Below are 142,730 nucleotides of genomic sequence, written 5' to 3'. Positions count from 1 at the left end.
AATCATATTTTTTTATATTCTTTGCCAATCACCCATTTATGATATTCTTTGACTAATGAACTAATGATGCCCAATTCCGATTTTTTTCTGTCCTAAAATAAAGTATCCGATTGTTTTTTCTTTCCTAAAATAAAGATTGAACAATTCAACGAAATTTATTCAAAAAAAATTCAGTTTAACGAAATAAAAATGTGACTTACATTTTATACTTTGTAATAAATTATAAATCTGATAATCTTTTTAATAGGTTAAAAATATACGCAATTTATTCTGCATATTTAAATACGTTATAACTGAAATATTATATTATATAAAACAATCTCGTTAAAATTTCATTCTTTAATATCAACTATATTTAAATACGTTATAACTGAAATATTATATTATATAAAACAATCTTGTTAAAATTTCATTCTTTAATATCAACTATAAAATATATGATAATAAAACATTACATTACACGATTATACAAACAATATAATAATACAATATAATTGGTCTTCAAAAAAAACAATATAATTGATACACATGGTTCAATATAATAATTAGAAAAAATGATTTTTTTTCTTTCCGAAAATAAAGATTGAACAATTCAACGAAATTTATTCAAAAAAAATTCAGTTTAATATCAACTATAAAATATATGATAATAAAACATTACATTACACGATTATACAAACAATATAATAATACAATAAAATTGGTCTTCCAAAAAAAAAACAATATAATTGATACACATGATTCAATCAATATAATAATACAATAAAATTGGTCTTCAAAAAAAAAAAACAATATAATTGATACACATGGTTCAATATAATATATGATAATAAAACATTACATTACATGATTATACAAACAATATAATAATACAATATAATTGGTCTTCAAAAAAAAACAATATAATTGATACACATGGTTCAATATAATAATTAGAAAAAATTAATTAGAAAAGTTAATACACAAAGTTACAATAATGCAAATGCTTGAGAATAAAACAATCTTAGAGTGCCACATGTCGTGACTTGAAAGAAATTCTAAAACATTAAAATATAGTGACACGTGTCAAGAAGAGAAGAGAAGAAAAATGGAATAGGTCCTAAATTTATATAATATAGATATAGATTACCATTAAAATATAAATTGATTTCATGTGATTTGAAGTAATAAAAATAAAAATAATTAACAGTTGATAACAAATAATAAATGCACAAGAAAGCACCAAGAATTTTTTTCACGAACGTAAGAAAGGAAATTTTTTTCCTGCACACAAGAAAGGAAATTTATAATTAACAAATAATAAATTCACAATTTTTTCAAGCACGCAAGAAAGGAATTTTTTTTTTTATCAATTTTTATTTTTATACTTCATAAAACAATTCAAATTCATATGTTGACATACGCATGTCTAATAAATGCACATTTCTATATCTTTGTAAATTATAGAAAGTCATTTAATTTTGTTGAAAGCCACAATAAATTTCGTTGGCTACTATTTTTTTCAATCACATTACAATTTCTTCTGTCACACCAAGCACGGGTTAACCTTGGACTCTTTTTTGCAAGAGTTGTTAGACTATGGACATCAAGCGATTCCACTAACTCTGAAAAATCAATGACAATCCATTTAATTTTGATGGATAACTACGTGAGATTTTTTAATATTATATTGTAATACTATTATGCTTTTGTCATTATGTTATATAATTGTTTTTTTTTATTTTTTCACATGTAGGGTCGCAAAATACATGCAATGGTTGGTAGTGAACTTTTCAACAAGTTCGAATTTTCTTTGAAAGAGGAGGCTGTCTTTATCATGTATAATTTTCGAGTCAGTCTCAATGAAATACAAGAGGTCATGACAACAGCACATAAATATTGTCTCAACTTTACAGATAAGACTAAGATCAGACCTGTTGATCATGGAATTGTGCCATATTATTCCTATTTTTTTACCCATCCTTCAGTTTTTCTTTCAAATAGTTACAAATCTGAAGTTATGGTCGGTGAGTTTTAATTAAGTTTATTAGATTTTACTAAACATAATAATGTGATATAAAATCTGTTTTAATGTCAATGTTTTTTTTGGACAACTTAAGCTCAATATTTATGTACATAAGTTTGTGTCAATTTTCAAGATATAATCGGAATGCTGGCTAAAGTTGAGGTTGAAGATGAGTATATTTTTGATGGTCTTATGACGAAGATTATTTCTATGGACCTAGAAAATAATGGGTTTCTTTACTTCATTAATATTTGTTGATATAAACTTATAAAATCTATATTTTCACGGAATATTAACACAAATGTTTATGGTGTATTTAGTTATCGATTCAAGTGTATTCTCCATGGCCATTTTGTGAATGACTTGACCGATTTTATACTATCTGGATCTTCTGACAATGCGTGTGTGGTGGTTTTTCTTGGAAAGATCAAATTATGTAAAGGTAATTAACAATTTTCACAATTTCGGTAAAAAATATTAAAACTTATGACTAATATCCTCTATACATACAAATGCAAATGTTAAAAATGTATAATCCACATGACATTCTAAAATGCTCCAACAAGTGCATTGCCACGTGTCCTATTTTTAAAAAACAAATCACACAAAAAAAAAAAAATTGGTGCTAGAAATCACACGAATATTTTTTGTTGTAACATCCATTCAACTTAATTTTTTATTTATAGTAAGGCATTCAAATGTTGACATGTGCCTAATAAAATCACAATAACATGTGATTCATTTTTTTATTTAAATGTAACCGTACATTTTGGACGTAGAGAGCCATACATATAGTTGACTATGCCTATTAAATTAACATTAAAATAGATTATTTTTTTTTTTTATCAATTTGAATGCATAAGTTTTAATCAATTTTCAAGATATAATCGGAATGCTGACTAAAGTTGAGGTTGAAGATGAACATATTTTTGATGGTGTTATGACAGATTATTTCTATGGATCTAGAAAATAATGGGTTTGTTAGCTTCATTAATCTTTGTCGATATAAACTTATAAAAATCTATATTTTTACGGAATAGTAACAAGAAAATGTTTATGGTATATTTAGTTATCGATTCAAGTGTATTCTCCACGACCATTTCGTGGATGACTTGACCGATTTTATACTATCTGGATCTTCTGACAATGCATGTGTGGTGGTTTTCCTTGAAAAGATCAAGTTATGGAAAGGTAATTAACAAATTTCACAAATTCAGTAAAAAATTAACACACAAAACTAATATATTTAGTTAAATCCAGACATACCTATTATTCATAATCACGGTATTTGTCACTAATATATACATAAAAATAAGATAAATATTTGTCACTAATAAATATATAAAAAACTGGACAAATATTTGTTATTGATACATATATAAACAAAGATAAATATTTATCTCTGATAAATATAAAAAAAAATACAAGACAAATGATCGTTACAACTCCTTTAAAAAATACATGACAAATATTCACCACCAATAATATTAAAAAAAACAAAACAAATATTTTTCACATATGTATAAAAAACCACATGTGTAATATTTGCCCTAATACACGGAAATATAAACCAATATAAATCATCAAAAAAATCACGAGACTATTATTTTCAATTAATACATACAAATTACGGAACAAATATTTCTCAATGATAAATATTAAAAAAAATACGGCACAACTATTAATCATTGAATCCTAAAAAAACACGGGAAAAATATTTCTTATTGGTAAATATTATTATTTTAATGAAACAAAAGTGATGCTAGATGTTCCCAAAAAAAAAAGTGATGCTAGATGCATCACCCAAATTTATTAAGAGAAAAAGAATAGAAATATGAAGAAAGAAAAGGGAAACTAGGTCAACATATTTTCAAAAAGACATAAATCTAAAGTTATACAAGCCTGACTTATTTTTTATGTAAAGGGATAGACAAATGTTAGCTAGCATCTATGCGCATGAGTTACTTTCTATATGAATTAATTGATAAATATTAAGAAAACACTAGACAAATATTAAAAACACAGGAAAATATTTATAACTCATACATAAAAAAATACGGGACAAGTATTTATCACAATTTTTTATGAAGTTTTTATAAATAAAAAAACATAAGACAAATATTTATTATTGATACATAAAAAATTATGAGTCAAATATTTTTCATTTTATAATCAAAGTTAAAATTAAATTAAAAAGAGAAGGAAGTGCAAAACCGAGGAGCAAGGACATGACCCAGTAAACCACAAAAGCAAAACCCAACAATTCAGTACAAAAGTGGTAATAAAAGATAATAACCCTAAACAACCACTACCACATACAATCCAAGAACCCACGTAGGGGTGCGAAACCGAATTGCAAATAAATGCAGTGTGGATTTTCTAAGCATTTAAACATGCATATGGATTTTCTGCCAACACAGAAACGACTCAAGTTCCAACAGCTCCCTTCAAAGTATCATCAAGCCATAAACATCCTTTCGAGCCAAAGCAACCAATTACGAACCGAATCCACAGATTCACAGTGGCCTTGAAACTTCAGCCGAAGTCCATATTGAGGGATAAACAAGCAGTATAAATCTATCACAGTCAACCAACGACGCAAGAAGCAACCATGGAGGATAAAATCCTTTGGGTACGATGAACGACTACTACCGTCAACACAGAGAATCTACGCACCTACCCCTTTTGAGCAACATCAAGATAAAACAAGTCATGTTGAATCAAGATATGCATCCAACAAAACAACGCCAAAACTAAGGAACCCAGATCTTCAATCCAAAAAACCAGATTCAATATTTTCAGACCAAATCACAGAGCGGTAACAAAGCCACCACCCATCTTCATCTCCAAGAAACAAAACGAAAACAAACGTCAAAAACATAAACGAAAAAAACATAGAAAAAACCAGATCGAAAAACTAACGATCTGATGTAATCCACCACAAAAAACTAACTCATAATCGCGTCGGCTCTAGAGCAGTACAAAGACAACGACGACGTTGAATGAAACCAGTGGCCACAACAGAATCAACTCACACCAAGATTGTGAGTGGACAGTCGGGTCGACACTTCACCGCCGATGATCTAAAACCTATAAATATATTTTTCTTTTATGCATAAAGACACGAGACATATATTTATCATTAATAAACATAAAAAATATGTGACACATATTTGTCATCATTGCGGAAAAAAAGATACAGAGATATTTAAAAATTCACGGGATAAATAGTTTTCATCGATAAATAAAACAAATAAAACAATTTAAGATCGGAAAATAATGCTTTATCACCCGTGCATTGCACGGGTTAACACACTAGTTTGGAACAAAACAACACCACAAAAGTTATTCGAACGAGTGGTTGCATGAAAAGTTATGCACAGTGTTCTCTTGGACTCGATGCATTAAGATGAACGAGTTTGATCTTAAAGAAGGATGTCCACTTTTTGGTGTAAAGTGAATATTATCCACTCATTCCGTTTCATAATGAGTGTCATTTTAGGAAAAAAAAATGTTTCAAAATGAATGTCACTTTACATTGTCAATGTAACTTTAATTTCTTTTTTGAGTTTTGCCTTCAATAAATACTTCAATATCTCTCTCTCTCTCTCTCTCTCTCTCTCTCTCTCTCTCTCTCTCACACACACACACACACACACACACAATTTCCAATGCAATTTTAAGTTTATATTTTTTTTTAATACAGTAAGGGTAGTTTAGTACAAGTGTCATGTCTATGTGTCAAAATCTTAAACGACACTCATTGTGAAACAAATGAAGTATATAACAAAGTAAATGATGTCTCATCTCGTAGTCAATGGTTGGTGGCATTATTTGTGGAGCCAAAATTCCATCAAAAGTCAATATTTTGTTTTGATAAATTTACATGAATTGCATATCCACTAGATTTGACGTGTTGAATGCACAATTTTAAAGGTAGAGTTTCCATTTTCAATCTATTAACAAATGTCATGTCGGCGTTTGTTAGCATTTCCGTTTTTGTATTGATATTCCATAGATGGTTTAAGGGATACAAAAATAAAACTATATGAAGCGAATTACAATTAAGCCCCCCAAAAGCAACAAACATAAATAGAGCATAAACGACGGAGACCAAATGTGTACATACATGGTCCATTTCCTCTCAATCTATCTACACTCTACTCAAATTTTGAACTCTCAAATTCAGCACTTTCACCAAAACTTAAATACAGCAAAACAATTGCAGTGGTAACTGGTACCTGTGATGGGTGTAAGCAACAACATAACCGCAGTTCTAAACATCATAGCAATATTAGCCTCAATACCAATCATAGCTTCCGGAATTTGGCTTGCTTCAAAACCAGACAACGAATGCATCGCCAATTTCCGATGGCCCATTGTCATAATCGGCATCCTCGTCTTCCTCGTTGCTTTGACTGGTTTTATAGGTGCTTATTATAACAAACAAGGTCTCTTGGCACTTTACCTTTTCACTATGGCACTTTTAATCGCTCTTCTACTCATCATCCTTGTCTTTGCCTTCGTTGTTACTAGACCTGATGGAAGCTATGTTGTTCCTGATAGAGGGTACAAAGAGTATAGGTTAGATGAGTTTTCTTCTTGGTTGAGGCACCGTGTTACTGGTTCTGGTAGTTGGCGGAAGATTATGCCGTGTTTGGCTGCTTCTGATGTTTGTATTAAACTCACCCAGAATTATATCACTGCTGATCAATTCTTTAACTCTCATATCTCTCCCTTACAGGTAACCTTAATTAAGAGCTTTTAGCATAATCCCTTACCGTATAAAATTTTGTATTCTTAATTCTTTTATCATGAAAATATTTATTAGGTGCCTATTATTAGCAATGATTTAGAGAATGAAGTAAAATTTGTGTGTTTTTTATTTTGTTGGTGTTTCTATTATTAGTAGTTCTTCTGTCTGGTGGTGGTTTTTGGCCGTGTACTTGCACTGCCAACTGAATTATCACCAGATCCATTCGTCAGTGTTCTTGCGTTTTAGAAGCAAACAAAATTAAATTATTGTTTCCATAGAAGAAAATCATTTTTGTCTGTAGCTCAAATCTCAGACCCACCATCACATGGTACCATGTTACTATGTGTTGAATAATGTTTTCAATTACCGACTTCAAGAATTACTTTTTTATATTCACACTGTATCCTAATCATTTATGACAGACTTTAGGGGCGTATCCCTGAAAATAAAGTCAATATTTGATACCTTGGATCAGTTTGGGAGGTAGGCACTGGCACTGGCACTGCATTACGTATTACGTTCCCAATGGGTAGAAGTTACTGGATTGCGTTGGTAGCTATTACTCCCTCCGTCCCGGAATAACTGACCCATTTTCTAAAAAAAAGTGTCCCAAAATAACTGACTCATTTCAATTTTCAGTACAACTTTCATCATTCCCAATACAATATAACACTAAATAATACTACTTTTATCATTCCCAATACAATATATTCCATTTTCCCCTTTATTTATACACTTTTCTTAATCTGTGTGAAAAACCAAAGTAGGTCAATTATACCGGGACAGAGATAGATTAGGTAAAGATAGTGCCCGTGACTTTTTAACTGGGACCAATAAATTGTGCACCGTCCCATTCATTCATACTAGTATAATATGCTTAAATAAAATCTGTTTGTTGGATCCAAAATTACTAGTACTTTTCATTGCCGGTGACAATGATAAACTACTTGTCCTATAATGTCAATTTCAACCTATAGCTTAGCATTATATTCTTAACTTGACCCACCATTTAGACCTTGGATTAATTATTTGTTTGAAACCTGAGGTTTACACTCAACATGTCTTGAATTAGCATGGCTTGAGAATTCATCATTACTACAGCTACAAGACATTAGACACATCCCATGTTACCAGCTTAGCTACTAATTAACCACACACTAATGTTGCGTGGGGCCTTTCTTATATTCTATGGGGACAATGATTGAGGCACCCGAAAGTTCCATACGAGATTGCTACTGACCTATACAGAGAAATTATGAAAAAAATTAGACATTAAATTAATCAGCCTAGTATTGTTAACTTCATTGTTTTGTCTCTATTGTACAAGATAAAAATGTTATGGTTGCCACCTCGTGACATGGTTTGGTAGTTGTCTACCCTTCTGTTATGTGTTTTTTTATCATTAAAAGTCTAACTCGGTATTTAGAATTTTAAACACTCGCACACTTTGTGCATCAACCACTCGAGTTAGACCTATGTAGTCCTATGTTTTGTGTTTGTTGTTTGTTCAAATCTTATTTGAAAAGTAAATAAGAAAATGAAAATTTTCTACTACTCACGCTAAGGAATTTGTTTGATTGGTTTTATTTCACAGTCAGGATGTTGCAAACCTCCAACTGTTTGTGGATACAATTATGTGAGTCCCATAATGTGGACAAACCCTGTGAATCCCATGGCTGATTCAGATTGTAACTTGTGGAACAATGATCAAAACCAGCTATGCTACAATTGTAATGCTTGTAAGGCCGGTCTACTTGGGAACCTAAGAAAAGAATGGAGGAAAGCAAATATTATTCTCATCGTGGCTGTAGTTGTTCTTATATGGGTTTATGTCATTGCTTGTAGTGCCTTTAAGAATGCTCAAACAGAAGACCTATTCACCCGTTACAAACAGGGTTGGGTTTGAATTTTATCATCTTTCCTCACAATCTATGTAGCATTGAGAATTTAGGTTAAAGACATGTCCGACACTCTTTGCTGCCTGATACAACACAAACGCTTGTTATGATCTATATCACCTTTTTTCTTCTTTTAAAATCACTACTGATGTTTATGTGCAGTGTTGTGCTGCTGCTATGTTTCATAGCTCACGAGTCACAAGTTTCAAATTTGTGTGTGTATATTAAGTTACATGTATTGTAAGTAGTCGTGCACACATGGACTTCTTCGCATGAAAAACGAGTTAATACTTTTTTTTTGTCATAATGCTATGGGAAAAAAGATAATTGCATTTTATAATCATAGTAGATATTTCCTCCGGAATTTCGGTGAGCATTTTCTGGGAGCACATATAGTCATATTCAATTTGAGAACAATAAAACCTTATCCCAAGCTAACATACCAAATACTCATCTTGATCCAAATATCATTTTTCTAGTAAATAATATGAACCAATCATTGAAAAATAAAAGAATTATATGCAGTACTCCTATCAGCTCTTGCACCTGTATCAATTCCAACTCAAATAAGCGTCTTCTCCATATTAAATTCCACTTCCAGTTTATTCCCTCCCAATATCCCATATTAGAAACTGATTCATTTTTCTGCATAGAGATCAAATGAAGACTAGGAAATTTCTGTTTCAGAGGAGCATCAGTCACCCACTGATCTGTCCAAAACATCACTTTACATCCATCACCTAATTTCAGCACCCACCCTTTATCTATTACAATCTCAGAGTTTCCACCCCATTCTTCTAATTTCATGGCTAACTACCAGCAAGTAATTATGCAGCAGTCTATTACACATAAAGCAGCAGGATCAGAGCAAATCTACCACTAATAGAGGATAACAGTAAGTTGAGTTCAACAAACTGAAAGTTAGTTTAAACTTCTAACAATCTAACTAAAAGATAACAGTTGACACTGACAGCTCATAGTCTAAAGGCTAGGAACACTACATAAGTATAACCCTCAAAGACTTTGTAACTAACAATCACATTGGATAGAAAAACAGAAAGTGAATCTTCAGTTGAGCTCACAAGAATTCTCTCAAACTATCTCTCTTAGATTTCAATATTGTAGAATTTTTAACAACTACCTAGCATCTCATTAATCATTATTAGCTTAGCTACATTGTTGAGAATTGCTTTAATCATAGTAAATATTTCCTCCAAAATTTCAATGAGCATGGTCTGGGAGCTCATATAGTCATTCAATTTGAGACCAATGAAACATTATCCTAGGGTAACATACCAAATACTCATTCTTGAACTAAATATCATTTATAAAAGAGAAAAGAATTATATGATAGTTTTGTCAAAACCTAGTGTATCACTATGAGTGGTGGAAATATGTTAGATATAGTGAGAGTTTTTATTCAATAGTTAAGGGCTGATCTTGATTCAAGTTTATTTATCAGTACATACAAACCAAACTACTTTTTTTACTTACCGAATTACTTAGATTAATCCCCTAAAAAAAGATTGCATATGAAATTAATATGTTGTCGGAACATATGAATAATGTTAGCAATACACCAAGTGAAATGATACTTCATGAGAGAAGTTTAAATTTGATCCCTCCCCTGTTCTGTACTGTAAATAAATTTTCAAGTTAATATATGTTGTTAGACCAAACCAGAGTTTTGAAAAGCAAAAGTCTTGTTAAAATCCTACATTCAGTAAAAAGAATTTAAAACATTGGGAACAATCTAACATACTTTTAACCCTGATCATCCATCAACAAAAACACTTAATACTCAGCAAATCTTTTTTATATGAAAACGTATTATTAAAATCAAGTATAGTCCTTAGCATTTTAAACATGGTGCTCATAAAGACTTAGTTTTTCTAACAAATTCATTGTAATGTTGATAATTTGTAGTTGTAATGAGAAAGACATACATAGACTTTGAAGCCTACATAGAGTCATAGACAGACAAATAACTCTTGCAAGTGTAGATGAAAATTGTTTTTGCAAGTAAAAGCATAACTAATAGCTTTCCTGTCTCTTAATTCCAACAAAGCATTTCAAACATAAATAGTACTGATAAATAACAATATTAGGGATAACAGGCATTCGCCAAAACAACTCACACTATATATTCTGTGCCACTGGAAACGATCTAGAGCAAAAGATAAAGTTGCTTTAATCAAAAGCCATGTAAATAAAATTTGGAAGATCCCACAGATATGATTTACCATTGCGGTGATACCAGACTCTCATGGTAAATATGCATCTCCCGCCCAAGTTTGCCCAAAATCTTAGGATAAGCAATTCTGCCATTATTTATGTTATACCGAACAAATTTGGAATATATAGAATTCATCAGAATCAGAACACCATTTTCTGAAATGAACAAGGGGTCAACAAGATGCCGCATTAACTTCTTACGAGAGATGATCATCAATTTAGTCCATGACTCAGTAACTCCATATTGTTTCATCATCCATACACCCCAATGATTTTTATTCGAGTGATCAAAACAAACACAGAGACAGTTACTCAAAACATACAGCCCGCAATTACGGACATCGTAACCATCATGTTGAGGAAGCAACACTTCGCCAAAAGTCTCCTTCCCAAGATCAAAGGAAAGAATCCCCCTTTGAATAGAATTACCACCACCTCTTTTATTAACTAACCAATTCAAGGTGCCACTCACAAATTTCCCTGACCACACATGAGACTTTCCTGGGAAATTTGGAACAGTTCTCCAAGAATTTTCACCAAAGGTATAAATTCTGGTCACAATTTCCCTATAATTAACAACAGCTGCATTTCGCATAACTACCAGCACCTTGTACTTATGATTAACATGATCATAGCCAAAACCATGATATGTCATGAACTTATAATCAGACAAAACATTGGTTGGAGATGTTTCGGATTTCAAATTGATAGAAGGATTCCACAATGTGAAATTATATTGGATGACATCATACAAACAAAGCAACCCATTGAATGAATCTATAATATGATACTTGTGTCTTGTGCCGAAGATACTAACGGATTCAACAGGGGTTGATAGATTTTCCGGTGGTGGCTTCACAGGGTAAGCTATGATTTCGCATTTTCCAGAATGAATAACGGAAGTGACCAATAGTGGATTGGCGGTTGAGGATTTTTGATGGGTCTTTGCGAATTGAGGATCGGAGAATAGGGTTTTCCATGATTTGCAGACAGACTTGAATTGAAGGAGAGATCGCACTGGAAGTCTAAGAAGGATTTCGTTGATGATGAGTTCTTCTGGCAATTCCGGCAATGGATTCTCGGCGTCGGTTTCAGTCGAAACGGTGTCGTTTTGAGAGTGATGGAGAGGCGTTTTTGAAGGGCTAGTGGGTTTGGGTTTCAAGATCTTAAAGTCGTTACCCATCTTGTCACAGCCGCCGATTCTACAGCAGAACTGAAACCCTCTTTTTTCTCCAGGTTAGAGAAAGAACTGAAACCCTCCTTCTCAAGGTTATACCTTTTTTTTTTTTTGAAAATTGATGTTCACACATTTGAGAAGGCTGGGACACACATGTAAAATACGATTTTGGCCCCTCGGCAGTTAACTGCCGAATTTTGAAGAAACCGGCTGCAGTTAACTACCGAGGAAAACCTCGGTAGTTAACTGCCGAGGAAAATGAAAACTCACCAAAACATCATCTTCTTCGTTGCCAGTGGTGGGGGTACTATTTTAAACACTAAATTTGATGTTAATTCATAAACTACCGGTATTCAACTGTTCCGAGGGGAAAAGTGGTACCAAATGATTCTTGAAAAATTTGACGTTAATTCATAAACTACTGGTATCCACTAATCGATTTAATTTTGTTGGCAAAGTGCAGTTGTGCAATTGTTTTTGGGTTTAAATTTGTTCTGAAGCGTAAACTTGTTCCTCAGCATAAATTTTTTTTTTTTTTTGAGAAATCCTCAGCATAAACTTGTTCTCATTCCACTTTCATAATTTATTTGCTTCAGCTCACATAAAAATTATAATAAAAAAAAAACATAAAAAAACCTAGAAATAATTGTTGCTGCATAATTGCCTCAGCACTTCTCAAAGAGTTGGTGTTGAAAGGTATCAGGAATAAAAAGTCTGCTAAAAAATGAATTAAAAGGGCAAGCTTTAATTTTGTTGGCAAAGTGACCAGTGGATACCAGTTTTCAACGAAGAAGATGATGTTTTGGTGAGTTTTCATTTTCCTCGGCAGTTAACTACCGAGGTTTTCCTCGGTAGTTAACTGCAGCCGGTTTCTTCAAAATTCGGCAGTTAACTGCCGAGGGGGCAAAACCGTATTTTACATGTGTGTCCCAGCCTTCTCAAATGTGTGAACAGCAATTTTTTTTTTTTTTTACTGTGTAGTGGTAACTTATACTCCTTCCGTTTTAAAATGAGTGTCGCTTTAGCCAAAAAAATTTGTTTCAAAATGAGTGTCGCTTTCAGTTTCCAATGCAATAATAACTTTTTCTTTTCAATTGTACCCTCCAATTAATACTCTGCACACTACTTCTAATGTATTACTTTTAAAACTAACCAATAGTTAATAAGGATAATTTGGTAAAATAATCATTCACTTTCTCTTAATCATTGCATTGGAACAATTTTTTAAATGATACTATCACTGTGTTATGATTATCTCTACTGTTTTGATCTTCCTGTCAAAACCTACAATTTATTTGATTATTTTTTGTTGTTCCCTAAGAGGATTTACAAAGGAGGTTTCTAATTTTTTTATACTTAAATGAGTCTCATGTATATAAATCACTTGTTTATAAGTTTTTAATAATAATATAATATCTAATAAACATTCAATCACTCAAATTCAACATCGTTACAAAATTATTAAACAAGTCCCGCGGATAACTCTATCTTTATAATCATATTTCAACATTCAAAGATTATTTTAATATGAAAAATTAGCGGACTCTATAGAGAGATAGAGTGTTTCATGTATCATCTCTTCTCATTACGCATCAATTATATTTTCTTCTCGAGAGAGGTACCAATGCATGTGAGGTCAACCATTCTTTATTGAAGGTTATCTAAGAACATCTAGAATGGAGAAACTCATTTTTAGTATTTAAATGAGTCTTACGTGTATACATCACTCGTTTAATAAACAATCATTCCCTCCAACTAAGCATCCTTCACATATTTTTTAAATAGAACTCATTAATTATCTATCAGTAACTCTATATGATTACGTTCATTTATTTAACTAGATTGATGACCCGTGCGCCGCACGGGTCATATGAGTTGAAGATCTTTGCATAAAGATAAAATGTAACATTATAAGATCTTCGCACTAATCTGTTATTGATGCTTGATAAGTATTTTTTTTTTTTATTACTTTCCTAAAATATTTTTTTTTATTACTACTCAGGAGCTACAGTTTGCCATCCAAACCATTGCTATAACTCATTAAATAATAAGAACAATACTGAATTTCATGTTATTTGAAATTACTCCATCCGTCCCTATATGTAACCACCATTTTATTAGAGGGGTGTTTACATATAGGACGGAGGGAGTAGCTATTTGCAAAATGATTACAGTGATATCAAACCAATCCATTTATTTGCAGATTAAAGATCAATACAATTAATTAAGGCTACATCTAAAGTCGAATATGCAATTGCTTTAGTGACTTTTCCATCAACAGATGCCAAAATACAGCTGCTAAACACGACCAAGCTGATCATACGGTTATTATGACAAAAGATTCATCTCCACAAAGCACAACCAACACCAAGCTATGAGGAGAGGCATCAAGGCATGGGGAAAAGACTTAATTTTATAAATTTAAATCCCTTAAGGAACATTACAGTGTATATTTAATATATATAACCAAATTGCATTCATTTCAAAATGTTGATATTGTTGTGAGTTTGTTAATAAAATGTCATTAACTATCTTGCCGCTGCAAATTGTTAGTTCAACTGTCCATCCAACTCAGCAACTATGTACCATGATCCAAAACATGTTAAAACAAACAAAAAAAATTGAAAAGTTAGCAGCAGCAAAAGAAGAAGAAATTGCTAATAGGGAAATAATGAAGAAATCAAAGTTAAGAAGGAAGAGGCTCATCGTGAGGATTCAGGAAAAAAAAAAAAGAAAAATAGAAAAGAGACTCTTGTAAATGGAACTTAAAACATCTATTCATATGGCCACTTTAATCTATATGCATCCAACGATAACATCCATTCTTAAGGCTACCATTTAATCTACATTTATCCAACAATAAAATAATAAAGCGAGCTAACAATTATAAAAATCGTACAATTGATCTATTTACATTGGAACTACATATACAATCACTCTCTAATCTATTCATCTTTTTTTACTATCATCTAAAGGATACTTTTACTATTGAATCAGGTATACTTAAATCTAACCTATTCATCTATCTCAACATGTATACTTTTACTATTGGAAATGAAAAGTTCTTGAAACACAGCAAAATAGCAGAAACTGAAAGCTTGGGAAGACCAACAATACATCTCCTTCTCCATTCATATTTCTGTAATTGAATCAGTGCCATGACAACATACAAAAGCGGCACCAAACTTGCAAAATTCCTTTAAGTACTAAAATAATATCCTGACCAACTCCTAGCTGCACAATTTCGCAGGTTTCAGCTGAGATATTCTGCCTTCAATCTAAAGTTATTCTCAAGAAGACCATGCTACATATTGTAACAAAGAACGAAGACATTTTGAAAATAAAAAAAGGATTGACATTGATAATTATAAAGAAAGAAAGGAGTATAACTAAAACAAAGAAGGGATTCCGATGTGTAATGAAATTTTGAGAAGAGAGAAGGTTGGATTTACATTGGAAGGGAGAATGAAGTGAATTGAGCAGGAGCCAGAAGGGGAGCAGTCGGCTGCTTTGGGAAATGAAAAATGGGAATAGGTGGCGTGGGAATTGGAATGGGGTATTGGTAATGGAAAACCATTTAACTCATCATCTGGCAGCGTGAAAGGAGTATAAATTAAAAAAAGAAAAATTAATAGTGCTAAACTAATGGAAGAACTAACTAATAATGCTAAAATCATGCCTTAATAAATGCATAGGAAGTGGAAGGAATGTAACAAAGGCAGGCAAATTTTGAATTTCAAATTAAACATTAAACATATCCTTTATATCTAATGGTTGCAAACATGCTTACCCTAATTGCTAACCCTAAACCTAAAAAAATGGCTCCAAAATTTGAAATTTGAAATGCATTGGAAACTATGGTAACTAGACTTTTGACTAACCACATTTCTCTCTCCCTTTTCTCTCACCACTGTTCAACGAGTCTCTCTCTTCCCTTGGAACCATCACTCTGAACTAACCACATTTCTCTCTCCCTTTTCTCTCCATTCTCTGAATACCAACCATCGATATCGATAGCAGTCCTCTGCCGTATCCGCCGTATGACCACCATCACTCTGAACTAAACCCTCTCTCTCTCCCTTTTCTCTATTTCTCACGAATCAGAAATTGGCCACAGCAATCTCTGATTCTCCGCCGTATGACCACCGTCACCCGTGGCAGCAACAGCTCCTCGCACTCAAGCCTTTCACCTCCACCGCAGCCGTCTCTAATTTCGACCCAACACTTTCTTCTTGCTCAAATCAGAATCGCTGCTCTTCTCTCTCATTTTCTCTTCATAGATGATTTTCTTTCTCATTATCTCTCAATTGCTTATCTTCTCCTCATTCAGTCACTGCTCTTCTTCATCCTCATCGCGAGAGCAGTGAGTTGAGAGTGAACATATCTAGAAAAGAATCTCACATCAAATCCAAATCTCAAAATCATCTCCAGGTACTCGATACATCTCAATCAATTGTATGCCAATTTGTTAATTCTAAAATAAATAAAAAATTGGGTTTGTTTCTATTTCATTTCAATTAACGTTAAATTTCTTAAATTTGTATTTTGTGGTTGTATTGGGTAAACAATGATGTTGTTGAGAATGAAAAGTGGTAAAAAATAATGGCGGGGTTCTGTTTAATCAAAATAAAATTGATAAGGCTTATGAATAAAGCTATGTTCTGTTGTTTGCGAGCGCTGCTGCCAGGATCTGTTTGGTGGTTGTGCAACTGATGTTATGGAGTTTGGTTTGGGGTCTCTGGTGCGTTTAGGGTGTTTTTATGTGTGTATCTCGGTTCTGTTTTTCTGCTTCCATACTTTTGGTGTTGTGGGTGTTTTTATGTGTGTATCTCGGTTCTGTTTTTCTGCTTCCATACTTTTGGTGTTGTATTTTTGTATCTAGAGATAGCTGATGTTGGGTGTTGTCTTTTTGGGAGCTTCGGTGAGGTATGGCTGCTGCACCTTTGTGTTTTCTGCCTGTTAATGTTGTTTATGTTGTCTTTGCACATCCATCATTTCTATGAGGATGGTTGCTTAATAATATTTGTTGTTCAGAAAAATAAAGTTTGACATAATTTTTTATTTTTCTTAATTTGATTTTTGGTTATTTGTAATCCGATGAGTTGATTCACAATTTGCTATGTTTTAGGATATTGGATCTTTAAAATTGATGGTAATTTGATTGACTCGGATGTCACTTGATCACTAGGCTTTTTAGTGTAATTTTGTCTACATATTTGTTCCTGTTATACTGTGTTAGTTGAAGTTATTGGTCATGACTTTTTATTTGCAAAAATGACTTAAGTAGATTATAACATTGCTCTTCTTTCCCTCTTAACTGTTCTCTGCGACTTTCACTTGATGGTGTGCGCATTTCGGAGGCCGAATGTGAGTCAGGGAGACTGAAATGAATTACTCAACAAAAATTCGGTAAAACCTTAAATGTTTCTGGTATACATCTTTTATATTTCTCCTATTCTTCTTCTCCTACTTATTGTTCTTTTATATTTCTGGCAAAACCTGATAAGGTACTTTTTGTTCTTTTTGTTCTTTGATGAAACTGAAAAATTTGTCTTTTATTTTTGTAGTTATCAGCAAATGATATTGGAGCCATATCAAGAGGAAATTAAAGGCGAGTTATTGTTTTAATCGGTGTATATCAGAAACTATACTGGGCATAGGTGAAGGTTATTGTTCCTTTATCTCTTCTCTCACTCAATAATACATTTGGTGGTATTTTTAATTTTAATTTCCTTTTGCTATTTCTTTGGAAAGGGTAGTGAGGGATTAGAATAGTCTTTTAAGGAGTTTGATTAGTTATGCATTTGTCCAATTTGTTCTTGCCAGTATTCTTCTCAAATAAAGCCATCTTGATTTGCATTGAAAACTAAAGAACCATGTATTATTTGCTTATGTTGATTTTCAATATTTGCTTGCAACAAGCTAACTCGCATTGTATGATCTATCTTTTGTGGGGTTTGTCTCGGATGTTTGGGAGTTCCTGTTGTTATGCAGTTCACCACCGCCTGCATTTCTGTTATGGTGTGATTTTGTACCAGATTTGCTGCTATGTGTGGCCTGCGCCTGTGGCTGTCTTGCAATATTTATTATTCTAATTCTGAAAATATACATTAATTTGATTTTCACTTTGTGAAAACTTCTAGCAGGTGGCAAAAGAGATCATGTTATATTTTAGAGAAATCATATAGACTTAATGGCAAGTTTTTTGTGTCTGTCTTTTAGTTAGTTAACAATGATTTTCTCCTTATTCTGTTCTCTCTTAGATGTTACATTTTTTATGCTTTCTTTATCTTAATATATACCTGCAATTTCTTATCAATTAATGGAAATGTGACTGCATAATATATTTAGTGTATGAAATGTTGATGAGAGAAGATAACTTGGAATATTGTTGAGGTATGTAGATGAGAAAATAAACTTTCTCATAAGTTATAGGATTTTGCCTTCCATGTTGGATTTTGTTATCTAAAATATTAATGTGCCGTTTTGGTTGTTTGAATTGAGGTATGTTTTGGATCATTTTTTGTTGACGGATTTGTTATCTAAAATATTAATGTTGGATTTGTTTATAATGATGGATTTAATGAATATGAACCTTTTATGTGTGAGAATTTTTGTGATTAATGAAATGTACTTGACAGTTGAAGTGCATTTTCTATTTTAGTCAAATAGAAAACTGAAATTTCTTTGCTATTAATGATACGAGCATTTGTAGTAGCTTCCTATCTAGCAAATAGTGCATTATGATGATTGTTGAATTAATCAGTCTGATTCAAATGTTAAGCAATCTTGACTAATGAATTTGTGTAGTTTGTATGCTCAATGTAGGATCATATGACAGCTATAACAAACATCTGATTTAATTATAGTCTGATTTGATTTGTGTAGTTTTTCAAACTGATGTTTGACCGAAGACCTGTTAGCTAATGATTGAAATGCATGCTCAAAGACAACTGGTGAGTATAAATTGTATTTTCTGAAGATGATCCTCTGCTTCTTATTGGTTTTATCATCAATTTGTGCATCACCATCAAAGTCTATTATAATAAATCAAAATTAAAACTATTTGATCTATTTTATGAATGATGAATCTGTGCTTTGGAATGATGTCTCAGTTTTTATGTTTCTTGATCATTAAGTAAAAATCTTAATCATTTATGTAAAAATCTTACTCATTTAAAATCTTAATCATTTATGTAAAAATCTTAATCATTTATGTAAAAATCTTAGCTCTTTCGAAAGCCAACCTTCATGGAGAACTTTCCATTTCGGCTTATGTGGACACCCATATCATCACCATTGAAATTCTAAACACGCTTTCCTTCGTCGGAATATCCGTCCATCATCTCACCGCCGTGTCCTAATAGTTACTTCAATGATTTTTACAAAAAGACTTACTAATATGTCACTACGGGCTCTAGATAATCCCAATGCCAATGTTTTGTTGATATTTAGGGACGGAGGTGATGCTGTCCCAATTGTCTCAAGGGCTCTTCATAAACTTTCTATAAGAAACTGAAACTACAACAGTTTCCTTGCAAAACCATCATAAGTTGATGCATCACTCACTGCCGCAGCCAATATCATTTGGCTCTGTACCGTACTCTTTTTTGGTGGGAGCCCTATGCTCATTGAACAGGTAACCTTCAAAATCAAAACTTTATGGAATTCACATATTCACAACCATAAATGAGATTTAATTATGATTATTCTAACAGTGGTCGTCGCTCTCTGATGGCGTGGGAACATCATGGCAAGAACAAGTGCAGAAGCAAGTGCTGGGCAGGGAAAGTCACATCTATTGCCGATTCAACTCACATATTTCTGGTCTCATAAGCAAATTTCGACGCCCGTTTTGTTATGAGGCAACTATGTTGTGTATAAGGAGGCCTGAATTTCTGAATACTACATCAAATGTTGTGTATAAGGAAGTATTCCGTAATCTGTAGTTAATCCTGCTGTCTGATTGCGATGCTACTTTGTCACTGGGATAGGTAATTGTCAAGAATCGATGCAACTGCCTCTTTTGACATTTTTATTCTTTTTTATCAATCCTGCAGATACTAACTTTGACATCTGATATGTTTCTGAAGGTCAATTTCAATATGTAGCAGAAGGTTATTGCCTATTTGTGCATCGGTCAGGATCGGTTATGTCAGGTACCTTATGCTAACTCCAATAGTAGATTGCATACAATTTGTTATGGCTATATGTTGGTACCTTATGAGAAGGATCAGTTATGGCTATTTGTTGGTTTCAAGCATAACAGAAAGATTGCATACGATAGGATGTTATTGTCAATGGTTAATTAAGTATGTTTATGCAGTCTGAATTGCCTCTAATTGGGTTTTCCTTTTGTTGTTGTTGTTGTTGTGTTGCAGATGAATTGGAAACTTATAAGGGATGACTTTAATTTCATTATCATTGTTAGAAGTGGAGGACCACGTATTATGAAATCGGAATCTGTGAAATGGCAGTGAACATCAAACGTGCATAGGCATTGGATTATGGAGAATGTAAGTTTCATCTATTATGACAGTCATGTCTGTTTGTGGATCTCATTATGTGGTCTTTTTGGTAAACATGTTAACTTACTTAGCAAATTTTGAAGAACTGCTTCGTGACATTATTGATGCATTGCGATATGTCTGCAATATTTGGTATAATTCATTAAGTTATGTACTATTAATGCACTACTTGACACTATTATTGGGACATAAGTCACCGTTGTTTTCATGTCATTGCTTAATATGCACTACATCCATATTTTAACCATTTTGTTATGATAAATTGTGTTTGGCATCTGTTCACCATTATTAATAGCCATATATTAGTTATTGAATTCTTCGCGTGGAATATTGGCAAGTTGTGTATCGAATTTCATGGTTTAATCTACGTACTGTTATTGTACCTACGTTAAATATACCGTGTTAGCTTCTCAATAAATATATACGGTTACGTTAAATATACCGTCTTAGCTTCACAATAAACATATATGGTTATTGTTTATTTATGATGATCTCTATACAACTTCAAATAAAGGATGATTATTTAGTTCTTCAAGTAATAGTGGTCTCAACTATATATGACCCGTGCGGCAGCACGGGTGTAAAGACTAGTTAAACATATAGAAGGAGGGAATTTTTTTAGAGTTTAGAGGATTAGCAATTAATGACAGGTTATTGGAGGGAAAAATTTGGTTTAGTGATTGCATGACCTAATAAGCATTTATAGTAAGGGATGTCAAAGACAAGTGAGACCCGCATACAAAGTGAGATCTTAGGTGAGACGTTTAACCCATTATGTACCCTAATATGTACAACATCTACATATCAGGTACCAATAGATACTACTATAGAAGATGGTCTAAGTTGTACTAAAAATGTTACAAAAAAAGTTGTGCTAAAAATTATTGTTTAAATAACATACCTCGTAAAAATATGATGCATAATTTGGTGTAATATTGTTTTTAGTTATATTAATGATTTAAACTATAGCATTTATCATTTTATTTTTTTATATAATATTATTTAAAATTTTAATTAAAAAAAATAATTTCATAACAATATAAACAACCACACTCGAATAAGAATATAATTTTTTTTGAAACATCACAACAAAATTAATATTTTATTCCTTAAAAAAATTAATATTTTATTAAAAAATTTCAAATATCTATACATTTTTTATGAAAAATATCTATGCAACATTTTTCTTCTAATTGTACTATTTACTTAAGGGAAATGCTAATCGGTGCCCCCAGACACTGGTTAAGGATATGAAAAAGGAAATTGTATAGTAGTTAATGCATTGAAATTGTGTAATTAATTTTATAATAAAGTAAAAAACAATTTCCTTTCATAGTAATAATTCTCTTTTATGGTATGCTTAACCAGTGCTCCGCGAGCACCGGTTAGCAGAACCCTTTACTTAATTATTGTTTTACTATTTATCCTCTCTTGCTAAGACCATGTACAATATTGGTTAAAACCATTCAACACCCTTCAATACCCACTTTTTCAATTTCCAACACTCCACATCATTTTTTCTCTCTTAATTCAACACTCATTCAACTTTTACCTTTCTAATGGTTTTTCATTCAACACCCTACCCCACCACTTTTTATTTATTTCTTATTCTTATTTAATTTTTGTTTTTATAATTACATAAAATTATAATTATCGATTATAATTAAATTTAAATAATACAATTAACAATTTATTTTTTAGTTTTTTTGGAAAAACAAAATTTTGTAAAATAATTTATTTTTATTTTCTTAACTTAAAATGCAATACAATAAACTAAGCACGCGACACACAAGAAAAACTAATAATAAGATTAAGAGAGTGATAAACTTGGTTTTTTTTTTCTGTGTCCAAATCAAATTATCCAAGTATCTATTTGTAGAAGAAAAAAAATCACGAATTTTGGTAAAAAAAAATTAAATTTTTTTTTATTTGCAATGAAATAATTGAGTCCAAATTATTAAGAAAATAAAAATCCAAACACCCAATCGTAGCAAGCCACGTGTCACAGCTTTATCCACAAAAGTTTCTCTCTCCGCGTCTCCCTTCCCCTCACGCGCCCTGTCGGCGCGTGCAAATCACGCGCTCCTTGTCACGAACCAGGACGCACCACGTGGCTTCTGCGGGTCAGCTTTCAACATGTTGAAGGCCTTCAACACCCTCTTTCATCCACATCATCTTCAACAAGCTTCCTCCAATGCTTCAATATGTTGAAAGCAGCTTTCAATATGCCATTGGAGATGGTCTAATAAAAGTAGAGAGATGGACACATTGATGGTCTAACAAATAGAAAAAAGGGATAGACAGTCATATTAGTGTCATTCATTCCGCTAGTACTGCCCTTAAAGAGAAACATTATTATATGATCAATTATATTTTTTGTCTTATAAATATTTCAACTTTTCATTTTAATAAAGAAAATTCAACTTTTAATTCTCAAAAGTTTTTTATCACCATTTTTAAATCATGTCATTTGTATCACTTAGAATTTTGAACTTTTTTAACAAAGTAACTTTAGGGTGTGTTTGGTAAGGCCACCAAAAGAGCTTATAGCTTATAAGTTCATTTGACAAAAAAAGCTCTGTTTGGTAACACCTTTTCACCATGAGCTTATAGCTTATTTCAGGAGCTTATAAGCTATTTTTCAGAAGCTATTCCAAGTAGCGTTTGAGCTTATAACTTATAGCTTATCATCTTTTATTCCATTTTTACCCTTATTAGTTTAACTAAATTCCATTTTTTACCCTTTAACACTCATTGTATTATAAATTAAAATACATATGGTTTAAACATGCATATATGAATGATTCTTTTTTTAATGAAAGATATTTTTTTACTGTTACGTTTACGCTACTTTTATTTATTTATTTTGTTTTTATAATTGTTACGTTTTATTTTCTTCAGTGGTAACACACTACTATAGCATGTGCACAAAGGCAAATATAGCACTTGATATGCCTCCGTCTCATAACGTTTTTTTTTTTTTTTTTAACTATTTCAATATTTACTATCGCTATAGTGTTAATATATTTTTAACACTTTATATGTAATTTTTCTAGACAAATGAAAATAAATATAAATTAATATTTAGGGATTAAAAATTAATTTAATAATAATATTAAATTAATAAATTTAAATTTTTAAATTTTAAGTACTTAAACATTAGTTGATATAAACTTTATTATGAATTGTAAACAAAAAAAAACTTTATTATGAATTAAAAATGTCCTTTTATGTCATTTTACATTTATCAGCTAGTTGAACCGCTAATTTTACCAAACACTTCAAGTAGCTTATCAGCTATAAGCTATCAGCTATAAGTCATCAGCTATCAGCTATAAGTCATCAGCTATCAGCTATCAGCTAGCTTATCAGTCATCCGCTATATTTACCAAACAGAGCCTTAGTACATTATAGATTTAGAATTGGTCATAAAGATTTTTTTAGGGGAGAATTGGTTATAAAGTTATCTTCAATAATTTACTTAAAAAAATTATTTAAAAAGTTAAAAATTAACAACGTAAATTGCCTCAGCAGTTTCATAAAACTGTTGTTATAGGCGACGGTGAGATCCAATTAGGAAGCAGCACAGCAATATCCACCTATTCTCCAATCAAACTCTATAAAACCAAAACTCAACAGTCTCTTCCATCCTCCCTCCTCCATCGATCCACAAAAATCCCAAAATGGATCGACCCGTTTTTGTTATCGAAGCCACCGAAGCCAAATCCATGGCCAAATCTTCATCCCTCACTCTCACCCAACTCCTCCCATCACTTGTCACCTCCGCCCAATCCCTCGCCCGACCACCCATCTCCAATTTCCACGTCGGAGCTGTCGGATTATCCCCATCGGGTCGGATCTTAATCGGAGTCAATGTCGAATTCCCAGGCCTCCCTCTTCATCACTCCATCCACGCCGAACAGTTTCTCCTCACAAATCTCTCCCTCCACGACGAACCCAATCTCCACTCATTTGCCGTCTCCGCCGCTCCCTGTGGCCACTGCCGGCAATTCTTCCAAGAAATCCGCGGAGCACCCGATATTCAAATCATCATTACCTCCGAATCTGACCCAAATTTCACTTCTCTGTCTCATTTTCTTCCTTACAGATTTGGACCACACGATCTTCTCCCTCAACACGCTCCTCTGTTTTTGGAACCACGCACCAACGGGTTAAAGCTTCTTCCGTTAACAGAGAAACTACCCAATGGCGTTTGCAACGGTGATTCGCTTCATGAGAAGCTAAAGATTGCGGCTATGGAGGCTGCGAATAAATCGCATGCTCCTTATAGTAATTCACCATCTGGGATGGCGATTGTGGATTGTAATGGAAAAATCTATAAAGGATCTTATGTTGAATCGGCGGCGTTTAATCCTAGTTTGGGTCCTCTTCAGGCTGCGGTGGTGGCGTTTATTGTTGCCGGCGGCGGTAAGTATGATGAGATCGTGGGTGCTGTGTTGGTGGAGAAAGATGGAGCTATGGTGAAACAAGAGGGCACTGTTAAATTGTTGCTTGAAACTATTTCTCCTAAATGTCAATTGCAGACTTTACTCTGTTCCTTTGATGAATGATCAATGGCCAATGGATAGTGTATAATTAAGCATCATGATGATACCTTGTTATGTCTTTCACGTTTACTAAAATCATTGAAATTGAAATTATGTTAATCTATATTTTTCCTGTGTTAATCCTCTGTTTTCTTGTTCTAGGAGAGGTCCTTGTAATACAAATTTCACTGACCACTTAATCCAATCACAAAGTTAAATTATGTCAAATTCTTATTGTTGCGTCCAGCGGCGAAGCTCGCGAAAAATTTATGCAGGGGCCAACTATAAAGAAGAATTTTTTTGAAAACAGACGTATTAAATTTAAGGATAAACTATATTTTTAGTCCCATAAATTATAATTTTTTAGGTTTAGTCCTTAAAAAAATTATTCAATTTTTTCTCAGTTTTTTAAAATTTTACAAAAAAAAGTGTTTTTAGTCTTGAATTTAATCTCTAACAAAAAATTAAGGACTAAAATTAACAAATCTTAGAAACTTAACATAAAAATCGCTATTTTAAAACGTTGGGCAAAATGCATTTGAAGAACCCAATTTCATCAACTGTCTGTTTAATAATAGATTAATAATGTCTTTTCAAATATAAATAAATAAGTTATTTGCAAGAAACTCATTGTCCATTTAATTTGTCTATGACTATTGTCTTGATAATTTTTATTGTTGAAAAAGGTTTCTCTATTGTTGTTATTGAGACCAAAAGTATCAAACCAATACAAATAAATCTATCAATTTTGTAGTAGTTTTTTTTACTTTATTATTTATGCTAACTTTTGCAATTAAACTTGTTTGGGGTAGCTCAATATTTATTATTTGAGGTAGCCGGATATAAATACATACCGACTAATTCAAGAATAATATTTTTTTTGGGGTAGCCAAGGCTACCCCTCCCATATGAAGGGCTACGCCCCTGGTTGCGTCCAAAAGCCAGGTGTTGAGCCGGGGACAAAGTAAGAGTTCTTACTTCAATTGATTAAACAGAATAAATTAAGTTTTTTTTTTTTTTTTTGACAAGAACAGAATAAATTAAGTTAACGATTGAGAATCTGTTTCTTACAATTATTTTCATGAAAATAATAATCTTTTTAAGGTAAAAAAATAATCACTTTAAAAAGTAAAATACTAATAAGTAGTTACGAGTTTAATAGGAAAATCAAAATTAATACTAGTTGACATGACATTGTAAAGATAAAATTACAAAATTATGCACGTGGTCTAATTATTATTATTTTTAATTTTTTTTAGGAGATTTTCTCATATTTATCATTTCAAATTTTATTTTATATATTGGTTTTAAAGTCATGCATTGTTGTAACCAAAAAAAAAAGAAGTCATGCATTGTTCCTTGGAAGCAAAGAAACTGTTGGATTAACTGTCTAAATATCACACCCCATGCAATTCATTGTTTCTCATATCTTCAGGGAGAGAAATCAATGTGTCCCTAACATCTCAATCAATCACAATGTAATTGTTAAATGCATGATGAAGCTACAAGAGTGCCTAATTTCTTCCAAGACCTGATTTTTTTTTCTCTCCCTTTTATATATGAAGCACTTTGAACAAGAAAGTTATTTGTTAATTTTAGTATTGATCTTGCGATTTCTTTGTTACTGGTGAATGATACGATACATCTTTGAGCCGTTTTGTTTCTTGTTTTCGTGACCTATAATAGTAGCAGCGGTGGTGGATTGGTTAATGACGGCGGCGGTGAGACGGTGATGAGAGGAATGGGGAAAAGTTATGGTGTTATGATTGAAGGAGAGGGCGGTGACAGGCATAGGTGGCGGTGGGCAGCGATGAGAGGAGAGTGAAGAAGAAGATTGAGATGTAGTGGACAGGGAGAGGCAAGGTGAATGAGAGAAGAAAAATTGCATTTTTTTTTTATTAAGTAAATAATTGTTTTCTTTTCCCAGTTTTAAATCTCAACCCATAATTATTATTTTGCCACATGTCTTTCATCTAATACCTTAAATGGACTAAATGGAGCATACCTGAACTCAAATAAAAGAAAGGTTATGCTAACCGGTCCCATGGATCGGTCAGGATACCAGTTAAAGAAACTAATGTTTTATTGATTTTTATGTTGCGAATTAGTTAATGTATATAAACATCCATAGATCCATATAGCCATTTTTATAATCAACCTTACTCTATACCCTCTATGCACATAATAAAGGTTGGAATCTCATTAGTTACAATGACTCTATACTTCTATTTCATCCGTTAACTCTGAAATCCTATGTGACGAATAATCTTTCGAGGAAGTTGTGATTTCCATCTCAGATCAAGAACTGAAAAGGTTTTCAACTTATAACAGAAATTTTTAATACCACATGAGTTTAAGTCTTATATTGTTCACTCATTTGCACATTCTACAATTATCAGAGTTACTGAGTTTCAAAATACAGGCAGTGGAAGTGATGTGTAACCACAAGACCAACCAACAAACATTTTAAACACTAGCCTTGAAATGGGGAAAGCTTCCCTTACCCTAAACATTTTGTTGTGGGTAACTAGTTATTTTGGACCATAAATGTGTAAGGTTCCGTCATATATGGTCCACGAATGTATCAAATTACAAACACATCCCAAGTGTCTCTTTTGTTGGTAATTTTATGGACAAAGTTGACCAACGGAAGACACATACGAGGACTAGGCAATACACATTCAAAGACCAAACTGACTAACCAAACACACATTTAAGTATGTAATTTTGATAAATTCGAGGCCTACTCTGACAACACCTCACACGTTTAAGAACCAAAACAAATGGTTGCTTAATTTGTTAAAAGAAAGTGAAAATAGTTCAGTTCCAACAGAATCCTAATCTAAATTTGATTATAGCTTATTATGAAGAAACATAAAAAATATAAATGGTATATATCAAGATCATCAAAATTATGTGATTGTATATTGTTTACAGATCCAAAAATAAAACATCTTTAAAGCTAAGCTTGCCCTCTACTTCATAACAAATAAAACAAGAACCAAATATATGGAAATGGAAGTACCTTTATTATGTACTTGAGGTTACAATGACTGATTCTGTTATAAACATTTCTTCCACATAGAGCAAACTATGATGCATCTCAGCAATAAAAAAATTTACCTACAAAAATTGACATAGTCCTTTCTATGCAGCAGGCAGAAGAACAGATTCTGCAAATGAGGTAGAGCCATTATTAGGTGCACCCTTTATCTTGAGAATAGATGTAATCAAATTATAAATCTCAACATTCTCAAATGAAGGTATCTTCCTCCCTCTTGCAAATTGAGGACCATGTCCAATAAAAATACTCCTCATGGAGAAAAATGAATTGTCATAACCATGCGAGCCGCCACATTCTTGATGCTTCGTTTTCTTCTTTTCAACCTTAAAACCTTCTCCAATCAAACCAATTATCGGTGGAATCCGATCACTTGATGCATAATGAAGTCTACTAGGTAAATCTTCTTTAAGATACATCCTCAAATTCTCTCCATTTACAACTTTCCCCGAACTTAATCCTTCATTCATCTTAGCAACAACATCAGACGGTACATTACCAGAAGACGGACGAATCGTAAGTACCGGAGTATGTGTAATGACCCAACTCTCCGGTATTTCAATCCAAGGAGCTAAATCATCAAGAAAAATCAATTTCTTATCACAAGTACCAACCATTCCATGATCACCTACCATAATAATACTAACATCCTCAAAAACCCCTCTTTGTTCTAAACCACTAATCAACCTACCTATCATGTTATCAATCCTAGAAACAGCTTTAGTAATCTCAGGATCATCAGATCCAACTTTATGACCTTGATGATCAGGGTCCTCAAAATAAAGTGTCATAAAATCAGGAATTTCATCACTAGGCAAATCAAAATACTTCAAAACAAAATCAACCCTTTTCTCAAAAGGAACAGACCCATTATAATGCAAACAATACTTCAAAGGACAATCCCAAATACCTTTATTTACTTCAGAACCAGGCCAAAAATATGTAGAAGCTTTCAACCCATTTTTCACCAGAGTTTCCCAAATGGGTTCACCTAACCACCATTTTGGATCATGGCTACCCATAAAAAATTGATCACCAGAAATTGGATCTAAAAAATGGTTATTGATTATACCATGATAAGCAGGGTAAAGACCAGTAGCAATAGAGTAATGATTTGGAAAAGTTAAGGATGGAAAAACAGGAATCAACCCTGTTTCAGCTTCTGTTCCATTTGAAATCAAACGAGTAAAAGAAGGAGTAAAGGTTTTGAATTGATAACCGAATCGAAAGCCATCTGAGGAAATTAACAGTACAACAGGGCGTTTGAGTTTGGTGAGAGGACGAGCAAAACTGTTCAAAGGAGAAGTGTTGTTGTTTTGAGTGGTTGTTTGTGATGAAGAGAGGAAGAGAAAAGCAAAGGCAAATGCTGCTGAGAGTGAAATGGAGGTGATGATAATGAGAGAGATGAAGAGGGTTTTGTTGAAAGATGAAGAAGGGGTTGAAGAAGAAGATGAAGAATTTTCAGTGTTGAAAGAGAGAAGAGCTAGGGATGATGATGATGATGGTGAGTCATGTTCTTGTTGATCTTGTGTTGGAATTTGTGTTGGTTTTGTTGAATTCAGTGACAAAGGATCTGAACCCATGTTAAGGAAAAACTAACTAGTTTCTTTTGTTGCTGTTTCTTGTGTTTTAAGAGGTTGTGGTTATAGTTTGGATCATGGGTTTTGTTTTGTTTGGGAAAGGGAAAGAGAGAGAAGGTTGAGTGAAATTGAAGGATTTGAGTCTATGAAGCCCGGATACTCCAAAATGGTGCCGTACCCGTGTCGGATACGTATCGGATACCGATACTCCGCGGATACTCCGGATACCGTATCCCAGAAGTATCGGAATTAATTATTTTAATTTAAAATATATATTTTATCGGATACTTATAAGATACTCGACGGATACACACAGATACTTATAAGATACTTCACAGAGATGTATCAAAAAAAAAAATGAAGTGTATAAAAATGAGATTGTGTTGTGAAAATTTAAGATACGAATCACTATAATTATTTTTCGATTAACAAATTAAATATTATGATTTTGGTGGATGAAAGTAACGAGAGAGAGGAGATTTAATCAATCAACATTAAACAAACTTTGTTTTGAGTTCTTTTATTGATACATTTGTTGATATCCTAACATATGAATGAAAATAGAATATGATTTACACAAAAACTTTACATTTTTTATTTTGATCATATGTATTTTATTTTTTTTGTAAATTGTGACTTTTATGATTATATAGTATGAGTAATCAATGTTTTTTTTTAAGTATTTTACATACATATAAATTTTAATATAAATATTTTGTTAACGTATCTTAGCCGTATCGTATCCTAAATTTTAAAAATTTCGCGTATCCGCGTACCCGTATCGTATCGTACCCGTATCGCACTTCGTATCCGGGCTTCATAGATTTGAGTTGAGTTGGGTAGTTTAGTTTGCTGTGCTGTCAGAGTGAATCTTCTTCGATGCTTAATAATGGTTGGTGGACACTTTTGGAAGATGACGGAAGAACACAGCAAGAACCATGTTTGACTTTGACAGTACTCTATAACAAAACAAATTTAACACACGGGGTCTTGTTAACAACTGTTTTGGGCGTTCTTGCATTCTTTAAGCATTGTAAATTAAAAAATTATTTATTAAAAACGTTAAATAATTCAATTTCCAATGCATTGAATACACAAATTTTTATAAAAAATTACTACTTGAGACCCATAAAGTTTCATGGACACTCGTTAACATTTCCATTAACAAATTCATCTTCATTTTTTTTTACCAAATTAGACACCACCTTATTTTATTTTTGAAAACTCGATATCTAATCTAACGATAACTAATACAAAGGTTTCAATTCCATCGTATACTTACGAGAGCATCATTTGATGGTCGAAATTCGTAACGGTGAAATTGAATATGAGACGTTGAGAGAAGGATACCGAAATGTCTCAAACCAATGTCATCAGACCAATATAATTGGGTTCACACCCCCTTATTTATTTTTTTGTTTAAAAAAAACTGTAATACGGGGTTATGGATAAATTAGATAGTGACACGGAAACCAAAGCAATAGAGAGAGAAAGTAAAAAGATAATGTGAGTATGAGAGATAAAGTTGTCACATAGGTTGTCACAAAATGGTTGTTAGAATATCATTTCTCAATTAATAAAGATTAAATGATTAAATTGTCTCATTATCTCATCACATTAAAAGAACATTCCATTATCTCATCACAACATATTGTATATTTGAGGAGGTGGGAATATTGAACAAACTTTGAAGCAAAACAATTGTATAAATAGAGCACCGGAAAATAGACACAAATAAAATCTGATCACTTGTAGAATTCCCTAACAAAAAACAAAGAAATTCTACATTTTAGACCCTTGTTAATTTCTTGAAAATACCAACCAATACTCTAAGGCTTGTTTAAGACTTCCAGCCAGCAGAGCACCTTCCATTACAACACTGAGAAGTTCAATAATATAATCCACTTCACATGTGTTTCCATCGAACGTAGGACCTCCACTCTTCTTAAATGTATTCAAACATTTTATGAATGTTTGACTGCACTCTTGGCTTAGGTAGTCATCTGCTTAACATCATCATCATCATCTATTTTGTAATTATTTTCATAATTTCATAACTTATTCTTACCGCGGAATGAATGATGTAGAGAAAAGTTGAGAACTCACAGTTTTTGGCTTCCACACAAAGGTCGTGATTCATGCAACAAATATCAAGGTCATCACAAGGTGTCTCCCCAGGGCAACCGCTGTAATTAATCCCACAGTACTTGCCATAACTCAATAATGGAGGCACTATATATGTCAATCCAAAATTATAATACATATACTTTAGTTGGTACATTTTTGTTCATCAACAACATAGATACATCATATAAAATAAAATAAAATTAAACTTAATCCAATCAACTATATATAAAAAATTGTACCTGAACAGAAATTTGACTCACATTTCCTGCTGCATGTTTCGTTCTGCAAATGAAATAGTTAAGCAAAAGGATTAAAAGAAGAATTAGGAATAGTGTTTGAAATGAAATTGTAGATAGATATAGCATAAAGCAAGAGAAGAGATGAACCATAGAGATGGCGACTCCGGTAGTTTGAACTCCAATGTTGAGGGCAGAGACGGGAATGGATAACGAGGTGATGAAAAAGGTGCAATAAAAGAAGAGGAAAACAAGGACTTGAAGCATTTTTGTGGAAATTAATTTGAGAAGATGGTGTGAATGACTGACTAATTTAATGCAGCTATATTTAACCACATGAAACACTCCACGTTATCTCTCCCTCATTATGAAAGGCCAAATGGTTGTATTGTTAGTGCTAAGTGGTGACTTGTGCTGTAAGAAAGTGATACATATAGTAATTTGAAAACTGAGAGGATAAAGTTGAAAATTTTATTCCAAGGATAAAGAAGTGAATATCCATTTACACATACAATGTTATTTATATCTACAACAAACTTAAGGCAGAAACTTGCTACACAAGTTAACAAACTAACAAAGTTACTTATCTAACTAACTAACTACTAACTAAACTCTAACTACTATGTTTGAATTGTACTTCAATATGTATTACTATATACCGGTTGATTGCTCTATAGTCTATAATATCTCATTAGAGCTTTTTATTACAAATCAAATGATATTTAATTTCACTTACCCCTAAATATAAAATACTCTCAGATTATAATATTTCACTTTATTTATGAATATATTTCATACTTCCATGATTAATAAGAAACCAAATTTTAGAAAATTATTGTGACCTTGGGTAATGGGCACTAATCCCATAATCCATAAAAAGTCAGCGATGGAACTTACTTGCTATTACTAAGATATAGAGTAGCCTGACGAGCTGATACAAAATGTGCCTTCAATGTGTTAGCCTAGGCTTTGCTTGGAAACTAATTCAACTTATTTCCTTTGTTAGCTACACTCACACGTGGGAAATCATTTATCAAACTAAAAGATGGGTCCTCAAAAAAAAAAAAACACTAAAAGATGGGATAATCATTTACATATTTTTAGTAACCTAATTTGCATACCAGATTATCTTATAATTTTTAGAGAAATATTAATTATTTCATTTCACTTTCACTTCCAATGTGGCTTTATATTCCCTCTATCCTAAATTATAAGACATTTTGACTAAAAAATGTAATTAATTTTGTATGAGAAAGAAAAATTATGATTTTTTTTTTGAGAGGGAGAAATTATCATGAGTTGTGTTAACAAAATTATCTTTACTTAATAGTATGGAATTTTTTTTAAAGAATTAAAAAAAAGTAATAAGTATTAAGGATACCGTAGAAAAACTCACATTAATACTCCATTTGCATTGCAAAACAAATTATAATTTGGTACAATTTTTTCCCCACAACAACTTATGATTGGTCCAACACATAAATTATGTGTCACTTTATAATGTTAATTAAACATTAATGATGTATTTTTTATCATACCATTTAGTAATTATTACTCTATTTTTCCATTTATAATTTATCTTTCTCATATCATGAACGAAGGATAATTTTGTCAAAATACTCATAATTTAATTTTTTTTATATATATGAAATTAACTACATTTCTTAATATGTGTTGAAGTGACAAATTAATTTATAACATACCAAGGAAGTTCCCTCAAAAAAAAAAACATACCAAGGGAGTAACAATTTTTTTTTTTTCATTCAACTGACAAAATATCAAAATTATTCGGTCGGACGTAACTTTAAACTCCGAGTCCTCCACTTATATGAGTTTTAATGGTCATTTGCCATTTCGTTTATTAAAAAAACATGTTTTATTTTCAAAGCATAAGTATTGGGCTCATACAACGAATTAAGTAGCCTTTGTGCTAATTAGCATCACAGAAATTTAACATCAAGTTTAAGAGCCATCGGCGACCTTCATTTATAAAACACATTTTTATCTTCATTTCAATTTATTAAGTTTAGTAATTTCCATTTTTAATTATTATATTTTTTTAAGAAAATACTGGATATTTAAACCTGAGGTATGATATTTTGACATCATAAAAAACAATTCAGATAGTTAATAGAGTTCAATTACGTGGTTAATGATGTTAAATAGATAGTTAATGAAGATAATGTGTCACAACTCATTAAACATCAACTGAACTTGATTTATTGCTTGCGATTATGACTTAATCGCTATTTCAAGTGTTTAAATATATATTAATCATCAAATTATGTTCAAATATACATGATTTTCTGGTGTTAAAAATACACTTAAATTGCAGTTAATGACATTCAAAATCATTTTTTTTTTTTAATATTTGGTACCCGGCCCAAAGATTGACTAATCCAGAGAACTAATCCCACCGTCCATTAGCGAGGACTCTAATTAAGTCAGAGCAAAACTTTGTAATGGATTGTCCCAACACAATAATTGTTGGCACCTGAGAGATTCGAACCTGAGACCTAGAGAGGAGCCAACCTCAGGAGGGATTAATGGGCTGCGACACCTTTGTTATATTCATTAACTATATATTGAACTGCATTAACTATCTAATATGTTGTCGAATTTGATGTCAAAATTGTGTCATAATATCATTTTTCTAGCTCAAAGCCACACACAAAATGAAAAAAAAATGCAGAAGATTTGATTGACTATAATGAAATTAACAGCTGCTATTGACAAGAAATGACAATAAAAATACTGCTCAAATTACACGTGCACAATCACCAGAATCACATACTAAAACTGCAGTATCTCTGCTTATCTGACTAGCTAACTCGGGCTGGGCCTTGAGATATTCTCTCCTGACAAATGATGCAGCTTCAGTAGCAAGGTGCTCCTCCACAAGGGCAATACAGCATCCTCTAAACCCAGCACCACTGAAACGTGCCCCCAATACACCAGGAGCTCTCAATAGGATCTCATACAGTTGAATCAGTGGTTCAGAACCTTGGTAGACACATAAATTCATGATCATCAGTATTCAATACTTACTAGTAGACATTCAAATTATCAAAGGTCAAAATGTTTGCTAGTTTATGTCTTGTAAACATGAGGAAACTTTACTTTTAAAGCTCAAATACATCAAAATAAAAAGAAACCAAATTAAACACTTGTCATCTGAAATTTGGTGTAGTTAAACATAATGAACTTCCATTGTAAAGCTTCCAATTCCACCAAGCAGATGCTCCAAATGAATTTCATAAATTCAAATGTCTGAATTATTTAAACTTAAACTAGACGAAATTGATACTGGGTGGAGATTTTTACATTTTCTCGGAGGGGGTTAATAAAGTCAATAAAAAAATTATATCTGCCAACTCAAACGGGGCTAGTTAAGGGCTAAACATCAAGTCTGAAAGCTATAAAATAGGAATGCTATTGTGCACAACCATCAGGAAAGCTCCCTATCTTAATGACTTGCAGTGGTTGAAGAGTTTCTAACAAGATGAATTAGACTTGTGAAGAAACTAAAATTTGTTTAACACGTCATCAGGTATACCAGTGACATCTGATCCCACCCTGGAAGTTTTGACCGCTTTATGTGTCACTGTTACTCAACCAACATTTCACATTAAAAATGTCCAGCTGTTCAAATTAAACCATGTGAAAAACGATTCATGATGTGTTTGCTTAAATAATAAAAATGTTCCTGACAAATCTAAGAAGCTTTACTTTGTCTTTTGTTTATCAATAAACTCCCGAAAACCCCTCAATCTATTATTACTGAGATCGGGTAAAATTGAATTAAGAGAACCAAAATAGAAAATAAAACAGATTGCTTTACTGAGAATCTGGACTTTAGTACAGAACAGAACATCATTTACCAGGGATTGGAAGAAAGATTTAGGAAGCAACAAAGAGAAAGAAAGATTAGAGCAAAATATATACGACAGTAGAAAAGGAAAAAAAACAGAAATAATGTGCTGCAAAATAGTAAAGAGAACAATACAAGTTTAAATCCAACACTTCTTTTGCGTATAATTTTAATGGCTTCTAGATGCATTTTAATTTTTGCATAACTTTTCAGGACTCAATACTTCTAGAAAGAAGTGCAACTAGATATTGGAAAGTTGAAATCTATATAAAAATATTTTTCCACCCATATAGGTTTCATGTATTCAACTCATTTTCATCTTAGAGGGACAGGAAGATGGAATTTCAGAATATATCAATTTAGAACTTTGGGGGTTAAGATCATACCACATTCATAATTTTGAATGGAACTCCGACCAGAAGCAGCGATGAGAATTCCAAAATCTTCTAAACTTCCCGTTTCCCAAGCCTCGACTCCTGGATTAAACATTTACATTAACTACATTAAATCACATAAGCAGATATAATACAAACTCACCTATGAAGCTGAGATTTACTGAAGCAATAAGAAAGATTCTACCTTTCATAACACGCATATTCTCTGAGAAATAATGCTCTGCTCTTTTGGCCAGATCGGGTTCTAATTTGCACTGCACAAACAAAATGCAGGACTACTTAATTATGCTAAATTCATAAATGGAATTCAGTTAGACATATAACACGTATGAAGAAAGCATTAAACAATAAGAAATGCCTAGAACAAGTAATACATAACACATTAAATTAACTAACATGAAAAGAAACTATGGCAGGGATAGCAGAATCTATTTACGCAATGTCAACGTAACAATTTTCGGCATTTGAACACTCAAATTGGCAATATTGGAAACCACAAGTGCCGTTAAACTTTGGCATATGGAATCCCCCATTTCTACCTTGAGAGTCTCAACATGAATGCATGAGAGCTTGCTGAAGCTGGATGCAAATATTCAAACATATATTACTTCCCATGTGAGTTTTTCAATATGCTGTTTGTGCTATAAGGGAACTCCAGTATAGTGTGAATTGCAAATAGCAAATCATCACATTTTTTACAGATCCGACGAGAATTACATAAAGCAGAAATAAATTCAATCATAATACACCCTTTGATTTCACTATCAGAAAGGAAACCATATATGCTCTTCATTAGCCTTCAAAACTTTTTCTCAATTTCAATTAGTCTCCATTGTGAGGAGCTTCAGGAACCGAGTAGTAATTATTATTTATACGGAAAATGGTTTACATGTCAATAGTTCGGAATACCAAAAGAGTTATTTTTTATGAAAATGATATGTGCCAAATACCAAACCAATTTGTTTAAACTGTTTATGCATCTCAGTTTCCAACGTCATTGAAGGTTTTCCAGAACTTCTGTATCTCTCTATAACATCACATGAGCCATGGTTGATGAATTTTGATATCGTAGTGCATAAAAAAGAGTACCAGTGAATTTTGTTCTCTACTTTTCCGAACTTACCCATTGAAATTGTTTTCTTATAAAAAAAGGTACTTACTTATTCAGCTATAACTATAAGTTCATGTCCATTCAATTAAGCTTGTACAAAATTAACATCAGTTAAGACATCAATTGCACATTATGTCATACATGTTAACAATGATTGGGTAAATTCTTATGCGACTGAATTCAGCATGTAAATGCTTTGTACCTTGTGAGCCTCATAAACTTCCGGTGCAACTGCTTGGAAGAAAATACAAAAAATAACTTAGACTAGTTAGCATTTGACAAAAGATAGTTCAAAAGTTATGATGGTCTCATCAACAAAAAAATAGATAGTTCAAAAGTGAGGAGTCAAATACTGACCATTTGACAGGATGTGCTCCGCTTCATAATCTCCAGATGATCTGCAGAATTAATTAAAAATAACATAAAACTCCTGGAACTATCACACACCAAGTTCTCTTGAAAAAAATTAAAGGTGCTAGGGTGCATGTGCTTCTGGTGTTTTTCGTTGATGAGCGTGGAAGTCTAAAATTGAAAGTGTTTTGACAGTTTTCACAATCTGAATTTTGGTTCTGAAAATAGATTTTAGGATTTTAATCTTAAAAGCGCTACTCTTTTGGAAGCAAATTGTGACCTTCGGGACTTACAGTGTAATGTTGACAGATTTTGATGGCAACTGCTCTTAAGAGCTTAAAATTCAGAAATTCAGAAATGTCCAACATTTTACATGGAACGTAATGTAAAGCAAACACATGTCATTGTGAACACATGAATGAAAACAGTAAATAAAGCGAGAGGAAAAAAAAAAGAAAAACTTACTCAAGAAGAATTCGTGCAGCCTCTTTACACTCTGCAACTCGCCTATTATATCCGGGGTTGGTAGTCAAAGCTTGCTTCAAACCAGAAAGAGCCAGCAACATTTTAGCTGCTTTCGGTTGTTCACTCTTTTTGTACTCTTGCACCGTTGGCCGGTGAATAAGCTTATATTCTTTCGTCTGCATATGCTAAATTAAGACACGATCAGAGGAGTGACAGCGTTTTGTAGTTATACATGAAAACGGTTTATACATCAGGTATTCCAATTCAAAGAAAGAGATCCGACCAAGGAACCCAAATATATAAGAACTAAGAAAACTAGAATAATCAAGCCCATAATGCAGACTATATTAGCTATGAAATATGAATATCAGACTTGTTTTAAGGAAGTCAACAGCTGGACTTATTTTAATGCAGACTATATTAGCTATGAAATATGAATATCAGACTTATTTTAAGGAAGTCAACAGCTAGACAATGTTATGAGTAGGACATTAAATAGTGGTTTTTTGTTGTTAATTGATTATTTTGCTAAAAGAATGCCATGTGAAGAGCTATAAATGAAACTAATAAAAATAATACTGACAATTTTTTAGTTTTTTTAATTGATTATTTTGCTAAAAGAATGCCATGTGAAGAGCTATAAATGAAACTAATAAAAATAATACTGACAATTTTTTAGTTTTTTAGTTATTTTTATACTGTTAGTTATTTTTATACTGTATTGGATATCTGTTGAAATTTGGGGCCTAACTCATCCTTACAAAACCGGCTTGTAAGTTGAGGAGTGTCTCCTCTTTATAAACTCTTCACAAGAGTCTTATATATCCGATGTGAGACTAAATCCACCCCCTCAAAGCCAACACAATGAAGGTGTTGGAACTTGGAGGCCACAATTTAGGCGACTAGGGGCGGACCGTAATAAAGGCGGAATTTCCAATAATATCTAACCCATCCTTGTCCCAAGTGCAAACAAAATACTTTTGAATTTTCATTGTATATTAATATATTAACTAACCACTTATTAAAAAGAATATAAAATAAAATAAAAACAGCTGTGAGCATAAGATTGTGAAACGAACTTTACATTTGTGATTTAAAAAAAATGCTACCAATACAAGTTAGGAGCAGAAATTTAAGTTTTATGGTTGATAAACAGTATAGCTATTCCTGGCATTTAGAAAATTAACTGCTCTCCCAGAAAATTAAAGACTTTGGCATTGAAAAACGTAGAGGAATGTATCAAAACATTTTCCCTGGGGATTCAGATGAGTAATATCAGGTGCAAATCTAGTTTAAAATGACCTTCCCATCCAAATTCTTCTCAAACACCTGTTTCCTCAGTACAGCCTCCTCTATAAAGGTGAAAAAGATACATGCATAATATAAAATGACAGAAACAATTGGTAGTTTGGGAAACAAAGGGTATCTGATTATGCAAATGATGGGTATCTGCTTAAAAAATTAAAGTATGATTAGAACTTGCAAGGAGAGCACGCGAATACAGATAGTACCTTGCAATTCATGCACATCAAACAACCATGTCTTGAAAGTAGTATAGCTGATTGGTCCATTATGCCATTTTTCAGACCCAAATATTCATTCTCAATCAACCTATAATGAGAAATGTAATACTTAGAGGGTTGATATTACAAGACAATTAAAAAAAAATCTGTATTTTATTTGTAACCACAGTGACTGAAATGATGGAGACAGCATTAATTTCGAGCTTTGATGGCATACAACTGTAAGAAGTAGAGGTCTGTAAATAATATTGCCCTTTTTTTAACAAACAAATATCAAGGTAGTTAAAGGCAAAAGGCATTTCAGGGTTTCCAATGCCTTGAGCTGAAAGCCACCAAAGCCTTGCTAAAGAAGAGACATAAACACTGACTTAAAGAAGGCATTCAGATTACTTGATTAATTCGATCAGTTTTACAAAGCCATAAGTTGCTTGCCACCAGAGTCCAACAAATAACATATCCTTTTATCATTCTGACTATTCAGAAAGTTAGATGACTGGTCATTTAGTATTTAACTCTTATCCAGAAAGGTGCTTCTAAATGCCAAAATGTGATGTCCCCTTCTAATGCCTCACTTTGGTCCCTTTGGCATGCCTTTTGATGCCTTTGACTATATTGATTCATACATGTGCTAATGTACCCATGGTTGAAGAAGAATAAATAGTGATGTCTCCAAAGATTGGATAAACTTACCTATCATATTCAATATTTTCAGTAGGAGATATTACTAAATCATTTGCATGTTCCAAAGCTAAGAGGTATGCTACTCCAACCTGTGATAAATTGAAATTGTAATCCCCATCATAAAATCAGAAAACATGAGAAAAGGAAGGGAGAATTTCTACTTACTGCGGCAGAAGAACTTAAGCCTGAACTGTCCAGACCATCAGAACCACGTATGTATCCAATGATACCCTGTAAACATTGTGACAAGTAGGGATGAGTATACATTTCAAAAGATAATTAGAGTTACACCTGCACCTGTCAAGTTGTACTCAAGAACAACCAGTGCTAAGTAGGATCAAGCTGACAGATAAGTTCCAAGTTTATTTTATAGTACCATATCAAATGCCATTGTTAGTAACCTTATTTGAAGAACAAAAACTTTAATATAATTAAAAAGATGTAAAAACAAGTGTTGAAAAGTGTTTCATAACAAGACCCTTAAAAATAGGATCTAATGAGTTGCAGAACATGACTACTTGTTCGACGCTTAAAATCTAAAGGCCCGTTGAAAAAACACCCCATCAAAATACCACAAACAGTATTGCTTCCATAAAGCCATGATCAGAAAGCAACTTAGAAACAGAATACAGCCATTACATAAAACTTCCTTTACCCTCACTTAATCAATGCTCAGCATTTACAATTTGTCTCCATCGTTCTTCTGATACACTTATGCTGATTTGATTTCTGAGTGTCATTTTTAGCGCATTTTCTTATGCATGATTGCATGAAAAAATAAACCAGCCTCTTGAACCAAGTGCTTTCTGATTACAGCAAATCTTGGTAATTGTTTGGTTATTTCAAGCTATTTTTACTTCTTACGTATATTTCAGTTGCACCAACTTTTTAGTATGTTGGTATATTCATGTGTCATCATTCACAAAATAAAAACATAATGTCAAACAAAACCACATTTGAAAATACTGTAATAGAAAAGTACAGATTAAACTATCATCGAAAGCTGCTACCTAGGGGATAAACAGAAAGGTGAATCATTGTGGTATTATCTCTTACCTTTGAAATATTGTGTCCCCTATTCTGTAGTGCATATACGGCTCCTCTAGCATAACGCCCCCAATTACATTGTTCCTGTGGCTCGGAAGAATTCTCTGCCATGTTATCATTTTTTGTCTTAGTAGTTTGCACTGGCTGCTGAATATCATCAACTCTATCAAACACCAAACACTTGACTCAACATTGGGCAAATTATAGTGTTATTTAGGAAGTTCAAAATGACAAAATTATGCAATGAAAAAGGAAGTAGCCCGTTATCAGAATGGTAGTTGAAATCACAACAAGCTAGTAGCTAGATTGGCAGTTTGGTACTTTTGTTCACCCAAGATAATACTGAGAAATGTTAACAGCATTTTATTATTGGATGAAAATGATGAGGATCCCAGCGAATAAGGAGTGGGTTGTACAAAATAAGAATTGGCATCCACATGGTTTCATGGTAAACCATAAATTTCACCCAATAAAAGTTTGTTAAAAAAGTTTGTTGTTAGATTTCTCGCATGATCTTATGAGCAATGAAGAGAATTTTTGAAATTCTAAAATAAAACATTAGGAAGCAGCAAGCCTTATGGTCACTAACCACATACCTGAACTTCACTTCTCCTTGAAACTGTCCTGAACGAATTACAAACTACAAAAAAGAAAAAAGAAAAAAAAAAAGTCCCCACAGGTCACTTATCAGTTATCAAACAACCAAAGACATTGTGAAATAAGTGCGTGTGTGTGTGTGTGTGTGTGTGTGAGAGAGAGAGAGAGAGAGAGAGAGAGAGAGAGAGAGAGAGACCAGTCTAAATAGCACTGGTACTGTTTAGTTATATGCCTAGCTGCTAATTGAAAGAGAGAGAAAAAAAAAGCAACTTCCAGATATTTTCTCATGTTTTTCAAGATCGATATTTTAGAACAAAGATAGAATTTCACCTCATCGCTTCCAGAAGGAGTAAACCCCAGAAGTATTCCCTTATTGATTGTCATAGCTAAAACAGTCCCACCCTACAAGACACCAAAGTGCAAGGTAACTCATTCAAATTTCAGTTAAAAAATTTGAGAATGTATTGGTTAATCAATGAACAGGAGAAATTAATCTTCCGAGTCCCAGTGCTCTAATACCTAATATCGCTTAATAAAAAAACATGCCCAAAGTCAATCATCGAGTTTAATTAGCAATAACAAATCCCATATATAAAAGTACCTGATGATCAATATGTGCCCCCAAAGGACAAATTCGATAGGGCGATACGACAACTCGAACATGCTCTTTCTTCACCTTTGCCATTTGAGAAACTTTCTCTCTCATTTCATTTAGCTGCAGATTACAAATTTACATTCATTTAGCTTGATTTGATAAAAATGAAATGCTTCTAATTCAGGTTGTCTCCATATTTTTCAGTTATTTCCACTTCCATTGAAATATTCATTCTATCCTCAATTTTCAAAGATCTAGAAAATCTCAAGAACGAGAACAAAAACATAGCATTTCTACCATCACAAAGCAAGGCGATCCAATCCGTATGGAAATTCAACTCGTACATTTTAATTATTTCCGGAAATGCAAGACAATTTTGTTCACGTCTCGTCTCAGTTTCCAAATAAATAAATAAATAAATAGGTAATTGCAAGATCTATGTATGTATTGAATCATATTAACAAACAGCTTTAGAGCGTAGAAAACAGCAATGCAGTGAATCAGATCAAATCAAAGACGCGATGCAGCGCAATGAATAACGTACGTACCTCTGTATCGGAAGGCCAACACGACCCTGCCATCTTCTTCTTCTTCTTCTTCTTCGATCGGAAAATTCACCAAACAAGCGAAGCATACAAGTGATTAATGTGAATAAGATTACATTACATACATAAAATAGCAGTTGGTAAATGGTTGGTGAAGCGCCAAAATCGGTTTCAATTGCAAGGTAAGGTACCCAATGATTCGCGCTTCTTTGTTACATTACATTTACATTAGAGTATATGATAAGAAGATATGATATGCATGTGATGATTGCCACCAAACACTCACCATTTTATGTTGTCGGTGACCGATACTGACAACAATTTATGTTGGGGGCAATGTTTAAATTATAGGCTTAAATATGATTTTTGATAAGTTAATCAAATTATCAACTTTCATTTTTATTTATTTTTTATCATAAAAATTATTTTTTGTTTCTATATAAAGCTTTAGTTCCATGTAATTTTTGCCTGAATAATTTTTCTGATGTTAACTTTCTGCATGTATGGCCAAGGAAGTGTATGTGACAAGTGTTGCGTGATTTTTTTTAATAATGTGGCAATTTCATTGTTGATTTTTTAATAAATTAAAAAAAAAAGGCTTAAAAACCCTAAATGCCTAGTATAAAGAAATTATAAACTAATACTAATATCTTATCTTATTTTATTAAACCATTGTCAATGGAGAAATTAATGACAAAGACTAAATTTTTTGAAAAAAAATATGTTGTGGACTAAACATCAAAGGGAATTTTAAAATGGTCTACAAAAATGAAGGATGCTAATTTTATAAGAGCGTTAAAAGTATGGAAAATGTTAATGAATGCTTCTGGGGCGTTTTTTAAGTACCATAAGTAGAAAGTATTTATGAAAATAGGTGTATTTAATGTATTGGAAATCAAAATATTTGACTTTTTTAAAAGATAATTGATTATTTTATAGTGCTTAAAGAGTCCCGAGAACATTCGTTAACAAGACTCTAAAAGTATTTAATATGTAATTATTCTGGCAAAAACAATTTTGATTTTGGCATATTTTTAGGTATTTTATTGTTTTATGTTATTATTTTCGAAGTTGTGGGTTTACTCATAGATTCATTTTTTAATTTTTTTTTAACGATGCTGAATTTGTGTTAATGTTGAAGCATTCTATAAATTTAACGATGCTGAATTTGTGTTAATTGCTGGGTTTGGAAGGTTGGGTTTGTACTTAGCAGTAGATGCTTCTTCGTACGCTTTTGTGGCTTATAGGGAACAGTCTTGGGTGCTACAAGATCATATTTTGAGAGACAATGGGATATGTGGTATGGACTCGAATTTTGATAATGCTTTGGATGGTCTTCGTGGTACGATTCCAGATTTTGATGTTAGCAGTTTTGCTAGCAAAGACACCGTCCTCCTAAAGCAGAACATGTTTTGGCGAGTGTTCTTTTTAGTAAAAAATGTTCAAGATCTGGAAGTTAAGTTTGACATGACCACGAGACAGAAGACAGTTTTAGGATGTTTGCAAACAGCACATGCTTAGGATTTTCTTCTAGCTATCCCGATTGATGGGTTAGGTCAGCATATGTCACCAGTGGAGTACCGTACTATCCTTAGATATCGCCTTATGATTCCACTATTTCCTATTGATGAGGTGTGCCATGTTTGTCGTGAAGCGTGTCTGGATACTTTTGGGGAGCATTTCGTTCATTGTAAGGAGCTTTTCGGCTTTAAGTACATACATGACTTTGTTAGAGATGTACTTTTTGATATATTCAGATGGGCGGGAGTATCAGTGAAGAAGGAGGCGCCTATGAATTTCCTGACTGACCCACTAGATAGAAGATCAACACCCAGGTTTGCAGATGTTATGGCGTATGGATGGGTAGGAGGAAAACATGCATGTGCAGACTTGACTCGGGTTTCATCACTTGTGGGATTAGGTGTCGGGCCTTTTACGGTGGGACAGACAACCCTAAACGTTGCGTCAAGCAAAGTAGCCAAACATGAGAAAGCGTGTTCTGACAATCAACATGCTTTTATACCATTTGCTTTTGACACTTTCAGTTTCCTAGCACCAGAGGTTGTTGACCTTCTACATAGAGTTGAAAAGGTCATGCATATTAATGTCATGTCTCCTAGATCCCTGAATGTTGTGTTTACGAGTACTGGTTTTGCCATCCAAAAAGACTTGACGGCGCAATTATTGCTCGCTTGCCTTCTATTCAAGTGTAATGGTTTATATATATACACAATAACTAGATTAATGAATACATTTTTTTTAGTAAAAGTACATATTTAATCCTAAATTATATAACGTGTGATCAAACTATTTCCATTCTTAATTTTCTCTTTAAAATGTTACAAATTATCAAAGTAAAAAAGATATGCACTCCCTCGATCTCCTAATATTTGGTCTATAAGATTTGGGTTGGAAAAACATGTTTAATTGTAGGGTCTTGTTAACATATCAAGGAGGTTAAAACTTTTTGTTAATATATTTGGAATACTTCAATCTTCACAGTTTCAATCTCTAAACAAAAATTAAGCAGAGACCAAACTGTACAGGCCCGCATCACACTAGCATTACAAAACTCTTCCCAATTCAATTGCACACTTCCTCCCAGATGACTAAAAAAAGTCTTGCCTCCAATGAAATTGGGAGTTCAGGTACGATGATATCAATAATTCTTATGCCCGATATCATCAAGGTACACAAGTTTTTGTTAACTTGCAACCTGATCAACCTCAGCTCCTCAATAATACCCCAATAACTTCGAAATGAAACCACTCAAACTAATACAATCCTCCGTTTAACTTTGCAACATCTCCACCCAGCTGAACTATAAATTGTGTGGCTAATTCACCCACTCACTCACACATATATTAGTCTGATATAACCATGTTACTATTAACCCATTCAAATCTTGAAAATTGTTCCAAACTTCTAGTATGTCATCTAGAAAAACCATCTATAGCTATAAAAACAAAAAGGAACCAAGTCTTGCAAACCAATGCAACCAATTTTAAAACAACGGAATGAACTCGTCCTACAAATAACGAACCAACCTGGAAAAAATTATACACTAGTCCAGACACACCAAGCACTTCTACTAACTCCAAATAACTACAAAACTTTCAGTCGTAGCCCCACCCTCGCTGGAAAACCTTCAACCTCCACCATTCAAGCATTTTATCAGATGTAAAATACACTGTCCAAAGAATATGTAAAGCCTTTCACCACCATGTGATCGTTTTCATGTGGGACGAGTCCCTCATGATCTTTGATAGAAAGGGTGATACCGTGGACTAAAGGAAAACACCAAAAAGATGTGTGTACCTTATTAACTAGCGCCCACATCTCCTTATGGCCAAACTATACCCCCCCTCCCCGTGGGAACCTTCGGTGATGGTGTTTAGAGCATGTTTGATTGGAGTTTTTTGTGACTTGGATTTGTTGTACACCTTCTCCAGTCACTTGGTTTCTTTGAGGCGTATTTAAATCATAGTCATCCTTTCTTATCGTTCGGCAGTAGTTGTGGATCTTTTCTCAAATGGTGTTTCTAGGAAAGTTTTTCTATTTTCCCATAGACGGCGCCAAGTGTTCTTGATAGAATTTGTAGGGGGTATGTACTTAGGTTTAGTTACTCTCGAGTGTACAGAGGTAGATGAAATTATGTCATATTTTGGGAGTCTTCTCCTATACATATACATGGTGTAGGCACAATTAACTTCGTGTTATGGTTAAAGTGGTGGGTTGAATCCCTTGCTCGGATAGTTGTCCACGCCATTAATCTCGTAATCACTAAGTCTTGATTACTCTGACTAACTCAACGGTGACCTAGATAAGAGTTGTTCTTGACTCAAGAAGTTGACTAAGATTTCTTGATAAATGTGTATGTTCGGCCATGTGTTATGATACTTGAATGTAGGCCTTAGCGTCCATATTAATTAAGGGTCGAGCGACAGTCCAAAATCCATATTGGTACATTGTTTAAAACTGTTACATCATCAATGTATATAAAAATTTAATCAATGATTTAATTGAGTGAACGAGAGCATCCAGATAATAATCGATAGTATGTGAGGCCCAAAACAGGTTTTAATATACGAGTTTTTTTGTGCGCAAGTGTGATCTCTTTGTTTATAAAATCTAATGAAAATAATATTTTGTTGGGCCTAAAGCGAGTGTTTTAGCGGCCATACCCTTGGGTCGTGTGGAGTGAATGAATACCTTTGTTTTGCATAATATGAAAACTATTCACATCTTTACTATAGTTAAATAATCTTAACGTACAATGTTTAAAATCACTTGAAGACGATCGTAAAATGATCCTTAATTTTGCTTTAATTGATAAAAAAAACAATTCATCCCACTTTTGTAAAATAGTATATTAAGGTGGATTCTAGGGTGAGGGTTCAAGTAAGTCCCTCACCGGTGTACCACTAAATTAAACCATTAGATTTAATACACGGTCTAGATGTGTCAAAAATAAAGAAGAGAGTATTTATAGATTTCCACACACAAATCTTCCCCTGAATCTCCCATCTGTGTAACTGCGTCCTCTTATACACTGCTTCAATGGTGAAATTTCACAAGATCTCTAATCTCACTTCCAACCAAGTGTCTTGTTTTTTTGTGATTAATCCAAATCCATTGAATTGAAATTATGTACACGTATAACTACAGCATGGTGATAATCAAGGTGGCCATATAATATGTAACTAAGTTAGTATTTCAAAGACAAATACAAGTGTGTCCGAGAGTTTCTCACCAAACAAACAACAATTTTTTTGAGATTGAAAGAGGAAAAGTGTTTAGATTTCATATTAGTATTTAATTTTAATCTTCTTTCCCCTCCTTTATTACATCCCACTTCTCTCTAAAACGTACCCGAAGAAAGAAAAAATGTTTCTAGAATCGAGATCCAATTTTTAATTTTTGAAGAAAAAATTGTCCACACATAACCTAGATAAAAAATTGTAGAGAATTTAGATGGAGACGGAGATTGTTCGCCGGAAGATGCCGAAGTTGCGAGTAAAAAGAAAGTGAATCAAAGAGGAGTGGTTTGATCTGGTGCGGTAATGACTACCAAATGTTATGTAGGGCAATTTAATCTGATGGTGAAATTTAATGGTACACCGGTGAGGGATTTAATTGAACCCTCACCCTAGAATCCACCAAAAATATATTCATCGTTAGTTGGATTTTTTTTAGGCTAATTGATGTAGAGGGATCTACAACGTCCTAAGTAGAATAAATAAAAGTAAAGAGTATAAAGAATTCGGAGGGCAAAAAACAAGACCTAGTGACACAAAAAACCAACTCAGTTGGGTAATACAAAGTAGATTTCTGCTCTTTATCCAAACACGTTTGCTCATTCCCAAAGTAAATGACATTTTTGCCCTTACGCATGTTAACTCACGTAGCGTGAGTTAACTCACGACATTTATAAGGGTAACGTGACTTAAATTGCGCTACGTGACTTAAGTCAGTTTCCAGCAACACAAAACCTCCATTCCTCCATTTCTCAACTTTTCAAAAAATGAAATTTTCACCCCCAAATCGGAATTTCACCATTCTTGCGCCATTCAAACCAAATATCGTCCACAATATCAAGCAAGTGATTATTATACTACTTCTTTGCATTATTTTGGTTGAAATTTTCGAATTTTTGTAGAAAATTAACATTTTTAGGTTTTTAAAAATTTGTCTTGCATGTTAAAAATTATGATTGTTGGTGATGATTTAACTTAGGAATTGTTGTTTAGATGTTGTTTAGGATACAATGTGGTAGTTTAGGATTTAGAAAATGTTAGATTACATAGTTGTTTGAAAAATGCACACTACGTGTTCGGTGAAATGTCTCAATGATACTTTTTTTGTTTTTTTGGATTGTTAATGATGTAATTAGTTAGAGCTATGTTTGTTAATGTTGATGATAGTTAATTTGACTGCAATGTGGTAGTTTATGGATTCAAATGACATTGTCGACATTATAGTGTTGTTGTTGTATTATTAAAGATGACACATGTTTTGCTGTTTAAATTATGTGCAAATGTGTTAAAGCTTTTTTGGTTTTTGTGCAGATATGTCTGAGCAGGAGAGGAATGACAGTTTTAGGGCTGGGAGGCGTGCCCCTACTGGTAGTGCACGGAGGGAGAAGCAAGCGTTACAGCCTCCGGCTGGTCGAGGTCGAGGGAGACTGGGGGGCCACGAGTCTTGCTACTGTTGATGTTGCGGGGGGATCAATGTCACAGACGGGTGCATCCCAGATTGTGGACCCGCCACATTACCAGCATGAGCAGCATTATCAGGAGCAGCCTGAATTTCAGCCGGGTTATCAGTATCAAGAGGGGTATGAGTATCACCATGGGTATCAGCCTCAGTTTCACGAGGGGTATCAGCCTGAGCAGCAGTATGTCGAGCCTCCTCAGCAGCAGCATCCTGAGCAGCAGCATGCAGAGCATGTTATGGAGGATGAGGATGGGGGCTTTCCAGGGGGCCTTACGAGTTGTCTCTTTTACCGGACTTCGGTAAACACGTGGCATGCAAGCTTTGGAACGATAATACAGTAAGTATAATTTGCTTTATTTAATTTAATGATATTTTACTATTATGTGAAGTTTATTTTACGTAGAATATGTTATGTTTATTTAATTTAAGTATAACTACGTAGAATATGTCATGCTTATTTTACATATTTAAGTATAATTGATTTATTTTTAACGTAGAATATATATAGTTTATTATTATGTCATGTTTATTTTACGTAGAATATTTATAGTTTATTATTATGTTATGTTTATTTTACATATTTAATTTTTTTTTTTTGTATTTCAGTTGCAACTGGATCGTAAGATGACTGGCATCTCGCACGGGAGGAAACTGAAGCTTTCTGTCTTGTCCCTTCCGTTGCCGGTAGATGATAACTCTTGGTTCTGGGAACCGGTTAATAGATCGGGTCTAAGGCCCCTCCTTCTGACTGGGTACGACAACATCTCCCACGGGTTAGTGTGTGCCATGGCTGAGAGATGGCATCAGGAGACCAGCAGCTTCCATATGCCTGTTAGGGAGATGACCATCACACTGGATGATGTTGCTTGTCTCCTAGGCATCCCCGTCGCTGGACGGCTCATTCAGGAGGAGGATTTAGATCATGACTATGTTGTAGATCTGTTGGTGACTCACCTTTTGTTTCCGGTGGAGGATGCGGTTGGGCAGATGACTGATTTTGGTGCCTCTGTCTCTTACACGACCATGAAAGACCGTTATGACCACCTGTTGAACAGGTGTAACCATTTGTTGGGGGAGGACTAATCTGAGGAGGAGGAGCAGGAGCTGAGTCGTATTAGGCTCGCCTGTGTCAAAGCGTTCTTGTTGCTCTTGCTTGGCTACACCCTTTTTGCCGGCAAGAACAGCAAAACCATTAGTCTGTTGTGGATGCTTGCGATTCGGGATTTGGCTAACATAGGCACGTGGTCATGGGCGCGATGGGACTTGCTTTTTTGTATGAGCAGCTGAATCTTACCTCAGACTCAAATGTTGGCTCAGTTGGTGGTTACATGAGCTTGCTTGTGGTAATATATTTTTTCTTCTTTTTTTAAGTAAATGTATAGTTTCTTGTATGACACTCGTGTGCTGATATAGATTTGTCTCTTTGTTTTTGCAGAGATGGGTTATAGCTCACTTTAGACATGAGGTTCCGAGGTCGAGATACCAAGATTACGACTGGGAGAACCCGTATGTGGGTAGATGGAAACGTCAAAGGGGGTTTAAACATGCTGACCATTTTAGAGGCTTGTTGGATTCGATGGAGCATTGTCATGTCACCTGGAGCCCGTACGAGCACTGACGAGACGTGACGCCTTTTCAGGACGTGTGCTGGTACTCTTGATGGATCATGGCCGGCAGACAGAGGATGGTGCGTCACTTGCCGGAGCGGGTGCTGAGGCAGTACGGACATGTTCAGAGGGTTCCCCGACCTCCTACTACGATTATGCCTCTTGCCCCAGCAGATGTGGCTGCTGACTTCTTAGAGTTTGCTCTGCATGTCGTTTCCCAGCAGCAGATACCGGACGACGAGCCTTGGAAGTATTCAGATACGTACATTAGGTGGTTCTATCGTGTATCCCATCCTCTCATCGTCAACCCTGCTCCAGAGCCTGACATTGTCATGGCGAGACCTGTCTATCGGGATATTCTTGTTGACCAGGAATGGGCCAGACATCCTCCCGATCCATTGCAGGTCATCAGCAGCATCAGAGGCAGAGTGGAGCATGCGATGCAGATTTCGGAGGTGGTTTCAAATCCACTCTTCTTCGGCATTTTGGTGGGCCTCCGTACCGATTATAGCGTGTTTGAGCAGCAGCCGGTTCCGAGGAGGAGGTCTAGGAGTCCGCAGGAGCAGCAGTATGGTCTTTAGTTTATGACTTGTTTTTTTATGACTTTTTGGATGTTTGTAGTATTTTCTTGACATTTTGGTTGTACTACTTTTACATTTGCACGGTTGGGCTTATTTATGACATTTACGTTATTTTCGTTAAAATTGTGTTTCTAAAATTATTCGTTCTCTAAATTATTCGTTCTGGTTGAATCAATGAATGGTTGTAACAAAATTATTATTGAATAGTTGCATGTTCACTAAACAGGGAATGAAGGAACAAAGGCAGCAGCTACTGCCACTGCCGCTGCCAGTCTGGTCTGCAGCGTGCATAGCACCAGCACCAGCGTGAGTTAACTCACGCTAGTTTTAAAACTAGCGTGACTTAACTCACGCTACTCATTGTATGTTTTGGTGGATGCTTTGTACCAGTGTTAGAACTAGCGTGACTTAAGTCAAGTAACGTGACTTAAGTTGCGTTTCGTTTTGCACTAGCGTAAGTTAAGTCACGCTACTTGTGTTAAGTCACGTACCATGTTGCACTAGCGCACGTTAAGTTGCGTAAGGGTAAAAAGGTCATTTACTTTGGGAATGAGCAAAACAGTTTGGGTAAAGAGCAGAATTCTACAAAGTAACCATAAAGGGTAAAGAGCACGGATCCTAGTCCAAAACAAACAATCTCACACCGCTTGTATAGTTCAATGGATCCGTTTACATAAGAGAATCCAAATTTAAAAAATAACTAGACTTTTGACCCGTGCGCGCACAGGTCTTTTTGTTAAACATAAAACAGTTAAAATTGTTCTAATTAGTTTTTTTAAAAAATTTACAAACAAAAAAGATGTTAATTTTGTATGATTAGTATTTCTAAACAATGAAATAGTAAATGATGAATTCTCTAAGACAATGAGATTCTAATATGAGTTTTCTAAGAATCCTTAGATAATAGACCAAGAAATTGCGACAATACTAAATAGGAAAACTGTCAAAATTGGTGTAAACATCTCAAACTAAAAAAAAAAAAAACGCAAAAAGGATATTCCAATTCTCAAAAAAATATGCATATCGATAAAATGCATGTTAAATTAGAATACCAGTTAAACAGTGGCATGAGAGGAAGGTTGTAAGGTCACGTCCTTCCATTTGCAAATATCAAAATATAAGATTCTTCTGCTGTCTGTGTAATTTACCACGGTTTAGGTTTTTTTTTTTTTAAGAGAAACACGGTTTAGGGTTTGCTATATATAGCCGAGTGTGCATGAAAATTAGGGTAGCCGAGTTTGCATGGAAATTAGGGTATTCTGTTTGTAAACGTATTAAATAAGTGTACAACAAATTGTCAAAAAAAAAGTCTACATAAACAATAGATATATATAAACGATGACACAACATGATAGGAATGAAAAGCTCATTAGTAAGGAGAAATATTAGGGATTGTTGCATTTCAGAGGGAATTTGTTAGGTTAAATTGGTGCGCTGCATTTTAGATGGAATTTGTCAGGTTAAATTGTTGCTAACCTAATGCAGCATTTTATATGAAAATTATTAGGTTAAGTTGCTGTAGACCTGATAAAATTAATAAACAAGGATGCAATATGTGAGCCGAATAGCTCTGAACCCATATCTTGATATGTGTTTAATCAACTTAATCGACTATTGAATTACTCCCTCCGGTCACTATTATAAGCAAAAAACAACTTTTTAGATTCATTCATTAAATGATGTATTTAGTCAATAATATAGACCAAATACATCATTTAATGAATGAACCTAAAAAGTTGTTTTTTGCTTATAATAGTGACCGGAGCGAGTATATAGTTACACATTTTGTATTTATCCAAGACTTTGTCTGTTTGATCATTAAGATAAAAAGAAACGGAGGGAGTAGTAATCAACGGTTGGGTTGATTAAACTGAATGTTTATAATAATGATTTGTTAAGCTGAGTAACATAACTCGAAATCGCTTTTGAAGTAACTTGATCCCTCCTTAAAAATCAATATTTTTTTATCGTTTTATAATTTGGTAAGTACTTGCATCCATTACTTTATCGTTTTTTTCCATTACTAGCGAAAAATGGGCACTCACGTGTCTGTCTTTCCGTTCTTTTTATTGCGCTAACGTTTGAAAATTATGAATGATGTTTTTTTTATGAAATTTTGATTTTAATTAAAACTAAAAAAAATATAAATGTTTGTTGCTTTGAAGTTATAAAAAATCAAATTAACCATGATTATCTATTTCAACGACACAGACAATAATAAAATATAACAAAAAATATAATCTAAATTCTTTTTTAACGACATCAACAACAATTTTATTATAGAAAAATTGTTTAAAGGTATAATTGGAATGATGAAAAAGTAATTATAAATATACTCATCTAGTTTGTTACGCTTTTTAAATGATAAAGGTAAAAAAAAACAAAAAAATATATACTCATATCGTGTTTGTTACATTTGTTTTTATATTTACATTTATTCTTATCTATTTGTTACATGTGTTATTTGTATCGAAAATTGAGTGTATTTTTGGAAAGTGTTGAAAGGGGTAGTAAGTAAAGATTATCGTGTTTGTTACATTTGTTTTTATATTTACATTTATTCTTATCTATTTGTTACATGTGTTATTTGTATCGAAAATTGAGTGTATTTTTGGAAAGTGTTGAAAGGGGTAGTAAGTAAAGATTAAGTAGATTCATAAACAATTATGAAAATAGTAATATTAACGTATATAAAATATTATAAAATTGGGTGCTAATTAAGTAAAATAAAATCATAACCAGCTATATATAATATTCCTTTCGAAATTATTTATCAAATAAAAAATCTTATCATTAACTAATTTCTGTATATTTGAAATTTCTTAGAAACAACATTAGTAATAAATCCACTTGTCAAAAAAAACATAATAATAAATCTTCTCCAAAAAAAACGTCATAGGTAAATAAATAAATAAATCATAAACTTTTTTATCCTTACTTTATAAATGTTAGAAAAACATAAATACTATTGAATTTAGTTAAAAAAATACCCTGACTTTCCTATCCATGATGTGCCTAAAAATGATATATTCTTTTTCCTTTTTGTTTAAATTATGAGATATTCTTTTTTCTTTTTTTTGACTCAATGAGATATTCTTTTCTGAATACAAAACGATCAATTCTTTGCCAACAAGGGTATTCATTTGCATCTAACCACATAAACGTCTATATTAAATCAGGTTGTAAAAAAAATTATTAAAAAAATTGGTCAAAAAATTTATAAGGTTGTCAAAAAATAAAAAATAAACCTATATCAAATGAGGTCATATTATTTTATTTTTTTTACAAATGGGCATATGTTGCGTTTAAGTTACACACAAAGATCCTATATTAAGTCCACAATTTTTAATTCAACTAGTAAAAATACCGAAATTGTTAAGTTGGTCGTGGTAATTTGGATTTGAACTCCGACACCTCCATTTATGTGTCTGAATTTTTAATGATTATTATCACTTCGTCTATCTAAAAAAACATTGTATATTGGCAAGACCAATTGATAGTAAAAGTTTAATTTTGTAATCTTTATCAACAAATTTCAAATTATGTCGTCATTAGTGTCCCTATAATTAATGAGTACTTCTCCTTACCCAATTTTTAAATAAAAAATAAGATAAAAAAAATGTGTCAATGATTGAAATTACAATACCATATATTTAAAATGTTAACAACAATGTCGTGTGATCTTAGGATTCGTATAACAATGTACATTTGATTCATATTATAAAGGAGTTCAAACTCCATCTATTAATTAGGGTATCATCACTTAAACAGTTGAACTCGAATGGTTAATAAACTTCAGTTAAGACGAATCGTTTGAAAGAATTTAATTTAAAATTTTGTCTAAAACAATCTTTGGTAGACTTTAATTACTTACCTTATGGCAGAAATTTAGATATACATGTGCCCCTTTCTTGAGAATTAGTTGGTTTAGACAAATAAAAGAACAAGTTTAATAAGGTAAGTACATGATCAGAATATTCCTTATATAAGCCGTTCATATTATTTTTTACAGAAGTAGTGCATATGTATGATGCCTTTCTTATGCTATAAATACTGCTTATAATTAAACCCATTTAGTTTATAGAATTATAATATAATAATATTTTTGTGAGGCAACTCCTCCAATGGCAGGTTTCAAACAACTCATCATGAGATGGAAGCTCAAGACTCTTCATCGACATCTCTTTCACTGCAATAACAATGTTGTTGTTCATGATTCTAATAAAACACGTACTAACAAAGTTCGATATTCTCCGTCCGGTTATATTTTTGTTTTTGTAGGGCATGAACGAAAGCGTTTTACAATTCCTCTAAGGTTCCTTAACCTTAATATTTTTAAGTGTCTACTTAGAGAAACTGAGGAGGAGTTTGGCCTTGGTGTTAAGGGTTGTTTGGTTCTCCCATGTGACATAGACCTTTTTAGAGAAATTGTGAAGCATGTCAAGAAAGATGAGCATAAGTACGGCAAATTTTCTTTGGAAGAGTTTGCAAACATGGTTTTCAATTCTTATGAGGAAAACAACAACATTCTCTTCACTCCTCTCCTGCAGAAAGCAACATGGTGTTGGTAGTTGTATAAAAAATAAATCATTGCTCTTTAATTTTATGTATATAGTTTTATTTAATATTGAATAATCATGTATAAATTGTATTAGGTATTTAAATTCATTATGTTAAAATTTCAATGTGAGTTAATTATGCGTACTATTTTTGTAGTGTACTCCCTTTGTTTGTTCATTGAATAATCAATGTATCATGTCTATAAATTTGATCAGATGCATTAATTATTTAATGAATCTAAAAAATTGTTTTTTGTTTATAAATGTGATCGGATGAAGTAACATTTTTTTTGATGTTTTTACTCATATTTGTATCTACTCTCAGATAAATATAACATTCGTGTCCGCACAATATATATAAATGTCCATGGATAATATTTTAATTTTTTTTATATCTTTATGGATATCCTTTAAGTAAGTAATCTACGAATTTTGTTTATTTTTTTCTGTAAAAAAAAAAAAATAAACAAAATCTTTTTTATAGTTATCCAAAATTTAACATTTCGATCTATTTACCAAGCCAAACAATGCTATATGTACATAAACAATATTTTTCACTTTAGATGTAAGAGTTGAACTGTGTGTAGAATTTTGCTGGGCATAGACAACACTTATTAAAAGTCTTTGCTGTCTCCTTAAAAAAAAAGTCTTTATTGTCAAATTATTTGCCAATTTTATATAATTAAACAACTTTCATATTATTATTTTTGAAAACGCACTCTTAATAAACTAGATAATTGATCTATTTAATCTACCTTGCAATTGTTGATCTTAAATCAAATTAAATTTTTTTTTTAGTTTTCGACAATTACTTTCAAATAGAATTTCTTAGTGTAACAAAAATAAAATAGAATTTCTTACAATTACTGTCTATAATATTCCAACTACACATAATTTTTATTAATTTGATGGGAGAGACATTACACGGTCAGTCATATGGTGTTTATAGCACTGATTAGGATTCATTTTTGAGTCTTTTCTTTAAGTTTTCATTTGTTTTAGTTGAATTTTTGTAAATAAATCATTTGAAGAGCATGGAGGAATGATTATGCGTACAAGACCTTGAACCTCGTTGAAATCATCCAAACCATACAACTTTGTGGCTGTGCTAAACTTTTTACTAGATCGATGTATCAAGTGATTTCTTGGGGTATAGTCACCACGAACTTTTTGGTGAGGAGAAATGAAACATGAAATGAAGAAACGCATAAGGTACAACTATTATCCAATGTGTCATGCGTACTATGAGTTGTGCATTGCGCACTTATGAAGAACTTGAAAGTGTGCAACTACTGGACAACACTCAATGTGTGTGTTGCGTGACGCGTAGCTTGAAAGAAAAACATAAATGTCTTGCGTTGCCTCAGATACAGCATGCGCTACGAACTGCGCATCGCGCACGTCAGTTACTTAAATTATGAATCGCGAATTCTAATGGATTTTTAGCGAACCAATCAAAGGAGAGAAAGGAGATGACATTGCTATTATAAAAGGAGGGCTTCAGGTCACACAAAATGTCTCATAGTTTGAATAAGAGAATAAAAAGCTATTAGGGGTTTGAGGAACAAAATGAGGAGACAGCACAGTGGAGGGAATAGAGAATGGCAGAGCAATGTCTTCTCATAGTTATTTTAATTTATTTTCATGTTATTTATTCTTCTCTTTACGTATAGTTAATTTCCGTTTGATTATGTTAAGTAAATGATCTTCTTTAAATATAATTGTTTTTCTTGGTTTTACTCAATTATGACTTGTTCGTAATTTTTTTTTGTATGTTTATGAATGTTCATAAAATGATTCGATCTCATTGACTATTAACCCTAGGCCGTAGCTGAGATATTAACCTAGTGACAAGTTAACATTTCCCTAATTTTAAACCTCCAAAAGGTACAAGCTCACTTAATAAATTAGAGGCTTATAACTAGAAAAAAAGTGCAAGCAACCTAATTATTGGCCTAGCTATTTTGTTCAAATGTCTTGAAACTCCTAGGCAAGTGGAGACAGGACACAATTACCAGCTAATCACTCTTTTTACCTTTATTTTAGGTAATCCAAACTTTACCATATGCATCCCCCCAATTTATGCATTCTAGTTACAGCTGACATTTTTTTTTCTTCTTTTAAGGATAGTTACAGCTGACATTGTTAAGTAGAATTTTCACGATACACGCGGAAACAAACTTATATAAATGTTATTACACGACGACAATTTAGTACATTGTCTAAGTGACCATCAAATTTTTGTCACCGATTATGGAGATTAATTTCAATGGGGTAATTAATGTTCTTAGTTTGAATTTATTTTATTTTATTTTCAATCTATTTTATATACACACGCACGCTCAGATAAAAGAAAAAAAAACATATATTTCGAAAACCATAAAAATATTTAGTGAAAAGGAGAAGGAAAACATGACATGTTATTAAAAGAGTTTAGTGAAAAAGAAAAAGTAATACAACATTGATTGTATTTCCTATATTTTTTTATAGAGGGTATTTCATATATTAAAATTAGCAAATAAGCAAATATTGCATTACAATATTTCTATTTCATCAATTGACATTAACTTCAATCTCTCTTAACAAAATAAAGAATATAAAATATTGAACATCAATTTCTTACTCCACTTATTCAAAATAAAAATAAGTTGGGATACGTTGAATCCACAATTAACTATAAGATAAGATAAGTTAACCTGCTTAATAAATTATAAAAAAAAATATGCGGAAACCAAGGATACATAAATAAGATTCGTAACAAATATTTATCAGTGAAGAGTATAAAAAACACAATACAAGTATTTATCATTGATTCTTTTAAAAAAACGTGTTTGTCGTTGATATATAAAAAAATACACGAGACAAATATTTGTCATTGATAAATAGTGAAAAAATGGGACAAGTATTAATCACTCAAAAAAAAACGGGACAAATATTATTTTTTTTGACAAAAACAATCAAGGGACAAATATATGTCATTGATAAAGGCAAAAGTTATTATGCATAAGGATTTCCTTATGCATGGTGTATAAGCAAATCAGAACCATTAGATCAAGGACAGGTGTTATAATCTGGTGCTTCAGCTCAAATATATCACAACCGTCTGATATTGCACACGTGTTCTAATCTTGAGCTTCAGATGCTACAGTGTTTCGTCCCTAACAAGATCGCTTTTCTCACCGTTTCCGTCGCCGGCGCCGTTTCACGATCACGATTCTCACTGTTTCTTGCCGTTCCGACGTGATTCTCAGCCTTGCTCGCTTCTCCGACGTTATTTTCACCCTTCTCTCCGACGTGATTCACCCTTGATTCGTGCGATTCAGGAATTCATCTTGATTTATCTTGATTCGTGCGATTCAGAAATTCATCACCGGCACCTCGATTCTCACTGTTTCTCGCTGCTGCAACTTGATTCTCGTCCTTTCTTCGCTTCTCCGACATGATTCTCACCTTTCTCTCCAACGTGTTTCTCACCTTCCTCCGACGTTATTCACTCCGACGTATTTCTCCGGCGAGTTATTCATTTATATGATTCAGTCTGTTAATTCGATGCAATCTGTGATATTTTTGCTAAATGCTACAAAACTGATGGTTGAATCATTGAAAATTATTGTTGATTATATAAAATTATTGTTGAATCATTGAATTGAAAACTGATGCTTTAAAATTGAAGTTAAGGATCATTGAATTGAAAACTGATGCTATAAAACTGAAGTAAACTGAATCATTGCAAATTATTGTTGTAGTAAGAATTTTACTTGATTGAATCATTGCAATGATTGAATCATTGCAATATGTGATATTTTAGTTCAGTTGATTACATCAGTTGATTACATCAGTTAATTTGATTCAATCTGTGATGTTTTTAACTCAATGTGAATATTCAACTGTGATTTTTTAACTCAATGCTATAAAACTGATGATTGAATCATTTAAAATAACTGTTGGAGTATGAGTGTTAGGGATAATTTGATAGCAATTTAGCTTATTACTCACCAAAACCATTTCCACAAGCCAATGGTTTTGGAGTACAACTCACCAAAACCATATCCACAGGACAATGGTTTTAGCATAGTTTTTCAGAGTTTTTCAGTAGTTTCAATTTATCATATCTAATGGTTTTTTTTGTTCTTAATAGTGTTTGTTGCTGTTTTCAATGGATTTGATATCAACTTCATCCGAGAGTGGACAATTGACGGTTGAAAATTCAGTTATTGATGCGGATAGTTCTCAATGTTACTCCTTTAGTGATAAAGAATCATGGAAGTCTTTGGTCTTTAAATCTATAAAAGAGATTGAAGATTTTTATTTTAATTATGCATATAACACTGGATTCTCTGTTAGGAGTATGTTGAAGTCCAAGAACAATTCACAAAATAAGAAATCGGATAAGGTACATTATGTGTGTTATGCTTGTAACAAAGAAGGTTTCAAGAAGGGAAGTCTGCTTAATCCTAAAAACAGGCCAACATGTGACAGTTCAGTTCTTGTTGAGTATGAGAAAGCTAAAGAAAAACCAGAGGAAAGGGTTGGTTGTAAAGCTGGAATATATTTGAAGTTGGATGAAGCGTTGAATGTCTATAAGATATATAGGTGGGAAGTTGATCACCGTCATCCATTACATAAACCAGAGCATTTGCGCTACTTGAGATCATTTTGAGAAGTAAATGAAGTTCAAGGACAACTTGCTTTAATAAATTCTAAAGCTGGAATGTCGATGAGAACATCTTATGAAGTGATGGGTCAAGGAGTTGGAGGCACGGAGAATCTTCCTTTTCGATTTTCGGACTTAAAGAACTATCTAATGACAACTCGTCAAAAGGAGATGGTGGCTGGTGAAGCAACTGTTATTCAAGAATTCTTTAGAAATGAAGCTCTCTCGAAACCAGGTTTTTACTATGATATCCAAGTTGATGTTGCAGAAGACATAGCTAGTATTTTTTGGGCAGATGGAATTATGCAACAACATTATGCTCTATTTGGTGATGTTGTCAGTTTTGATACAACTTACCGAACAAACAATAAATATCAGCCATTAGGTTAGTATTTTGTACTTCTCACAGTCGAACCCTATGTTATGTTTGGGTATCGACTGACCGAACTTCTGTAAATATTGTTTGACTGTTCTCATTGAGGGGTGGCCCTTTGGTACATCTTGTGCTGAAGTGGTTTCACTGTCGGTGTTAATATAATTCATTTTTGTTTCTTAAAAAAAAAAAATACACACGCACGCTCAGATAAAAGAAAAAAAAACATATATTTCGAAAACCATAAAAATATTTAGCTTTTTAATTTTGTTTTACTTTTTACACACTTAAAAAATTTACCTTTAATTTTAGTCATATCATTAATAAAAGTCTTTTATTATCAAAAAAAATATCTTTGTTTTTTATTGGTTTTGTTTCTATTCTAAAAAATTATAAAAAGATTTGTTTCTATTTTATATTTGTTTTTTAGTCATATCTTTGTTTTTTTTATTGGTTTTGTTTCTATTATAAAAAATTTGCTTCTAGTTTATATTTCTTATCAAATATTAAAAAAATTCCAAAAAGATTTACTTTTTATTTAGTTTTATTTTTAAATTAGATTTTCCCAAAATACTAAAAAGATTCACATCCCCCTAAAAAAAACTAAAAAAGATTCATTGTATTTTTTTTTCTTTTATTTGGTTTACTTTGATCACTTGCTTTATTTTCTTTAATTTTAGGGATATCAATCACTTTGGTCCCTGAATGTGTAAAGAGAGATCTCAATATTCCATCAATGTATCAAAATTTTAAAATAGTCTCTGATTATGCACTTTGTTAGTCAAAATAGTGTTTGATGCTAAAATAATCTCTCAATGCTCACAATAATTCTTTTTCATATAAGTACTAATATGACTATAAGTAAGAACTTATAAGAATTGATATATCAACAAGTATATTGAATGACTAATATGACAATATTAATGCAACATTTTAATTTTAGAAACTATTTTGACTAACGAAATGCATAACCATAGACTATTTTGAAATTTCTATACTTTGCGGAACTATTGTGACTACTCATTAAATATTTAGGGACCAAATTGATTATTACTCCTTAATTTTATGTCGTTTAAAAACAGTAATAATAAAAAATTTGTTGTACTCTTTATGTATATATTGGGAATCACCTTATTCCTACATCAAGAACGGACAAGCACAAATGTGCTTTATCGCCTTAGGCGCTAACAAATCATCGAATAATGTCGAAGCGAGTCACTCCAAACAAACCAAATTATGTCATAGACAAACTAAACCAATTCACAGAACCAAAAATATGAACAATGAAGAGCGTATCGTTGGATACTTCACTCCTTATGTTTGACCACTTCACTCAATTAGCCTTGCTTTTGCTTAGCATATCACTTTTTTTTTTTTTTGAAGGACTTAGCATATCACTTTATTACTTTGCCATTAGAATGTATTTTCCAAGCACCTCTTTTGCTATTGATGTGAAGACCACACATCCCTTTTTAAGAGATACACCCCAGTTGTCCATAATTAAGTTGGACATGTTCCACAGTAAGTTGGGTAGGAACGTAAGATTTTTCTTTTTGAGTGTTACTTTTCCCACCCTATGTCTTTCCTCGCGCGCCCTATTTTTTTTCTTCCAATTTTACCCCTTGTCCGGATTTTGTTTTCTGGATTTCATTGTTAGAAATTTGCAGATATATCCGGATTATATTACCCGGAATAGTGTTTTACCAGAACTTTTGCAATTGTAAGGTCTACAATTCGTAAAAGAAAATGCAAATAAACTAAAAAACATAAATAAAAAGACACAAACATAAAAACAATTCATTTTATTAATAATATGAACAATACATTACAATAATTTTCAAGCTTTCAAGCTTTTTAAGCTTATTATATAATATCCTAAATCTATTTCTAATCCTATCCTATTACATAAGTTATACCAGTGGCTCCAGCTCTAACTCCAGCCACTGATGAAGAGGAAAGAGGGTGGGAGGAAAGAAGATGGCGGGGAAGAAGAAAATCTGTTGGTGAATAGACAGAGGGGGCACAGGGGCCTCTAGGGAACAAGAGACCATGATGGTCAACATGACACCCAGACAAACCCACCTCAGATTCAGACTGACCCCTACCCTATTGACCGATCATATGACCCCTGATGGATTTCCAAAGAGGCCTCTTTCTATGAAAGGCCAACGATGGAAACACATCGTTGTAGAAGAGGAGAAGAGAAGAAAGAAGAAGGTGTGAAATTTTTTGAGAAAATGAACCATATTTATAGGGGAGGGGGGTTAAAAAACGTGTGGGAGGCCATCAATGCCGGTCAAAAAATGTGTTTTTACACTTGACCACCGCCCAAAACGTTTGAAAAACATTTTCTTTGTGGTTCAGACCACCGGCCTAAACTTCCGGTGAAGTCCGGAAGATATAATCCGGATTACGCATGCACTCCGGATTACGTATTCCGGAAAAAGACGATACTGGGGTGTCCCAAAGTGAAACTTGGGACGTTGTGTATGGTGAGGGTTGGTTCGGATTGTATAATCCGGATTGATTCAGCATTGGATTCTTTTGTGTGGCCTGCATTGTACCGACAATTTTTGTGGTGCACAACGCCCAAATACCTCTATAAATAGGGGTCCCTGTTTTCATTACAAGTAAACTACACCAGAAAAAAAATCATGGAATTCCCTGGCTTTGATCCGAACACCAAGCTAGCGGCAGTCTACTACAACGGTGGAACACCACCCCATCTGTTTAGGATTCGCGACGATGTCACCCTATCCGGGCTGAAAGATGAGATGGATCAAATCAACCGTCAACTCAACCGCAGAGACACTAGGAGGGTGGTCGGTGTTGAATATCGATGTCCATTGTCCGACTCAGCCGGATCTCTACGCTTCAGCCGGATGAAACTCACAAACGATGACGACGTGAGAACCATGTTCTCTGTCTTTGGTCAGCACAGCGCTAGAGGACCGATCGAGTTGGACGCTTCGTTGGTTAGATCTGCTGAACAAATCCTGAAAAGTTTGCACCGGCCCAGGAACTACGAAGAGATCAGGGCTCTGCTGGAGGGACCAGAGAAGGAAGAAGTTAGTTTAGATGATCCGTGATAATGTGTTATGTTTTAATTAACCACGTGTTTTATGTTGTTTTAATTGCATGTTAGTTATGTGTTGTTGAATTAAGTCGTTGCTTTATGTTTTAGTTACGTGTTTTATGTTGTTTTAATTGCGTGTTAGCATATAACCCAATATATGCTTTTTGGATTACAAAATCCGGAAATACATAGGGCGTCAGTGTATTCCGGAGAACGTAATCCGGAATGCTTCAGCATAGGATTCTTTTGTATGGACCACATTGCACTAAGATTTTATGTGGTCCAAAACATCCAAGGACCTTTATAAATACACCCTCTCCGGTTTTGATCTTCAATACCAGCAAAACACACAAACACACCAAAGCAAACCATGCAAATTTTTGTCATCAAGCTGATGATCTTTCTAATGCTGTCGCGAATGGATGAGTTAGCTCTCTATTTCACGGCATTATGAAGATCCTCAGCATGCTGTCAAAAATATATAGATAGTCCTTGATGCCTCTTTGATAGATAGAAAACTCAAAAATATCAAGAGGTTTCTATGAGTTAGATCTTGCTGCCTGCCAGATAATATGTCATTTGGCAAGGCAGCAGGACCTAACTCAAAGAAATCCTCTTGAAAACACCTTGCCTTTCTTCATTGTGTTGCAGATCTAACTCTAAAGAAGAGGTTCTTATGAACTCGATAATGTCGGCCTGCCGATCGTAACATGTCAGTTGGCAGGCCGGCAGGATCGAGTTCAAAAGCTCCTCTTCGAACACCTTCCCAAAAGATTCATCATTTATATTATTATGGTTTTTTTTAACTGTTTATTTGTCTTATGTTGCTTTTATTTATGTTATATCTTTGATCTATTTTTTTCCAACGCATTCGCAACGAAAACGATCCAAATAAAGGGTCTGGTACAGTTCGGACTTTACACTCCGGACAAACTGCATACGTTCCGGATTGTATAATCCGGAAACACTCAGTAACATTTAGGTCGGTGACGTTTCACCAAAGGTTAGGTCGGTTAGTGGAGTTTGAATGCATTTTTTTACTGTTTTGAATGTGGAACACGTTTTATTTGACTGTAATTAAGACCTATGACTTATATAAGGCTATAAAAAGGCTTGGATCTTCAACATTTTCCTTCATTCTTCTTCACCTCCTTTCTTACATTTTCTTCAAAAATTTTAAGTTTTTTAGGTAGCTTTTAGGAGTGTTTGTGGTGTCATGTTCATTGTTGACCGCTCATACGACCCCTACAATTGCATTGCAGCTTATGCGGGGGTCGTATAACGGTCAACAGAGACCCTTGACATCAAAGAAAGACACAAAATATGCATATCGTATATGGCCGGATTTTATATTCCGGAAGTTACTAACAATCTTGTCCGGAAAACATAATCCGGACCAGGGGTATTTTTGGAATTTTTGCAGGGCGCGCGAGAAGGCCATAGGGTGGGAAAAGTTAGGGATGGCAATGGGTACCCTATGGGTAGGGTACTACAGTGCCCTTCCCCATACCCGCATTTGTAAAAAATACACGTACCCGTGAACGTACCCTCGTGGCCAACAACTTTAGTCCCCTTCCCCATACCCTATGGGTACCTAAGTGCCCATACCCGCACCCATTACCCGCACTTTAACTATGAAAAGACAATAAAAACATCACAAATGAAATAAAACTACATTCCAATTTTTTTTAAATTAACTCATAAAATAGTACAAATCATAATATTTAGTCAAATAAGAAACATCCAAAGTATCCCTAAAAAATTGTACACGGGCATGATGAAGTTGTTATTTAATTAAGCAGTTTTTTGGTTTAAGTTTAGGTTTAGGCTTAAAGAGCTAAATAAATAAATTAATTATACACCAAAAATAAATAAATTATTTATGATATTTATATAGATATGTATATGCGGGGTTGCGAGTTTGGGCAGTATAGTACCCTTACCCGTGCCCATACTCATTTAAATTTGTGGGTATTACCCGGACCCGTGCCCAAACCCATAAATGCGGGGTTTTACCCTACCCATTGTGGATAATTTTTGCGGGTACCCATAGGGCCTGAGTTCAATTGCCATCCCTAGGAAAAGTAACACTCTTTCTTTTTTGCGTGAGGATTTTATAGTAGTGAAAGTCACTTTTTGGCCGTCTGCATTCCAAACTAATTATTAATCCTAATTTTTTTAGGGAAATTATTAATCCTAACAATTAACCCATTTGAGTTGGCCTGTATTGATTTGGGACTTGAGAATGTGCATTTTGGATTAACTAATTTGCTTTCTTCAAAAAAAATATTAGGATTTTGTTTTACCAAAACTTTTTCTTTTACACCAATTTTTAGACCAAATCGTAATCATTATAGGATTTCAATAGATAATTGGCAATTTGTTAAATAAGTTTACTCGAAATTAGGGAAGTAACCGTATGAAGCAAAAAACAAAAGAGAAAATTGTGATAACAAAGTTCCTAGTAAATGTAATCGAAGTGATTTTTAAATAAGGGTTTTGCTAGAAGACACCTTTTGTGAAGGTGTCTTTTAGCAAGTTACTCTATGAACATTTACGAAAAGACACCAACTTACTTTTATGAAGGTGTCTTTTAGCAAAGTTATAACTAAAAAGTGAAAATCACACCTTGAGGTGTGACTTGCTAAAAGACACCACCAAAGGGTGGCTTGTAGCAAGACCCTTTAAATAAAGTAGAGATAAAATTGAATAAAGAAAGAGTAATGAATAGGACAATTGAAGGACAGTGAAGTGATTTGATTAGGATTTTAATTTTTCCACGCTCCTTTACTTTGTAATTTCCTATTATACCCCCACCAAAAGAATCGGTAGAAAAAAGAACAAACATAAACACAGCCATTCTCCAAAGCCCAAACCTAATAAATTCACTATTTATTTAACTCAAAAAACCAAAACCAAAACCATCTTTCTCATCTCTTCCCTTTCAATGGCTGGTACGATGAAAAAAGTTGACAAGATTCGTCAAATCGTGCGGTTGAAACAACTCATGACACGGTGGAAACAAATCAGCCTCCGCCGTCGTTCTCTTCGTTCAGAACATGAAACCACCACCGAACCATGTGTCACTCCTCGAAGACAACCACCTTCAGGTTTTGTCTTCGTTTACGTTGGATCGGAACGACACCGTTTTGCTATCCCCGCTCGGTTCCTCAATTTTCCTGTTTTCGCTGGTCTTCTCGATGTAACTGAGGAAGAGTTTGGTCTACGAGGTAACGGTGGTTTGGTTCTTCCTTGCCACGTGGATTTTTTCACGGAAATTGTCAAACGCCTTCATAAGAATGAACATAAGTACGGGAAGCTGTCTTTGGAGGAGTTTGTGAAGATGATATCTGACGTGACTTTGTTTGAGTCTTGCAAGGAAAAGGAAAACGTCGTCGTTTTGGCTCCTTTGTTGGAGAGAGCTTTTGTTTAGAATCTTGACTTGTACATGAAGATGGGAAACAGGGAAAGTTTTTATTTTATTTTATTTTTTAGTATGGGTTTTTAGTTCTAATCGTCCTTGAATCCATCTACTAAAAATTTCAGTGATGGGTTTCAAATGTGATGTTGGTGAACTTGTCCTTAAGTTTTGGTTTGTAGTTTGGGTTATCTTTTGCTATTTGTTATGATTGATACCCAATATTTTTCTGCTAATTAAGGATGATCGAATTTTAATGATCAATTACAAATTTTATTATTGTTGTATGTTGGTACCACTCATACTCTAGATCTGTGTTTTTTTTTTTTTCTTTCTTTTCCTTAATGTTTGTACTATATTTTTTGGGATTTAGCATGTTTTTCCTTCTTATAACAGTCAAATTTTTTCATCCTCATAAAAAGTTAAATATTATTGATTAATAGTAATTTTGATTGGATAAAAATTAATTTCTTCCTACTAGTACTGTATTTTTTACAACAATTTTTAATATTATTAATTAATTAATTATTATTATCTGCCATTTGCTTTCATAGTTTTTGTTTCTTAGGGTAACAAGCTACTAGAATAGTAGATGCAGTTGGAGCAGTGGCCGCAGTAAATCATCTCAGCCATTGATGAAAATTTGATGGTTGGAAATTTTAAATTACTTGTCAAAGTCACCATGTGAACCAATTGATCGCTATCCAATGGCTTTAGCTACATTAATTCCAATCAATTGATACCCAAAGATTATGTTTTCCGTTGGAACATCTTTTTTTGACAAATCCGTTGGAACATTTGAAAGTAGGAAAGAGTATCAATAAGATTTAATTTTAATTGTATTATTATTAGATGTGATGTGATAACAAATCAGGCCGATATATGCTCTTCTTCGTATGACAGTTATGCTTTGGTTGGCCACGATGATATTTGAGATGAATTCAGTTTATAAGAGTCAATTTTTTATTTTTTACGAAAATATGTTGTAGAGTTTATTATGATTGAAGTTTACGTAGTTGATCACTCCTTTGCATCGTATCTTTCATTATTAATGGCATTGATGTTTTTTGTTTTGTTTGGAAAAACATATAAACCAATACAAAATTTTGGTCTATTAATGCGAAGATAATTTATTAAATAACATATTAAAAAATATGTTTCTAAGCATAAATCGTTCAAAAAAGAAAATGCTTCTAAACATGCTAACGAGTTGTACCGTGAAAGGTCACGGATGACCTAAAAAAGTCTACAGATGTGTTATAGTGCAAAATCGAGTTTTTTCTTTCTTTCAAGCATGACCTAGCTTAACCTAACCATTCTCACCTAACCTAACATGGTTTTTGAACTAGAAGACGTACGAAAGAGACCTATTTTGGTACACAATCAATAGAAATGAGTCATGACTCTTGAGGAGCTTCATATTTTGAATGCTCCACAATCAAAACTTATCTACAATATGACGATAAGACATTTTAGATAAGAATAAAGAGGTCTAATATTAACAATACGAATTAACAATTGTCATTAAAAATTATTGAATTCGCCGTATCAATCAATCAACTTTTATTCAATGTTTTTTTTTATTGTTATCATATTATCGATACAAAGTTTTTAGTGTCATTTATCGATGACTAATCTCAAATGTTTAAAATCGCCTATGTACAAGTTAATGGTTAAAATAATCCGAGGTACTTCATTCGCTAACCAAAATTGTGTTTTGAAATTAGAAGAGGAAGATGTTTATCTCAGTAGGTGATCGAACCGAAATGAACTCATGAGGCTAAGCTAACCTATATAATCTTTGAGCAACTAGTGGTACTTAATTTTTTAAAAGTTACACAACAGGGCTCATTGTCAATATATATTCTTGTACGCTATATAACATAAATACATAGTCACATAAATATAATAATCTATGTATATTTTCAGGTAGAGTTTTAGCAAAAGGAATCTCATCTTTCTGTTATTTTTCTAATATTCTAATTGCATATTTCCCTGGCCTATTTAACTTTACTCTCAAACCTTAGATTCCACAGATGTTAACAAAATCACCGCTATTATTTTGTCCTTTTTGTTTTGTTATGACAGAAAATTGTTTGGCATGTGTCAATTTTGCCTTGAGAGATTCCATTGATATTTTATTGTCAAAAAAAAAAAAAAACGATGTGCTTTACTCCACAACTTAAAATGAAATTTTCCCTCATGAGTGCGGGTGATGAATTTGTGATCAGATTCCCGTTCTTTTGTTTGGCTCTTGACAATTTTGTTGCAAAATAGTGGCATGGATTGTGACACAATTTTGATTCGGAATTATGTCCATGACATTTTTTATGTGATCGTTGTGGGACCTGTAATTATTGCTTGTATAAATTATAGATTAGTTCTTGATTCTTTTTTCTAATCTATAATTTACGATTAATGATTACTATTATGAACAAGTTGCTATTACGAGTATATACTGTTTGGGAATGGAGAATAACGTACGGGGTATGCTTTATACAAATCCGAACGTGGCTGCCAGATACCAAGAGATCACTTGGTTGAAAAATCATTTATGAACCTTGTGGTACTCGGTTCGGCATCTCCATCACCCAAAAATCCGAACGTGGCTTTGATCAATCATGCAAATTGCTTACCTTTATTTAAAGGGTCATGCTAACTGGTGCCCCGGGGCACTGGTTAAGGATACAAAAAAAAAAGGAAATTCTTACCATAAAAGGAAGCTTTGTTGACTTATTTATGGATTAATTAAACAATTTTCAATGCAATAATTAACATATAATTTCCCTTTTTAGTATCCTTAACCAGTGCCCCGGGGCACCGGTTAGCATTTCCCTTATTTAAAATAGTTATCTTTTGGTTAATAATTAATTAATGAGAATGCGATAAGATAATATTAAATTATTCTTTTTTAATTCTGACATCCAGTCTAATTTTGGTTATGGTCTGATAATATGAACTTAATAAAACATGCTATCAACAACTTTTTTTGCAACAAATTATATTTTTAACTTTTTTTAAGAATCACATCTTTAAAAAGAAAAATTTGATAATCGCTGAAAACATTAGACTCATATGCGAATTTAGCCTATGTTTTTACGTTGAATAAGTCAAATTAACTCATCAAAATTTATAGAATCAAACCAAAACCTTAAAATGAGTACACTCTGAAGTTTCAAACAAACATCATCACTATAATTCAAACAAGTTGCATTATATTTATATATAACTTCATTTTTTTTAATAAAATTTATAAGTTAATTATAAAAGGTGCAGTAACAGTTATAATTAAAAATAAATAAATAAATAAATGTATGAACATTTTTCTCTTTATAAGATTAATAATTTATTTTTGTGATGGACAATAATGAACAAGATAAATGCCTAACCCTCTAACTCTAACAAGCAAAGAAACGCTATCTTTTAGCAGAAGTCGTGAAATCCCATCTTGGGAATATGACTTGTCCACTTCAACACCGTCCATGTACAATTCTCCGTCCTTTTCTATATTCATACTCCATTGCGTTACTTTTAGTTGTAGTTTGAAGTTACTTACTAATACTTACAGAATTATCGGTCAATCTTGTTACTTTGAGGGAAATCATTTGTTATACTACTATTTATGAAAAAATTATAATTTTACTCTAAAGCTTTGGCAGTTTATAGGGGAGGGGGGAGATTTTGAAGAAGAAAAAAAAGAGCGAGTGAAAGAAATAGAAGACGTTGTGAGAAGAGAGTTTTGGAGGATAATTTTTATTGATAATATAATACAAAATCCCTCTTATTTGAGAGAACTCAAGAATTGTATTGAGGGAAAGTTTTTGGAGATTTTGAAGGATTTTTATAACTTTTTCAAATACAATATATGTTGTGATAATATTTTTAAAATTAAAAATATATTAATCAAAAAGTATTTGTTTATCATTCTCTAAAAATTTGTTCTTTCGAAGATTATGAAATATTTTTTTATTTTTCTATATATTTTCAACTCCCCAAAACCCTCCATTCCCCTTCAAACTCTCAAACAAAGCCTTAGTCTACGTATATTTTTCCTCTACAATGAATAGTTTAGTGTATCATTGATAAAATAATAATTAATATTGCATTGAATTTTAATCTTAAAAACATGTAAATGGTAGCAAGTTTTTGTAGAATATTGACAACTAAGAAATCATGGAGATAGGATATTTTTAAAATTGTTTTTGTATAAACTTGAAAGGGTCTTTCCTTATTGCCAAAAAAACACATTCTTTCTTAAGAAACTTATATAAAGAAATCAAAAAATAGAAGTTTATTGTGGAAGATAATAATTTTTAAATTAAAAAAAAACAAATACACTATCAATATAAAAATAATATTTTTTTTTAAGAATATAAAAATAATATTGATTAATAAATAAATTCGAAATATACGTTTGTTTTTCTTTCTATAAAACAAGGATATTAACGTCCCGTGAGCTTAGCTCAATTGTTAAAGACAATGCATAATATATATGCAAGGTCCGGGGTTCAAACCTCGGACGCTCACGAAAAAAAAAAATTTAGAAAAAAAACAAGGATATTAACCACTTGATCAATTTTAATACCATTTTTTTACGGGAAATTGCAATACCTTTAAAAGTATTTTAATTTGTTTTAGTACTCCCACAAAATGGTATCAAGTTCCGTCACTGGATAGAGTAAATATATGTATGCAATCGACTTAAAGGTATTAATATAACTTTTTTTCAGCTAAGTGCGCAGATTCGTTTATAAAAAGAAAAAAAAGTTCGAGGGACATAAACAGAAAGGTTCAATTAAGCATATGTTTGGTTTTACATTGTTTTTTTCTTTCTCGCATGCCAAAATAATTTTACTGCATAAATAAACTAACAAATCTATTATGACTAGTTGTTTCATGCTGGACATGAGTTGAATGGGATTTAATCACCATGATAAAGACAAGCTCAATAGATAAGTATGAAATATAATTAAAGAAATGAATGTTGAGTTAAACAATTTCGATCATATAAAAATTGGTTGACTTTAATCGCCTGATATATTTTTTAGCATTATATATATCTCCCAATTTGATGTGTAGCAAATGAAAATTAGATAAGTTGCAAATTCCCCTCGAAAAAAAAATATATAACCTTAGAATATCTCTGATGTATACTCTCCAAGTCAGTCGTTGCACTTTGATATTTTAAATTAGGTTTACATAAGCTCAGCTGAAAGGACACTATTCTATGGTTGATAAGACCATCCCCAATGGTGGTGTCTTTACCAATTAAGACACCGTAACTAATAGGTACCCCCATTGGGGAATTTTTTTTTGGGGGTCTCTTAAGACCTGGGGTCTTATTTAAGACCTCCAACTTTAAACGGGATCCGCAGGCTTTTAATATTAAAAAATTGAAATGTAGTGATATAAAGTTAATGATAGTTGATTAGTGGGTCCCATTTAAGAACTTTGTGTGAGATCTGGGTTGGAGGGATTGAGTGCTTATTAGGTACTACTATTAAAAAATAATAAAAGAGTGATGTGTACGTGTGGGACCCATTTGAGTACCCAAAAATGGGTGTCTCCATTGTGGATGCTCTAATGATCTTGAATGCGATACATGCACGCCAGATTGACATTTGATGGCACCGTCTCATACAAGTCGTTGTCATCATGGCGACAATTAATCAGGGAATAATCAAGTATAGATGAAATAACGGTGGCATAATAATTAAAAAGAAAAATGTCTCTGTGATTAAATACCTCAAGACTTTTTTAAGATGACAAAGAGTGTTGATTGAATACTACAAAACTTTTTTTAAGTTGTAAAAAGTCTCGATTGAATACCACAAGACTTTTTTATAATTAAAAAATCTTTTAAAATCCCTTAGAATCCTAATCTAATACATCCCCTTAGGCTTTGATTAAGACTCTTGGAAGTTTGTTCAGTTGTCAAGAGGATAAAAGGAATTCATTATACTCCATCCGTCCCGGAATATCTGAGCCAGTTTGGTTTTTCACACAGATTAAGAAAAATGTATAAATAAAGGGGAAAGTGAAATATATTGAATTGAGAATGATAAAAGTAGTATTAATTAGAGTTATATTGTATTGGGAATGATGAAAATTGTATTGAAAATTGAAATGACTCAGTTATTTTGGGACACTTTTTTTTAGTAAATAGGTCAGATATTCCGGGACGGAGGGAGTAGTTCATTCTGGACAAAGTGGATCAACACCTAAGTAATTGGTAAGTCCAAACTTTGTCTTTCATATGGAGATTAATCTTCAATAAGTATGTGATTCAAGCTCTTATGAGCTATTTTATGCAATTTGTTCATTTGTGTAAGAGTATTTATGATGAGGTGGATAAAAGTGTACAAGTTTCTTTAGAGCATCTACAATGCTAGAATAATATTTGTTTTTTTGAAGCATTTTGGTGGGATTCAAAGATACCACATGTATTAAGAACATTCTTTCTTTTTTACTCATATGCAAAGAACAATATTTATGTTCTTAACTTATATTAAAGGGTCCTACAATTGACGCCACAAATTTTTATTTATTTCAATATTTTAGCGAAATTTTAGCGAAATTAAATTTATTCTTCTTTTAAATCCAATAGAATTTAATTAAAAAGTATACTTGAACACAAAAAAAAAAAGGAGAGTGCTAACCATTGCCCTTGGGGCATTGGATAAGGGGATAAAAATAGAAATATAATATTGGAAAATGGTAAAAAGTGCTAAATTTAACTTTTTAAAAATCAAAATGTTGTTGAAACCAATGCAAACATGCTACTTTTAGCTTCCTTAACCATTGCCCTCAGGGCAATGGTTAGCAAGACCCAAAAAAAAAATATAAAAACATTCATAACGTTTGTGCAATGCAGAAGTTATGGGACAGCCGTAGTACTTTTCCGTATGCATGCGGATACTGAAAAAGGTAGCCATTCTTCTCTGTCATCTCCCCTCAGTCCTCACATGGATTCACAATGAATTGGAATTGGACCATTCTATACTTTTTTTTGGTAAAATATTAATTGGTAAAATATCAATTTTAGTAGTAATTGATTAAAATTTTAAGGCTAATGCTAACATGTGCTCCAAGGGCACATATTAAGAAATTTAAATAGAAATAATGGTCTTAAAAGTTGTGCATTCAACCTTAGTCAATTTTTTAAAGTCAAAATTTTGATGTTTTCTATGAAAAACTTCTAATTTTGGATTCCTTAACTTGTGCCCTAAGGGCACAAGATAACAAGACCCAAATTTTAAGCAAAGCATCATCGGTTATCCTTTTTTCTTTGTTGGAAAGATCCTTTTTTCTTTGTTCGAAGAATCATTCATGGGTTAACCTAGGTAGTCCTAGTCAAAAGCAATTTAAAGTAAAAAAAAAAATTCTCTGTTTAGTCTAGTGAGTCACTCCAGCACATGGCTTTGATGCAGATTAGTCACTAACTACTCATACGTACGGAGATTGATAATAGGGACAGTAGATCCGTAATTTATTGATCTACACCATCCGGTTATAAATATAAGCAAAAATTCATTTTTTAGATACATTCAATAAATGATGTATGTTGTCTACAATAAAGACCACATACATCATTTATTGAATGAATCTAAAACATGAATTTTTGTTTATATTTGTGATCGGAGGGTGTACGTCTCTCTTGTTGAAAAGTAACTTTCCATTAAGTCTTAAACCTTCCTCTTTCTTCGCAAGTTTTCGGGTCAGCGGCCGCTGTTTACTCTGCTACAAACAAGCACCCTTTCACAGTCATTCCTTTGCTAAAAAAAATTGAAGAATGTTAGGGAGTACTCTATACCCTTTTGTTGGTATCCGGGGTTTGAACCCCAAACCTTGTACTTCCTTCATTTTAAAATGAGTGTCGTTTTAGCTAATTGCACACAGATTAAGGAATGAAATAATATTGTCCAAAGATATGATATTTTTACTAAAATAGCCTCGTTAGCTACTGGTGCATTTGCCATCATTATAAATTAAAGTACAAAATGATACTTTGAAAGTTGTGTGGATAATAATAATTAAGGGTACTATTAGAAAAAAGTAATTAATAGTACATTGAAAAGTGAGAATGACATTTATTTTGAAACAAATTATTTTTGCTAAAGTGACACTCATTTTAAAACTGAAGAAGTATATATTATTAATTGTGTTTATTAACTGAGCTGAGTTTACAAAGACAGATAGTACCCTATACCCCTAAACATTGGTTAAACAATTTACAAAACTTCTATTGAATTCCTTAACTAGTATTCCAAGAAAACTCGTTAGTAAGATAAAAAAAATTAAGTACCATCTAAATATCTTAAATTTGTCAAAATAAATTTCACAATTTTTTTCCGTAGGAATTAAACTTTAAAATCAAGCATTTCATCATAACAAAAAAGTTATTGAATCCTAAAATTAATAAACAAGCAAAAAATCACAATAAATTTTAGTTTTATATAATATAAGGTTAAATGTGTATATTTTAGTTATATATAACCAGTGAAAATACGGGTATTCACGTGTCCATCTTTCCACTCTTTTTATTGCTCTAAAGATTAAAAAATTTGAACGGTATTTTTTTATTTTATGAAATTTTGATTTTGATAAACTATAAATATAAATGTTCATTGCTTTCAAGTTATAACAAGTCAAACTAACCATGATTATTTATTTCAATGACTTCAACAATATAATAAAAAAATACAGTTTAAATTCTTTTTTAAATGATACCGACAACAATCTTTATTATAGAAAAAATTGTTTAAATGTATAATTGATATAATGAAAAAATAAGTATAAATATATTGATCTAGTTTGTAACACTTTTTAAATGATAAGAGAAAAAAAAAACCATATATATATATATATATATTCATATTGTGTTAGTTAATTTTTTTTAATATTTAAATTTAGGAAAATTCTAAAGAATGTCCTTGTGGCCTTGGATTAGGAAATAAAAATAGAAATTTTGTGTTGTTTACAATGCAAAACTACTAATTTTGGTAACCTTAACTAGTGCTCTAAGGACACTTGTTAGCACGACCATTAAATTTATTCTTATATATTTGTTACATGTGTTATTTATATTGAAAATTGAGTGTATTTTTTAAAAGAGAAAAAATCAACCCAAAAAAGTTAAAAGAGGTTATTTTCTTTATATATAGTATAGATATAGATATAAGGTTAAATATGTATTTTGTTACAATAATATGAGAACATTATATATTCTGTCCTTACCTTTTTTAAGAATCTACCTTACTTAATTTTAATAGCTTTTAAATCTTGTGAAAAATATCTCATGTCAAACTTGGTGTTGGAAAATTGGCATTAAAAAAGGGTCGAGCATAAGCTACACACCCTTTAGTCCTTTAACCTCGACTAAAGCCATCGTTATGATACAAACGGTCTCACATTAATTGAGGATCAATGTTATATTTTGTAACGAAAATTGATATTTGTATAATTAATTTTCAAAAAAATTTTTTACATTTTTTTCTTATATTTCTATTGTATTCTTATCTCTATTGTTTTTTGAGTTAAATATGTTTTTAGTCCCTATAAATTGGGATCTTTTGAGTTTAGTCCTTACTTAATTTTAAATGTTCTTTCAGTCCCTAATTTTTTTTATGCACTGAGTATTAGTCCTCAGTCAATTCAAATTTATTTAATTTATGCTTAAACTCTTAATTTTTTGAACAATTTTTTGTAGACGTGTTTAGAACATTACTAAATGTTTCTCCGCAAAAAATTATCGCAAAATTTGATTTATACATCAAGATTTTGTTACTTTTTATCTTTAACTTTTGTCGTTTTAAAAAATTCATATTTAATTCGTTTCATGTTAGAAAATTCTAAATTTAGTAAATGAACCTTTCATAGTGTTCTAAACTTGTCTCAAAAAATCGTTCAAAAATTTACGAGTTTAAGGATATTAAACAAACTTTGTTTTAGCAGGGACTACAATTATAAGATTTTTTTTTAGGGACTAAAAGAGCTATTAAAATTAAGTAAGGACTAAACTTAAAAGTTCCCAATTTTACAGGGATCAAAAACATAGAGTAATGATATTTTGACATCCATTTGAAGACAACTTTGTTGACAACCTTGTTTTTCTCACTTCTTATTGGTCAAAAACAATGGAGAGAGAAAAAGGAAGAGAGAGGATAACAACATCATGTGAGTATGAGAGAGAAAGTTGTCAAAAAGTGGTTGTCAAAATATCATTTCTCAAAAACATATTTAACCCTTGTGTTTTTTCAATAGAAAAGGAGAGTTTTTTTTTTTTATATCACGATTAGTGATTGATGTCTATGTTTTTTTGGGTTAAATATGTTTTTGATCCCTATAAATATGTTAACTTTTCATTTTAGTCCCTGTAAAAAATTTCTTCAACTTTTAGTCCCTAAAAAAATTTTCATCTTCACTTTTAGTCCCTTATTTAAAATAAACTCATATATATAATTCATATTTTTGAATAAAATTTTGTAGAAAAAATCAAAATATTACAAGAATATCTCCAAAAAAAAAATTAAAATTTCTTTACAAAACATGAATTTAATATGAATTTTTATATTGTTTACGGTTAAAAATTCATATTTAATTTGTGTTTTGTTAAAAAATTCTAATTTTTTTTGAAAAATATTTTACAATATTCTACACATTTCTGCACAATTTCATTAAAAAATACAAAAATTAACTTAAAAATATGAACCAAAAGTAATGATTGAAAATTTTATAGAAACTAAAAGTGGAAGGAAAATTTTAGAGAGACTAAAACGAAAAATTGATATATTTACAAGGACCAAAAACATATTTAAACTTTTTTTTTTGAGGAATTGATGTCTATGTTTTGTATTGGTGATTAGTGTATGGGAGTTTTAGTTTTGTTCACAATCAGTTGCATTTTCTTTGGCATATCTTATATCTTTATTAATGAATTTATCTTTTTTGCCTGTTTAAAAAGAAAGAGAAATGGATTACAGAGCTACAGTGTTCTCTTGAAGGACCTTCACAATAGGGACAATATATTTCTCAACTGAATAGGCACGGAGCATGCAAGAAGCAGAGGATTGTGTCGGGTAAAACATGGAACACGCGTACCAAGTACAGATTCGTTCTGTTCAGTGGATCAAACGTGTCAGTAAGTGAAATCGTTGACCTACTGTAGTGTAAACGCGTGTGTTGTACGTGCACGGAACTTGTGGAATGTTACCTTAACACGCTGCTACGCGCGTGCGTGATGCTAGGATAGCTGACTGAACCGTGATCTTGGCCGTTTTTACAGTTAAACGTACCACAGGATTCACTGACTGAACCGTGATCAAACGGTGGGAGAAAGTCATTTTTTTTATCTCAATTTTTTAAAATTTTACAAAAAAAATGTTTTTAGTCTTGAACTTGAATTTAATCTCTAACAAAAAAAATCAAGGACTAAAATTAACAAATCTTAGGAACTTAACATAAAAATCGCTGTTTAAAAATATTGGGAAAAAGCATTTCAAGAATCCAATTTCATCAATAATTGTCTGTTTAATAATAGATTAATAATGTCTTTTCAAATGTAAATAAATAAGTTATTCGCAAGAAATTCATTGTACATTTAATTAGTCTATGACTATTGTCTTGATAATTTTTATTGTTGAAAAAAGTTTCTCGATAGTTGTTATTGAGACCGAAAGTATCAAAACATTACAAATAAATTTATCAATCTTGTATGTACCAACAAAAAAAAAAACTATCAATCTTGTAGTAATTTTTTTACTTTATTATTTATGCTAATTTTTACAACTGAATTTGTTTTGGGTAGCTCAATATTTATTATTTGAGGTAGTCGAATATAAATACATACCGATCAATTCAAGAATAATATTTTTTTTGGGGTAGGGCAACCCCTCCCATATGAAGGGATACTCCCCCTGTAAAGGACCCGTTTGTTTGGGCTTTATTTTGAAGGAAAAAAATCTATTTTTTTGACTAAAAAATCGCTTTTTTATTTTATTTTATTTTTGTAGTGTTTGTTTTAGATTAAAAAAAATCATTTTTAGCTTTAAAATGAAAAACTATTTCAATTAGCTTTTCCAAAATATATATTTTTTTCTTCTAAATACAAGGAACTCAAGTGTTATAGTTTCAAATTATAAAAAAAAAAAAAATTTATGTTAATGAACAAACATAAATAGCTTTAATGTTCTTTTAAAAATCTCTATAAAAATATTTAGCTTCTTTTAACTCAAAATCTATTTTTTTTAAAGTTGAAACAAACGCACCCAAACATAAACATAATAATAAAAGGTTTATTTGACTATGAATTTAACACTCTATTTTAAAACTCAAAATTTCACCCCTCCCATTTTATGTTTATTCAGGATTTTGCCTCCACAAAATACTTAAGTTCATTTTAGTTATAGTGCTGACTTGAATTAAACTATATTAGATAAATATCCATCTAATTAATTATTTATATAAAATGCTCTTTTTGTTTTTTAATGAAAAAATGAATACTTTTTTTCTCCAGGAAAAAACCAAAAAAAAAAAAAAGCTAGAAAAAATGTAGGATAAACCAAACAAATGTAAGACCATAATATTTTTAAAAAAATAAACAAAAATAAAATAAAGAACCAAAAAAATACTAAAAAAATAAAGAATCAATCTGAAAATATTAATTCAGTAAAAAATGAACTCAAATGTGGAGGGGGTAAAATCCTGAAATTATCCCGATTCGATCAAATTCGGGGGGAGGGGGGTAAAATTTAGAGTTAGAAAATATGAGGGGAGAAATCCAGATTCAATCAAAATGGGGGGGGGGGGGGGGGGGGGGGGATAAAACTACATTATGTAAGTCTACATAATATTTATACAATTGTTTCTTAAAAAAAAAATATTTATACAATTGTTTCATCCAAAAATTGTCCTATGATTTCAAGAAATGGAGACTATAGTTATCTTATGTTCGACTGAAAAGTAAGTAAATTCTAACAAAAAATTGTTTAAATTAAACTCAAATTATTTTGAACAATTTGTTTTTTGATGAAGTTTATTAACCACTTAAACAAAATTGTTTAGTTATATAAAATAAAGGTTGTCTCATAAGTCCTAGCTCAACAAAAAATGTCGAAATTGTTAGGCCGAACGTCATGACTAGGGTTCGAACCCCGGTACCTCCACTTTGTGTGAGTGAGTTTATGATGGCTTTGCCATCTCTTCTATCTACCAAAAAAAATATAAAATAAAGGTGAAAAGTAACGAAAATTAACAAAACTAATTAACGATGGCTATTGAAAAAGTTGTTTTACGACACGTCAAAAAAGCCAGATTCATGGTGGAAGATATTAAACGAGAAAACCGGAAACCATATGTTTAGTGTGGAAAACTTTGAGGGTGCCATTTTAAAAAAAAGACACATACAACAAACAGGTTGCAAGTCCTACCACTAAGTGGATCGTACCATCATTAATTATTTTTTACTTTTTTCAAAATTTTGTGTGTCTTTATCTCTTTAAATCGAAGAAATTATAAAATTTATAAATGAAGAGAGTCTTAACTCGTCTATGAAATAATCAGCGGAAGTTCAAGATTCTCATTAGGAAGGTAGATGTATGGTAGAATGATCAGCACACTTGCCAAAATAACATTGTCACGCGTAGCTCATATTATTTGTATCACATCATCTTAAATCCCAAAGATCAATCAAAGATACAACGCAGGAGGACATTTACTTAAACATAGAAAAAAATAATTATAAAAATAAAAAAAATAACTCAAATAATAGACTTCTTAATTAGGTTTTAAGACCTTACAGTGAAATAGGCTTTTACGGGCTTACAGTGATAGACAAGTCTTATAGTGGATTAGGCTTCAAGGCCGATTTAGCCTATTTAAAAGTAGATGAAATGGACTGTTAATGACTTAAATATAAAATAAGTCTGTAAATAAGCTCTCAGGCCATGTCAGACTTTTAAATAGGCTAGACCAAACCAAAAATAGACCTACAAAAGACCATATGTCAAGCTCGGGTTTGTAAATTTTTTCATAAGTTAGACTCAGGTCTATCAAAATCTGGCCTGGATATGAACAATTTCCACCCCTACTTATGGTTTCAAAATGTATCTTTAGGGGAAGCTTATCACTTAAGTGGGACACGATCCATCCAAAAAAACATGTTGTGATGCAATGTTGTGGGATCGAACTTTGAGAAAGAAAAAGTCTCTATCATAGACCTCTAAACCACATGAATCATTTGCTCTGATCTCGCACAGTATTTATGTATAACATTATTTTTTGAGGCATGTATGTATAAACATAGTGTTTTCAAGCAAAATATATATGCAAAATTACATGATTCGTCATTTAACTTAATTTTAGGTTATACCTTTGTAATTTATTTTTATTGTTTTATTCTAATATAGTCTTTTATATTATAAAATGACACTATCTTATCATTTTTTATAAGTTTTTTTTAATGAAATATGAGTTTTTAGCTTTATATGATGAAGATTTCAATTTGTTTATGAGTTTGGTGAGTTGTTAATGAAATTTATTTTGTGGTTTTTTTTTTGTTGATAAAATAGGAAGATTATGTTGACTTTTTTATAACATAAAAAACTAAATCAAAACAAAAGGAAGATAAAAGACAAAAGTGTTATTTAAAAGTTAAATGATAAATTACGTAATTTTGTCAAATATATATAAAGTATAAACACTATCAAACCCTTGGAGTTGACATACTGCGTGTGATTAAAAATATTCAATGGATGAGAGAGTTTCGGTTATGGATGTGGAACTTAATTTACGCGCGTCATCTTCTAATCTACTAAACTAGTAGTAGTACTAGTCTGTCTATCTATCTATCTAGTATCTATTATTTTTATATATATTATTGGAGAATAGTGTGCAAACCCTATTCCCAATCCTAATCCACCTTTAAAATGACTGTTTTACCTTTTTTTTTTGTTGAAAATTATTGCTTCCAAAAAGAGGTTTGGAGGGAGCGTAGCATAGGACAACACTTCACAACTTTTGGCACTAGATCACTCATGTTTTTGTTTAAATAAATGTATCAAGCAAATTGATGAGGACTGATGATTTCTTCATGAAATTTCGATGGTTGCTAACACTATTATAAAAAAATACTTCAACACAATAAAAATTAAAATGAAACACATTGCTGATGGCTTGAATTAAAATGAAACGCATTGTTGATGGCTCATAATTTCTTTGAGTAATTTGATGCTCCTATTATTAGTGTAAAATAGAAGCCTAATTCACCTTTAAAGTTGAAATTCAAATTGCTAATGGCACTATCATAAAAAAATTAATGATGGATGATGATTTCTTTCAATAATTTGATACTCCTATTATTAGTGTAATGCAAGGCTTGAACATAGTGTTGACCGATGATGATGGTGAAGATATTAATTTAACTTCAAATGTTGTTTGCACGGAAGTTTTTCGAAATTTATAATAACAAAGCTGATAAATTCATACAATGTTTATTTCTTCCGATTGTAAATTCAATGTTTTTAGTTTTCGTATATTTTTAATGATATATTTATTTATTTTATCACATATTAAACCATAAGACCCGTGCGTTGCCCGGGTCGGCCAACTAGTTTATAAATAACACTAATTCACTTTTTTTTAAGGAAAATAACACTAATTCACTATCAAGCTGTGATGAGCGATGACATGCATTCGTCATGACCACGACCCCTGCAACAACCGCAGTATTCATGCATGCACATTATATTGAGACGTACTCCGTTTAATATTTAATGTGTCACCTTGTGCCACACTTGCAGTTATTAGCTCAGAGCACCTTCTAGTGGGGTTTCTTTCAAATGATCCTTTGCACATTAAAGAGTGTGTTTCAACTTTCAATGGTTATAGAGTATTGGAGTCATCCACATAATTAGGGATGGGAATAGGCTTGGCCGAGTTAGGTTTTGCAAGTCCTAAGCCTGTCCTGACATAATTTTTTAAAACTTAGGTCTGGCCTGCGGTCTGTCATATGCCTACTTTTTAGGTATGGGCTTGGCCTTCTGAAAGCCTGATACGACCTGCCAGTATGTTTAAAAGTCAATATCTTATGAACATCTTTAAGTAAGCAATGTGATCTAAGTTTAAATGGACTAGTGAACTAATAGTTCAATTAGATTAAACTCTCATTTGATAATCAACACGAGGTTTTAGGGAATTCAACTATATATTGTATCATATTTCTATTCTAGTTTATAATAATACATTTACATATGCAAAAAATTAATGTATACTAATAAAGCTTAAATTATTGAAAAAGTTTACAAATTTATATTTTAATTCAAAGTACAAAATATAATATAATAATAAATAATATTATTCATATTACTTAAATAGGCCGGCCTAATAGGCTTAAGAGACTTTTTGAGAGGCCTGTGACCTGACCTTTTAAGCTAAATATGTTTAAAAAAAAGCCTAGGCCTTCTCTATTTAAGAAAAAAGCTTGGCCTGACCTGACCTGTCGTAGGCTAGGCCGTATGCCGCTGTAGGCCGGCCTGACCTATTCCCATCCCTACACATAAATAATCGTCTCCAAAATATTAAAAGTTTGCTTGGTGAAGCCACCGTGTGTTTCACTTTTTTTCTTATTAATTCTTTATAACTTGTTAAATGAAATAAAATAGAATGTAAATGAAATATTAATTTGTAGAACCGTCACATTTTTTTTGTTAATATAAAATTTTGGGATAGGGAATAAAATGTCTTCAAAATCAACTACATTTATATTACATTTACCTTGTTTAAAAAAAATAGTGGAGCTGGGCTCTGCCCTCTTTTTTGTACCAAAAAAAAATAAAAAATAGTGGAGCTCTAAAATAAACTAGCACTGTTTTAAAGTAACGCGGTGAAGTCTACTTAGGCCGAGTTGCACTATTGAAGTGCTCTTAGTACACATACGCACATAAATATTTATATGGTACGAATGTTGTTTGTATATCTAAAAAATCAATATTGGATTGGTCTAAATAGTAAGAGACTTGAGTCCTTTAAGTTAGTAGTTAAAGTTCGATTCCCAATTTATGTGTGCGAAAAAAAATTGTTTGGAAAAGGAGAATCCACCTTGTATGTCTAATAAGTTCTCTGTCGGATATTAATCATTGTGAAACGACTTTAGAAACTTCGCACATATATCATGGTAAATGGAAAATAAAAACTTGTATATTCAAAATACTCGATTACTGTTTAACAATCTATTTTGAAATATTTTTGTTAATACGGTATCATTTATTTATTAATATTAAGGTTGCATTAGTTATTTTTGTTAATTGTATCTCATGAAAAGATCAATAACTTCATCCAAAAAAAGATTTTTATAAGGTTGTAAAATGTAATTCTTGAGTTGTATTGAGTTGAAGTACCGCCTCTATTCTCTGATGATATATTTGATTTACAGAGATTAGAGAGACAAGAATCAATGCATAAAATATGCAAGGTCCGGGGTTCAAACCCCGGCCACTACCAAAAAAATTTATTGTTGGATGGTGAATTTTGAGCGGTGTTTTTGAAATGGAATTGTGTAGTAGGTCCAAATGTTCAATACAGGGGATACTGGTGATCCTCTTAATATATGGAGGGTACTTTTTGCACAAAAAACAGAACAGGGTGGTGTTAAATGTAATCCGCTTCCTATTCTTCAATGAGTATTTGTACATTGCTCTGCGTCCCATTGACATCAAATAAATACATATTTCTTTTCCCACCCTACCTACAAACCTCTCTTTCACCCTCTGTATTTCCAATTCTACCCATTTGGATTATATAATCCGAAATTAAAAAAATACATTTCAAATTTTATAATTCGAAAGATACTCATATATATCTCATCTCAGAACCCACCCCTTGTTTGCCCATTTTCGAATTTAGACCCAAAAACCACCCAAACCCCTACAATTCAAACCTTGCTACATTGTGCCGTTCTTGAAGTCAAATTACTCGCACAGATTATATTTGAGACCATTTCTACCACTAAATCAAATGTTAGTTCCTTTTTCTTCAAACATCTAATGTTTAATTTGCATTTTTTTCTCGGCACCGACATATTTCGAATTATATAATTTAAAATGGTAATCACATCTTTGATTTTATTTTATTTTTTGCTTTTGGAAAAAGTTGTAAGCACCTATTGGCTATTGTAATAATAATGAAGTAATGATAATGGGAAATACTGCTCCTAAGAAATTAACGGTTGGAAAGAAAGGAAAAGGGGAAGTGAGTGGGCCAAAAGAAAGCGCGAAAGAACAAATCAGCGTATTTGTCTCTGTCTGTCTGAATTGAAAAATACTAGTAACAAAATGCTTCTTCGAGAGAATCAAATCAATTTCAACAGAAATGACTAGAGTCCACACACACTCTCATTACATTCCCAGTTTTCTTTGATTATTGCTTTGATCAACAATGGCAATGGCTTGCATTCCTCACATTCTCTCTCCTCTTTCTCACTCTACAACACTTGTTAATCTCATCAACAAAACCAATTTCGAGATTCACAACAGAACCTCCATCACCATTTCCTCAAATTCAAGGTCAAAGAAGAAAACCTTCGCCGTTGGGAATCGTGTCGGTGTTGAGACTGAAACTGCAGTTATCGAAATTGAGAAGCGCCAATTGCAAGTTTCCAAAGGCTACCCCTCACCCTACGGTGCCACTCCTCAAGAAGACGGGGTCAATTTCGCCATTTACTCACTCAATTCAATCTCAGCTACTCTCTGCTTCTTCACTCTTTCCGACTTCAAAAACGTATATTCCAATTCAATTCAGTTTCAAATTTCTCAAAACTTTTCCGAGTTTTTAGGTTTTTAATTTAATTTAATTTAATTTATTTTTGCAGAATAAAGTGACAGAGTACATTACTCTTGATCCATTGGTGAATAAAACAGGATGTGTTTGGCATGTGTTTCTAAAAGGAGATTTTGAAGATATGCTCTATGCTTATAAATTTGATGGCAAATTTTCTCCTCAACACGGTCACTACTATGATTCTTCTCGTATTTTAATCGACCCTTACGCAAAAGTTAGTCTCTTCTCTTACTTATGTTTTTTTTAAGTAGTACATTATAGTTGAGATGGTAACACGTCGGTGTGACATTTGATCTCTTGAGGTGCGTGTTCAAACCTGCAATTCCTCACTTTTAAACATTTAGTGTGTTAGTTTCGCCATTAGGCTCTTTTAAACAAAAACAAAAAATTAAATTAGCACTACTATTATATTGTATGGTATGTGGACCCTTATGATGTAGTACTCATTTGATTAGGCAGTTATAAGCAGAGGAGAGTTTGGGGAAGTAGGACCTGATGGTAATTGCTGGCCCCAAATGGCTGGTATGGTACCTTTTGATCATGAGGAGGTACTTTATTTATTTATTTATTTATTTATGGTTGTTTTGTTTAATTAAATTATTAATTTGAAGACTATGATTCACTTTTTGATTTTCTTGTCATGCAATGTGTTTAGTTTGACTGGGAAGGTGACTTGCCTTTGAAATATCCACAAAAGGATCTTATTATATATGAAATGCATGTGAGAGGGTTTACAAAGCATGAGTCGAGTAAGGCCGAGTTCCCTGGTACATATCTTGGTGTAGTGGAGAAGCTTGATCACTTAAAGGTGAAGTTTATGATCACTTATCTAGTTATTTTGATTTCTATATGTTTTATTGAGTGGATTGAAAAAAGTAATTTATCATAAGAGGAAACTTACTTTCCATAGAAGAAGATAATGTGTCCTCTAAAAGGAAGTAATTTTGATAATATGATGAACTAGATGGCAAAATGCAGGGAGAATTGGAATTGGAATAAAAAAGCTTCTAGTATCTCTCTGATGATGATAATATTTTATCAAATCGATTGTACACTTCATAATCTAACTGTGATAAAATCCTCAGTGGCAGATGGAAAGACTCATACTGCGTCATTATTTAGGGAAAGGAAAAGGTGTATTTGATTTTTCAGTGATACATCACATGATCACAATGCATGATTGTAACTGAACTTGATTAAGGAGTCGGAAGGATACTGTGAGCTGACTCATACTGTCATCAATATGTTTGGACAACTGAGTCTCCTAGTCTTGGTGCCTTGTGTTGTTGTTGGACCATAATTCTCCCAAACCACATAATCTTAAAGTCTACATAAATGCTCATCGTCCATACAATTCTCTCATGCTGCTGGATCCACAAAATTTGTTTTTCATGAACATGGGATTGCATTATTATTTTTCTACTGTATTGTATTCCTACATAAAGCAGATATGGATTTCTTAATGAAACTATTTTCATTTGGCATTATTCATCTTGCAGGAACTTGGAGTAAATTGTATAGAATTAATGCCATGTCATGAGTTCAATGAGCTGGAATACTACAGTTACAATGCTATTCAGGGGGACTATAGGTAAGAGAGTCATTTGGTGATGAAATCATTGTAATTCTTATCCTTGACTTCTGGTTGTATTATCTTCAAGTCATAGGTTTATCACAGTTAGCCATTTATTAGTATCATTGTCATTTTCAACCCTTGATGCTTTGCATCAAATCATGAACTAATTGGATGTTAGAAGTATCAAATTTTTATTCAGCATAAGTAGCTGCAATTCTGGCTCTGTCAAAATCATATACCAATTTTTTATGGACTGGTTTTTAGTGAATATTATGATTTGGTGAGTTTACAATATTTGGTTAGTAGACTTTAGGTGGTTTAGCAAGGGGACTATTGTGTAATGGCGCCTAGTACTTTGCTTTTATGCTGACTGTTTTTTTTTTATCAGGCATGTCTGGTTTACACTGTTGTTAATATAATTTTGGCCTTCTCTAAAAAAATGGATGTTATTCTACACGTGTGGCTCTGTGCGGTTCTTATTTTGACTTCTCTTTAATATTATCTCAAGTATATGATAAACCTGTTTCATTTTTCTTTTAGGGTCAATTTTTGGGGCTATTCAACCATCAATTACTTTTCACCAATGATAAGATACTCATCAGCTGGCATACAAAACTGTGGCCATGATGGGATTAATGAAATGAAGCTCCTCATCAAAGAGGCACACAGGCGAGGAATAGAGGTGATCAATATTGCATTTGATTTCATTTTACTAGTTGTCTATTGTTTCTTCTTTTTTAGATTAAATTATGTTTTCCTTGCTATATTACTGGAGCAGGTTATCATGGATGTTGTTTTCAATCATACAGCTGAAGGGAATGAGAAGGGTCCCATTATTTCTTTTAGAGGAGTTGACAATAGCGTGTATTACATGGTAGCACCCAAGGTATTCCTAATCATTCTTATTCTCTCTTTCAGCTATTTGGTTGGTAATATTTAAGCCTTGGAGGAACTCAAATCTCAAAGAAGTAGGTTGGTAAAATCAGATTTTTTTTTTTTTTTTTTTGTGTGAAAATAGATCAGATTTGGAAAATTTAAGCAAAATTAACTGCTTAACCAGTTGATAGTGATCAATGGCTAGTCCGTGAACACTTATTATCTAAATTAATTGCATGAGTGATTATCTATTCCTAAACCGGAACCAATTTTTTTTTTTTTTTTAAATTTTCCAAACAAATTTTTAATTATCATTTATCCAAAATTGTTTACACATAACATATAAAAATCTATTTAGCACCATTTTTTTGTATTCCTGATTTGTAATTAGTTCTTATTTATTGACACTAGACACGCCTCTTCCAGCTAATAAGTAGGTCAATGCATTAAGCATAAAGAAGTAACAAGACATGGCAGGATACCAATCTCCAACGAGAAAAGAAAGTTAGAGTGGACGTTTAAATCCCAGTATTTAGTTTCCTTGTAATTCTACTTTCCAGCATGATAACAGCTAAGGATCAGAATTAAGTAACATCCAGCAAATCAGAAATCTTTGTTAACCAACATTATTAAAAATTTAAATATGCATCTTTACTTCTAAAGGAGTTAGTATGCAGATCAAGTTTTTATGGCTATTTGGCTGTTTTCAAATTTATTTATACTTGCATTCTTTTATTCTTTTAAACCACGGGTAATGTCAACTAGACCACTTTTGTGTCTTTAGGGGGAATTCTACAACTATTCAGGATGTGGGAACACGTTTAATTGCAACCATCCCGTTGTAAGGAAATTTATAGTGGACTGCTTAAGGTATGTTTACAATGATTATCAATGATATTCTTTTATGAAGTGTATTATTATAGGTTTTTTTTTTAAAAAAAAAATTAAACCTTTTAATGTACATTATCTCTTAATTCTTAATTGAAAAACATTTTGCCAGATATCAAAAGATTGTTGACTTCTGTATCTATTGGTATTGACATGCTGTTATACATAAGCACTCCATAAAATGCTGTTAGTCTGTATCTATTGGTATTGACATGCTGTTGTACATAAGCACTCCATAAATGTACATATTTAGTATACCACAAATGGTAACAAGTGCCCTTAAGGGCACTTGTTAAGGATACAAAAATGGAAATAATTGGTAAATTTTAAGTAGAAAAAGTTACTTTTTAAAGTTTTAATGCATTGAATGCACCATTTTCAAGACAAAATTTCTTCTTTAAACTTCTTAACAAGTGCCCTTACCTAAGGGCACTTGTTAGCATTTCCCTTTCGTAATTTATAGCATATCACTTCTAACATAATCTATCTGAACAATTCTATGTCTTTTGCTCATTGCATTTTTAATGTGTAGTTGTATATTCTTTCACTTTATTGCACTCCACTCTGGTCAGATTTGTTTCAATTATTATTTACAAGGGGCTAGAAATTGCTACCATATTAGATTGAAGGCCTTACTAATTTTCTCTCGTGCAACAGATATTGGGTAACAGAAATGCACGTGGATGGTTTTCGCTTTGATCTTGCTTCTATTATGACCAGGAGTAGCAGGTTATATACTATATAATGCATTGGTACTGAAATTTACTGGAGACTGATGCATCTTAGTGTACTTATTTTCCTTTCCTTGTTTGTTACCAGTCTCTGGAACGGAGTTAATGTATTTGGTGCTCCAATAGAAGGTGACTTGCTGACAATTGGAACCCCTTTAAGCAGTCCGCCATTGATTGATATGATCAGTATTGATCCAATACTTCGTGGAGTGAAGGTTTTTCAACTTACATAGTTCTCTTAAAGCAATTATAAAGATTTATTTGTTTTAAGTTTTTTTTTTTTTGGGTGAAATTTTTTGTTGTAAGTTTGACAACAAGCATTTATACTTATATACTTCCACACTTTTAAATTGTTCTAGGTATTTTGAACTTTTGAAATTAACAAATCTTTTTGTGGTAATTTTCCTGAAACAATCAGATATACAAGAGTGATGATGCAAATTTTATTGGATTTTCTGTAAGCTAGCCAGAGTTTTATGTAACACAATCTATTTACATGATTTTTCTGTTCACCAGGAAGATAAAGGGGTTTAAAGCATTACTATGAATTAAAATTTCTGCTGATATATAAATGAAGCTAGATTTTGTGGTCGATCTTGGCCTTTCAAGAAGCTAAATTGTTTAGATTATTCTCTTATCTAGAACGAGAGATGAGTGCTGACATTTCTATTTGGAGAAGCTATTGGATGTAAAGAATGTTGTGTGTTAGCTAAACGGTCATGTATGTGGTTTTTACAGTTAATTGTGTGATGAATATATTTCAGTGAAGCAATTAAAAGAGTTGGGATTGTTAGGGGGAAGTGTATAGCACAAGGAATAATGGTGACTTAAAAGGAATTTGGGAAACAACAGAATCATATGTTTCTGAATTTTTTATTTTCATAAAAAGACAAACAATTGGTCATTTTTAAGAATTAAGACAATTTAATTACAGAAGTTTCTTAAATACTACATTAATATAAATAAATGTATGTGGTTGATTAAACAATTTAAGAAAATGGGGGAAACTAGGTAATTAATTATTTAGGTGATAGAGCTGATATTTGCAATCGGCATTCACTGTTGGTGACTATTGTTATACTTTTCCTTTGGGATTTCGATAGTCATAGAAGTTACTGGGTAATAGAACTTTTCTTTGCAATAGGAACTGATTGGTGATAGCAATCATTATTTATCGTATATATTAGTTTGCACTTGTTTGGAAGCAGTAAGCTAAATATGCTGAGTTTCTTGATTTCTCATTCATAGCTTATAGCTGAAGCCTGGGATGCTGGAGGCCTGTACCAAGTTGGCACTTTCCCTCACTGGGGTATTTGGTCGGAATGGAATGGGAAGGTCAGTGCAGACGTACAACTGTTTGAGTCATAAACACATTTATTATTATGATGTGACTGGAAAATGAAAGGATGTGGTAGCACAGCTTGAACGGAACTCACAAATGCGCATGTTAGAAAAAGAAAACTTAACAATACATCATTGAACAATCACAATTGCATCACTTCATCATATAACATATAACCTGACTTTGGGCTATGCCCTCTTTCGTACAAAAAAAAAACATATAACCTGACTAACCTTGTAGCCTGTTTATGTGAAATTACAAGAATAACTGCGCTAGGTTTCGTTTTTATTGAAAATAACCCAGTGCTAAATTAGATGAACTTCATTATTTCTTTCTAGAACTTCCACTTTTGATATGTTATGCATATTGTATTTTTGAATGGTTGAGATTACTCACTTTTTCCTCTAAAGCGAAGAATCATCTGAAGGGAAATACTTATGCTTTAGATGAGCTGGATACAAACTGCATAGCAATTTAGCAATGTCATGCCTTTTTCAAATGTTCAATCTTAAACAAAATTGTTGAATTGTAGACGTTGCATAAAAGTAGTCAGTTAATTTGTATGATTAAAGTAGAAAGATTTTTCACCATTCCTATACCAGTTTTACTAGGACAACCAGAGGAGTGGTGATATGTATACATTTAACCAGAATCTTCTTGATTCCCTTTATGCAAACAAAAATGCCGAAATTTAACCAAAGTCTGTGGTCTATTTTCCTTTTACTAGTGTTATTTTCCTCTACATGCTCCCCGTGTTAGTTCATTTCTTTCCGCGTAAGCAAATCTCTGTAACCTATTGAGTGGCTATTGCATACTCCCAAACTTTCTAAAGAATACATGATCTACAAATTGTATGTTATATAATATGCACTTTTGGTGAAGTTATGAACTATTTAACGGACCATTCTTTATTTTTTCAGTACAGAGACACTGTACGCCAGTTTATCAAGGGTACAGATGGCTTTGCTGGAGCATTTGCTGAATGTATTTGTGGGAGTCCTAATTTGTATCAGGTTTATCTGTTGTCTCATGTCACACCGCAGTAGTAGTTAGTTCCTTTTGGAACCACTTATATTTGTCTCTTATCATTGACCGGTTTCTCTTATTGATTTCAAAATATACATTTAAACATCGTATTTCATCGTCCATTAACTTGCTCATTATATTTTATTCTCATGGGATTAGCTATTTATTTCATCTAAATTTGAAAGTTGTGTTTTCTGTTGCTATCGTCTATTCTTCTACCTTGTTCTTTTGTGTGGTGGACATTACTCTATATTTTTGGTACAGGGAGGAAGAAAACCATGGAATAGTATTAACCTTGTATGTGCTCATGATGGCTTCACTCTAGCTGATTTGGTGACTTACAACAACAAGCATAACTTGCCCAATGGAGAAGACAACAATGATGGAGAAAATCACAATAGTAGCTGGAACTGTGGAGAGGTAGATGTTTAGAAACCTGTTTCAGAGTTGCATTTAGAGTAATTTTTCCTTCTAATTTTGTTTCTACTGCATGGTGGTACATCATCACAAGTATAACTTCGTTTATTGTTAGTCACAGAGATTCATACTCATCAACACAAACAAGCCTTTATAATACTTCTCCAGATTGTGGCACGTATCTTCTCTCCATTTTCTCCCTCAGCTGCATGTAACATATGAATTAGGCTTTTAAACTGTGTTTAGAACAAGCATTCTAACCACCTATCCATCATCATATTTTTATAGGAATTAGAGTGTGTAAGTTTGCTATTATGAAGAGTCTGATGTTGTCTAATCTTTGCTTTGAAGAAAAGTATCATTTTAGATTGTACACCAGGCATTACTCTAACTTATAGGCATTTACCTCTATTCCTGCCTGATATCTTGTCATATCTATTAAATTCAATAGAACACTGTATCTCTTTTCTCCCATGTGTGTGTTTGCACAAGCGCATTTTATAACATTATGCATTTCTGGGTTTAGTTAATTCCCGCTTAAATGGACGCACCACATCTCACTTTCTGAATCCTTCAAATAGAGCCCTATTAGAATCTTAATCTATGTACATCAAAGTTAAATGAGTTACTATTAAGTATTAAATGTTGATTTCATTTCTCAAATTAATGTAGGAGGGGGAGTTTGTCAGTGCCTCAGTAAAGAAATTGAGGAAACGACAAATGCGTAATTTCTTTCTTTCTCTCATGGTTTCCCAGGTAAGTCAACAGCACAGTTATAGTTTTTTTTTTTTTCTCAAGAAATTTGTTTGGACCACTGGACTTCTGTAACATACTCCCTCTGGTCACATTTATAAGCAAAGTACTTGGTTATTTATAAGCAAATATTCGTTTTTCAGGTTCATTGAATAACCGATGTATCTTGACTATAATATAGTCCAGATCCTTATTTATAAGCAAATATTCCCTTTTCAGGTTCATTGAATAACTTATAAATAACAAGTTTTGCACAGGAGTTTGAAACAGTTTCTTCTGACTTTTATACGGCAGATGGAGGGGCAGTAAAAATCTAAAATGACTTTTAGTTTATGGAAAATGCCAGCCATGCCCTACGGGCACTGCTTAAAGAATTAAATTTGAGAAATTTATTGGAAAGTGTAGCGTGTAAAGTTATCAATGCATCACATTTTTGCTACATATGTTCCATTTCTTGATTCTTTAACTAGCCCATGAGTGATTGGTCAAAAAAACTTGTCCCTGAGAGGGTGCTTGGTTGCAAGACCCTTAGTTTAATGTAGTGTTGTATTGATTTTGTTGTTAAATTCAGTTAAGTTAAAATTATTCCGATTTAAATGTAGATGATATTGTTGACAACACAGGTTTGTTTACCGATTTTTAGTTTATCTGATCAGGGAGTTCCGATGATATATATGGGAGATGAATATGGACATACAAAAGGAGGAAACAACAATACCTACTGTCATGATAATTACGTGAGCCCCTTTTCTACTAGAATTTTTTAATGCACATTTTATCATATCGTCAACTCCATTAAATTATCCTCAGCCTTTTTGCAGCTTAATTATTTCCGATGGGACAAAAAGGAAGAATCCTCGTCAGACTTCTTCAGATTTTGCCGCCTTTTGACCAAGTTCCGCCAGTAAGCACTTTGTTGCATTCTTCTAGGACTCTAGCATTTTTCACACGTTCTAATGCTGTAATCCTGCAGGGAATGTGAGTCGCTTGGCCTAGATGACTTCCCGACATCCGAGAGGCTTCAGTGGCATGGCCATTTTCCTGTAACACCAGACTGGTCTGAATCTAGCCGTTTTGTGGCTTTTACCCTGGTACGAAACTCTGTTGCCATGAAACAGAAATATAAGAGTTCTGGTACTAGTAAAAAGCTACGGGAATCACATCTTAGGATCCATTCTTATGATCTTTACCTAAAATGTAGAATTAGGACATGTTTCCGCTCTGCACTAACCAAATCTTAAGCGTCCATGTTTGACAGTGAACAACAAACACTTGCAAGAAAAGAAAGTTGAAATAATCTTGCAATGATAACGAGTCTTCTAAATGAAAGCTTCCTACATGAGTTGAAACTAGTTTGTGTACCCCAACTTTTTCAGAAGTCCCCCTTGTCTACCTTCTCTGTCAACACTTATAAACTTATAAGGACCCTTACGTAAGTTAGAAATCTATCTCAGTTAAAAAGCTCCAACAAGTTGAGAGGTAATACAAATTGAGCTAAAGCAACTTTACATCTGGCAACAGTAGAAAACCTTTTTTGAGATATATCTGTATGCCCAGCTAGGTTTACGAATAATCTGCTTGATGCTGCTGTTCTAAGGACAGCGTATATATGGTTAGAACAGAATTCCACTTGACAGAAGATGTACGTTGACATTACAAAAGTTAGATCTCCTATCGTGACTGTTTGCTACCTCCCCAATTCCAATTTGAACGGATGTAATAAGAAGCATTTTATTCTCAACCATTGTTTTGAAGTGCCAAGTTTTTAACAACGTTATGTTGTCACAGATTAGCATCAGTAGAACTTTTGACCAGATCCTGGACATAAACTAATACCCTTCATGCAAACCTGTCCTGCTCAGATTAGCATCAGTAGAACTTTTGACCTCTCAATAGCTTCATTAACCGTTAACTTTTTTCCCTTAAAAGTGTTCAATTCCTTAAGCTCTTTTTGGTGTACTGAATCTATGCTTTGAACTTTATTTGTCTTCTTGCATTACCTTTGCTTGGATAATCCATAAATGATTAATTTCCCCCCCTTATTTGGCATGAAAATAAACTCAGATGGACTCGGTGAAGGGAGAAATTTATGTTGCTTTCAATACAAGTCATTTACCTTTCACTATTACCTTGCCAGAGCGTCCTGGATACATATGGGAACCTCTCGTAGACACCAGCAAGAAAGCACCATATGATTTTCTCACACCTGATCTTCCCGGAAGAGATATTGCAATACAGCAGTATGCTCAGTTTCTTGACGCCAATATGTATCCCATGCTTAGTTACTCTTCAATCATCCTTTTGCGCACCCCCGATGTAAATGCTTAGCTTGTATACTAGTACTAGGTAAAAATGTCGCCACAATTTATCACAAATTGTTCTCATCCAATCACGTGTAGCAAATATACTACGCGGGATCTGTTGCAAGGTGGACAGAAAATGTCATATATCACAATTTTCATGCTATATTTCCACTATTAATAGACTGTTTAGTTTAATGGTATGATTGCCTTTTATAGCGTCCCGAGTCACGTTATGGAAGAAGCTACCACTGTTAACTTCATTTTAACGCACGGTGGCGGCATGTGACCGCACAAACACATGCTTAGTGTTGAAATTATTGTTAAGTCGCTTCTCTTTCTTAGCTAAATAAACGTAAATCATTTTAAATTTAGCCAAAATCAATTATAATTATACAAAACCAATTCTTACATTTCTTACGTTGTAAAATCAAACATAGTTGAGGTGGCTTTTCCCGTAAAAAAAGAACACATTGTACCACAATCTATTTTCTTTTACACAAATGCCATATCATATTTTACCGTTCACCGTAAATATTTAAATGAGAAGATATAATTAAATGTTTTAAAAAATAAAATGTATATATAGAATCATTTTATATTGAGAGTGCATGAGGTGTTAGCTTGAGAGTTTAACTTTACAATATCATGAGAAAAGTTCAAATTCCATAAAATAAAAAGTTATTAATATCGTTTCAATTAATAATGATTTTTTATTTTTATTTCTTTGTGTCATAATAATCTTCTATAACTTGTAATATATTTTATTCTGTTGAATGTATGGGATGATTGCGCTAAAATAAAAAAAAAATCTTAATTCCTCTGTTTTTTTTACTATATCGTAAATTCGTTACTCTTTTATTAGAAAGTAATTTGGAAGAAAATAATATTAGAAAGTCATATAATATAATATGAAAATTATGAAGAAAAAAAATTATGGTCAAAGTAAGTTAAGTAAAAATTGCACATTTTCAAATAAATAATCTATTGCAGGACGGATGGAGTATTTACTCCCTCCGTCTCACAATATTAGTTGTGTACGGTTATTAATGAAATAATTAATTGTGTTGATTTCAATGGTAAAATTAGTAACATTTACTAAAACATCCTTATTTATTGTAGTTAGTGGAGTAGTTAAGTTGGATGAAATTCAATAAATAAGGGTATAATAGTGGAAAAAAGTAATAAATGCTGCATTGGTATTGTAAAGTGACAATTATTTTGAGAAAAAGAAAAAATGCTAAAGAGACAATAATTATGAGACGGAGGGAGTATTTATTACTCCCTCCGTTTTTTAATATAAGCAAAATTTACTTTTTAGGTTCATTCATTTAATGATGTATGTGGTTCATAATATGGACTACATACATCATTAAATGAATGAATCTAAAAAGTCAATTTTGCTTATATTTTGACACGGAGGGAGTAATTGTCAAAAGGCCTCTCATCAATGGGGGTAGCCTTGGCTACCCAAAAAAAATAATATTCTTAAATTAATTAATCCGGCTACCTCAAAAAATAAATATTGTAAATTCATTTTGTTGTATTCTCTCTTTTTTGGTGGTGTCCGGGTTTCGAACCCTGGACCTTGCATATGTTATGCATTGTTTTTACCAACTGAGTTAAGCTCACGATGACATTTTGTTGTATTCTTTGATGTTATTGAAAAAGATAAAAAAAGTTATTGGTTATTATTTTTTATTAATTATTAGCATTAGTTGGAATTAGTTGAAAATAGTAACGGTGATTAAGAAGAGATATTTTTGTACGAAAAAAATGAGAAGAATTGTAAGAGGGTGACACGCACGCAGACACGTGAGAAAAGGGTAGAAGGTTTTGGAAGGAAAAGGAGAAAGAATTCGAGAGAAATCTAGACACGACCCCCGCTTCCTCAATATTATTTCTTCCCACCTTTTTTCGTTCCTCTTCTTTCATAATTATAATTCATCAATTTCAACAAACTCAACACGCTTCACCTTTTATCATACATAAACCCTAATTTTGATCTGTGTAACAGTTAACATGGCTTCTTCTGGACACTACAAGTTGTTGAAGAGGAAACTCGATGGCACCGTCGATCAAATCGGCGACGATTTTACCGATTTCACTCTTTCTTCTCCGGCTACCAAAATTCGTCGCCTCGTGTGTACCTTTTAAACTCTCTCTCTCTCTCTCTCTCTACATTTATTCTTAGATTGTTTCAATTTCGTTATTATTAACTTTTCTATTATTCTGATTAGGATCCTGAATTGCCTCCAATTGTCGAAGAAGAAGGTGAAACCTTACCAGTTCCTAACGACGAGAGGGCTCTTGTACTCTTCAAACCCATGAATCTTCATTCTCCTTCCGATTTCTCTCTCACTCTCAGTTCTGATCTTATCTCTCACATCAAAAATAGTATGTCTCTTTTCCTTAATTCCATTATCTTTTTTTCTTTTTTTTAACTACTATTCCGTAATCTCTGTTGTAAGTTGATTTTATCATTTGCTATAGAAATAGCTCATTCAAGCTTACATAAGTTGTTTATCCAAACATGCCTTAAATCAATCTCATCATTATTCATTAAATTAATTGAGTAGATTTTTATATTAATTTAATTTTAATTAATTGCAGATCAACTATTGTGGTCAAAACAATGTGATTTTTCTAACAATCAGGACCAAAACGACGAGAATAATCGTCATTTGGCTATTGTGCCTTGGGTTCCCCAACCTTCAACCTCTTGTTCTTCCAAAAGTTATGATGATTCTGAAGATAACAATAACTCAAATACAATAGAGTTGATGGAAGCTGATGAAATGGGAGAAGATGAAGGAGCAATGATGGATGTAGAACAAGAAGACAACGACTCTTCAAATTATAATAACCATCCAACAATGCTAAATCTACACCACCAAGCTGAGGGGTTCCAGCAACACTGTTTCTTACCTCAGATTCCTCAAAATACTTCAACTCCCATTACTTGGACCCGTTGAAGAAAATCTTTAACTAGTTGTTATTATTGTCTAGTTGTTCACTCTAGAATTAGAAGTCTAGATTACACTAGACTCGACCTTAGTTTTTAGTAGTTTTGCTTGAGAAAAATATGGTTTTTGTTTTGGAGAAGTTGGTCAATGTCAATAATGGTGACCAAGATTAGATGGGATCATGGAGTTCCTTGTATTTGTTCCAAAAGACATTTCAAGTAACGATGAAAAATCAATGTTCTGTTTTATCTTTTGTCTTTTACCTGATTCATACATTCATTCATGGTGAGATATCATGATTCACTCGTAGTTCAAATAAAATCTTATTTCAGTTGAGTTTCGGTCTGAGTTGAATTTTACTTTTTCAGTTCATTATCTAGTTTCACTATGAATTTATCTAATACAATTGGTTTTCAATTTGAAAACCAATTCTAAAGATCAGAGCCACTCTAAATGGCCTTAATTTTCTTGTGTTCATTTACACAATGGTTTTCTTATCGATTGTTGAGCATACCTTGTGTTCTTCATTAAGATAGCCTTAGACTTCACTGATGCTCAATAGTAACACATGTTCTTACCTCACATTTACAATTACATTAGAGATAACATTATGTAATCTTAAAAAACCTTCAGCTCTAACCCAAATGTTTAGGAGATGGAAAAAAAATCGAGGAGAACCTAGAACCATTATTAGTTTATTACATTTGAACTTATCATATGAATATCTTCTTTTCCCTACAAAAAAAGAAATATAAATATCTTCTTTCAATATGCAGTAGAAACTTTTTGAATTAATACTCCGTAAATTAATAAACTCTCTAAAATAATAAATTTGTCCGGTCCCGACTTGGGCTAATGTAAAAAATTGAAAAACTCGATAAAATAATAAGATAATAATTTTTTGGGAGATCCCTTTATAATTTTCGGTCCCAAGAAAATCATAAATTAATAATTCATAGAAACTGAAAAAAAATATATTAAGAATACATTGAACACATTTGTTCCTCTTGTTTACATTTACTGTACTTCAAAAGTTATTATTGATTTCCAATGCATATGAATACAGTAGTTACTAATTTACGTTGAGTTTCAAGGTTTGCTGCAACGTAATTCTAAGAGGCATAGACTAATTTGCCTTTTTGTTTGGTATGTAAGTATAATTACTTAAAAACTCTTTAAATTAATAATTATTAATTTATCGATAAATTAGTAACTCTCTAAATTAATAAATTTCTCCGGTCCTGACATTATTAATTTATAGAGTTTTAACTGTAAGAAGAGAGGGGAAGTGAGGAAAGGAAGATAGTACTACCTCCGTCCCAATTTAATTGACACAATTTTGTTTTTTACACATATTAAGAAAAATGTATAAATAAAGGGGAAAGTGGAATATATTGTATTGGGAATGATAAAAGTAGTATTATTTAGTGTTATATTGTATTGGGAATGATGAAAGTTGTATTGAAAATTGAAATGTGTCAGTTATTTTGGGACACTTTTTTTTAGAAAATTGGTCAGTTATTCCAGGACGGAGGGAGTAAGATGTAAAAGCGCCGACTCGTATGGGGACCAATTTGTCCTCTTACGTCTTTCAACGTAACCACTTGGTCAATAACATGCATAATGACGCATCGTTAGTGTGTAACAGTTCAAATTGCTAACAATAAAATATTGTTTCGAAAACTTGATAAAAAAAAAAAAAAAAAAAAAAACGTATTTAACATATATACAAGACCGTATCTGAGGTGGGGCGAAATTTGGGCCTAAATTTTTTTTAAAGGTCTATTAAGCTTAGTTTTGAAAAGGAGGTGTCCTTGTTAGTAATGAACTTTGTTTTCATTTATTATTTATTATGATAGTAGGTTCGTTTTAGGTCAGCAAAATTTCAGAAACGACCTGCATACATTGTGATTGAAATTAAGTAGTTACGAGTATTATAATGGATATATCATTGGAAAGAGTTTGGGTTCAGATTTGGGTTGAAATAATTTTTAGCATATTTTACTCAGTTTTAGGTTAAACTTTAAATTATTATAGCTCAATTCTTCTAAAAACCGGATAGTTAAAAAAAGGCGTGTTCTTATAAAAAAAATGACATTGTGTTCATTTATTAAAGGCGTACATTTTTTTAGACAAACTGCTGCCATTATTCTTGTGATCGAGACCCCGTAAACGGAGTTTTTTTTCAAATATTAACACAAATATATTAATTTTGTTTGATCCTTATGTTAATTTTCATTCTGATTTCTAGTGTTCTATGCCTCAATGTTGATTTTTTTACTATGCAAAATATACACAGCGACGAAAACGCTTATGCTTATTTTAGGCTTTCAAGTCTTTTAAATTACTTTTAGATTTTGCTTAGGTCCCGTATCCCAAAATACGTGGCTAGTTTATAGGAATGCAAATGGTTTTTTTAATTAAAGAAACTACGTATCAGGGCATAAATTATAAATTACATGTATAGAACAAATATAAAATCGCATGTGCAAGGTCTGATGGTTTATAATATACCACCTGTCAAAAAAAATTAAAAAAATTACCACTTGTCATGAGAAGCAATCGGACATGTTCTCTACGTTCCAAAAAAAGTGCTTCCATTAATTGAAATAAATAAATTAGCAAAGAGCCATCGTGATGCGTATAACTGAAATACATACATCAAATAATAGAGCAAAACCAAAGTAAAAAGACAAATGACATAAAACTTGTGGGGCTAACCACATAGGAGCCTTTCAGATGACAAGAAAAAAATGTCAGGACACTATAGTACAATGTTATTCCCAAGTAATCTACAATAATCTCATTCTATGTCATACTCTGTACTAGTCGTCCTTCACAAATGTATAGATTTCCTGCTACTATCAAGCATCACCATCACAGGGTTGAGTTTGTAGAGCAAATACAAACCAAGTCTATACATTCTAGTCTCCAGATACGTATTTTCTCTCTTCATAGTATCTCTTCTCACTCTTGGCTTTCTTGGCATTGCGTTTCTGCATCAGACAAAAGCACAAAACCATGTCATTACTTAAACTAAAATATTTATTAGAATTTTGACAGAAAAAACGTTAATTGAGCAAAAGTTTCAAATAACTTAACATAGGAACTGATAAGGCTTCCATAACGAAAACCAAAAAGAGGGAAAAGAGAAATTACCACATAAGCATCATGATTGGCCATTATTCTTTGAGCTACTGAGGTAGTAGTAATATCTTTTGGGCTTTCAAGCAAGCGGAATATGCCAATGCTCTTTGGAACTTCATATGGATCTTTTTCACTCTGCACAATACCAACTTGTTTAGTAATAGGCCAACCAATAAAGAAAGTGATATTGTATTATACATGGAAGGAGAAAGAAAAAAGAGGAAAACTTACGGGTAACGACTTCTCAGCAACAGTGCCGTGAACAACTAGTGAGATATTGAAAGTTGTGATCTGTTTGATTCCAAAAAAAATAAACCTTATGAAAATGAAAAATGTACAATGGGTTCAAATTATGTTCATGAATATTTCAGATGCCCTCTGACAAGCGGATGAAATGTATGTGAACAAGAAGTTGCAATTCAATCATTTCAAGAAGACAGATGATTCAGGTGATTTTACATGAGACGAGAAAAGCTATCAACACATTCATGGACACTACTTTCATCACAATTTATCATGCTGGCTCCAATATATAATCCAGACCAGAGCTGAGCATTAAGGTGTGCCGTGCTAATATTTCTCTTTATGAAACTATCATGCATAAAAGAATTAAATCCTTCACTTGAGTACACCAGAAAATTTGTTGTTATAAAAAAGAGAGTAGAACAGAGAAAAAAATGAGTAGTGAGTGCAAGTCAATACACCAATTACAATTGCAAGTAACTTGAATGAGGTACAGATAATGTAGAATCGGGGACATACCATATCCTTTGTGATTTCCAAAGGTGCACCAATAATGACTTCATCAACATAACGGCAAGCTAGCACGCTAAGGCTCCGCTCATGCAGATGCATAATTGGATAGTGATTTCCTCGATTTTCACTGCAGGGAATCTGTTAGTTTCTCATCAATGGTCGGCATGAATACTCTAGAATACACGTAAAGTTAACAAGAATACCTCACAGTCTTATCAGAGTGAATACCAACTAAAAGAAAATCTCCAAGTTCCCTAGCCCTCTTAAGCATCTGATAGAACACAAAATAATGAATCAAACACAATCATATCAGGATAATTGGATCAAATGGTTCCTGTCTGTTGGATCAAGGTAATCCGTGAACTAAAGCATTTAATTGAAGATAATAAACCACACCCTACATGAAACCTATCTTTACCTGAACATGCCCTGCATGGAAGAGATCAAATGCTCCATCAATGTATACAATACGAGCATTTGGTCCGGGACCCTACAATAAGATAAACAACGGATTACCAAACAATAAGTTCGGAAACTATATTGAAGAAAACAAATTTCCCATACTACCCATTTTACCCTTAAAACCACCAAACATCACATAATTTTGAAATGATACGATTTAGTATAGCTCTTAAAGAAGCGAAAGAAACATATTAAACTGAAAGTTCACCTAGTGAAACACAAATTGGTTTGTAGAATTATGAACCAAATATGTAAAAAAATTTGAACGATTAGATTATACAAGTAACCAAATACCTTGCACAAACTGGTTTGTAGAATTATGAACCAAATATGTAAATTTTTTTGAAAGAGTAGACTATACAAGTAACCAAATACCTTGCATAAACTGGTTTGTAGAATTATGAACCAAATATGTAAATTTCTTTGAAAGAGTAGATTATACAAATAACCAAATACCTTGCCATTTGAAAACTGAACAATACGTCGGGAAGTTGGTAGGAACTGGGATATGTGGGAAACCTTTGACTGGCATTCTTCTTGGGGCTTTACATCAGTGCCATTGCGATCTTCACAATTTTTTTGCTCTTTTAAAGAAGACATTATTCTTCCTGTATTGAAACGTAGTTAGATCAAATGCATATGATTATCTTAATGATGACTATTGAAATTAATTGAGGAGAATTAGGAAGGCATTGATTATGACGCCCTGCCCCACACCATGTGTTAAAGAAGTCCGGGTATATATTTCATCATATGAAGACTAACTACACACACGTAAAATATTTTTCCTGCAGGACCATTTTTCTCCCAGCAAAACACTTGGACCCACACCCCCCAAACAAAAAATATCTATCAAACAAAAGATGTGGCCACAATTCACAGAACTCCTGGATTTATATAGAAATTCAGTACCTACGATATCTGTACTGGAAACTCCTTCAGTACGTTTAATTTGCTTGTAACGACCAGCTTTCTTTGCCGCAGCATAAGCATCCGTTCCATCAGGAAGCAGGCAAGGATCATCGCCGTGTATGACATAGTCAATGTTGTATTCATGAAAGAGACGGTTCAAGAATGTCTCAGTAATTGCATAAGGAGCATCAGTGATGACCTCATCCACCCACTTCAATCCACTGACAAGGGCCAACCTGGAAAACAAACACATTTTCAAATAATAAGCTGGCTTCCAAGATTTCATTTTCAAAATCACTAATACAATAAAGAGACTATGATGATAAGTTTTTTTTTACAAAAGGCCAACATAATAAGTTAGCTTTAGCATTAATAACAACAACTGAGCTATACATTATACAGCATCAAATTTCTGGAGTAGATTACATGATGTTTCTATAACTTCTACCATATCGGCATCTTCCTCTAGCATATTAACTATTGAACAAGCCCTGCTGGCACATTAGCCATCCAAGCAAACCCAAGTTTGCTTATGTCTGACATGCAACAGTTAACAAGTAGTGGTTTCGTACTTTCGTTGATTGAAAATAAAAAGGGTCATCTAACATGTTATAAGATTCCTAAACATACTGAATTTACATTTTAGATAGAAAAAATGTACCTCTCATCCATAGACAAAACGGGAGGCCCTTTATTGGCGACGATCTCCTCATCACTAACAAGTCCAACAACCAATTCATCACCTAACGCCTTCGCTTGTCTAAGTGCATTAGCATGGCCATAATGCATCAGATCAAAACATCCATCCATGTAAACCCGAACACGTCTCTTCCCAGTCTTCTTCTTCTTCCCCAAATTATACCAAGAGCACGGCAATGGCAATGAAGGAACCCCAATGACACCAAAGTAACTGGTTGACAAACCCAACAAAGCTGCAGTAACCATTAAACCACCAAACAGATGAGGATAGTAGTACACCCCTTCCCAAATCCAACTATTGCTTTCATAATCCATCTTTTCCTCTTTAATTTTCGGTCCAGGAAACTAGAACCTAGCTATTATATCAAGAGGAGGCACAGACCTACCTGAAAACAAATGGAATCAAAGTCAATTTTTTTTTTCTCATCAAAATCTCAATTCAAACAATGAAATAACAGAAGGAAATTGTATAATAGAATTGCTTTTGCATGTAAAATTGAGATAGAAAACAAAAATTGAATAATTTGAGGTATCCTGAAATTCTGGATCTAGGTAAGAATTATATAATATAATAGTGATGAATGCATAATTGTTGGAATTAAAATGATGAGATGAGATGAGATGAAGGATTCAAACAAATTTGATGAACGAAACGAGAGAGAGAGAAAGTGAAAACCTAGATGAGATCGTGAAGAAGAAAAGAAAAGGGGGAGAATTGAAGAGTAAGCAAAGAAAGTGCGAAATATATGAAATGAAATTAAAAAGGAAATAAACCTGATTTAATGGGGTAATTACGGATTGATTAATTTGTGTCTGTGACTCCTCTTTTTTCTTCTTCTTTGTTCTTTCTAGGATTTGATTGATTGATTCTAACGCAGAAAAAGAAAACTACCTTGTTGTTTTTTTTGCAAGGAATCTCTCTTCTCTTGTGTCTGAATAAAAAGAAAGCTATATATAAGGAGTATTAGTTTAAGTTGTACTACGTCACTTTTTCAATTTTATCAACCAGATTAACTTAAATGAACAAGTCTTTTTTGAAGGACAAGTCTTAAATGAACAAGTCTTAATCACTCATTTCATTTGTCAAAGTAAAATATCTCTTTTCTTTTCTTATATTATTAATTTAATTTAATTTAATAATTATAGTTCCAGAATGAAAATGAAATACTATCTTTTGATTTTTGCTTCTAGTGGTTTATTGTTTATTAGTATTTGTTGTTCCGCACATGAAATGAAAGCAGACCATTCATTGGCTATACGTGGCATATGCGTTGGGTTTTATTTGTGGTCTTCATTGTACCTTCCAATACACTCTTCTTACACACAAAAATGGAATGTTATAACCAAAAAAATTGTTCCAATAATATTTTATTATTAGTATTTTAATTCAAAAAATATAATTATAAATACTTCAAATTAAAATAAATTAGGATTCTTCAACTTCGTTCAAAAAATTTCTAACGCAATTTTATCATTTTGTGATAATTTTTATGATAATTTTATCTTTCATACTCACATTATTTTTTTTATTTTCTTTCAATTGTTTTGGTTTTTATGTTAATATCTATTTTTCTTTGTTAATATATGCTTATTACAAAAGTTTTTTTTTTTTGACAAATGATTGTTAAAATAATACATTCCATTGTAATTTATTATCGGTATATTCAAATACAAAAAACATCTTGTAGTGTCTTTTTTGATGGGATATCTTTGTACTTGTCAACTAGAATATATAACAGATTAGTCATCAAATTACGTATGGTTCCCCGCAAGAAACTAACGTCGAATTTAATTATTTTTAAAGGAAAAATATACTACGTGTAGTACTCCCTCCGTCCCGGAATAACTGACCCATTTTCTAAAAAAAATTGTCCCAAAAAACTGACCCATTTCAATTTTCAATACAACTTTCATCATTCCCAATACAATATAACACTAAATAATACTACTTTTATCATTCCCAATACAATATATTTCACTTTCCCCTTTATTTATACACTTTTCTTAATCTGTGTGAAAAACCAAAGTAGGTCAATTATACCGGGACGGAGGTAGTAATAACTAAGAGGATTTATTATGAATTTTTTTATTTTTTTGAAGAAAGTGCTAGCAACAAAGTGACCTGATAGGCATAAAAACAGACTTTTAGGTGGCCTGCACTGCAGAATGGGATTTCGGCGTGAGGTTTGATTTGATCCATGGTTATTCATGTGTCATTCATTTCCATGACATGACGCTGTCAATTCCAGGTATTGTATTGCATGATCTCCAAATGTTTTTTTCCCAATTGGCTGCTTACCTTATGATCTGCAGGTGAGGTGGATTGGATCCTTCCTACGATCTGCCAAATGTTAAGCAATCTACCGACAAAAATATTTGGACGCACACACATGAATGATAAAATTTAAAAAAGAAATAATTTAATCACATCACTCAATATTATTTCTCTTTTAAATTTTAGCAATCATATGTGTGTGCCCAAATAAATATTATTTGAGTTTGTGTCTATGCAAGAGTTACTCGTCTATTAGATATTTGACCTTTGGAGAAATTGAATGCATATTTTCCTTAGTGCACAAACATAGCATTTCTCCAAAAACAAATCTAATACTTTAGTTAGGTGTGCTTGATCTATTAAAAAGTAAGAAACTCGATAAGACAATTTCTGTTGTACTTTGTTTGATTGTAAAATTATTTCATGAACAAAAAAAGTCAGGAGATAAGGGACATGATAAGACCTAAAATTATTGTTCTCAATAAATTACAACACGACTTTTTGTTTCAAGTACAAATTACTTAAAATACAAAAATAATTTTTTGTTCATCAAATATCGTATGAGACAAAATATTGTTCAATACTACAAAAGTTTATCATGTGTTGTTTTATTTTATGGTGTATTGTTTTGTTTTTATGTTGTTATTTTTAGTGCTTACAATTTAGCATATCAAACTCACTTTTAATGTGTGTTTGATTTGGCTTTTGCATCGACAGACTTACGACTATGGTGCCATTTTGACTTGATTTCATGAAGCTGTAAGTCTTAGCTTCTAGTAGGCGTCTGCTATCACCTCTACCATGGAAAACAAAAGCATTAATTCATGTGTTTATAGAACGTTTTTAAATAGATCTTTGAAATTGTGAACATTTTAAAATGTTCTTGACTTTTCAAAAAAAAAAAATTCCAACTATTATATATCAACATCTCTAAATTTTATTTATTCATTCAACATTATTTTCTATTTTTCTTTATATCATATCAACAACAAATTACATTATTCATTCTATCTCCCTCAAAAAATTATTCTTTCTATCTTTTTCTCTTTCAACGTGTCAAAGAGTTTTTGGGCGTCTATCATTAGTTTTTCATTTTTTTCTTTACACTAGTTCTTTTGAATAAACATTTATAGGAAATATTGACAGTATCTTGTTAAAATGTAAGAACTTAATCGATAATAAATTCAGAGGGAGTTGGGAAAGAGGGATAGGCTTCGGGCTGGTGTGAGGCGTGGTGGGGGGGTTGGGGTGGTGGTGTGGTCGTGTTTGTAATGAATATTATCTCTTGGAATGTACGGGGTTTAGGGGGGTTTGAAAAAAGAAGGGAGGTGAGTCTTTTGGTGAGGGAGAAAAAGCCGTTCATTGTGTGTATTCAGGAAACTAAGTTGTCTATAGTCGATGAAAGGGTGTGTAAGTCTTTATGGAGTGATTCAGATGTTGATTTTTCTTTCTTACCGTCGCTAGGTGCTTCGGGTGGCTTGGTTACTCTTTGGGACCGTTCAGAGGTTGAGGTGTGGGCATCTTCGAAGTTGGAGCATGTATTAGGGATTACGGGTCGATTTGTAAAGTCTGGTGAGGAGTTTACTGTTTTTAATGTTTATGCTCCTTGTGACAGTACTCGTCAGCAGCTTCTTTGGAATAATCTTTCTGTCCGTCTGATGGCTTTATCCGATGGTAACGTTTGTGTGTGTGGGGATTTCAACGTGGTTAGAAGTTTGGAGGAACGTAAAAGTGTGGGAGGCTCCAGTCTTCATGCAGGGAGCGCATATTTTAACAACTTTATTGTTGATCATGTGTTAGTATATTTACCTCTCTGGGGCCATAATTTTACCTGGTATCGGGGAGATGGAAAGTCTATGAGTCGTATCGACCGTTTTTTGTTATCGGAAAGATGGTGTTTGACATGGCCAAATTGTTTTCAGTTGGCTTCATCTCGGGGGTTATCTGATCACTGTCCCATTCAGTTATGTATTGATGAGAAGAATTGGGGGCCTCGACCGGTTCGAATGTTAAAATGTTGGGAGAGCTTTGCAGGGTATAATGATTTTGTTCGTGAGAAGTGGAGTAGTTATCGACCGGATGGATGGGGAGGTTACGTATTGAAAGAAAAATTTAAGCTAATTAAATTAGCTTTAAAAGATTGGTATCAGCATCATTCAAAGAATTTGCCAAATCGGATCTTGTCTTTGAAAGATCGTATTTCTTCTATTGAGTTAAAAAGTGAGACCGAAACTTTGTTGGAGGAAGAGATAGAGGAGCTTCATGGCCATTCTGAGGAGTTGTTTTCGTTATCTCGGATAAACTCTAGTATTTGTTGGCAACAGTCTCGGATGCAATGGTTATGTGAAGGGGATGCGAATACAAAGTTCTTTCACAGTATCATGTCAAGTAGGAAACGTAGGAATGCTATTCAGTTCATCATGGTGGATGGCGCCCTTGTGGAGGGGGTTGAAGAAGTTCGCACAACAGTGTTCACCCCTTGGTCTTCAGTTTCAGTCGTTAACTTGTCGTCAAGGGGCTGGTTTGGTGAAACCTTTTTCGTTGGAAGAGGTGAAGGAGGCCGTTTGGGATTGTGATAGTTACAAGAGCCCGGGACCGGATGGTATTTCTTTTGGTTTCATAAAGTTTTTTTGGGATATGTTGAAGGATGATGTTATTCGTTTTTTGGTGGAGTTTCATAGGAACGGAAAATTGACTAAAGGAATAAATAGCACTTTCATAGCTCTTATTCCTAAGGTGGATAGTCCGCAACGTTTGAACGACTTTCGTCTTATTTCTTTGGTGAGTAGCATGTATAAAATTTTAGCAAAGGTTCTTGCGAATAGGCTTCGATCGGTGATTGGTGCGGTAATTTTTGATTGTCAGTCGGCTTTTGTTAAAGGCCGGCAAATCCTTGATGGTATCTTGGTGGCCAATGAGATAGTTGATGAAGCTAGAAAACATAAGAAATCGTTGATTTTGTTCAAAGTTGATTTCGAGAAGGCGTATGATTCAATTGATTGGAATTATTTGGATGATGTGATGAGGAAAATGGGTTTTCCGACTCTGTGGTGTAAATGGATTCATGAGTGTATTGGGACGGCATCAGCTTCTGTGTTGGTCAATGGGTCTCCAACTGATGAGTTCCCTTTGGGAAGGGGGTTGAGGCAGGGTGACCCTTTGTCTCCTTTCTTATTCCTCCTGGCAGCAGAAGGGTTTAATGTTCCAATGTCCTCTTTGTCTCATAACAATTTATTTAATGGCTACAAGGTGGGGAGAACTGGTTCAATAGAGGTTACTCACCTTCAGTTTGCAGACGATACGTTAATTTTGGGTGAAAAATCTTGGGCAAATATTCGAGCTTTGCGAGCGGTACTTCTTCTTTTTCAAGAATTGTCTGGCCTAAAGGTAAATTTTATGAAGAGCTTACTAGTGGGGGTTAATGTCTCTGAGTCTTGGTTGGGTGAAGCAGCTATTGTGTTGAATTGTAAGGTGGGTGCTATTCCGTTTATGTATCTTGGGTTGCCTATTGGTGGAAATGCTCGTCGGTTGGATTTTTGGAAGCCTCTCTTGAATCGCATATCTGCTAGACTATCAGGGTGGAGTTCGAAGTTCTTGTCCTTCGGTGGTCGTCTGGTTTTGTTGAAGTCTGTCCTGTCATCGTTGCCTGTTTATGCGCTTTCCTTTTTCAAGGCTCCATCAGGTATCGTTTCCTCTATCGAATCTATTTTTAATAAAAAAATTTGGGGGGGGGAGTGTAGACCACAGAAAAATATCTTGGATCGATTGGAAATCTATTTGTTGTAGTCAGGAGGTTGGAGGATTGGGGGTAAGGAGAATTAGAGATTTTAATAGAGCTCTGTTAGGAAAGTGGTGTTGGAGAGTGCTGGTGGAGAAAGATAGTTTATGGTTTAGGGCGTTGTCGTCTAGATATGGTGTGGAGGGGGGTCAGTTGTCTGCAGGGGGCAGTGAGGCTTCCAGCTGGTGGAAGGATATATCCACTTTGATGACTGAGGACTGGTTTCATGGGAATGTCTCTCAGGTTGTTGGAGATGGTAAAAACTTTCTTTTCTGGTCGGATGTTTGGATAGGGGGTCTAGCTTTGAGAGATAGATTTACTAGATTATTTGATTTGTCGTTATTAAAGGAGGAGACTATCTTAGGCATGTTTTCGTTGGGGTGGGGAGTTGAGGGAGGTGCTTGGAGATGGAGGCGGAGGTTGTTTGCGTGGGAAGAGGAGTTAGTGGGGGAGCTTAGGCTTTTACTTCAAAATGTTACTTTGCAGGTGGATAGGGCGGACAGAAGGGAATGGAGAGTGGAAACATCTTCTATTTATACGGTTCGAAGTGCTTATAAATTGTTATCAGCTTCTCCTAATGTTGATCTTGCGGTTCCTATGCCTTCTTTGTGGCACAAAAATGTTCCTTTGAAGGTGGGGATTTTTGCTTGGCGTCTGTTTCGCGATAGACTTCCTACCAAAGACAATCTTTTCCGTCGTCATGTGATAGCAGCTGATGCTCAGACTTGCTCTGGAGAGTGTGGGGAAATGGAAACATCCTCCCACTTGTTTTTACACTGTGATTTTTTTGGTTCTGTTTGGCATCTTATTCTCAGGTGGTTAGGTCTTTTTTCAGTGATGCATTGCAATGTGTCGTGTCATTTTAATCATTTCGGCTTCCTCGGTGGTGTTTTGCCAGATCGAAGCAGCATATTTTACAGGCTATTTGGTTTGCATCTGTTTGGGAAATATGGAAAGAAAGAAATAACAGGGTATTTAATGATAGAAAATGCACAATTCTTCAGGTTGTGGACAAAATCAAGTCGACATCTTTCACGTGGTTGAAAGGAAAATTCATCAATCTTCCTCTCAATTACCATGGATGGTGGCTTTGTCCGTTCATCACTTTAGGCATTTTGGTTAATTGTTGTTTCTTTTAGTTTCTCCCGCTGAAGCGGTTTGGTGGCTCTCTGTAAATATTTTTGAATCTTTGTTTGGACTCGGGGTTTTTATTCCTTAGTACACCTTGTAATTCAATTCATTTTAGCCTCTTCAAAAAAAATAAATTGTTAAATATACAACAAACTTTATAGTTTAGTAGAATTATACATCTTTTTAAAATATTCATAATCTCAAAGATTTATTTGAAAACGAGATGCAAAATCAGAGTAAAATTTCATTATTTGCTCCAACAAAAATCACTTTGGAGAATTTTCTTTTCAAAAATTTCATTTGAAAGGTTTAAAAAAAATCCACGTTTTTCAATTATAGATCAAAGTATGTACTCCATTTTTTTAGCAACGGTACTATTTTGGCCTTGAAAGTATCATGTTTGTAATTGCACTTCTGGTCTTAAAAGCGTGGCAATTGTGCAATTCTGGCCCCCATGTTTCGCCCTTTATGATTTGGTTGTCTTCCAAAAAAAAATCAAAAAAATTACATGAAAAGGACATATTTATTAATGTGACACACTCATCTCTTGTATTCGGGAAACATTTGAGTGACTTTGCACTTTGCTGACTTTTGTGTATTTTAGATGAGAGAAAATGATGGATGAGGTAATTAAAATAAATTATTTTGATAAGAGAAAATTATTGATTAGGAGAGAGATAGAGACAAAGTCACCAAACTCAAAGTCACCGAGATGTTACCCCTTGTATCTTTCGTGAGTTTCCTTTAAAATTAAAAACAACAAAACAAGCCAAAAACTTTAAAATTATAAGAAAGGATTACCTATGCTCTCACACAAAACCTTATTGTTTACTTTTTTTTTTAATTTTAAAGGAAAACCACACAAATATGATTTTTTTTTTGTGGTGGTCGGAGTTTAAACCTCGAATCGTACATATACAATGCATTGTCCTTACCAGCTGATTTAAGCTCATATAAGGACACAAATATGAGAGATTAGTTGTATCGATTTATTTATTAAAGTATTTTTGAAATAGATTATACAAGTATTTCTTCTATGTTTATTTATGTTATAAATGGAGTCCTATCTTTCATCTATGAAATAGATTAGCAAGAAGAATATGATAAGAAGGGATGAATGATTCATGTGAAGAGGATATGAGAGAGGTAGGAAAGGTAAGGGTAAAATAAGGATTTTCTTTACGGAATCAATATGTTAATTTTAACCCAACCTAAACTTATGATAGGAACTATAGAGGAGTGATAGGATATGATAAGTAAAGGGAATCATTTATCCTATCTTATTAGTGTATCAAACGAAAGATTAAGATATGATAGGATGCATTAATTATATCATATTTTTCTATCTTGACCATCAAACCGACCTTAATGTTGTGTTTTCACTATTAAAACAAAGAGAAATGTTAACAAGTCCCCTTGATACACTTGTTAAGAAAACTAAAGAGGAAATTTTGTCTTGAAAATGATGCATTTAACACATTGAAAGTTTGAAAAGTGACTTTTTTCTGCATAAAATTTGTAAATCATTTCCATTTTTGAATCCTTAACAAGTGCAGGGCACTTGTTAGCAAGACCCTAAATCAAAAATTATGCTAACTTGTGTCTTAAGGCACATGTTCAGCAGCCCAAAACTAGAAACTTTTTCTTAAATTCTGTGCATTTAATTAATTAAAAGTAAAAAAATTAAATTCAAATGCATTAATTACAACAAAACATTTTTACTTATATGTCTTAACTTGTGACTTAAGGGTGCAAATTAGCTTTCTCTTAAAATAATTCGTAGAATTATTGCAGTCTTATAAATTTGACCAATTTTTGGATTTCTCTTTCTTATAAGTGTTTTTTTAACCGATCATTAATCTTAGCTTATGTTTACATTGTTAGCCTTTTTAAGAAGTTTTGTTAAAAAAGAAAAAGCAAGTGTGACACTATAATATTGAGATGACTCAAAGAATCATGTCATTTAGTTTTTTTTTTTTTTTCACTTCACTTCTTCTTCTTCAAATTTAAATTTCAAAATTCAAAAAGTTTAAAGGGTTAAATATATTTTTGGTCCCTATAAATATGTCAACTTTTTGTTTTAGTCCCTCTAATTTTTTTTCTTCAACTTTTAGTCCCTCAAAAAAATTTACTATTCACTTTTGGTCCCTCATTTAAAATAAAGTCATATGTAGAGTTCATATTTTTGAATAAAAATCTGCAGAAAAATTTCTAATATTATAATAACCTCTAAAATAAAATTAGAATTTTTTTAACAAAACATGAATTAAATATGAACTTTTATAGTTTTTGGGGGTTAAAAATTCATATTTAATTTATGTCTTGTTAAAAAATTTTATTTTTTCTTGCGAGAGATTTTTACAATATTCTACATATTTTTGCACAATTTCATTAAAAAAATACAACAATCTACTTAAAAATAAGGACTAAAAGTAGTGATTGAAAATTTTATAGCGACTAAAAGTTGAAGAATTTTTTTAAAAGGATTAAAATGAAAAGTTGATATATTTATAAGGACAAAAAATATATTTAACCCAACCTTAAAATCACTAGAATTTTCATAGAATTGTCTTTATTCGAATTCATAAAAACAAAATAATGAGCCGGTCATCTATCTAGTGTAATGTGTGATAACTGATAAATGAATATCTAAATGTTGTTTATCTGTAATCGTGAAATAAAATATATGGTTTGTAAGGTGGCGAAATGTATTTCATTTTTTTTGTTAAATAGAGCTCACATATTTTAAATGTGAAGACGTTGGGTGTCCAATGTTCGAATATCGGTCTCTATATGTATATTATGTAATGTTCTTAGCCAGAAATATAATTTTCTATTTGACATATATAAAATAATAAATGATTGGTTAAGTAAATTATTGATAAGAAAAAAGCCATTTTGAAGAGGGGAGAAAGTAGAGAGAAAAAAAAAAAGGCACACACACTATCTATCTGTTTAGCTTAGCACAGCAAAGAATAGCGTAGTAGTGATGGCTGTTTCATCACTCTCTCTTCCATTTCAATTCCGTTCTTCTCCCAAATCACACACTCGCCGCAAATTCGCCTGCTTTGCGGCGGCGAGCACCGAGGTTCCCCTCCTCCAAGTCAACGATCTTCGAGCCAAAATCGTTGAATCCAATGCCGAAATTCTCCGCGGCGTTAATGTCACTATCAACAGAGGCGAAATTCACGCTATCATGGGAAAAAACGGTTCTGGTAAAAGCACTTTCGCTAAGGTTCTTGTGGGTCATCCAGATTATGAAGTTACTAGTGGTAGTGTTGTTTTCAAAGGGGAAAATTTGCTTGAAATGGAACCTGAAGAAAGAGCCCTTGAAGGTCTTTTCATGAGTTTTCAATCACCTGTTGCAATTCCTGGTGTTTCAAATGATCAATTTCTTGTTATGGCTTATAATGCTCGGAGAAAGAAACTTGGTCTTCCTGAACTTGGACCCCTTGAGGTTCATTATTCATTTATTTCTTGTCGTTGTTATCCTTGATATTGTGGTAAAATGTGGTTTTTACAAACTTATTTGTAATAGTATAGATATCAAAAATCTTGAGATTGACTTATTTCAACTTATTTGCCTCATAATCCTTGATATTTTGGAGAATCATTGTTAAAGCCTTGATTGGATCGACTTATTTTAGCTTATTTATGGACGTAAACATCTGTGGGATTGTTTTGGAGAGCTTTTGGAAATTGCTTATGACTTGTCTATGAGCTGTTTTCAGCTTATTTCCCTAAGTTATCCAAGATAGCTTATCAAAACAACTTCTTTGTTTTTTAAAACGGAGCTTATGTAAACAACGTATAGCTTGTATGGAAACAATTTTACTTTATTTTATCTTTTGTTATAGAAATAGCTTATACATAAGTACTTATAGCATAAGTACTTGATTAAGCTGGTTATCCAGATAGGGCCTAAATGCAGTTGATGCGGCCTTAATTGCAGTCAGGCATGCATAAAAAAACCTTGATTTTGCGACTTTTTCCAAACCACTGTGTGTAGCCCTTTTTTATGGTTTCTGACTTGCTGAATTTCTGTTTCTGTTTTGCAGTGTTTTTCTTATTTAATGGAGAAGCTACAACTTGTTAACATGAAGCCTGACTTTCTCAATAGAAATGTCAACGAAGGGTTTAGTGGAGGTGAACGAAAACGCAATGAGATCTTGCAGCTTGCAGTTTTGGGGGCAGATTTGGCTATTTTGGATGAAATTGATTCGGGATTGGATGTTGATGCGCTCAGGGATGTGGCAAGTGCGGTTAATAAAATTCTTACCCCAGAGAATTCTCTGTTGATGATTACTCACTATCGGCGAATTCTTGATCTTTTGAAACCCTCCCATGTCCATGTTATGGTAAGTTAAAAACTTAAAACTGATCTTTAATTTTATTCTAAGTTTTCAACTTGAAGGGAATTGTTCAGTCTCAGACTTTAAGTGAGGTGAATAGAGAGCAGATAGTTTTCCTCTCCTTAAGTTTTGAGGAAAATGGGGTTCAGGTGCTTAATTTTAGGAGCTAACCCTTCAGCTACTTTCCATTTGTGTGAATGTACTCGGTTTTAGCAAAGGTTTGAGCAGATATTTGTGATTAAATTGAAAAGTAATATTTTTACATGAAGATTTTACAGCTTGTTGGATAACTATTAGATGTATATACTTGCATCTTATGGGAAGGATCTTATTACAAAAACTGCCTTTTTTACTAATTTTCTTTTGTTATTCTAGTTGTAATCAACATTTTTAAGTATCTAAGATCCATTGTACCAAGTGATGTCGTGATAAAATTTGAAATTGATGAATGCTTTGGGCATATTAGAAAATCGAATAACCATTACCATAAAAAATAAAATAAAATGAAGAACCCCTATAGTTGAGAAGACAATAGAACACCGTTGTTTAGGCATCTATGAGAGGACATGTGGAAGCACCGATAGGGAGAGAAGATCAGATGTATGATAGTCTAATAGTTAGAGGTAGATCAAGGAAAACCATTGGCCTAACTATTTAGATAGATTTAGAGGTAAACAGTCTCTCTCTGATCCTAGTATATGTCTGGCCTTTATGGCACCGGCCCTTCAATGTAGATGAACCCACCTAGAGGATTATCAGCTGAAGTATATTTCCATTTCCTAAAGAAAGTAGGTCTTTTCTTAGATATATTAGTTTCCCAGTCCCTCAAAGGATAATGTTATAGCATCAGATATTTGATGCTGTCAAGAATTTAGATTACTGTGTATGATTTTCAATTTACTCCGTGGTTAATTCATAGTATTGGCTGTCCTGTATTACATAACACACACTTCATGATCATTTAATATTTGTTTGTTCTGAATGTTTTGTTTAATGGTTTAGGTGCTGATTTGGCAACTTTAGCAGGGTACCCATATATTTTCTGCTAGCTACGTTTTTTTTTTTTTTTTTAAGAATAAAGGCAGCTTTGGAAATAAACATATATCTTTGTGATTAGATTGACGCATTTGATGTTTTTATCACTGCTGTTAATTTCCTGAATTAGATCGTCTGTATACATTATATGCTCATTTATTGGCCATTTGGTAGAAGATTGCTTTTCTTAGAAAATGGATGTAGGTATTAGGATCCTCTCACATTTTATTTTAACGTGACCACATTATGTGAATACATCTCAACATGTATTTTCTAACACAACCATAGCATGATTTGAGATAGACAGCTACCCACTAACTTGCAATTTTAGTTCCACGCCATTGATTTCATTTAAAAAGGTACATGGCTGAGATTGAATGCAATGTATGAAAAATTGAATCCTGATCCCCGTTATAGACAGTGTATGAAAAATTGAATGCAATGTCTATGCTGTGAAATGACATGAATGAACCTTTTTTTCTTCTAAACTATCAGGACAACGGAAGAATTGCAAGGACAGGCGACCTATCTATGGTAGATGCAATTGAGGCAGATGGATATGAACTGGTCTCTGTTTTAACTTAATACAGCTAGTATCAACCGCTTTCTGACTTTGTTGTGAAATGGTGTGGCTGGTTTCGGTTCAATTTCATGCTGTCAAGTTGCACAAGTTGGTGTGAATGAGTATCCCCTTCAAGATCATAATTGGGAATAGGCAGTACATAATTAGATGAGATGAAGGTCAAAAATTTCTTCAGAGGTACTTTTGCATTTGGGGTGGGGTAATTATAGTTATATTTTTCATTTTGATTTGAAACCTTTAATCATTCTGGTTTTTTGATATTGGAGTTTTTGCTCAAAACCCAGATGACAGTACTGTTCTGGGTTGATGTTCAGTAGTTGTATCTTATGGAATATATTCTTCTGCAAGGATGAGTTTGGGAAATTTATTGCCTCCTTACCGGAAGCGTACTAGTATAATTGTGTAAACTGAGTACAAGTGCAGTTCAATTATTTAATTACCTACAGCTTAGCTTGCCATGTTTCTTTGCACTCAACATTTTGTACTTTTTCTATATAAAAAATACTAGCACTTAGCTGGTTAACGACACTAGGCATATAAAATTAATGAAGTAATGCTTGGTGTCCATCGAATGTTTCAGCATAAATCATCCAATTCTTCTGTTCCAGTACGCCTACAGATCATTGCCCACAGATTCCTTTCTCTGTAGTAATATGTTGCTGGACTATTATTTTTAGAAAAGAAAAACCATTAAACTGATTCTCAGTACATCAACATTAATCTCAATAGTAGTCAATACTCAATGATATCATGGCCTCGGTCTAAAATATTATACTCACTTGCCAAAAACCTTTTTGTAATGTCAACAGTCGTTCACTTCTAGATTCTCTTATCTCTTATCAAATAAATTAACATAAATTTTAGGAAATAAAAATAGAAAATATTTTTGTAATGTAAGAGGGTCCTAAGGAAACACTATTTGACTACATGTTTTTAGTGTTTTTCACTTGTTTATTTACTCACAAATCGATAAATTTCATCAAGCTAAAGAAAAAGAACTTTATCAGGAAATGAAACAAGAAATGCAATGAGGCAAAAAAGTTAGGGTGCCTTCCGTTGTCTTTGTACCTTCGATGAATCAAACGCTCCAGAAATAGCCATGTGGTTTACTTTTTTTAAAAATAAATACATAAATAAAGCTTGAATCAAACATGCAAATTGCAATACCTCCTCCCCCTCTGTTGCCGTTGATGCTGCACCACTGTGAGGCTGTTGCCGAAGTTCCAACCCCACCCCTCCACGACGCCCCTTTGTTTTTGTCAACAAAAAGATGTAAAACAAGATAAAGTTGCACCTTTAAATACCTTGAAGTTATATGATTATAACAAGGTAGTTTTAACTTTTTTCTTGGTACAAATTAGTTTTAAGTCATAAAATATCTGCATTATATTTTATGCCTTACAAATTGATAGAACGGCTTGACTTGCAAATTTTAGCAAAGGATATCAGTGATGATATTCAATACAAGTTACTTTTGAAGATACACAAGACCCTTTGCGTTGCTAACTTGAACGTGATCTCGAAGTGTCTCATGAGGCATATACTCTTAGACAAGCAAACCTGTCCTTTATGCACAATAACCCAAAGAGTTAACCATAGTAAAGTGATGCATTTTTTGCACAAAATTTCCAGCCCCATTACAAACTCAAGACTGTCGCAATTCAAAACTTGAGTACACAGATTGGTTGAGGTTGATCGGCAACGGTCAAAGCAATGGCTGGTTGGAGCAGCAAAAGTGATAGGAGGCTCCAACAGCATCGTAATGAGAGTTGTCATAGGGTGTATGAGTTTCCTCCGGATTCTGAAGCATGAGCTAGAATAGACAAAAGTCGCACCCAAACAGAGGACCATTATAATTATTCATTTTTTTCCAAACATTTGACAACCTTTCTATCTGTCCTTTTTATTACATTTATTACTTTTTCTCATTTTATGTCTAATTTGTTTTTTGGGGTGCATGAAACATCATATATAAAAAAAACATCCCATTCCAACAATGGAAAAGGGATAAAAACTTGCTCATTTATGGTCTTTTTGAAGCAATGTTAAGTGTATATGCCACTGTCATATTTCTTTAATAAATGACCTGAAACTCGATAATACTCATAATTCGAATTATTATTCAACCAGTCTACATTATTCTGCAAGATACGCAGGCAAAATTGATTTCTCGAATGAGAAGACCACAAACAACCATAAGAGCCACGTGTGGCCTTGTGTACAAACAGGGGTTATGCAGCAAAAACTCAACTTACCCAATATTGTTCTAACCTAAAACTATACATCGGATCAACTGGAAGCCTATATACATAAAGAAAGGAGAAACCAAAGTTCAAAAAATATAACTATGATTTGACGTGCACAGTTTTGCCTTTATCAAATTGTGGTCATTGGAAATACAGATAACCAATTGAAGCCGAAACACATCTTTGACCGAGTAAGATTAAACTATTGGGGCGTCAAGGAGCGGAACAGGTGGTTCCTTCACACTTCAATTCCAATAATATGAACGTATTTGTATAAAAGGTAGGCCTGTCACCGAGAACCATGCTTACCTGAAAGAAAGAAAGAAGCCAACATTGTTTAGTATGATTTAAATTTTCTGCTATGAAAAAAGAAAAAAATAACATAGTTGACAAAATTTATCCTCGCTCCATTAGTAGCATATTCCATCTAACAACATAATGTGTTCAGTATTTTACTTCCAAATCTGTACCATATCAATTGACCCCCGTTCCTAGTTACAAAACCAAAAATGCTTGCCTTGGAATTTCATAGAACTCTTGTGAATAAATCAGCAGTAAGTCAAAAAAAAATGGACCATTTAATACGTGAACAATTAGCACATAATATATACAATTCTCATTTCCACAATCCATAAGCAAGACTCATTTCTTTTGTCCACATTAACAAACCAAAGTTGAATACACACGTCTTTTTAGTTGGTATAAAAGCCAAAAGGTCATAAGCAGTACAATAGTTTGGCTGCCAGGTATTTAGAGGCTGTAGTTAGTGAGTTTGGGTCTTGGCCTATGGATGTGGAGCCGTGTTGTGGGTCACATTGGCTCTTGGTTGAGAACTCCATCTATCTGTTTGTAATGGCTTCTACTTTAGAGGAATCATACAAACATGGCGACTCACTTGGGGGAGAGGATGTTAGAAATTCAAATGAGTTTGAAGTCTAACATGAACTACAAATGAGCTGAATAATATAAGAGAACATTAAAGATAGTATAGGAGAACAAACTAATATACATAATGCCTTGGATTCCACTTGGATCAACAGATGAAAGGGAAGGGATTTTAATGGAGGGATTTTTTTTATCATGAATAGGAGGGGAGGGGGGAGATTTTAGATATATGTTTGGTTCACAAGGGGAGGGGTGAAATGTTAAAACTAATTAACCTTTTTATCCTGATAATCTTACAACAAGTCTCATGATGTTTATGGTTTATGCTTAAAATACAAATCAAACCATCTACTGACAGCAATTTTCCAATTTTGACACCCACACACACAAACAAAATACAACAACATAAAGAGAGAAAAAATTCAAAACAAAAAACAATGACGTAGTAAGAGAAGAACGCAAGAAGCTATTTGATAAAAAAAATAATACAATAAGCTATATAGGAAATAAAGGACGACGCAACGTACCTAACAAGAAAGTCTAAAGTCTAACCAGAATAAACAATGAAGTCAAAGTATAACAATAGTCAACAACAACCAAGCTTTATCCCACTAAGTGTAATCGGCAAAGTATAACAAGTACAACAATAAAGAGAGAAAAATAGGAAAAGCATAGTGACGAGGCAAAAAATAGGGAGACTCACAAGTAAAAATAACAGAAAAAAACTAATCTAAAATTCTCATAAGGATGATTTGGATTTTAACATAAAACTAAGGATCTAGGAGGGGAAGCAAAATCAGTGTAATTGAAATTAAAATAGCTCATAACTCATCTTCTCTCCCATCAAAATCCTGCCAATTCGGAGGGAAAGCAAAAAGTGGTCTAGGAGTAATTTTGCTCCCCTCCACCTACCTCCAATCAAACGGACCTTAAAGTTTTGGTGAATATGTGATGTCACATTTGTAGCTGTGGTCTATTAGAGGAGGTTTCAGCTTTTATAGTTTGACTTGTCTTGAACAGAACAGGCATCAATCGTTACAGAAAGCAAAAAAGGAAGAAGGGTATTGGGCAGAGAATCATAAAACAAATAACCAGAAGATTATTAGGGCATTCTTCCTTAATTTTCAAGTAGGTGGCTGAAAATCTAAACTGAGTGAAAACTGCAGCAAAAAGTCCAAAACCCAACTATAACGGTGTGAATAAGTATATCCCGTGCCACGTGACTTGTGATTTCATATAATGTAGAAAGTCTTTAGCTCTTACCGATTCCCTGTGACTTCTGAGTTTGGACTCTGTCCAGATAAGGAGCAATTATGGCATCTAACTTCACCAACCATAGAGCAAGGGCAGATGAAGTATGGGGCATTGATGCAAAAGATGCAATGGTTTCTTCAACTACACCGTCAGGAAATTTGCACTGAAATAACCAGCTGTCATTGATGGCACCAACAAAATCAGCAAGAACCTATAAAAATAAAAAATTCAACACAAAGTAGATGACGTTAAAAGAAAAATAAAAAATCAGGTGCTATAGGGAATTCGATCACACATATAGTTAAACAATAAACCTGCAAAAGCTCCACTAAAGTTGAGGTGCGTCTAAGCCTTTTGATCCATAGATTATGAGCAGACTTCCTCCAAGCACCAACCAGGGCATCTTCAGGCATAACAGACTGCACAGTGTAGGTATATGTTTAAAAACAAATGTAAACCGCAACACTTCTCAATATACAATCTAAAAAATTGAAGAAGCAAATCAAAAGACAAGGATACAGGGTAACATTTTAGGCACCAACTAGAATCATGCTTATCTTGGATCAGAAGAAATATAACTATAAAGTAACAAACTATCTGTCATATTTCCCAAAATAGGACTGACTACCTTATCCAGATAAAACCAGGTAGCAAGAAGAATTAAATATCAAATGTCAATATTCCCATACAAAACAACTATCAATTTAAGTATACTATTCTTTCTTCATGGATAAAACACTAGCGGACCTCATATTTGTACCCTAAGGCTCTGTTTGGAGGGGAAGGGAGGGCTTTCGAAAAAAGGAAGGAGCAAGTGGAAGAAATATAGGACTAGGGGAGGGCTTTGAGGAAGGTTTTGGAGGATTTATATGAATTCTTCAAGTTCAATTTATGTTCTAATAATATTCTGAAAATTAAAAAATATATTAATCATAAGCATTAATTTATACTTCTCTAAAAAAAAACTCTTTCGAAAAATGTGCAAGATTTCTCCATTTTTCCCTATATTTCCCACCCCCCAAAGCCCTCCCCTCCCCTCCAAAAACTCCCCTCCCCTCCAAAACTCGCCTCCCATAGACCCTAAATTAAATTGATCTTGCATATTACAAAATAAGACATCAATGTTAGCATGAGTAAATGATGAAAATGGATGCAGATGAATAGCAACACACCTCGATTGCATAAATTGCAGCTTTCAATGATTGAATCTGTGATGGCAAGACTTTATGATTTGGAAATGTATTGCTGTCTTCTTTCTCCCTGCACATGGCTATGTGGATTGCATATTTTTCTTCAAGGTCAAAATCAAGCTCAAATGTCATATGGCAAATTTTACAGTGTCTCTCATCTCTCCAGTATAGATCATGGCAACTCCTACATCTGGCGAGAGAATCAAGATATGACCTTCTGCCATATTTTACAACATTGAGATCTAAATAAAAGGAATTCCAAATCCAAGAATCATATTCTTGAACACGGATCCATTTACGCAGTTGTTCCTCTTCCTTCTTCCCAGCTTCAATTACCACGGCCCCAGGTGACGGCAAATAGTCTGTAATCTCAGTCAGATTGAGGTTGTCTACATCAGATACTGGAGAACAGCTGTCTTCTGTTTCCCTATCCAGCTCAGACTGGTCTGAATGTGACATACACCCCATTCCAATATTGCTAACCTTAATCCTGGACATAGATCTGCATAGAGATGTTTGTCGTCTCTCCAAAGATTCAATAAGAAGAGCCTCGCGCTTCCCTCTATCATCCAGAACTGACAACAAAGCACACAACGCCTGCACGCAGGTTAACCATATTCAACGAGCTATCAGTACTAAAAGAACAAGCTATACAACAGTCAAACTAGACCTATAAAACTATGTGTGTTTAATTGTTTATTGTTCCGTTTTTCCCATGTAAGTAATAGAAATATCTAATATACCAGAAAATAATTTAAATCTGCAGTGATAAGGAAATCTAAGAAAATCACCTCTTCTGTATCAATCACCTCCCAGTGACCATCTTCAGAGGATTCAAAGTAAACCCTCCTGTGGCCAGGATCATCTATATTACAAGGGCCCAAGAAGAGCCAATATCTATTGTACCGACGATCAGATCCCAAAAACACTGATTGTATAGGGTGTGAATAAGCTGAAACTTTTCTTTTCTCCAAGGATGCCTCCTGAATATGGAACTTTGAGAATAACAATGAGGAATCTACTGGACAGGCGTGAGAATTCATGTGCACCTCTTTAATGCATTGCAGTTGTTCGATTGGGTTTACCGATCTCTTAATTTTTGCTCCAGAACCACGTAATTGGATACTAGAGCTGCAATCAGCAGTAACTTTTACTGGATCCTGTAAAACAAGTCATTCAGAACTTAATAGGCTAAGAGAAGTTTACAAAATTGTGTATTCAGTTATGTAATGTTTAGGAGTTGGGAGGGGAAGGGAGAGGATTGGAAGGGGAGATAATCCAAGGCCATGACATGGCATTGCTGAATTGTTAGTGGCTTACCTCCATCCTGATGCTGGATCCAGATGAAAGAAGACCAGTTAACGCTGCCAATGCATTCAATTTTTCTTCAATTTTCAAATCGGAGTATTCACTGTCCATAAGTCCTAACAACCACACTTCTCCTGCATGGCTCTCATCAATTTCAGTGTAAACTTTCAGCTTATTATGTTTAGCTTTACGACTGTTATGACGCCGCAATTTTCTTATATTAGAGTGTATCGAACCGCTTCCAAAATCATCTCCGCTGCTACATGTATCAGAGTCGTTAAGCTCGTCATCAACACTACCGGAGTCCTCTGTATCTGACTGAGAATCATCATCGTCCTTTGCAACAGTGCTCATACGCAGTCGATATGCAGAGGAGGAAATTTTTTCAAATAAAGTAATATCACTTGAAAGTGTGGAATATATTAAAGACTCTAGTTCCTCCGTTGTGCTGGAAAGGTTTAATTCCGCAATCTACATAGAATCAAAATAAATTTTAAATTCATCAATATTAAGACAAACATTATTGTCCAAACAAAGTAGTTAGTACCTGCATTGACTTTGCCATCTCAGAAACTTTGCATCCATTGTTGCCTCGTTCTGACAAGATTTTAAACAACTCGCACTTCAAGGTTCCAGGGCATAGGCCATAGTTTACAAGAATATCCAATTCCTAATTAAAACAAAAAAACACAAGTATGCCTCAAAATCCAAAGCCAATTGAATTTGAAAGTGGAAACAAAAGAAAACAAATATAACAAACAATGCTCACTGAACTCCAAGCATCTTTACACATTTAATATTAAATTCCACAAACTAGAAAGTGATGACAGCTCATTCTCATTCGACCAATAAACCACAGCAGAATACATGGCTGTAAATTTATTTAATCAGTTAATGTATAGATATGGGACGGCTTTTTTTATTTCCTACTCAAACTAGCTCACATTACAGTAGACCACCAAAACGCAAATATTATTAACAGTTTTATTAAACAAGCAACACTAAATGTTTCATAACCGTGTTTTGATCATTGAGAATGTTCAAAGGCGCTTGGCACTAAATGTTTCATGACCGTGTTTTCAATAATTGAGCTGATTATGGCCCCATTTGTTTTAGATGTTTTTAGGAAAAAAAATCTATTTTTTTAGTAAAAAAAATCACTTTTGTCATTTTTAAGTGTTTGTTTAGGATTTTTAGAAAAATCATGTTATCAAAAAATCTATTCTGACTCTAAAATGAAAAGCTATTAGGATTAGCTTTTCTCAAAATCTATTTTTTTCAGACACAAGGAGGCAAGACATGAACTAGTTCAAAATCTTTTTTTTTTTTAAAAGTGATTTTTTTGGATAGTAAACAAACACAAATAGCTTCAGAATTTTTTCAAAATCTCTAAATAAAATCTCTAGATTTTTCTAATACAAAATTTATTTTTTTTAAAAGCTAAAACAAACGCACCCTGTATTGCAATATAGAAAAATTGGTAAATGCTAAACAACTTTTTTTCAACAGTTTTTTAGTTCAAGACCAGAATCTATTGAACTTGACAACACCATGACAGTTTATTGAAGGTACTACTATGGGGATATTAAATCACAGAAGAAAATACTTCTGGCGAAAGGAAACTTTCTTCTAAACTAAATACACATATCCCCCTTCTTTGAAATGGAAAAATATCGATAGCAGAGGGACAAATGTTCTGATTCTTGCAAAGGGAAAAATATCCCCCTTCTGGCGAAATGTTCTGATTTTTTTATGACTAAGCATATGTTTCTTATAGCTTTATGTAGCATGAAATAGAAGATTCAAAATAATATTTTACAAAGAAATCTGCTGAAGTACATGACACACAAGATAACAGTTGTGTTCCATCTAGAGCATGACACCGGGAAGCTTTTACAAAAAGGTAATAATAATAACCTCTAGAGTGTTTGATCTTACGTAAATACAGCTATCCGCACAAAAATATATAAACATATTCAACTCTAGTAATATATAAAGTACACCCTCCGGTCACTATTATAAGTGAAAATCAACTTTTTAGGTTCATTCATTAAATGATGTATTTGGTCAATAACATAGACTAAATACATCATTTAATGAATGAACCTAAAAAGTTGATTTTTGCTTATAATAGTGACCGGAGGGTGTAATATATAAAATGGGCTTGTTTGAAGTACCTTGCCAAGGTCCTCTCTTTGAAAGGCACCTTGCTTGGAACCGAATCCAGCAGCTACCAGCACTTGACGGAGTATCTCAATCCAAGTAAGAGGATTTAGAGATCTTCTCCAAGCATCAACAGAGTATTCTTGATTTTCAACCTTTCAAATATATTAGATTGTTAATCATTTTGTATAAATATAATAGACAAAAACACGAAAAACTAAATATCTGCTAATAAAAGGTTACTCACGGAGTGAAGTAATGCAAGAAAGTTGCATGACTTATTTAAATGAGGACAAAACCCATTAGAAAGCTCCACTTCAATGTCAGATAGAAGCAGTGTGAGAAGGGCCACGTGAATTTGTCCAAGTAACATCGAGTCCTGAAAGGAATTTTGGATGTTAGTTATAATTTGATGTAACTCCAGTAAGAACTAAATAAAAAACTATGCTTCCAAAATGTAAACCTGAGTCAAAGATGACATATTACCTTATCATGAAAAGCCTGAACAAACTCATCAAGGGTGAAGGGACAAACATCAACAACTACAGCATATGTATAGATGAAATGGAACACCTGCCAAAGTAGAGTAGGCAATGTCATTTGAGTCTTTTTCCATTGAAAAATGTTTTAAAAGAATATAAAGGGATGCAAGTCAAATTTAGTCTTCTTAGAACGTCTCCAATGATTATTTTGAAGGAACTCATTTTGAGTTTCAGATACTGTTGTTAAGTAATCCCCACAATGCCACATCATACTTAAACAACTTATGCACATTTTGCTCCAATGGTAAAAGAAAACAAGCAACCCACGTTTTTATATTTTGTTTTACACTCAAGTTTATCTCAAAAGTATAATATTAATTTATTTATATTGATTAATATTTTTTAAAAATTATTCAAGGCATAAAACTAATAACATTTCTATGACGCTGACTGGTAGCTTAAATAAGGTGCGCTTCATTATTCTTTGAAATCCAATTTGCCATGTAGACTTGCTCCAGTGGAGAAAATATCTATGGAACGGTATCATAGCCTATGAAACCTGCTTAGATATCATTGTTGGAGATACTCTTATATCACATTGTCAGGTCGTATCTCATCCAATGTAGACACTTTGACACACACCCCTCACGCCCAAGACAGAACATCTAGAGTGTGAGCTGAGTGGCCCGATAGAGGAAACATGATAGCAGGTAGCCCAACGGATCTTGGTAGGCTCTGATACCGTCTTAGAATTTGTGGTTAGGCCTGACACCCACAAAATCGGCTGGTAAGGTGAGTATTGCCCCCACTTATAAACACATTGTCAGGTTATACCTCAACCAATGTGGGACTCTTTACAACAACAATCAAGTCTTATCCCACTAAGTGGGGTCGGCTACAAGATCAAATTACGTCATAATGTTCTATCATAAACCATATTTGGATCCAAATCATTAACCTCTAAATCTTTCCTGATAGTTTTTCTAGGTCTTTATCTACCTCTTTTGATCTGACAAACCTCCATCTGATCTACTCAGCGTACTGCAACATCTACAGGTTTTCTCTCTACATGCCCAAACCACCTAAGCCTCTACAATGTGGGACTCTAACAAATCAAATATTCTTCAGTAAAATAAAGCTTAAATTGAGTCTTTTATATTCATCAGAAAGTTCTGTCATAACAAATAAATCATGCAGGTTACTATTAAAATCCAACAATGAGATACAAGTTGAATTGTCAAAACAAAAACTGACTAGAGTTTGTCCAACAATAAGCTAGAATCAAGAAGAATTTCCTTTATTATACTATAAACTAATTACAACCATTCTTTGTTCTAATTCAACAAAGATACATGCATCCAAAAAAACAGATCTTTCAAGTCAGACTGATTGATAATATGCACCTTAAATAATTTCTTCACCAGTTCCGGGGAGGAGTCCCAAGGTTGCAAATGTATAGGTTTCTTCATCTTGACAGCACCTGGGGGGAACTTGACTAGCACATCTATCAAAGCCACAAGCAATCAGTAGCTAGTAATACTCAGACCATTCCAACAATCATTAGAACATAATAATAATAATAATAATAATAATAATAATAATAATAATAATAATAATAATAATAATAATAATAATAATAATAAAATAAAATAAAACAACAACAACAACAACAACAATAATAATAGTCAATATTTGTTTTCTCCAAAATTACCTGGACAAAGTGAGCCACCAAGCATTCCATTGGCAGCAAGTTGATCTGAACAGATAAGCAGATTGGTTCCTTCTTGTATCTCTCTCAGCTCTAACTCTTCATCATCAATTAAGATTGAAATTTGATCAACTCCCGCCTCAGATATTGAGCTATCTAAAGCAAGTTCACATTTGTCTATGGGAAGTTGGTTCTGAGTTGCATACTGGTTTGATTCACCCTGTCGTATAAGAGCAAGTTGTGAACATGCTAAACCATCCAATGTAACCACAAAAATGCATATTTGACTTTTTAATTACCACTATTTTTTTCATGAAATGTTTCCTTTTCCCCTGTAATGTAGCTTTCTTATTCGGCATTTTATTTCTTGGCTTTCCCTGTTCAGGTGAAAACATCAGGATCCATTATTAATAAACAAAATTTACACACATAAATGTATTATAGGAGGAAACAAAGTAAACACAGTATCACGGGTTTAGATAACTTACATTCGTGGTTACTGCTTTCTGTGACCTGTTGACCGATATCGGTGTTTTAGTATTAGAGGTTAGATGAACATCCTTGTCAACAGAACCAAAACTGATTGGAAGGTCTCTAGCATCATGATTTGTTGCCCTCCAAATTGTCATTAGACCTTTTCCCATACCATGTCTCTTCACAGGTGCTTTCATATTACTATTAGGATTTGCTGCCAGCCCTTTCCCCATACCATGTCTCTTCACAGGTGCTTTCATATTACAATTAGGATTTGTTGCCAGACCTTTGCCCATACCATGTCTCTTCACAGGTGCTTTGATCTTACAATTAGGATTTGTTGCCAGGCCTTTGCCCATACCATGTCTCTCCACAGGTGCTTTCATGTTACAACTAGGGTGAGTTTGAATTGCACTCTTGGAAGCCTGGAAAAAGAAGACCGGATACAAATGTAATGGAGTATAAAAGGAAACACAAAAAAAATATTCTCAGGATACAAAAGTTACCTTTCTCCTTTTGACAGGCTCTTGGTCCTGTTGAGAAGCAGAATTGTAATTTTTGGGTCCTAACCAAAAACAAAATTTACAAAGTAAGGCAAGTTATAAAAAAGAAAACAGAGAGCTGCAAAAGAAAATTAAAGGTATACTAAGAACAGAAAAAAATAAAAATTAATGTACATTTGCTGGGTAAAGTACAAAGATCTTATCATTATGTTTTAAATTACAACTGTCATCTAACATTTTGACAATTGTGTCGTAAAAGTGGGATTTTCATTTCATTTCTTCTCCATCCATTCTGTCATAGCTTAACTATATATTTTTTCTATAAGCATTATGCATACATGCGATGCAGGAATAATGATTAATAAAATAATTCTACCCCACTCCATCTTTGCTCCATTCAAAAAACGGGGATGAACGTGATTGCAAAATAGGAGGTAGTTAGTTCATTTAATACAAAATTTGGACAAGAAAGAGATACAGTCTATCTACACCAAATCGTTCTTACACGGATTGTTTCCTACATTTTATTTGAACTGTCAATAAGTAAAACAACACATAATAAGATTATGTAAAACAATCCATGTGGAAATTAAGACAATTCTCCCAAGATTTAGAAATCCTAGCTCCCTAAATTTTAAATACAAATATTTTGTTTTAACTGACTTTCCATAGACTATACATTGTTCGGCAAAAAAGATTAATAATAACAAAGAGTTTATAGTGGAGGCGGGTCAAGTTGAGACTGGATGAGTTGTTTGCATAGGTTTCATATGTCTCAAGTAAGGTCAAGTATAATCTAGTCTAAAATACAAATAAATTAATAATTAAATACTACGAACTAAATACTGCAGTTCAAAACAGTGTTGTCAATCCAGGATCGCAAAAAATAGCATTTTATTCAAAGTCCGCTATGCTATAGTGCTACTATAGCCGCTATTTGACAATATTTTATAGCGTATAGCAGAACAATAGCGATTTGTTGGAATTCCGCTACATCATAGCGCTATAGTGCCACTGTAGCAGTTAATTGACAAAACTGGTTTAAAAATTACTGAACAGAAGAAAGCTATTTCATTGATCTTTGTTTTTTAAATTTAAATAATAAAAAAAACTCATAAGTTTAGCAAAATATACACGCATTACATATGTTGTAATAATGTATACAAATTTAATAAAATAAAAAATCACAGTATCCACTTCCGATCTCCACTCAGCCGTCACAACCAAACACGAGTACCGTTTATTCATACCAAAAATTAACAACAATACAGTGATTTTAAATCTAATCCAGAAGTAGAAATAAAAACAAAATGATGAAATATTCAGTAGTATTAATAATGAACGTTATAAGAGAAAGACGCACCTGAAGGAAGAGAATCAAATTCATTTCCCAGAGTAGGAGCATCATCATTCAGCAACACGGTGTTCACAATGTCACCTGTTGTATACAATTCCTGAAGACTTTTACGTTTTCGATTTTTCTTACCATTTCCGTTAACTACCATTTCATAGCTCGAAGATGAAGTAGCATCAACCTTCTCTCTCTGAAGCACTTTTCCGCCACGAGAATAACACGGTGGCACAATCAATCCCTTTCCTCTCATCAGCTTTAGTGTTATGCGCGTCTCGTCTGCATCACAGAAATATAGTAAGAATTGGAAAACACGGAATTAAGTAGAGTTTTGAAATGAATCGGAAATGAAACTGAGAGATGAAAATTGAATTGATATGGTGAATGAAGACTGAGATTCTTTCGAATTCGGTTATGATTGATGATAGTTGAGTGATGTGGCGGTTGTGAGAATCAGAAAAATTGAAAACGTGCAGAGAGAAATGAGAAATGAGAAATCTACCATGATTGAAGCTTCTTCGAGAGAATCGAGGTTCGAGAAATGGTGTATGGCAGTGTGATGAAGTGAGTTGAAGATGGAAGAAGAAGAAGCAGATAATTCACAGTCAGAACCAGAAGTAGGGTTTTGGGTTTTACAGAAAACACAACAGAGAACAAATATCTTTCTCTCTCCTTTGCTTTTACCAGAATAACCTTCCCTCCCTCAACCGCTAAACGGTCCTACCCTTCGTCGTTTTGGATTGCTGTTTACACCACCGTTGTTTCTAGAATGAATACACCCTCAATTTTTCTCTATCAATTAATCGGTCTATAATCTTCATTTTTAGATGATTAATTGGTCTATAAACTTTTTTTTTTTAGGGAATTGGTCTATAAACTAAAAATTTACTAAAATGTATTTGTTTGAATTTTAATTAAACTAGTTACAAACCGTTGTTTCTAGAATGAATACACCCTCAATTTTTCTCTATCAATTAATCGGTCTATAATCTTCATTTTTAGATGATTAATTGGTCTATAAACTTTTTTTTTTTAGGGAATTGGTCTATAAACTAAAAATTTACTAAAATGTATTTGTTTGAATTTTAATTAAACTAGTTACAAACTATGGTGGACGGGTCTCGAGTATGGTTAAACTATTATAACTGAGGTAATCATGACCTTAACTCAGGCAGAGACAATCCATAATATATGCAAAGTCCGGGGTTCAAACCCCGACCACCACACAAAAAAAACTATATAATTGAGTGCAAAATAATTAAGATGTCTTCCAAATAGTTGGTTAATTAGTAAATCAGTAACAAAAAATATTTTATGCAAACAATAATAATATACAATCAAGGTTTGTTCAAAACATAATAGAAGCAATTCATTACAATTTAGTAAACATGATTTTTTTTACCGTAAAATATCATGTTAATATTAATACAGACATGATGTAGCCATCACTTTGAAGTTTGTTGGAAGCAACATGGATTCTATGGAGTAAACTTGATAAATGAGATACTTTGAAGTTTAATACCGCATAATAAGTGATGAGACCCATAATATGTGAGCAAAATGCTATAACACTCATTCTCTTGATGTGTGAAATGAACAAAATAAAATTGTGACCTATAATAACTTCCACATCTAACATTCATTCTCTTAAAATGAACAAAATACTCACTTATTAGATTTCACGTATTAAGAGAATGAGTGTTAGAGGAAGCATTGGAAAGAAATTGTTCCTATCGTTTCTCTTTGATCAAATATTTGGGTGCAAGATTGGATATAACATGTCGTGTTGATTTCACAATCGAGGGAAAAAATACTGGTATATAATGTATTCCTTCCGATCACATTTATAAGTAAAAACAATTTTTTATGTTCATTGAATAACTAATGTATTTGCTCAATAAATGTGACCAGATACATTAGCTATTCAATGAAGATTTTTTTTGTTGAAGGAAGCTATTCAATGAAGATACATAGTTGTTTTTCCTTATAAATATAACTGGATGGAGTATACATCTTCAAATTTGATATTTTCTCTTTCCAAGTTTTGGTCCAAATCCTATTCAAAAACTTGCCTTATATTGCAAAACAAGCTAAACGTTATTTTGCTTCAATTTATACACCTTACGCATTGTTTAACCAAGTGATTGCATTTGTGTTTATCTGGTTTATGAGCTCAAGTTAAAATAAATTGTTCGGAGTTTGAATCCTAAATAAAATTATCTTTGGTTATAATTTATTCACCTATGATTTTATCTTTGAAATATCGGGGTCTCTTTAGAACCAGATGATTAAATAAAAAATAAATAAATAAAATCTCTTTACTGTATTCCACACATGGTATTCTCAAACTTTGGTGCGTTTAGATAAATTTTAAAGCACTTTCTTTTTCCATCCTATTAATTTCTCACACGCTCTATTAATTTTGGATTTTATAATCCGAATAGCTTAAACACTCTATAGTGAGAGATTATTGTAATCAACTCAAAGATACACGGAATTTGGTAATTTTTAAACTGTGAAACACAGTTAAACTAAAGTTGCTTTAATAGTTGTTATTTATTCCTTTTAAAAAATAATCGCAATATATTGTCACTTGAAAACATTGTTTGCTTTATGCTCTGGCACTTGTGCTAGTCAGAAAGAGTGTTTCGTTAATTTAAGTTTCATTTTGACTTGTTAAAAAAAAATATTGCCACTTGAGACAACATCTGAGAGGAATTGCATGAAATATTGAAGTTATAGAGCACAAGTATTGGATTTCATGGTTTTTTTTTTTTCCTAATGGTAAGGGTGCTTGGTAGTGCAGAGTAAATTTTGATACAAAATTATTTTAGTTGGGTTTTTTTGAGACTATTTTGAATGAATTAATTTTAACTAAAACTTATCAATCACTCAAGTTTACCTCTACTTTGTTATCTTGAATTTTGTATAAATGTAATATAATATTTTTATATAAATTTTGTTATATAAATTACTAAGTTGATATTCCCTAAAAAAAATACTAAGTTTTTTTTTTACAAAAGTAAACGATATTCATTCATTCAAATTGATAGAGTACATCGATACAATACAAATCCAAATTCGCTAAAAACAAAAAGGATGAATCTGTGAACAAACTCACAACATCCATGTTAATAACATAAAACGACAAAGTATATATGCCTACAAATATGACTAATATGACTATATTCAAGTCTCCCGAATACTCATGTCTCCGGATCTGCAACGTTGACGACGCCAAAGTCATTGTCATTGATCGGATCTGCACTTGCTCAAAGTTAATCTTTCAACCTGAATCAAATAAACACCACACTAAGACGGGAAATCAAAAACACACCTCACTAAGACGGAAAATAAAAAACACACCCTATATATAAGTTTTTTTTTAAGGAAAAAAAAATACTAAGTTGATAGCGTAACTTTTTATCTATAAAAGTTAACCCGAAAGCTTATTTTAGCCCTAATTTTAACCTAAACCCTAATGCTTAAATTTACTGTTTTAACCCTAATCTATCTATATATAAAAGTTGTCCCAAGCCAATTTTGAAGCCCTAATTTTTCCAAAACCCTAATGGCTACAATTACTGTTTTACCCTAACTAAATCGTTAATCTATTTATCTATAAAAGTTAACCTGAAAGCTTATCTATCTATATATAAAAGTTGTCCCAAGCCAATTTTGAAGCCCTAATTTTTCCAAAACCCTAATGGCTACAATTACTGTTTTACCCTAACTAAATCGTTAATCTATTTTAATCTATAAAAGTTAACCCGAAAGCTTATTTTAGCCCTAATTTTAACCTAAACCCTAATCTATCTATATATAAAAGTTGTCCCAAGCCAATTTTGAAGCCCTAATTTTTCCAAAACCCTAATGGCTACAATTACTGTTTTACCCTAACTAAATCGTTAATCTATTTTAATCTATAAAAGTTAACCCGAAAGCTTATTTTAGCCCTAATTTTAACCTAAACCCTAATGCTTAAATTTACTGTTTTAACCCTAATGCTTAATTCCAATTTGTTTAATCTATCTATATATAAAAGTTGTCCCAAGCCAATTTTGAAAAGTTGTCCCAAGCCAATTTTGAAGCCCTAATTTTTCCAAAACCCTAATGGCTACAATTACTGTTTTACCCTAACTAAATCGTTAATCTATTTTAATCTATAAAAGTTAACCCGAAAGCTTATTTTAGCCCTAATTTTAACCTAAACCCTAATGCTTAAATTTACTGTTTTAACCCTAATCTATCTATATATAAAAGTTGTCCCAAGCCAATTTTGAAGCCCTAATTTTTCCAAAACCCTAATGGCTACAATTACTGTTTTACCCTAACTAAATCGTTAATCTATTTATCTATAAAAGTTAACCCGAAAGCTTATCTATCTATATATAAAAGTTGTCCCAAGCCAATTTTGAAGCCCTAATTTTTCCAAAACCCTAATGGCTACAATTACTGTTTTACCCTAACTAAATCGTTAATCTATTTTAATCTATAAAAGTTAACCCGAAAGCTTATTTTAGCCCTAATTTTAACCTAAACCCTAATGCTTAAATTTACTGTTTTAACCCTAATCTATCTATATATAAAAGTTGTCCCAAGCCAATTTTGAAGCCCTAATTTTTCCAAAACCCTAATGGCTACAATTACTGTTTTACCCTAACTAAATCGTTAATCTATTTATCTATAAAAGTTAACCCGAAAGCTTATCTATCTATATATAAAAGTTGTCCCAAGCCAATTTTGAAGCCCTAATTTTTCCAAAACCCTAATGGCTACAATTACTGTTTTACCCTAACTAAATCGTTAATCTATTTTAATCTATAAAAGTTAACCCGAAAGCTTATTTTAGCCCTAATTTTAACCTAAACCCTAATGCTTAAATTTACTGTTTTAACCCTAATCTATCTATATATAAAAGTTGTCCCAAGCCAATTTTGAAGCCCTAATTTTTCCAAAACCCTAATGGCTACAATTACTGTTTTACCCTAACTAAATCGTTAATCTATTTATCTATAAAAGTTAACCCGAAAGCTTATCTATCTATATATAAAAGTTGTCCCAAGCCAATTTTGAAGCCCTAATTTTTCCAAAACCCTAATGGCTACAATTACTGTTTTACCCTAACTAAATCGTTAATCTATTTTAATCTATAAAAGTTAACCCGAAAGCTTATTTTAGCCCTAATTTTAACCTAAACCCTAATGCTTAAATTTACTGTTTTAACCCTAATCTATCTATATATAAAAGTTGTCCCAAGCCAATTTTGAAGCCCTAATTTTTCCAAAACCCTAATGGCTACAATTACTGTTTTACCCTAACTAAATCGTTAATCTATTTATCTATAAAAGTTAACCCGAAAGCTTATCTATCTATCTATATATAAAAGTTGTCCCAAGCCAATTTTGAAGCCCTAATTTTTCCAAAACCCTAATGGCTACAATTACTGTTTTACCCTAACTAAATCGTTAATCTATTTTAATCTATAAAAGTTAACCCGAAAGCTTATTTTAGCCCTAATTTTAACCTAAACCCTAATGCTTAAATTTACTGTTTTAACCCTAATCTATCTATATATAAAAGTTGTCCCAAGCCAATTTTGAAGCCCTAATTTTTCCAAAACCCTAATGGCTACAATTACTGTTTTACCCTAACTAAATCGTTAATCTATTTATCTATAAAAGTTAACCCGAAAGCTTATCTATCTATATATAAAAGTTGTCCCAAGCCAATTTTGAAGCCCTAATTTTTCCAAAACCCTAATGGCTACAATTCCTGTTTTACCCTAACTAAATCGTTAATCTATTTATCTATAAAAGTTAACCCGAAAGCTTATCTATCTATATATAAAAGTTGTCCCAAGCCAATTTTGAAGCCCTAATTTTTCCAAAACCCTAATGGCTACAATTACTGTTTTACGTACCCTAACTATGAGAATGATGCTTGATTATATTTTGCTTTCTTTAGTCTTTAGATATACATTGATGAATAATTTGGAGGCTTATTACTTATCATGTTTTTTGGTTCCTGTAGGAATTTTGGAAGTTGTTTTGATGTATTTTACTTTTTCACATGCCCTGAGTTTTTCATGTCTCGATAGAGAAAAGATATATGCTAATAGAGTATGTTGTTTTTACCCTGACATATCACAACCAAAACCTGGCATAATGTGGTCAACTAAAGCTATATTTGATGAGATGCTCTACATGTTTTCTTTAATCTTATTGTTTTTGACATGTTTTCTTATCCAAAAAAGGGGAAGTCAAGTCATGATAGTTTGGTCATTTTGCCTTTGATTTAGCCTGTCTTCGAGTTGGAGTTGTTCTGTCTGAGTAGTGTGTTGTAGTTTTTGCAATGTTGATATATGCATACTGTTTCAGGATTTTGGTTGCTGTATTGTATCTTCAGTGGGGAGTTGATGTATCAATCAAGAGAGACGTAGCTAGCAGACTATCCATATCACTGTTTTTCAGCTTGCCGAATTCATTTAGACTGTTGTATTTTGTGAGAGGTGCCTTATAACTGTGCAACTCATGCTTCTCTGTGGCAGAAGTTGCCTCTGTATAGTTTGCTGAGTATAAGTGATCAAGTTTCTTTCAATTGAGGCAAATAATGTGTCTTGATGAATTTGTTTAGTGGCTTTGGTGTTATAACACTTTTTTTCCCACATTGTAATGGTGTAAGTCCGTGACCAACTTATTGGTGTTGAATACTTATGTAAACTATAGTTATAGTTATGCTGAAATATTCTAATACATTAATTTTACTAACTATATAAAGAACAACCATCAATTCTCCTAAAAAAGTCATATTGTTTTAAGCCAAGAGCACTCCCACGTGATTTTTTATAGTGAAGTGATGTCATCTTGGATCAGTGGCTTTCACACTCTTATAAGGGTTCTATTGTTGTCTGATGTATCAAATTATTTATTTTTTAACAGCAAGTGAAGTATCAATTTATTTCCAAGTTTTCAAAAACTACAGGTTTTGCATATTAGGTATGTTCCTAATCAATTGGCACACTTTTAGTAAAATTGAAAGAGAATAAAGAGTAAAGTACAATTGTATTCCACTGAAGTGTGTTTATGTCACATTACTAATTCAATCTTAAAAATCATAAATCACTGATATTGAACAATGCATTAATAAGCTTCCTAGACACACTTTTGCGACAAGCTATTGGTTTTTTTTTTTTTTTGAAACAACAAAATAAGCTATTGGATGTATAGAGAGTGAACTGAATTGGATCACAGAGGAAACAATCAAACATGTGGAGGACATTAATATGATTAAGTTGTGATCAAGTTGTCTAAAAAATATCAAGTAGTGATCACGTTCCTATTACCCCATCCAGCAAAAACTTATAACTTAGACTACTTTTGTAAGATAAAATCTTATATTAGTGTAAAGTTGTGATAAATTTATTTTGTTTCATGTCATTATATTCGATTGTCTTATTGCGAATATAATATAAATGTCATACATGTTAGTCGCAACTAGCAATTTAAAAATCATTTGTTCAAAAATAATCTTCATCTATATCAGACCCGTGCGATAGCACGGGTGAAAAGTCTAGTATCCCTAAAAAAAATACTAAGCTGGTATCGTAGGTTATATTTGTACAATTTTGACCTGAGTTGAACTAATACAGTACCGTATATCTGGTAGTATTTCTTGCGATCCCAATACTATCAAGTCTTGGTTCCTTGAAAGGCCTCTTGTTGAGTATCATGCTAATGTTGAATACCATCAATTTAATTTTTAAACCATCACACTCATTTCAATTTAGTTCTTAGACTATGTAAATATAATTGATAGTTTATAAATTACATAAAGTTAATCTATTGGGCCATTTCTATTAAAATTTTACGAGACCAAATTGATGAATTTCATATGATTTATAGACCGCTTATTATATTTACCTTGTTTATTGACTAAATTGATGGTTTATTATGCAAATATTGCTGATCAACTGCCAGCGATAAAAAAAAAAGGGAATTGTACAAAAAATTTGGCACATGAATACCTAGCATTTTTTTTAGGGAAATGTTAACAAGTGTCCCGGGCACTTTTAAGACCTTTAAAAGATAACTTTTTTTGAAAATTAATGTAATCAATGCATTGGAAATTGAAATTTTTGACTTTTTTTATGGAATAATTTCTTCTTTTGGAATGCTTAAAGAGTGCCCCGGAGACACTTGTTAATAAGACTCTTTTTTTTAAGTAAGAAATACCTCTGCCAGTTAAACAAACACGTATATAAAGTCACGTAATCACTAAATATGTGGTCGCTATTCAATTTACAGAAGTCAAAATAACCAATTGTTTGATTATGAAATTCATGAGCACGTTAAGTTTTGTTTTCTCTTTCAATGTTTTTAAGTTTTCAATTAGTGGGATGATGTTTGGGCTGCTGTTGTTTTGAATTTTTTTCAAGTGAAATAAGTAGTTTTTATTTTAAGGGAATTGGAATAAATAGTTAAGTATGTAATCCATGGAGTTATTTTGTTTTTTACATGTTTCTCTATTGATGGTAAAAGAAATTATTCCTGAATTATATTTGAGACATCTAAGTGTTCATAAATTTTCCCTAAAAAAAAAGGGTGTTCATAAATTTAAGGCTTAAATGTGTAGTTAGTCCTCACAATTTCATCATATTTTGACATTGGTCCTTGCAGTTTTTTTGTTTGCTTTAGATCCTTGCACTTTGAAAAAAGTTTGTTTTTAGTCCCTCAATTAGTCAACTGTTAAAAAAAAAGTTAAAACTAACAGAGTGCCACGTGGCCCAATTATTTCACGCCACGTGGCACATTACAAGACAAATTTTCAAATTAAAACAAATCAAATAAAATTTTTGTTTTTAATTAGTTTTATTATTATTATTATTATTATTATTAAATTAGAAACTAAAAAAAGAAAAAGTGACATTTCAGAATAGAAGAAGAGAATGTAACCAAAAGAATAGAAGAGAAACAGAATTGCAGGGATGCGTTTTCGTCCGATTCGCCGCCACCGCTCCTCCGCCGCTCTATAAACGTCCTGTTCGCCGCTGAAGCCGCCAAGAATCTCGAACGCACTTTAACTTTAATTCGTACGTGTAAACGCCGGAGTATTCTTCATCGTGTTGTCACCATCGTCACCGCCGCTGATTTTCGTAAAGTTCCTGTTTACCTCGATGCCTCCGTCGGAGATATGAAGTGGCTTTTGAGTATCCTCAATGTTGAAGGCTCCGGCGGCGGAGGAGGAGGTGGTGGAATTAACTTATCGCTTCCACCGATTGCGGGTAATGGTCCAATTCTGTCATGGGTATGGTCTTTTATAGCTTCAATTCAAATGGGTCAATTGAATGATAAAAAAGAACACATCCGTGCAATTATGCTTCTCTTCTTCTACTCTGAAATGTCACTTTTTCTTTTTTTAGTTGCTAATTTAATAAGAACAATAAAACTAATAAAAAACAAAATTTTATTTGATTTATTTTAATTTTAAAATTTGTCTTGTAATGTGCCACGTGGCTGAAATAATTGGGCCACGTGACACTCTGTTAGTTTTAACTTTTTTTTTTAACAGTTGACTAACTGAGGGACTAATAACAAACTTTTTTCAAAGTGCAAGGACCTAAACCAAACAAAAAAAACTGCAAGGACCAATGCCTAAATATGATAAAACCGCAAGGACTAACTACACATTTAAGGTAAACGTGTCATTAGTCCCTGCAGTTACACCATTTTTTAGGGTTGGTCCTTACGTTTTTTTTTTGTTTGGTTTTAGTCCTTACACTTTATAAAAAAAAATTGTTTTAGTCCTTGCCGTTAGTTAGCCGTTAAAAAAAAGTTAAAATTAACTCAGTGCCACATGGCCCAATCGTTACATGCCATGTGGCATAGGAAAAAGAAATATTTACAATTTTAATTAAATAAAATAAAACAATTGATTTATAATTTGTTTTTTTTGACAAAAATTATAATTTGTTTTGTTATTATTATTATTATTATTAAAGGTTACTATTCTTCATTTCGTCACATCAATCCCAATCCAACCCAGAAAAAAAAAACCTTCCGTGCATCCTTTATTTTCTTCGGTTGGGTGAATGGGTGGTTTGTAATTCCAGAGAAAGATGATTGATAAGAAAATGTATGAGAAAGCTAGTATTATGAGTGCTTGTGTTGCTGAAGTCATTGAGTGAGTGAGTGTTTTGGATTTTGGGAATGGAATGTGGGTGGTTAGGTTGTTGAGGATAGTGAATAGATACCACCATTACTGCCAGTGCTAATAGGGTAAATTGGCCTTATTTTGTCTCAAGATTTTGGTAGTTTTTCCGATACGATGAAAGGGACATGTGGAAATTGATGGGTATAATGGTAAAAATTGATGAATAAATTGATGGGTATCCTCAGGAAGTGTGAGTGATTCGGAACAGAACAATGAAATGAAAGTGTTGATGTGGGATTAGAGGGGATGATGAACACTATGCTCTAATAATAATAATAAAACAAATTATAAATCAATTGTTTT

The 142,730-nt window shown here is 32.8% G+C and overlaps 16 protein-coding genes, 1 long non-coding RNA gene and 1 pseudogene across 22 annotated transcripts; 12 read left to right on the top strand and 6 right to left on the bottom strand.

The window, feature by feature from the left end:
* Window positions 1–6,124: 6,124 nt before the first annotated feature.
* Window positions 6,125–8,939, top strand: TET2 (tetraspanin2). Its single transcript, XM_085706317.1, has 2 exons — window positions 6,125–6,749; window positions 8,356–8,939. The coding sequence occupies exons 1-2, from the start codon at window positions 6,252–6,254 to the stop codon at window positions 8,665–8,667; spliced, it is 810 nt and encodes a 269-aa protein (XP_085562443.1). The 5' UTR covers window positions 6,125–6,251; the 3' UTR covers window positions 8,668–8,939.
* A 1,607-nt stretch (window positions 8,940–10,546) lies between these two features.
* LOC146934421 (F-box/kelch-repeat protein At3g23880-like) lies at window positions 10,547–12,133 on the bottom strand. The gene has a single exon (XM_085706316.1). It carries the CDS (start codon window positions 12,075–12,077, stop codon window positions 10,899–10,901), a length of 1,179 nt encoding a protein of 392 aa, XP_085562442.1. The 5' UTR covers window positions 12,078–12,133; the 3' UTR covers window positions 10,547–10,898.
* A 3,806-nt stretch (window positions 12,134–15,939) lies between these two features.
* On the top strand, window positions 15,940–20,881 carry LOC146934420 (uncharacterized). Of its 2 annotated transcripts, none has more exons than XR_015007757.1 (7): window positions 15,940–17,480; window positions 17,639–17,731; window positions 18,960–19,027; window positions 19,527–19,710; window positions 19,790–20,065; window positions 20,165–20,230; window positions 20,453–20,881. It is a non-coding gene; the product is annotated as an uncharacterized LOC146934420 (long non-coding RNA). The 2 variants fall into 2 exon arrangements; XR_015007758.1 differs by having other exon boundaries at window positions 17,639–17,737.
* A 3,270-nt stretch (window positions 20,882–24,151) lies between these two features.
* Window positions 24,152–25,270, top strand: LOC146934419 (cytidine deaminase 1-like). The gene has a single exon (XM_085706314.1). The coding sequence runs from the start codon at window positions 24,283–24,285 to the stop codon at window positions 25,168–25,170; it is 888 nt and encodes a 295-aa protein (XP_085562440.1). The 5' UTR covers window positions 24,152–24,282; the 3' UTR covers window positions 25,171–25,270.
* A 2,769-nt stretch (window positions 25,271–28,039) lies between these two features.
* LOC146934418 (nucleotide pyrophosphatase/phosphodiesterase 1-like) lies at window positions 28,040–29,932 on the bottom strand. The gene has a single exon (XM_085706313.1). The coding sequence runs from the start codon at window positions 29,788–29,790 to the stop codon at window positions 28,294–28,296; it is 1,497 nt and encodes a 498-aa protein (XP_085562439.1). The 5' UTR covers window positions 29,791–29,932; the 3' UTR covers window positions 28,040–28,293.
* Window positions 29,933–31,512: 1,580 nt separating this feature from the next.
* LOC146934417 (phospholipase A2-alpha-like) lies at window positions 31,513–32,511 on the bottom strand. Its single transcript, XM_085706312.1, has 4 exons — window positions 32,301–32,511; window positions 32,154–32,196; window positions 31,894–32,019; window positions 31,513–31,790 (listed from the first exon to the last, which is right to left on the bottom strand). Exons 1-4 carry the CDS (start codon window positions 32,415–32,417, stop codon window positions 31,588–31,590), a joined length of 489 nt encoding a protein of 162 aa, XP_085562438.1. The 5' UTR covers window positions 32,418–32,511; the 3' UTR covers window positions 31,513–31,587.
* Window positions 32,512–34,745: 2,234 nt separating this feature from the next.
* GALAK (galacturonic acid kinase) lies at window positions 34,746–43,660 on the bottom strand. Of its 2 annotated transcripts, none has more exons than XM_085706289.1 (14): window positions 43,335–43,660; window positions 42,793–42,906; window positions 42,522–42,593; window positions 42,191–42,234; window positions 41,604–41,757; window positions 40,713–40,778; window positions 40,557–40,636; window positions 39,855–39,954; window positions 38,344–38,528; window positions 37,885–37,925; window positions 37,730–37,758; window positions 36,601–36,670; window positions 36,408–36,497; window positions 34,746–35,153 (listed from the first exon to the last, which is right to left on the bottom strand). In XM_085706289.1, the coding sequence occupies exons 1-14, from the start codon at window positions 43,365–43,367 to the stop codon at window positions 34,909–34,911; spliced, it is 1,323 nt and encodes a 440-aa protein (XP_085562415.1). In that variant the 5' UTR covers window positions 43,368–43,660; the 3' UTR covers window positions 34,746–34,908. The 2 variants fall into 2 exon arrangements, with proteins under 2 accessions (XP_085562415.1, XP_085562416.1); XM_085706290.1 differs by having other exon boundaries at window positions 38,344–38,519.
* A 7,143-nt stretch (window positions 43,661–50,803) lies between these two features.
* Window positions 50,804–51,735, top strand: LOC146934415 (uncharacterized). The gene is made up of 3 exons (XM_085707914.1): window positions 50,804–50,890; window positions 50,983–51,053; window positions 51,225–51,735. The coding sequence occupies exons 1-3, from the start codon at window positions 50,804–50,806 to the stop codon at window positions 51,733–51,735; spliced, it is 669 nt and encodes a 222-aa protein (XP_085564040.1).
* Window positions 51,736–55,859: 4,124 nt separating this feature from the next.
* On the top strand, window positions 55,860–56,306 carry LOC146934414 (auxin-responsive protein SAUR71-like). Its single transcript, XM_085707913.1, has one exon. It carries the CDS (start codon window positions 55,860–55,862, stop codon window positions 56,304–56,306), a length of 447 nt encoding a protein of 148 aa, XP_085564039.1.
* A 3,673-nt stretch (window positions 56,307–59,979) lies between these two features.
* Window positions 59,980–61,338, top strand: LOC146934413 (protein FAR1-RELATED SEQUENCE 5-like; annotated as a pseudogene).
* A 2,637-nt stretch (window positions 61,339–63,975) lies between these two features.
* On the top strand, window positions 63,976–64,410 carry LOC146934412 (uncharacterized). Its single transcript, XM_085707912.1, has one exon. The coding sequence runs from the start codon at window positions 63,976–63,978 to the stop codon at window positions 64,408–64,410; it is 435 nt and encodes a 144-aa protein (XP_085564038.1).
* Window positions 64,411–67,247: 2,837 nt separating this feature from the next.
* Window positions 67,248–68,102, top strand: LOC146934411 (auxin-responsive protein SAUR26-like). The gene has a single exon (XM_085706288.1). It carries the CDS (start codon window positions 67,345–67,347, stop codon window positions 67,828–67,830), a length of 486 nt encoding a protein of 161 aa, XP_085562414.1. The 5' UTR covers window positions 67,248–67,344; the 3' UTR covers window positions 67,831–68,102.
* An 18,063-nt stretch (window positions 68,103–86,165) lies between these two features.
* ISA1 (isoamylase 1) lies at window positions 86,166–96,753 on the top strand. 3 transcript variants are annotated; one of them, XR_015007756.1, is made up of 18 exons: window positions 86,166–86,586; window positions 86,678–86,860; window positions 87,102–87,194; window positions 87,302–87,454; window positions 88,146–88,237; window positions 88,763–88,904; window positions 89,001–89,108; window positions 89,883–89,968; window positions 90,644–90,715; window positions 90,806–90,932; window positions 91,966–92,052; window positions 92,980–93,072; window positions 93,350–93,505; window positions 94,175–94,258; window positions 94,912–94,992; window positions 95,066–95,159; window positions 95,229–95,346; window positions 96,320–96,753. XR_015007756.1 is itself a non-coding variant. In XM_085706311.1 (18 exons), the coding sequence occupies exons 1-18, from the start codon at window positions 86,245–86,247 to the stop codon at window positions 96,581–96,583; spliced, it is 2,364 nt and encodes a 787-aa protein (XP_085562437.1). In that variant the 5' UTR covers window positions 86,166–86,244; the 3' UTR covers window positions 96,584–96,753. The 3 variants fall into 3 exon arrangements, 2 of the variants coding, with proteins under 2 accessions (XP_085562437.1, XP_085562436.1); XM_085706311.1 differs by having other exon boundaries at window positions 95,077–95,159; XM_085706310.1 differs by having other exon boundaries at window positions 88,763–89,108; window positions 95,077–95,159.
* Window positions 96,754–98,333: 1,580 nt separating this feature from the next.
* LOC146934409 (DBH-like monooxygenase) lies at window positions 98,334–99,769 on the top strand. Its single transcript, XM_085706308.1, has 3 exons — window positions 98,334–98,697; window positions 98,796–98,952; window positions 99,169–99,769. The coding sequence occupies exons 1-3, from the start codon at window positions 98,578–98,580 to the stop codon at window positions 99,528–99,530; spliced, it is 639 nt and encodes a 212-aa protein (XP_085562434.1). The 5' UTR covers window positions 98,334–98,577; the 3' UTR covers window positions 99,531–99,769.
* Window positions 99,770–102,101: 2,332 nt separating this feature from the next.
* Window positions 102,102–106,425, bottom strand: LOC146934408 (ethanolamine-phosphate cytidylyltransferase-like). 2 transcript variants are annotated; one of them, XM_085706306.1, is made up of 10 exons: window positions 106,272–106,425; window positions 105,460–105,883; window positions 104,799–105,034; window positions 104,343–104,494; window positions 103,843–103,914; window positions 103,628–103,695; window positions 103,431–103,551; window positions 102,900–102,959; window positions 102,681–102,803; window positions 102,102–102,517 (listed from the first exon to the last, which is right to left on the bottom strand). In XM_085706306.1, exons 2-10 carry the CDS (start codon window positions 105,810–105,812, stop codon window positions 102,446–102,448), a joined length of 1,257 nt encoding a protein of 418 aa, XP_085562432.1. In that variant the 5' UTR covers window positions 105,813–105,883; window positions 106,272–106,425; the 3' UTR covers window positions 102,102–102,445. The 2 variants fall into 2 exon arrangements, with proteins under 2 accessions (XP_085562432.1, XP_085562433.1); XM_085706307.1 differs by having other exon boundaries at window positions 105,460–105,879.
* Window positions 106,426–110,409: 3,984 nt separating this feature from the next.
* LOC146934407 (uncharacterized) lies at window positions 110,410–112,594 on the top strand. Its single transcript, XM_085707911.1, has 2 exons — window positions 110,410–111,459; window positions 111,563–112,594. Exons 1-2 carry the CDS (start codon window positions 110,410–110,412, stop codon window positions 112,592–112,594), a joined length of 2,082 nt encoding a protein of 693 aa, XP_085564037.1.
* Window positions 112,595–115,658: 3,064 nt separating this feature from the next.
* NAP7 (non-intrinsic ABC protein 7) lies at window positions 115,659–119,109 on the top strand. Its single transcript, XM_085706287.1, has 3 exons — window positions 115,659–116,138; window positions 116,740–117,039; window positions 118,564–119,109. The coding sequence occupies exons 1-3, from the start codon at window positions 115,671–115,673 to the stop codon at window positions 118,651–118,653; spliced, it is 858 nt and encodes a 285-aa protein (XP_085562413.1). The 5' UTR covers window positions 115,659–115,670; the 3' UTR covers window positions 118,654–119,109.
* Window positions 119,110–120,720: 1,611 nt separating this feature from the next.
* LOC146934405 (Homeodomain-like transcriptional regulator) lies at window positions 120,721–132,818 on the bottom strand. Its single transcript, XM_085706286.1, has 17 exons — window positions 132,718–132,818; window positions 132,228–132,494; window positions 130,868–130,926; window positions 130,376–130,786; window positions 130,187–130,264; window positions 129,891–130,107; window positions 129,583–129,683; window positions 128,184–128,270; window positions 127,945–128,076; window positions 127,712–127,852; window positions 126,082–126,204; window positions 125,547–126,005; window positions 125,018–125,386; window positions 124,209–124,823; window positions 123,351–123,455; window positions 123,046–123,247; window positions 120,721–121,206 (listed from the first exon to the last, which is right to left on the bottom strand). The coding sequence occupies exons 2-17, from the start codon at window positions 132,466–132,468 to the stop codon at window positions 121,187–121,189; spliced, it is 3,360 nt and encodes a 1,119-aa protein (XP_085562412.1). The 5' UTR covers window positions 132,469–132,494; window positions 132,718–132,818; the 3' UTR covers window positions 120,721–121,186.
* Between the last annotated feature and the right edge of the window lie 9,912 nt (window positions 132,819–142,730).

This window comes from Medicago sativa, chromosome 4 (genome assembly GCF_051527215.1).
Source record: "Medicago sativa cultivar Bolivia chromosome 4, Bolivia_mono, whole genome shotgun sequence".
NCBI classification, from domain to species: domain Eukaryota; kingdom Viridiplantae; phylum Streptophyta; class Magnoliopsida; order Fabales; family Fabaceae; genus Medicago; species Medicago sativa.
This window is presented reverse-complemented; position numbering and strand designations above follow the sequence as displayed.

Excerpts from the sequence above, each read along its gene's own strand:
- TET2 (XM_085706317.1), top strand. The coding sequence starts at position 6,252 with ATGGGTGTAAGCAACAACATAACCGCAGTTCTAAACATCATAGCAATA. Across the intron at positions 6,750-8,355 it reads CTCATATCTCTCCCTTACAG|TCAGGATGTTGCAAACCTCC; the intron begins GTAACCTTAATT and ends TTTATTTCACAG.
- LOC146934421 (XM_085706316.1), bottom strand. The coding sequence starts at position 12,077 with ATGGGTAACGACTTTAAGATCTTGAAACCCAAACCCACTAGCCCTTCA.
- LOC146934419 (XM_085706314.1), top strand. The coding sequence starts at position 24,283 with ATGGATCGACCCGTTTTTGTTATCGAAGCCACCGAAGCCAAATCCATG.
- LOC146934418 (XM_085706313.1), bottom strand. The coding sequence starts at position 29,790 with ATGGGTTCAGATCCTTTGTCACTGAATTCAACAAAACCAACACAAATT.
- LOC146934417 (XM_085706312.1), bottom strand. The coding sequence starts at position 32,417 with ATGCTTCAAGTCCTTGTTTTCCTCTTCTTTTATTGCACCTTTTTCATC. Across the intron at positions 32,197-32,300 it reads CCGGAGTCGCCATCTCTATG|AACGAAACATGCAGCAGGAA; the intron begins GTTCATCTCTTC and ends TTTCATTTGCAG. Across the intron at positions 32,020-32,153 it reads TGAGTCAAATTTCTGTTCAG|TGCCTCCATTATTGAGTTAT; the intron begins GTACAATTTTTT and ends TGACATATATAG.
- GALAK (XM_085706289.1), bottom strand. The coding sequence starts at position 43,367 with ATGGCAGGGTCGTGTTGGCCTTCCGATACAGAG. Across the intron at positions 40,779-41,603 it reads GGGGACACAATATTTCAAAG|GGTATCATTGGATACATACG; the intron begins GTAAGAGATAAT and ends CAATGTTTACAG. Across the intron at positions 35,154-36,407 it reads CATTCAAAATTATGAATGTG|GTTCTGAACCACTGATTCAA; the intron begins GTATGATCTTAA and ends GTGTCTACCAAG.
- LOC146934415 (XM_085707914.1), top strand. The coding sequence starts at position 50,804 with ATGGGACTTGCTTTTTTGTATGAGCAGCTGAATCTTACCTCAGACTCA. Across the intron at positions 50,891-50,982 it reads GTTACATGAGCTTGCTTGTG|AGATGGGTTATAGCTCACTT; the intron begins GTAATATATTTT and ends TTGTTTTTGCAG. Across the intron at positions 51,054-51,224 it reads GATTACGACTGGGAGAACCC|ACAGAGGATGGTGCGTCACT; the intron begins GTATGTGGGTAG and ends CATGGCCGGCAG.
- LOC146934414 (XM_085707913.1), top strand. The coding sequence starts at position 55,860 with ATGGCAGGTTTCAAACAACTCATCATGAGATGGAAGCTCAAGACTCTT.
- LOC146934412 (XM_085707912.1), top strand. The coding sequence starts at position 63,976 with ATGGAATTCCCTGGCTTTGATCCGAACACCAAGCTAGCGGCAGTCTAC.
- LOC146934411 (XM_085706288.1), top strand. The coding sequence starts at position 67,345 with ATGGCTGGTACGATGAAAAAAGTTGACAAGATTCGTCAAATCGTGCGG.
- ISA1 (XM_085706310.1), top strand. The coding sequence starts at position 86,245 with ATGGCAATGGCTTGCATTCCTCACATTCTCTCTCCTCTTTCTCACTCT. Across the intron at positions 94,259-94,911 it reads TTTCTCTCATGGTTTCCCAG|GGAGTTCCGATGATATATAT; the intron begins GTAAGTCAACAG and ends TTATCTGATCAG. Across the intron at positions 94,993-95,076 it reads CCTACTGTCATGATAATTAC|CTTAATTATTTCCGATGGGA; the intron begins GTGAGCCCCTTT and ends GCCTTTTTGCAG.
- LOC146934409 (XM_085706308.1), top strand. The coding sequence starts at position 98,578 with ATGGCTTCTTCTGGACACTACAAGTTGTTGAAGAGGAAACTCGATGGC. Across the intron at positions 98,698-98,795 it reads CTACCAAAATTCGTCGCCTC|GATCCTGAATTGCCTCCAAT; the intron begins GTGTGTACCTTT and ends TATTCTGATTAG. Across the intron at positions 98,953-99,168 it reads TATCTCTCACATCAAAAATA|ATCAACTATTGTGGTCAAAA; the intron begins GTATGTCTCTTT and ends AATTAATTGCAG.
- LOC146934408 (XM_085706306.1), bottom strand. The coding sequence starts at position 105,812 with ATGGATTATGAAAGCAATAGTTGGATTTGGGAAGGGGTGTACTACTAT. Across the intron at positions 103,696-103,842 it reads TCCATGCAGGGCATGTTCAG|ATGCTTAAGAGGGCTAGGGA; the intron begins GTAAAGATAGGT and ends GTGTTCTATCAG. Across the intron at positions 102,804-102,899 it reads TTGCTGAGAAGTCGTTACCC|AGTGAAAAAGATCCATATGA; the intron begins GTAAGTTTTCCT and ends GGTATTGTGCAG.
- LOC146934407 (XM_085707911.1), top strand. The coding sequence starts at position 110,410 with ATGTTGAAGGATGATGTTATTCGTTTTTTGGTGGAGTTTCATAGGAAC. Across the intron at positions 111,460-111,562 it reads TCAAGGCTCCATCAGGTATC|GAGGTTGGAGGATTGGGGGT; the intron begins GTTTCCTCTATC and ends TGTTGTAGTCAG.
- NAP7 (XM_085706287.1), top strand. The coding sequence starts at position 115,671 with ATGGCTGTTTCATCACTCTCTCTTCCATTTCAATTCCGTTCTTCTCCC. Across the intron at positions 116,139-116,739 it reads CTGAACTTGGACCCCTTGAG|TGTTTTTCTTATTTAATGGA; the intron begins GTTCATTATTCA and ends TCTGTTTTGCAG. Across the intron at positions 117,040-118,563 it reads CCTCCCATGTCCATGTTATG|GACAACGGAAGAATTGCAAG; the intron begins GTAAGTTAAAAA and ends CTAAACTATCAG.
- LOC146934405 (XM_085706286.1), bottom strand. The coding sequence starts at position 132,468 with ATGAGAGGAAAGGGATTGATTGTGCCACCGTGTTATTCTCGTGGCGGA. Across the intron at positions 124,824-125,017 it reads AGGTGATTGATACAGAAGAG|GCGTTGTGTGCTTTGTTGTC; the intron begins GTGATTTTCTTA and ends ACCTGCGTGCAG. Across the intron at positions 121,207-123,045 it reads TCAGAAGTCACAGGGAATCG|GTAAGCATGGTTCTCGGTGA; the intron begins GTAAGAGCTAAA and ends TCTTTCTTTCAG.